The sequence below is a fragment of the Mobula hypostoma genome, chromosome 1, assembly GCF_963921235.1.
Source record: "Mobula hypostoma chromosome 1, sMobHyp1.1, whole genome shotgun sequence".
NCBI classification, from domain to species: domain Eukaryota; kingdom Metazoa; phylum Chordata; class Chondrichthyes; order Myliobatiformes; family Myliobatidae; genus Mobula; species Mobula hypostoma.
In genome coordinates this window covers 58,543,927-58,688,105 of record NC_086097.1, presented here as the reverse complement: position 1 = coordinate 58,688,105, position 144,179 = coordinate 58,543,927, and the positions used below count along the sequence as shown (strand labels likewise).

Sequence of the window (144,179 nt, the reverse complement as noted above, 5' to 3'; positions counted from 1 at the left end):
TATAGAGCTCACTAGAAATGGGTAAAGGGAGCGCTCCCCACCTATGCAAACATAACATAGTAGCTGATTTTCTTTGAATTCAACAGAAGTGAAGCAATGGCTCAGTTCTGGTGAGCATCCTTGGAAACAGCCCAAAAGTTTAATGTCAGTGCTAAAATAGCAGAAATCAGGCTGAGAGCAATGATCCAATTTCCTTTGATCCACTGTAGCATTTAATTGTTCTAGGATGCTGTTTGTTATGGATACTACTGATAACTTGTCGCTACTTTTGCATTATAATTTTTCAGCCAGCCATGAATGAGAGATTCAGTCAGAGAAGAAAGAAACCTGCTGAATATGAATCAAGTGAATTAAATCATGGCAAATGTCTGTTTTTTTATAATAAGCATGGAAACAAGAAAATACAAGCTGTGGTGCATTTTTGTAATTATATATTTTTGTGATTATATATTTTTGTGCTTTTGTTCTATTTGTACTTTCAGATATTTGATCATATTCACCCCAATCCACTTAATGTTACAAGCCAAAAGCCTGCCAAGAATGTATAACAGTATCTGATAATTCATGGAAAAAACTTTAATGGAACTTGATCAGTATTCTAGTTCAAGTCTGTAATGATTTCAGTTCTCTTCCCATTTGCTGTATATTCGGGTCTCAGGAGCTAACAATCAGAGATGAAACAGCATTGAGGAGAAATTGCATCTCTTTCAGAGGTCACCAGACAATCAAGTGAAGCTCTCTTTGAAATAAGCTATGGAATGACTGTCTCTTATTCATGTAATGCCTGAGAATTTGGGAATCAGTTTTGAATTTAGTTTTGCAGTTTCAAAGGTCAGATATTCAATCTCAATCTTGATCGTAACAATTGACTGCATGCCTCCTTAGACTGCCAGAAGATTTCTGTACTGTACACGGAATCTGGAGCAGCAGCTTTGTTGCAATCGATCAATGTCACACATCAACCGTTCAAAGTTATTACCTCCATATTCTCCCAATGCAAAAAACTAAACAAGCATGTTAGATTTGTGAATGACATGGCTGAATTCTGTTCTTCATGTTATAAATGTACATTTTTGTTTTCTCAGGGCATTAGACATTTGGTGCCTTTAGAATAGTACTGAGTCAGTTAGACCAGGGAGGTACAAGCTTTACTTACCTATTCTGTGTTGAATTAGTCAGGCTCAATAAAGTGGATTGTACAATTACCATAATTGGCTTTTGATTTCCATGCCCGGAGAGAAGAAAAAATAATTATATTTCATGTCTTTAGGAAATGATTTTTTCCCAGTATTGAAAGAAACTAGGCCTACACTCAATCGTATCACTCTGAATAGATGAACAGTCAGAGAACATCTACTGCCTGATCTTGTATTTAAAGATGGTCTTTTAATGAGATACAGGAGGAATGCTATCACCCAGGTAACTGGAAGTCAAGCAGAATTTAGCACCCCTGATAGGACTGGAGAAAGAAATGGAAAAAAACAGAATTTCTTGCTTCCTTTATAACACCAGCTGAAATCAGCAACCACTCATGAGATATTGAGAATATAGGAAGAACCTTTTTAGTGCAATAAAAATGTGTGACAGTTCATTTAATTATCCCAAACCAAAAATGTGTTGAAACAATTCTTAATAATAGATACGAAAGAGTTAATTGTAATCATTTTAGAGCTGTATTAATATTAGCATTTCAAAGGGCAATTTGCTTAATATATTTGTTCTACATCTGCATAAATACAAAGATACTGCACATACATTTATATTGATTTCAGCTTGAAGGAGTGTGATAAAGAAGAAGGGTACACTTCCTAAAATCTAGTTCATTATGTATTTTTTTCTCCATGTGTTGCACAAGTTTGTTTTTCTCTTTGTGAAGTAGCCCCAGGCAAAAACAATCGATTTCAAATATACAGGAGAAGCAATAAAGCAATATTTAGAGCTGAACTGAGCACTGTGAAATGAAAGTCATATTTTATTTTATTAATCACCAGATCAAAAGTTATTAAGTCCCATTTGAACAGGGACAATCTGCTCATATATTGGTATTTTTTTCCCGATTCGCAGTGAATGATGTGACATCAAGGAAAGCCCCCCTCTCCCCCTGGGAAACAGGCACACTGTCTGGCCACGGCTAAGGTGAGGAGGATCCTAGAAATGAAATATCTTTATTGTCATTGCATAGTACAGTTGTCATGCACCAATACAGCAAAAATGAGTTTGCAACTCTCATACTCAATGCTATAAGACAAATAAAATAAATAAACGATAAATAAATCAAGTAACCAGCCAGTACAAGCAAGGTCCAGCAGCAAAAAGCACAACTCAGATGCATGACAGCCACAAAACCAGTATTAAAGTAGCAATGTAACAAATTTCTGGATGATGCTTGATCGATTGGTTCAGAGCAATTATAGCTCTGGGGAAAAAACTATTTTTCAGTCTGGAAGTGAGGGCATAGAAAATCTTATAACATCTGCCAGATGGAAGAAGTTCAAACAGATGATTGCATGGGTGTGTGTTGTACTTACAGATGCTTGTAGCTTTCCTTAGGCAACGTGAGCCGTAGGTGTCCTCCAGGCTGGGAGCTATGTCCCGATGACTTGTGCACTAGAGATGACCTGCTGAAGTGCTTTCCTATCAGCTGCTGTACAACTGAGATACCACACAGAGATGCAGTATGTTAAGATGCTCTCTATGATGCAGCGGTAAAAGGTCACCAGCATCTGTTCAGGTAAACCAGCTTTCTTCACCGTCCTGAGGAAAAACAAGCGTTGCTGTGCTTTCTTAGCTATTGTTGTGGTGTTAGTGGACCAGGTGAGGTCTTCTCAGATATGTATTCCCAGAAAACTGAAACTGGACACTCTCTCCACTATGTCTCTGTTAATGTAGACTAGAGCATACTCGTCATCCCGTGACTTTCCAAAATTGATAATTAGCTCCCTAGTTTTTGCTGTATTAAGAGACAGGTTGTTCTCTGAGCACCAGCTCACTAAGTTCTGTACCTCCACTCTGTACGCTGATTTGTCTCTGTTGGAGATCAACCCGATCACTGTTGTGTCGTATGTGAATTTGACAATAGTATTGGTGTTAAATGCAGGTACACAGTTGTAAGTGAAGAGGGAGTAGAGTATGGGACTCAATACAAAACCTTGTGGTGTACCAGTGTTCAGGATAGTAGTGGAGGACAGGTGAGGACCCAGTCTCGCTACCTGTGAACGCTCTGACAAGAAATTCAGGTCCCAGTTGCAGAGTGATGAGCTGAGGCCTAGCTGGTGGAGTTTGGAGATGAGCTTAGCCAGGGTAAACCCACATAAAGTTGTGGAGCCAGGCAACATACCTGGTCAAGTGCTGAGGGATTGGATGGTCCAGCTAACAGAGGTCTTTATAGGTATCTTTAACACCTCTTTGCAATGGTTCACTGCCCCTGAAGGCTTCAAATCAGCCATTGCCATCCCAGGGTGTTCAAGAGACCGATGGTAACTGGTTTAAATGATTACCACCCAGTGGCACTGACTTCAAAAATCATACAGTGTTTTAAGGAGCTGTAATAGATCAAATAAAATCCCACCTTCCAGCTACGTTGACCCTTTCCAGTTCATTGGCTACTTAAACAGGTTCACGCATGAAGCCATAGCCTCGGCCCTCAACTCTGTCCTGTTCCACCTAGAAAATGCTAGGATGTTGTTCATCGATTTCAGATTTGTATTTAACATGATCATCTCCCAGAGGCTGCTGTGTAAACTATCCTTGTTGGGACTCAACATCCCTCTCTGTAACTGCATATTGGACTGCTTGACAACAGTCGGTCCAAGCTGGCAGCAATATCTCAAGCTCCATCACGCTGAGCACTGGTGCCACCCAGGGCTGTATGCTCGCCCGCGGCTGGCTCACGACTGCACTGCCAAACTGCATCATCAGGTTCTCTGATGATACAGCAATGATTGGCCTTATCAGCAACAATGATGAATTGGCCTACAGAGTGGAGATAGAGGGTCTTATCAAATGGTGTGAGAATAACAACCTGGACAAGACAAAAGAGACAATTGTGGACTTCAGGAAGGCACAGGTGGACCACTTTCCATTGCACATCAATGGCTCTGTCGTGGAGAGAGTGAAGAGCACAAAGTTCCCTGGTGTGCATATAATGGATGATCTAACCTGGACCCATAACACCTCCTCACTAGTCAAGAAGGCACAGAAATGTATAGGCTTTCAAAGGAGATTGAGACACTGAAGGCTCCCTACCCCCACTCTTGCAACTTTCTATGGAGCACCATCAAGGCAATCCTGTCTGGCTGCATCATTGTGTGGTACGGAAGCTGCAAGGCACCAGACCACAAAACCCTACAGAGAATAGGAAAAGCAATCAGAAGGAACTCCAGGGTCTCCTTCCCACCTATTTGTGACACTTACCTAGAGTGTTGTATATGGACCCAAGCATTGCTGAGGATTCCCAGCAGAAATCCCACAATCTCTCTGACCCACTACTATCAGGAAGAAGGAACAGGAGCATCAGGATTAGGACTGCCAGACTGGGTAACAGATTCTTCACTCGGGTTGTGGTACCAATGAATATCCTGCCACCACCAAGGTCTTTTCACTAGGACAGTGGACTGTTTATTGTTTACTGTACTGTTTACTGTTTGCCTGTGCTGTGCACTTCACATTCATTTTGAATTATATTTTGTTAACCTATTGTGATAATATTTTCAAAGTTGCTGGTGAACGCAGCAGGCCAGGCAGCATCTCTAGGAAGAGGTGCAGTCGACGTTTCAGGCCGAAACCCTTCGTCAGGACTGCACCTCTGCGTCAAGGGTCTCGGCCTGAAACGTCGACTGCACCTCTTCCTAGAGATGCTGCCTGGCCTGCTGCGTTCACCAGCAACTTTGATGTGTGTTGCTTGAATTTCCAGCATCTGCAGAATTCCTGTTGTTTGTGATAATATTTTGTTTTGTGTGCAGTAGGTAATATTTGCTTTGTGGTGATTTGCTGTTTTGTTTTATTGTACATATGTACAATCAGATGATAATAAGCTTGAACTTGAACTTGTACCTACCACCATGGATATCTGAGTGGAGATGGGAGACCTGAATCCACCTCAGCAGAAGTTGGATACATATTTCTTTACTGAATGATTATTTCACCATGGATTAAAATGGGAATCAACTATACATGTCCTGAAGTTTTCAAGCTTCTGTTTGTCCACAATAGAGACACACCAAAAATCTGTTGAACCTTCACTCTTATTTCTTTTAAACAAGTTATATCAGTTATATCCAAGTCAGAAGTAGAACTTGGGGGTCTTCTCTTTCTTTATAATTTTTGTACAAGTATTAGTCCCCCTGAGGCATCCCAAGTCTCTTTACTGTTTATAGCTGGTACAAAATTTAGTGAGGGTTCCTCAGTTATTCATTACAGCTTTTCCGTTTCTACCTTGAAAAATTGCTGGTTGCTTTCTCTGATTCCATAGCAACAGGAGATTCATGCTCTTGGTTCAGCTGCTGCCTTTGTCTTGACAGATAATCTCTGTTAATGTTATCTCCCAGTTTCTCAGCCAGCAATTAATGTGATTTGGCCATCTGTAAAGCCTATCACACAAAAAATACTGGTAAAATGCTGGTGAACTCAGCACGCCAGGCAGCATCTATAGGAAGAGGTACAGTCGACGTTTCGGACCGAGAACCTTCATCAGGACTATGCTGTCTTTTTGTCATCAACATTCTTTTCATTGCTAAGGATGTTTAAATTATATTTTGCTTTCAACAGTATTATCATATGTGCTGATTGTATATTTAAAAAAAGTAAATGAAGATACAGGTTATGAATAACATCCAACATTATATTTCCCATTGCTTCTGTATAGTTGTATGGTAAGTATGTTCATAACACAGGAGCTTAAAGGCAGAGTATATTGTGGGACAATAAGTATAACGTCAGGTACTTGTTTACTGAGACTGGCTACTTATCGATGTACTGGATAAGGCTGCGACTGATAACTAAACACAAAACCTGGCATTAGGAAAATTGTCACTTGGAAGAGGTTGAGGAAACACTGAAGAAACAGGTGAGTAGATGACTGAAATCCCAACTTTAATTTAGCATTGAAGATCATAAAGTATTTAAATGCAGAAAACACATCTGTTGGAAGGAATTATTTTGAGTTTTTTTTAATTTCCTAAGGGCAACCAGTGAAACAAAAGTCATTTTGGAATTTAATCATTCACAGGATGCGGAGATATCTGACAAGGCTCATGTTAATTTTCAACAACTAATTGCCCCTAGTCTATTTAAGATTCAATTAAAATGGTATATCTGGAGTCCCACAGTCTAGAGGAGGTAAAGTTATGAGATTCGCTTCCTAAAGGGCATCAATAGACCTGGTGGCTTTATAATAGCAATTCAGTACTTTTACAGTCACTATTATTGGATACCAACAGATTTTTTTTAAAAACTAGTTTTATTCAATTGTTTTAAGTGTGAATGCACATGTTACCATGATGCGATCAAATGTAGATTATAGTCCTCTAATTTAATCAATATGATATAATAAATGAGTCAGAAAGTAATAAATACTAAAATGCTATTTATCAATCAGAGACTTAAAAGTCTTGTAAAATTCTGAGAAGCTTCTCTATTGCTAATCATCAAAGCACATGACCCTAAATAATTCTAAGCCTCGTAGTGTTTGTCTGCATCGAAAGGTCTATCACAATGTGAATAAATATTTTCTATTCACTGTCAACTATAATAACTATCACTCAAATAGCTCTAGGGAGCCAATTGAAAGTCATTGTGCAGCCTTATCATTAGTGACATTTAGGCTAGAACCTGATGCAGCAAGTTACCAGGACTTCCCTCTAACCAATGCAAGAAGTTAACTTTGCAACCCTATCATTCTGTATTTGTTCTGCAAACAAAGCCAACCCTATTCATGCAAAATAGGATCACAAATGCCATAATAGCATCTTATGGAACAACTGAATGAACTTTGTCAGCAAACTTTGTTATCTTAATTGGTTGTCAAATTGGCAGGAATGATGAATGTCTTTGAAAATCTATGAAGTTCTGAAACATTTAAGAATATTTTAAATTATTGAAATCAATAAAAACAATTTTAAAATATTGAAGGTGACTAAGTATTTAAAAAGTAAAATGTAAAACCTTTAAATGCACTTAATAAAGATTCAAAATATTAAAACATTAAATAATCTTAACTTGAAATAAGTGTAATATTTATTAATTGGTTTTAGCACATTGCTGTTCCACTTCTTTGAAATGAATACAATAATTGTTTCTCAGCTCAGAGAGATCCAATATCAGAGCACAGTCAAGAACAGCCAGTAGATTGGCAACTTATGGTTTTGCATATTTAAGCTGTAAGCACATGAAAGTAAAAAAAAAATTACACTAGTCCCTTAAAATGAAATCAGGTAGTTACTGGAAGCACAAGTATCCTTGCCGGAGTATTAATGCCATGGATTAGGTGTTATATGCTGTAGTGTATTGGATGAAAACTCTGAAATTTCAAAGTCTGGTTTTATGAACATAATCCATTGATTTTATTGGATTATAACAGTGTTCTGTTTGAAATGGAAAATTGAAACTGCTAAAGAATGCTTTGCACATAGCATCAGCAGCAGCTCAACAGGCAGGAACAAAAGCATATGAGCTGCATCAGGCATCCCCAATGAAGATTGACCAGGTAGGTTCATGTGCAGGCACCAGGCACAATGTTGAATCTTAAAGAAACCTAGCCAATGGATTAAGAATGGGGCATTGCATTTTAATGTTTGCCTAGAAATGAATCTACTTGCAGCCCTTATTGTACCAATGCATACATAGAATCAATTTTACATGTGTTCGAACAAGATGGAAACTATTCTTGGTTGAAGTCGTGCCCATTGGAAAACTAAACTGAATATTTCCAATGATTCTCTGTAAGTAAAGATCTTCCGATGTCAATCATATGTATATGACATCATCAATGTGTGTGACACGTTTTTGGAGTAATAATATGCAACCTTCCATCTTTAACCAGAACTCTTAGTTAAATATATCCTTGAGCATGTTCGTAACATTTAAACTCTAAAGTATATCCTAACATTTTCCTGCATTGGTGATCTATTGCTGTGACAGAAGTGCAGAGGATGTTTTAAATAGTGGGAGAGCATTGAACCAGAGGGCATGGCCTCAGAATACAAGACCATCCCTTTAAAATAGAGATAAAGAGGAATATGTTAACCAGAGGGTGGTGAATCTATGGTATTTATCAGCATAGATGGCTGTGGAGGCCAAGATATTGGATATATTTAAAGTGGAGGTTGATAGCTTCTTGATTAGTAAGTCCATCCAAGGTTATAGAGAGAAGGCAGGAAAATGGGTTTGAGAGTGAATAATAATTCAGACATGATCGAATGTTGAAGGAGATTCAAGGAGCCGACTGGTCTAATTCTGCTCCTACAGCATTGAGCAAAAGTCTTAGGCGCATATATATAGCTGGAGAACCTAAGACTTTTGCACAATACTGTAGTAATTTTATGTATTGCACTGTATTGCTGCAAAAGAAACCAAACTTCATGATATGTGTGAGTGATGATAAACCTGATTCTAATATGAGTCTCTATTGTGGACTGAGAGTGGGAATGGGGCAAGAAGATAGAAATCATGATTGAGAAAAAGAGGAATAGAGAGGGGAGGGAGCAGAAACCACCAGAGAGTCATTCCGTAATGATTAATATACCAGTTGTTTGGAATCATCTGACCTTGCCTGGTGTCTCAGGTCTGGGGTGTGTCTGCACCTGTGCAACCTCCCCCTCACCCTGGCACACCTCCTGTGGTGCTCCACCATCACCACTCCCAACATCCTTTGCTCACACCAGATTTACAACTCACTCTCTGCTCCACATTGACAAATACGGAACTGTGCAAAAGTCTTACGCACGCTAGCTATACGTACTGTATGTAAGGGGTTTCTTCTTTTATGTTACTGTGTAGGCTAATCAAGATGGTTTCTTTGTTATGTTAGCTGCTAAGAAAGTTCTCTAGCTAGCAGCTTGTTTGGATTATAGAGAGAGTTGTATTCAGCTGCTAACCAATTGGGATAGATGTTATTCTTTTTTGTGTGTCTGTAAGCTACTGCATGCGCAGGTTTTTGGGCAGAAGGCGCAATGGGGAGAGAGAGTGTGGACGCAATGCTGTGAGCTGGCCAACAGGACAGAGCCCGAGCCCAAGTTCGAGGTCCAGAGTCATTGGCGAGGAGAGGAGACGAAGACAGACTCGTGTGGAGTGTCTGGTCAACCACCGTGGTTGGTCCCAGGCGGTGGGTCGAGGTGGTCGGAGGGGATCGAATGATGGAAAGAAGACTCCATTAATTGAGCTCCAACTGTTGTGCACAAAGAGGTTGAACTTTGATAATTTTGGCACCTTTTACTTTCCTTTTATATTTTATCTCTATTAATTTCATAGTTCCAGTAATATCTATAAATTGTAAACATTTAATCATATCTGGTGTTTTGTCTGTTATTTGGCGGTGTGGCGTACATCACATAGCATCCACACAAACTAATTACCCAGTTTGGCGGGGCCGAGGGCTGATTCCCCTACACGACAGCGAGTTGAGCGAGCCTGAGGCTTACCGGGGGGCTACATGTATATGCCTAAGACTTTTGCACAGTACTGTAAGTCTTATCGTCTTATGGTTCATGCCTCATGGTAGGTCCTTTAGGTAGGCAGAAGCGGGACAAAGCTCACTGCTTTCCAATTTGAACCGGCATTAAGTCCTTATCTTCAAATGTTTACCTTGGGTGACAAAGGTTACTGTGCTGCAATCAGAGATGATGGTGAATTTATAATATCACTGACAACTGTCTCTGCCAAAAGATGATTGCCAGGATATGGGAAGTGGTCTTTATTTCCCAGGATTTCAGCATGGATCTTCATTGTTGAAGGGCAGTGTTGTAATCTCCACCCACATACACCGGAGTAATTTGCATTAATCAATTGACCTATCAATTAGCACATTTAGGAATTGAGAGAAACTGGAGCAAGTGGAGAAAGCCATGGGGTCACAGGAAAATCGTGCAAATTCTGAGGAGACATTACGATGGTGAAGTTGGAATCCAGGTCACTGAAGATTTAAGCAGACACAGAGGTGGACGAGTAGCTCATTGGGTCAAAAGGGCCTGCTTCGCACTGTATAGAAACATAGAAAACCTACAGCACAATACAGGCCCTTTGGCCCACAGAGTTGTGCCGAACATGTCCCTACCTTAGAAATTACCAGGGTTACCTATAGCCCTCTATTTTACTTAGCTCCATGTACCTATCTAAATGTCTCTTAAAAGACCCTATCGTATCCGCCTCCACCACCATTGCCGGCAGCCCATTCCACGCACTCACCACTCTCTGAGTAAAAAACTTACCCCTGACATCTCCTCTGTACCTACTTCCCAGCACCATAAACCTGTGTCCTCTTGTGGCAACCATTTTAGCCCTGGGAAAAAAGCTTCTGACTGTCCACATGATCAATGCCTCTCATCATCTTATACACCTCTATCAGGTCACCTCTCATCCTCCATCGCTCCAAGGAGAAAAGGCCGAGTTCACTCAACCTATTCTCATAAGGCATGCTCCCCAATCCAGGCAACATCCTTGTAAATCCCGCCTGCACACTTTCTATGGCTTCCACATCCTTCCTGTATCTTTAAATAAAATTAATTTTTAAAATATATAAACACTGGCCCAGCCTCAGATGGACATTATTTTCTGTTCTGATCAACTTATTACAGCAAGGACAAGAAGGCATTGCAAATGGTCCACGGGAGTTTTGCAAGAACAGTTCCAGGATGAGAGAGTACATTTGCACGGATACATTGGAGGGGCTGGAACTGCTTTCTTCATTGAAGAGAGGCTGAGGGTGGTAAATTATATAACAAAACATATTGATGAAGGTAGAGCAGTGGACGTAGTGTATATGGATTTCAGTAAGGCATTTGATAAGGTTCCCCATGTGAGATTCATTCAGAAAGTAATGAAGCATGAGATCCAAGGAGACCTTGCTTTGTGGATCCAGAATTCGCTTGCCCACAGAAGGCAAAATGTGGTTGCAGGTGGTTTGTATTCTGCATGGAGGATGGTGACCAGTGGTATTCTGCAGGGATCTGTTCTGGGACCCCTCCTCTTTGTGATTTTTATAAATGACCTGGATGAGGAAGTAAAAGGGTGGTAGAAGCAGATACAATAAGGTCTTTTAAGAGACTCTTAGATAGGTACGTGGAGCTTAGAAAAATAGAGGGCTATGCGCCAGGGAATTCTAGGCAGTTTCTAGAGTAGGTAAGTTTGCTGATGACACAAAAGTTGGGGGTGTTGTGGATAGTCTGGAGGGTTGTCAGAGGTTATAGTGTGACTTCAATAGGATGCAGAACTGGACTGCGAAGTGGCAGGTGGAGTTTGCTCTCAGACCCAAACACCTGCCTTACCCTCATATCCTTTCATGCCCTGACCAGTCACGAATCTATTAACCTCTTCCTTAAATATACATAAAGACTTGGTCTCCACAGCTGCCTGTGGCTAAGAATTCCACAGATTCACTGCTGCCTGGCTGAAGAAATTCCTCTTCATCTCCATTCTAAAAGGACGTCCCTCTATTCTGAAGTTGTTTCCTCTGGTCTTAGATATTCCTTTCCACATCCACTTCATCAAGGCCTTTCACAATTTGATAGATTTCAATTAGGTCACCACTCATTCTTCTGAATTCCAGTGAATACAGGCCCAGAAGCATCAAACAGTCTTCATATGACAAGCTATTTAAACCTGGAATCATTTTCATGAATATCCTTTGAACTATCTCCAGTTTCAGCACATCCTTTCTAAGATAAGGAGCACAAAACTGCTCACAATAGTCCAAGTGAGGCCTCTCCAGTCTCAGCATTACATCTTAGCATTTATATTCTAGTCCTCTTGAAATGAATGCTAATATCACATTTGGCTTCCTCACCACAGACTCAACCTGCAAATTAACCTTTAGGGAATCCTGCACAAGGACTTCCAAAACCCTTTGAGCCTCGGATTTTATGTTTTCTCTCCATTTAGAAAATAATCAACCCTTCACTTCTTTTACCAAGTACATGATCATACACTTCCCAACACTGTATTCCATCTGCCACTATCTTCCAATAGTCACCAGCAACCAGCCAGGAAAGGCTCCCTTTATTCCCCACTCTTTACCTCCTGCCAATCAGCCACTGCTTCATCCTGTAATACCATTTTATCCTATCCTATCTTATCATGTACCTCCAAGTACCCCGGAATCACTTCCTTAACAACCAACTCCAACAATCTTCCCAACCACTGTGCTCAGACTAACTGGCCTATAATTTTCTTTCTTCTGCCTCTCTCCCTTCTTGAAGAGTGGAGTGACATTTGCAATTTCCCAGTCTTCCAGAACCAATCCAGAATCTAGTGATGCTTGAAAGATCATTACAAATGCCTCCAGAATCTCTTCAGCAACTTCTTTCAGAAACCTGGGGTGTACACCATCTGATCCAGGTGACTTATCTTCCTTCAGACCTTTCAGTTTCCCAAGAACCTTCTCCCTAGTAATAGTAATTTCACACACTTCATGAACCCTGACATCAAGAACTTGCACCATATTGCTAGTGTCTTCCAAAGTGAAGACTAATGCAAAATACTTATTCAGTTCATCCACCATTTCATTGTACCTCATTACCACCTCTCCATCATTGTCTTTCAATGATCTGATATCCACTCTTCCTTCTCTTTTACACTTCACGTCTCTGAAGAAATTTCCGGTATCTTCTTTATTATTATTGGCTAGCTTATTTTCATATTCCATTTTTACCTTCTTAATGAGTTTTTAATTGTCTTCTGTTGGTATTTAAAAGCTTCCCAATCCTCTAATCTTCCACAAAGTTTTGCTCTATTATATGCCCTCTCTTTGGTTTTTATGCTGGCTATGACTTCCCTTGTTAGCCATGGTTGTGTCATCTTGCCTTTAGAATAATTCTTCCTCTTTGGGATGTATGTATCCTGTGCCTTCCAAGTTTCTTCCAGAAATTCCAGCCTTTTCTGATTTTCTGTCATCCCTGCCAGTGTATTTTTCCAATAAATTCTGGCCAACACCTCGCTCCTGTCTCTGGAAATTCCTTTACTCCACTGTAATTCTGCTACTTCTGACTTTAGCTTCTCCTTCTCAAATTTCAGTGTGAATTTGATCATAGTATGACCACTTTCACCTAAGAGTTCTTTGACCTTGAGCTCTCTAATCAATTCTGGTTCATTGCACAATCCAAAATATCACACCCCAAGTGAGCTCAACTACAAGCTGCTCTAAAAAGCCATCTTGCAGGCAATCTAGAAATTCCCCCTCTTGGAATCCTGCACCAGCATGATTATCCCAAAATACCTGAATATTGAAACACCCCATGACTATTGTAACATCGCACATCTGGCATGCATTTTATATCTCCCATTGTAACTTGTAGACCACATCTTTACTACTACTTGGAGGTATGTATGTGACTCCCATTAGGGTCTTTTTACCCCTGCAGCCTCTTAGCTCTATCCACAACAATTCAACAACTTCCGATCCTGCGTCACCTCTTTCTAATGACTTAATTTCTTTTTTTACCAACAGAGCCATACCACCCCCTCTGCCTTCCTGCCTATCACTGTGTATCCTTGAACATTAAACTCCCAGCTGTAATCTTCTTTCAGCCATGATTCAGTGACACCTACAACATCATTCTTGCCAATCTGTAACTCTACTACAAGTTCATTGACCTTATTCCATATATTGCACACATTGAGATATAACACCTTTAGTCCTGTATTCACCCTTCTCGATTTTGTCTGCCTTTTACATTGCAACTCATCCTGTTGACTGTAATTTTGCCCTGTCATCAGCCTGTCAGTGTGAGGAGTTTCAATGGATATTACCTCTCTTTATAACCCAGCTTCAGCACCATCACTCCGGTTCCCATCCCCCTGCCAAGTTAGTTTAAATTCACCCAAACAACTCTAACCAACCTGCCTGAAAAGATATTGGAGCCCCTCAAACCTATCATTTTGTATAGGTCGTACCTTTCCTAGAAGAGATCCCAATGATCCATAAATCTCAACCCTTGACCCCTGCACCAGTTCCTCAGCCATGTAAACATCCTGTACTTACCCTCACTGGCATGTGGCACAAGCAGCAATCCAGAGATTACTACTCTGGAGGTTCTGTTTCTCAGCTTTCTACCTAGATCTGTAAAATCTCTCTTCAGGACCTCCTCAGCTTGTCTACCTATGTCATTGGTTCCAATATGTACCAAGACTTCTAGCTGCACACTCTCACCTTGAGAATGTTATGGACACAATCCAAGACATCCCTGATCCTGGCACCAGGAGGCAACATATCAGCTGGGTGTTTCCATCATGTTTATAGAACTTCATCTCTGTTCCTCGGACTAATGAATCTCCTATCAATTGTCCAGTCCTCTTCATCTCTCTGCTCTTCTGAGCCACAGGACCAGACTTAGTGCCGGAGACCTGGTCACTGTGGCTCCCTCTGGTAAGTCATCCCCCTCAATAGTATCTAACATCGTATACTTATTATTGAGGGGAACAGCCACAAGTGTACACTGCACTGGCTGTGCATTTCCCTCCTTCTCCTGACAGACATCCAGTTATCTGTCTCCTGCAACCAAAGGGTGACTACCTCCCTGTAGCTCCTGTCTATCGCCTTCTCATTCTCTCAAATGAGTCGAAGGTCATCAAGCTGCGGCCCTAGTTCCTTAATACTTTCTCTCAAGACCTGTAGCTCGCTACAACTGGTGCAAATGCATTTATCTAGGAGACTGGAGGTCTCCCAGATATCCTACATCCCACATGGTACAAAATACTGCCCCTGGAGCCATTCTCACTATACTATGCCCCAATAGATGAGGAATGAACAAATAAGAACACCGAGAGAGTAAGTTACAAGACAACGCACCTTACCCAAGCCTGATCTCGCTTAAGCCTGATGAGTCAAAGCCACTCTAAAGACTGGCATACTCCAAATGAGTGGCCGCTTCAAAGAACGACTGCTCAACTTGAACTTAAATTATTCTTATTGGCCCTTTCTAATGAATGCCACTTGCTGATTTGTCACTCCTCAATTCAGAAAAACTGCTGCATAACTCTGCCTTTGAAATCTCAATTATGGCTGATTAAGAAGTAGCTCTTTTCACACATCCGTGGCGTGGATTGTCCAGCTCAGAGAAACTGACACGAAACTCTGCTTTCTAAATCTTGAAGTCTAGGAGTGAAAGATACAAACTTGGGATGGTTATCCACAAAATATTCAATTCATTGCTGAACAATAAAACAAGAAGCTGAAGGAACTGAACAGATCAGGCAACATCTGTGCAGCTAAGTAAACAGTCGATGTCCATATCCACAATTAACATTTCATAGCTGCTTCCTGACTTGCTGGGCTCCTCCAGCATCTTGTTTGTTTTCGCTCCAGATTCTAACATCTGCAATCTCTTGTGTCTCCAGTTCATTGCTGAGTCTGGAAAGCTTATGTGTCTGAACCTGGAAGATGAGGTGCTGATCTGTGAGCTTACATTGAGGTTTGTTAGGACAGTGTAAGAGCCAAAGGCAAGAAAGAATCTGAGTGTGAGTGTGAGTGTGTGTGTGTGTGTGTGTGTGAGTGTGAGTGTGAGTGTGAGTGTGAGTGTGAGTGTGAGTGTGTGTGTGTGTGTGTGTGTGTGTGAAGCTCAAGGTCACCCTTACTGGTTGACCAGAGGTATTCGACAAACCATAACAAATTATTAGAAGCAGCAACTTACCTGGACATTCAATTTGTTATTACTCTATTTGGTGCTCACTTTATGACTCTGCCAGATTGGGGAGAGAAAAGAAGAGCCTAGGTGACTGGTTTAAGGTTTGGAAAGTGGAGACAGGACCAGACCATCACCAAGAAGAGAAAGGAGTGTGAGGGCATTGCAGGTGTGGGGAACTTAGGGTCCAAGGAATGCAATCATGTCAGAGGCCAAAGAGTTGCAGATTGGGGCATGTTTGATATGTCAGTGTGGGAAGGAGGTGGGGTATGGGGAACGTGCTGGTTTGATGACAGAGTTTCAGGGTAACAGTCAGGAGAAGAGCAAAATCAACACTGCAGATTTTCTGGTACAGAATGTGCCAGAGTCAAAGTGACAAAAAGAGTGAGGAAAGAACATTGGGAACAATTGTAGGAGAATGGATAAAGCTGGTTGGCTGGCTGGTTGGGTGGGTGAAGATTTGTTCAAGAGAGCAGGAAGAGCATTTCTGCTTCTCATAACCCTCAAGCAATATATCTATCTTTAACTGCTGGCTTCTTGAGTTCGCCAGTATTAAATTCTCTCCACCACCTCTGGCTTGGAACTAGCCAGCTAAAGTTTCTCTGCAGTAGATACTCAAAGTTCAACTCCTAGGGGCACAATTGCCTCTCTTTATACCCTTCCTTATCACTGTTGAATAGCTGTCAGCATGTCTCAATAGTTACATTCCCCTGTTTCCCAGATTTTACATGAACTTTATTGCTTTAGTCTGAGCAGATGGTGTCCTTTAGCATTTCATTTCTAGTAAGGCCTATCAATGGGTACCGACATTCTATCATCCAGCATTTTTATTCAGTCTTGAAAGCCTGTTCTCACTGCTACAATATGTTCAGTAAACAAATCATTGGTAGTGCTGCACTAGAATTCTGTGACTATCCTGATTAACTATTTCCATTCCAGTTGGTTATGTTCACCATTGTTATCCGATGTCTTTCCGAAAAAAGGAACAACTAGAATTTGCTCCAAGCATTAAGAAGATTGATTTCCAGAAGTCTAATTAGCAAGCTTTCCCTTTGATCTTCATTCATAGAACCTAACTTGCATTCTTATTTCTGGTCTTCTTGTTACTTCCAAGCTCCACTCAAATATTTTCGCCTGCACATATTTTACAAAAATGGCATGGGAGTTCAATTGCACGTTCATACAACAGATCTGATAGGTCGAGAGAAGCATGAGCAGAGATAAAATTAAAAAGCTGATAAGACTGCACTTAAAGATTTGTAATCTATTACTTTGTGTCCCTGTTGCTGAGGCCTTAACTATCGGTGATATGCAATGCATTAAGTTTGTTTGGATTCTTATATTTAATCCTCTTCCCCATATTTCCCTTAACTCATGGCACCTTCTGATAGGTGAACTGCTGAACATAGTGTACTGTATATAACCTCTTACATTTATCCTCCTCGTTCCATATTCACTCTTGTCCATTGATTTAGTGGCCATTACAGAAACCTGGTTGCAAGGTGGAGATGACCGGGAATTAAATATCCAAGGGTATCAGGTAATACAGAAAGATAGGCAGGAAGGCAAAGGAGGTGGGGTGGCGTTCTTCATTAAGGATGAGATCAGGGCGATTGTGAGAGACGATATAAGATCTATGGAGCAGAATGTTAAGTCCATGTGGGTAGGGATTAAGAATAGTAAAGGGAAAAAAAATCACCAGTGGGAGTTGTCTATGGGCCACGTAATAAAAATATTGCAGTGGCAGAAGCGATTAACCAAGAAATAACTGAGGCTTGTAAGAACGGAACAGCAGTTGTCATGAGGGATTTCAACTTCCACATAGATTGGGTGAATCAGGTTGGTCAAGGAAGTCTTGAGGAGGACTTCATAGAATGCATCTGTGATAGCTTTCTTGAGCAGCATGTTAGTGAACCTACAAGGGAAAATGCTATCTTATATCTAGTCCTGTGCAATGAGACAGGTAAGATTAACGATCTTATAACGATCTTCTTGGAAAGTGTGATCATAGTATGATTGAATTCCGCATACAGATGGAGAATGAAATAGTTTGATCTAAAGCTAGCGTATTATGCCTGAACAAAGGAGACTACAACAGGTTGAGGGAGGATTTGGCTAATGTGGATTGGGAGCACAGTTGAAGAACAGTGGAATACTTCCAAACAGATTTTTCACAGTGCTCAACTAAAGTATATTCCAGTCAAAAGTAAGGACAGTAAGTGTGGGGAGAGCCAGCCTTGGATAACTAAGGAAATAAAAGAAGGCATCAAATTAAAAGCTCATGTGTACAAAGTTGCAAAGAGTAGTGGGAGACTGGAGGATTAGGAAAACTTCCCCTTAAAAATCAACAGAGAACAACTAAGCAAGAAATAAGGAAAGGGAAGATAGAGTATGAAAGTAAATTAGCACAAAATATAAAAAGAGAAGGCAAAAGTTTTTATAAATATATAAAGCAGAAGATGTGGCTAAAGTCAAAGTAGGTCCCCTGGAAGACGAGAAGGGGAAATTAATATTGGGTGATAAGGAAATGGCTGAGGCATTGAACGACTATTTTGTGTCGGTCTTCACAGTGGAGGACACGTCTAATATGCCAAAGAAGGATGTTATGGACGAAATGGGAGGTGAGGACCTCAATAAAATCACTGTCACTAAAGAGATGGTGATGAGCAAACTAGAGGGCCTGAAGGTAGATAAGTCCCCTGGTCCTGATGGGATGCATCCCTGGGTGCTGAGGGAATTGGTGGAGATTATAGTAGACGCGTTTGTTACACTTGAATCCTAGGGGGACCAATATCCTGGCAGGGAGATTAGCGAGGGCTACTGAGGTGACTTTAAACTAGAATGGTTGGGGGTGGGAATCAAATTGAAGAGGCTAGGCGTGACGAGGTTAGTTCACAACAGGGGGATGGGAACCAGTGCAGAGAGACAGAGGGGTGTAAAGTGAGGGTAGAAGCAAAAAGTACTAAGGAGAAAAGTAAAAGTGGCAGGCCGACAAATCCAGGGCAAGCATTAAAAAGGGCCACTTTTCAACATAATTGTATAAGGGCTAAGAGAGTTGTAACAGAGCGCCTGAAGGCTTTGTGTGTCAATGCAAGGAGCATTCGTAATAAGGTGGATGAATTGAAAGTGCAGATTGTTATTAATGATTATGATATAGTTGGGATCACAGAGACATGGCTCCAGGGTGACCAGGGATGGGAGCTCAACGTTCAGGGATAATCAATATTCAGGAGGGATAGACATGAAGGAAGGGGAGGTGGGGTGGCGTTGCTGGTTAAAGAAGAGATTAACGCAATAGAAAGGAAGGACATAAGCCGGGAAGATGTGGAATCGATATGGGTAGAGCTGCGTAACACTAAGGGGCAGAAGACGCTGGTGGGAGTTGTGTACAGGCCACCTAACAGTAGTAGTGAGGTTGGGGATGGTATTAAACAGGAAATTAGAAATGTGTGCAATAAAAGAACAGCAGTTATAATGGGTGACTTCAATCTACATGTAGATTGGGTGAACCAAATTGGTAAAGGTGCTGAGGAAGAGGATTTCTTGGAATGTATGCGGGATGGTTTTTTGAACCAACATGTTGAGGAACCAACTAGAGAGCAGGCTATTCTGGACTGGGTTTTGAGCAATGAGGAAGGGTTAATTAGCGATCTTGTCGTGAGAGGCCCCTTGTGTAAGAGTGACCATAATATGGTGGAATTCTTCATTAAGATGGAGAGTGACATAGTTAATTCAGAAACAAAGGTTCTGAACTTAAAGAGGGGTAACTTTGAAGGTATGAGACGTGAATTAGCTAAGATAGACTGGCAAATGACACTTAAAGGATTGACGGTGGATATGCAATGGCAAGCATTTAAAGGTTGCATGGATGAACTACAACAATTGTTCATCCCAGTTTGGCAAAAGAATAAATCAAGGAAGGTAGTGCACCCGTGGCTGACAAGAGAAATTAGAGATAGTATCAATTCCAAAGAAGAAGCATACAAATTAGCCAGAGAAAGTGGACTGGGAGAAATTCAGAGTTCAGCAGAGGAGGACAAAGGGCTTAATTAGGAAGGGGAAAAAAGATTATGAGAGAAAACTGGCAGGGAACATAAAAACGGACTGTAAAAGCTTTTATAGATAGGTAAAAAGGAAAAGACTGGTAAAGACAAATGTAGGTCCCCTGCAGACAGAAACAGGTGAATTGATTATGGGGAGCAAGGACATGGCAGACCAATTGAATAATTACTTTGGTTCTGTCTTCACTAAGGAGGACAGAAATAATCTTCCAGAAATAGTAGGGGACAGAGGGTCCAGTGAGATGGAGGAACTGAGCGAAATACATGTTAGTAGGGAAGTGGTGTTAGGTAAATTGAAGGGATTGAAGGCAGATGGTCTGCATCCTAGAGCGCTTAAGGAAGTAGCCCAAGAAATAGTGGATGCATTAGTGATAATTTTTCAAAACTCGTTAGATTCTGGACTAGTTCCTGAGAATTGGAGGGTGGCTAATGTAACTCCACTTTTTAAAAAAGGAGGGAGAGAGAAACTGGGGAATTATAGACCGGTTAGCCTAACGTTGGTGGTGGGGAAACTGCTGGAGTCAGTTATCAAGGATGTGATAACAGCACATTTGGAAAGCGGTGAAATGATCGGACAAAGTCAGCATGGATTTGTGAAAGGAAAATCATGTCTGACGAATCTCATAGAATTTTTTGAGGATGTAACTAGTAGAGTGGATAGGGGAGAACCAGTGGATGTGGTATATTTGGATTTTCAAAAGGCTTTTGACAAGGTCCCACACAGGAGATTAGTGTGCAAACTTAAAGCACACGGTATTGGGGGTAAGGTATTGGTGTGGGTGGAGAATTGGTTAGCAGACAGGAAGCAAAGAGTGGGAATAAACGGGACCTTTTCAGAATGGCAGACGGTGACTAGTGGGGTACCGCAAGGCTCAGTGCTGGGACCCCAGTTGTTTACAATATATATTAATGACTTGGATGAGGGAATTAAATGCAGCATCTCCAAGCTTGCGGATGACACGAAGCTGGGTGGCAGTGTTAGCTGTGAGGAGGATGCTAAGAGGATGCAGGGTGACTTGGATAGGTTGGGTGAGTGGGCAAATTCATGGCAGATGCAATTTAATGTGGATAAATGTGAAGTTATCCACTTTGGTGGCAAAAATAGGAAAACAGATTATTATCTGAATGGTGGCCGATTAGGAAAAGGGGAGGTGCAACGAGACCTGGGTGTCATTATACACCAGTCATTGAAAGTGGGCATGCAGGTACAGCAGGCGGTGAAAAAGGTGAATGGTATGCTGGCATTTATAGCGAGAGGATTCGAGTACAGGAGCAGGGAGGTACTACTGCAGTTGTACAAGGCCTTGGTGAGACCACACCTGGAGTATTGTGTGCAGTTTTGGTCCCCTAATCTGAGGAAAGACATCCTTGCCTTAGAGGGAGTACAAAGAAGGTTCACCAGATTGATTTCTGGGATGACAGGACTTTCATATGAAGAAAGACTGGATGAACTAGTCTTATACTCGTTGGAATTTAGAAGATTGAGGGGGGATCTGATTGAAACGTATAAAATCCTAAAGGGATTGGACAGGCTAGATGCAGGAAGATTGTTCCCGATGTTGGGGAAGTCCAGAATGAGGGGCCACAGTTTGAGGATAGAGGGGAAGCCTTTTAGGACCGAGATTAGGAAAAACTTCTTCACACAGAGAGTGGTGAATCTGTGGAATTCTCTGCCACAGGAAACAGTTGAGGCCAGTTCATTGGCTATATTTAAGAGGGAGTTAGATATGGCCCTTGTGGCTACGGGGGTCAGGGGGTATGGAGGGAAGACTGGGGCGGGGTTCTGAGTTGGATGATCAGCCATGATCATAATAAATGGCGGTGCAGGCTCGAAGGGCCGAATGGCCTACTCCTGCACCTATTTTCTATGTTTCTATGTTTCTAAAACTCTCTAGACTCTGGGCAGGTCCCAGCAAATTGGAAGACAGCAAATGTCACACCACTTTTTAAAAAAGGATGTAGGCAAAAGACGGGCAACTATAGGCCAGTTAGCTTAACATCTGTAGTCGGGAAAATGCTTGAAGTTGTCATTAAGAAAGAAATAGCGAAACATTTAGAAAGGAGTGGTTTCGTTAGACAGACGCAGCATGGATTCAGAAAGGGCAGGTCCTGTTTGACAAACTTACTGGTGCAGTGGATAGAGGGGAACAGGTGGATGTTGTGTACCTGGATTTCCAGAAGGCATTCGATAAGGTGCCACACAAGAGACTTATAAATAAGATATGAATGCATGGAGTTGGAGAAAGTGTACTGGCATGGATAGAGGATTGGTTAACCAAGAGAAGGCAGAGAGTTGGTATAAATGGGTGTTTCTCCAGTTGGCAGTCTGTGGTGAGTGGGGTGCCGCAGGGGTCGGTGCTGGGCCCGCAGCTGTTTTCCATTTACATTGATGATTTGGAAGAGGGGACTGAGTGTAGCATAGCAAAATTTGCTGATGACACTAAACTGAGTGGAAAAGCAAATTGTACAGAGGATGTGGAGAGTCTGCATAGGGATATAGATAGGTTAAATGAGTGGGCAAATGGAATACACCATTGGTAAATGCAAGATCATCCACTTTGGAAGGAATAATAAAAGAGCAGATTATTATTTAAACGGTGAAAGATTGCAGCATGCTGTTGTGCAGAGGGACTTGGGAGTGCTTGTTCATGAATCGCAAAAAGTTGGCTTGCAGGTAAAACAGGCTATTAAGAAGGTAAATGGAATGTTGGCCTTCATTGCTGGAGAGATTGAATTCAAGAGCAGGGAGGTCATGCTGCAACTATACAGGATACTGGTGAGGCCACACCTGGGGTACTGTGTGCTGTTCTGGTCTCCATACTTGAGGAAGGATATACTGGCTTTGGAGGCAGTGCAGAGGAGGTTCACCAGGTTGATTCCAGAGATGAAGGGGTTAGTCTGTGAGGAGAGATTGAGTAGCCTGGGACTATACTCTCTGGAATTCAGAAGAATGAGAGGGGATCTTATAGAAACATACGAAATTTTGAAAGGGATAGATAAGATAGAAGTAGGAAAGTTGTTTCCATTGGTAAATGAGATTAGAACTAGGGTACATTGCCTCAAGATTCAGAGGAGAAGATTTAGGACAGAGGTGAGAAGAAACTGTTTTTCCCAGAGAGTGGTGAATCTGTGGAATTTTCTGCCCAGGGAAGCAGTTGAGATTTCTTCATGAAATATATTTAAGATACAGTTAGATAGATTTTTACATAGTACAGGAATTAAGGGTTATGGGGAAAAGGGAGGTAGATGGAGCTGAGTTTACAGACAGATCAGCCATGACCTTATTGAATGGTGGGGCTGGCTCTATGGGCCAGATGGCCTACTCCCGCTCCTATTTCTTATGTTCTTATGTTCTTATTGATGGAATGAGATTTCTTGAAATCATGTCTAAAGGACATCTTCCAGAAGAGGTCTGAGGACTTTTCATTTCAATCTGGAAAAATTTGACACTTGGAAAAAGAAAGTCTATTACTGTTAAAGAGAAAAGGCAAAGATATGCACAATATATTTCTCCAAAAATAGGACAAGCTACACACATATATATAAGATTGACTTGTGCTAGCCATGAAAAAGCTAGCTACAAACTGATGGCCACCAGGATTACAATTTCCAAAGATGTAGTTGTGTCTCTCAGATAACCTGACAACAGATATTCAGAAATAAAGCACAGGCTCCTCTACACAATGTTGTAGGTAGTATAAGCCACACAAACTTCTCAATACAACTTTGGGCATTTAAAGATGCAATTACCTAAATTAGTCGATCAAAGAAACTCAGATGCAATAATAACAGATAATAATAATCTGGTTGAAATGTGCCACAACAACTAACACTCAGTTTTCGCTAGACCAAGCAGCTGATTATTGACTTCAGGAAAAGAAAAGCAGAGTTCCATGAGCCAGCCCTTATGAAAGGATCAGAGGTGGAGAGGGTCAGCAACTTTAAATTGCTTGGAGTTATCATTTTGGAGGACCTGTCCTGGGCCCAGCACATAAGGGCAATTACATAGAAAGCACAGCAGTGCCTCTACTTCTTTAAGAGTTTGCAAAGATTCAGCATATCTAAAACTTTGGCAAGCTTCTATACATGTGTGGTAGAGAGTATCACAGGTAAAGCCCTCCCCACCATTGAATACATCTACATGAAGCGTTGTCACAGGAAAGCAGCATCCATCATCAGGGACCCCACCACCCAGGTCATGCTGGCTTCTCATTGCTGCCATCAGGAAGAAGGCACAGGAGCTCAAGTTCAGGAACAGTTATTACCCCTCAACCATCACACTCTTGAACCAAAGGGGATAACTTCACTCAATTTCATTGAAATATTCCTACAACCTATGGTCTCACTTTCAAGGACTTTTCATCTCATGTTCGCAATATTTATTGCTTATTTATTATTTATTTCCTTTTGTACTTACACAGTTTGTTGTGTTTTGCACACTGGTTGAACCCCCAAGTTGGTGTAGTCTTTCATTGATTCTATTATGGATCTTTTGAGTATGCCCACAAGAAAATGAATCTCAGGGTTGTATATGGTGATATATATGTACTTTGATAATAAATTTACTTTGAACTTTGAACAGAGCGTGTAGAGAATGCTTAGTGGAGAAAGAAACATATTTCTGATGAAGGGTCATTGACCTGAAATGCTAATTCTGTTTCTCTCTCCACGTTTGCTGCCTGATCAACTGAGTGTTTCCAGCACTGTCTAATTTTATGTCACATTTTCAGCTCTTCACTTTCAGAAATTCAGGTGCAAAAGTTTCACAATTGTAATTATACCAGTTAATTAATTTCTATGTCAAATCTATGTCAATTTGTTCTTGTGCCTCTGTCATCAGGATAATATTGGAACAAATGTATGAAATACCTGCATTATGCTGATTCCAAACAGGTAAAAACATAAGACATATCAGGAATCAAGTTAATTTCACTGTAATTTTGAACAATTTTATCCCCACTACAACTTTCAAATTTTTTTCTGAGTCTTTGCATTTATGACATCATTGCAGTGTAAGTTAAGGTAATTGTACTACACCTATTATGAATAAAATATATTTTGTTGAATCCTGTGAATCCGTAACTTTAATATTTCAAATACATTCAAACTAGGAATAAGTTTAGTGCTTTTATGTGGTCTCAAGCATAGGTGCTAATTTCCACTTGATTTAAATAAATGAGATTTGCAGAATATTGTTTGACAATGGATACAGTGCAGGAGCAAATTTTGGTGTAAAACCCAATCATAACTCATCCTCCTACCATCACCACTCCCCACCCTACCCCCAAACACTACCACCGTGGCCACCACAGGCAGCTTCTTCACCAGAAATGCCCAGATAAAATTTAAATCCAGTGTTAATTGAATCATGGAACAACAAACATTGTTGCTCTACTTTGCAGCCAGTCTTCAGACATTGGAACAATAAACCTGGAATGATTTTAATTGCCAATCAAAATTAAGGATAAATTAAGATTCTGTCTGTGAAGGGACTGATCCAGCCGACCACATCCTTGTACTGAGATAAATGCTCCAACCCAAGCTATATTGTGTCATTTACCACAGGCTATCCAGATTGTTACCTCATGTCCCCTGCTAATTCTAATACACACCATCTGGCTTGTCAGGTCTTGTGTCTAAAATATTACTTGCCTGACATGTTGTTGATAATTGCTAAATCTTTTCATACTGATCATGCCAAAATGCCATATAATGAAATACATACTTTTTCTGTGGCTCGAATGAAACTAAACTTTTTTCCCTCCTCTAATTAGTTAGCCAAGGTTTCATTTTCTTTAAATCTTATGTTCCTACACAGTATGAATTTACTGTAGAAAATTTGTAGAATAGATTAGGTTTATTTTTCTACCAAATCATTAGCATAGAACATTAAACGGTACAGCATAGGAATAGGCTCTTTGATCCATGTAGTCTGTGCCGAGCACAAACCAAAATCTTTCTTACAGCAGACGTGCTACAGCTCTGAAAGAGGGAAACTTGTGACACCTGGTGGCAGTGCCCTGACAAAACAGAATTTTGCATCACTTGTGGAATTCTGGACATTAAAAAAATCATTTTGGATTAAATTAATAAGTATTCAGTAGCATGAGAAATATGTTTCCCTATTATGTGATGTGCTAATTGAAACAGTCCATACTTTAATTCTTGAAAAGACTATTTTCATATTTCTCATATTAGAAGCATTTGGAAATAATGCATAAAGACCAAAAAAATGTTTTGAACTGATAACAAATGTAATAATACTGCAGTCTGTAATGGACAGTTGTAATATGTTATATTAAACTCTCTATCAGCCACATACTATGCCAATCATATCCTCAAAGGTAACCAGTAAATTAGTCAGTCGTGATTCTGATAAATCCTATTATTCCTTTCAGGGTGCTTTGTTATTGTATCCTTTGCCAGATTCGCTGCTACCAACATTAGGGTCATGGGTCAATAATTCCTTGTTTTCTATCTCACTCCTTTCTTATTTAGTAGAATTGCACCTTGAAAGGCGCACAACTGGCAAAGTTAAAGTAAAATAATTCTGACGATGGCCTTAGTCGGGAAAGTTGGCAAATTTGAGAGTGCTAATGAGGACTGAGAATTATATATTGAGAGGGTTGAACTGTATTGTAATGCAAATGACATGGATGAAGAAAAGAAAGTCTCCATGCTTCTGAGCTTAATAGGTACTAAAACATACAAGCTTTTATGCAACTTAGTAACTCCTGAAAAACCAGCAACCAGAATGATGAAATTGTTACAATTTTACAAGATCATTTGAGCCCTAAACTGATGGTAATACCTGAGAGATTTAGATTTAACATAAGGAATCAGTTAAATGATGAAAACATTTCTGAATGCATCACAGAACTGCACAAAATTCCCAGTTCTGGGATTATGGAGATGTACTTTCTGATGCATTAAGGGACAAGCTTGTATGTCACGTGCATATTGAAAGCACTCAGAAGAGACTACTGACAGAAAGTGACCTAACCTTAGAACGGGCATTGACCATTGCAATATTGTTAGCGACTGCAGCAAAGTATGCAGTAGCACTACAGAAAAAGAGTTTAGGATGTGAAATGCATAAAATGTCCTGGAATGGTGCAAAAAGCCAAAAATGTTATTGATTTGGCAAATCTTCCCATGATACAAATGACCTTTGGTTCAAAGAAAAAGTCTGCAGAAAGTGCCACAGACAAGGCCATATAGAGAGAATGTGCAAGTCAGTTAAAAAGCACAACCAAAGAGAAAAAACACACAGAGTGAAAAGTTTCAAACACAAAAACTAAACAAATGCACAAAGTGACTGAATGTGAAACCAAATCAGGCAACACAGAGTGTGACAAAGGTGGGTTGTAATGCCTGGAACTGCACAGCATTACTGAAACAGATCATAAAATCATATGGATCACAATATATGTGTCTGGTGTAAAACTGAAAATGGAGCTGGATACAGGGTCAGCTTTGTCTATAATTTCAGAAGCTAGCTACAACAGACTGGTTTCTAAGCTACCTTTAGAAAAGGCCTCGATGATACTAAGGACAAAAAAAGTGTCTCCCAAAGGCAAAACTGAAAGTGAATGTGACGTACAGAGCCAAACACAGCAGTTAGAGCTTCATGAGTTGCAAAGTGGAGGGCTAGCACTTTTCAGACGTGAATGGTCAAGAAAAATCCAACGAGACTGGCAGACAATCAAAGATCTCAATGTGTCATCAATAGGCAACTGCAGCCCAAGCTGTAGCACTAACCAGAGACTGTCACAGTTGCTTAATGCTAATGTGAAGGCATTTGAAAAGTGTATTGAAGAGCATGAAGGCTAGAATTGAACTGGATAATGCAGCAACACCAAGATTATATAAAGCACATCCATGGTCTTACACACTACGTCCTAAAGTGGATGCTGAACTTCAGAGCTTGGAGATGTTTGGCATTCTCTCCGAGATTGGGCCTTGCCCATTGACCCGGTATCAAGAAAGAGAAGACCAGAGCTGTCGCATGTGTGGGCACTTCAAAGTGAGCATCAACCCTGTGCTGCATATTGTGCAGCATCCCCTGCCACAAACAAAAATCATTTCTGCATCTTTGGCAGGAGGGGAGAGGCTTTCAAAGATAGGCAGATAAGCCTATTTACAAATGGAGATCAAGGAGTCAAGTACAAAGTTCCTCATGATCAACACTTCCAGTATAATTGTCTCATCTATGGTATCACGTCTGCTCCAGCAATTTGGCAAAGAGCAATGGACCAAGTGCTCCAAGATATCCCAGGAACACAATGTCACATTGATGGCATCATCGTGACTGGCAAGAGTGATAAAGAACACCTCCGGAATCTTGGTAAAGTGCTTACCAGGCTGAGTGAGTATGGTCTGCATGCAAAGAGAGAGAAATATGAGCTTTTCAAGAATGAAATCTCATATTGTGGACTTGTCTTTGACAAGCATGGCTTACATAAGTCACAAGAGAAGATTTGAAGCAGCGCTGCAGGCACTCAAACCAGAAAATGTGTCACAACTCAGCTCATACTTGTGCCTGGTAAACTACTACCACTGGTTTCTCCCTAACATTGCTACAGTCATGCACCCATTGAATGCACTGCTACAGACAGGAGCAAGTGGTAATGGTCAGAAAAATGTGAAAGAGCATTCAAGGAAACATAGAGACTAATAACATCCGATGAACTGTTCACCCATTATGACCCATCTCCGCCCATCAGACTGGTGTGCAATGCCTCCCCTTGTGGCATTGGAACTGTTTTGCAACACACTATGAAAGATGGATCTGAACGTCGGAAAGTATTTGTTTCAAAGTCACTGACGAGTACAGAACAGAACTACACACAGATTGACTGAGAGGCCCTTAGTCTAGTATGGGAAATAAAGAAATTCTACCATTAACTCTACGGACAAAAGTTTACTCTAGTGACAGACCACCAGCTCCTTGTTTCCATTTTCAATCCCAGAAAGGAAATCCCAGTGACATCTGCTACCTGGTCTGAACATTGGACATTATTCCTAGGAGCTAACTCTTCTGGCATCAAGTTCAAGGGTACCAGACAACACAGCAATGCTGATGGCTTGTCATGTCTTCCACTGCTGGCAACTGAAGAAGAAAAATCTTCATACTGTGACCCAGCAGAAGTGTTTCACACAGCACTGGTGGACCAGATGCCACTAACAAATTCTGATGCACAAAGAGAAACAAGGAATGACCTGACATTGTCAAAAGCCTATGACATCACCATGCAAGGATGGCCAGCTCTAGGTAATCCTATATCTCCAGAGTTCTCAGTGAGATGAGATTATTAAGGGATTGGACATGCTGCAGGCAGGAAGCATGTTCCTGCTGATGGGTGAGTCCAGAACCAGAGGCCACAGTTTAAGAATTAGGGGTAGGCCATTTAGAACGGAGTTGAGGAAAAACTTTTTCACCCAGAGAGTGGTGGATATATGGAATGCTCTGCCCCAGAAGGCTGTGGAGGCCAAGCCTCTGGATGCTTTCAAAAAAGAGATGGATAGAGCTCTTAAAGATAGTGGAATCAAAGGTTATGGGGATAAGGTAGGAACAGGGTACTGATTGTGGATGATTAGCCATGATCACAGTGAATGGCGGTGCTGACTCGAAGAGCCGAATGGCCTACTCCTGCACCTATTGTCTATTGTCTATTGTCTGTATGTCAAAGAACATGGACGTGTGGATCTTGTGTCATGGTTTCTCTAAACAGCACACCAAAGTGTTAGAGAATCTGCACGAAAGACACTTGGGTACAGTCAAGATGAAGAGTCTCGCCCAGAACTATGTGTGGAGGCTAGGAATAGATAGACAGATTGAAGGCTTGACCAAAAGCTGTCTAAAATACACCCCCACAGACACCGTTACACCCACGGGAGTGGCCGCCTTCACCATGGCAAAGAGTGCATATTGACTATGCTGGGCCATTCATGGACTCCATGTTTCTGATTGCCGTGGATGCTCATTCAAAGTGGCTGGAGGTCATACCAATGAATTCAACTACATCAGAAAAGACTGTTTCTGCTCTGAGGACTACCTTCACCAGAAACTGCTTACCTGAACAAATTGAGAGTGACAACGGACCACAACACACGTCAGAAGAGTTCAGACTATTCAAGAAGAAAAATGGCATCAGATATTTCAAGTCAGCTCCTCACCACCCATCAACAAATGGGCTCACTGAAAGATTTATCCAAACCTTCAAAAAGTCCATTAAAGCAATAGACAAGGAGGGCGTTTCTCTACAGCACAAGATGGACAACCTGCTTTTTGTGTATCCGAACTCTGTTAATGCCATGACAAATCAAACATCTGTAAAGCTGTTCATGAGCAGGAATCTGAGATTTCACATAGCCTTCCTGAAACCAGATCTATGGAGGGAAGTGCAGAATAAACAGTTCAACCAGTTGCCAAGTGAATCAACAAGGAGCTTTGATGTTGGACAGGATGTCCTAGCACATGATTACCAAGAAGACAATTGGACAACCAGTGGGATAGCTACGAGAAATGGACCACTGATGTACACAGTAGATGTTGGAGATCAGACATAGAGATGGCATGTGGACCAGATACTGAATGCTCAACTGAAGAACACACCTGAGTCGACTGCATCCAACAAGACTGGCACAATACAGCCAGCAGACTTACCTCTCAGTGATAATCATGTCATTGACTGCAACATGACTCCTGCAACAGAGAAAGTTACCTTTGACAAGACACCAGTCAAACCTGATGCCACTCCACAGGTCCAAAGACGCTATCCCGAAAGAAACAGAGTACTTGGCAAAAGACTCAATCTTTAGTATAGTGAGGTTAGTTATGGACTGTTACTGTGAAAGCATGTTTATTTGAATATGGTTTGTTTAAGGGAAGTTGAATGTTTTGTTACATATATAGTTTTATGTTACATCAATCTTAAGGGGGGGAGTGTAATGTATGGATCTACTTATTTTAGAGCAATGACTCCCCTTAGTACTACTAATGGACTGATAACTTACCTGTGTGCATTGATCTGTTGTCTGTGCATACACATTGATCTTCTCTCTCTTTCTCTCTGCAATGTGAATACACCAGTTCATCTCTCACATGAGTGCTTTTATTTATTTGATATGTAGTTGTACAAACACAACGTATACACTCAATTTGGATCAGCATTCAGCAAAACCAATCTCCCAGTCAACTGGATTGAACTGTTCCTCATGTATTGTTTGTATCTACTGTGTAACCGCAGGAGCACCAAGCAAAGGAAGAACTCCACAAAGCCTATAAATGCCAATTGGAAAATTGTACTTCATAGTTCAACATCTAATGGCCCAGTAGGGTAGTGCAAGTTTCTGCAGATATCTCAGCCATTAGATTGGGAAATTTGCCTATCAAGCCAGTCCCAGATTAATATTAAAGTTAACATCCTGCATGTCATAATGTAACAATAATGTTATTGTCAGATATCACAGTCTACTATTTACTAGAGTAAATATTCAACAAATACAGAGATATCAAGAGGCTGATCCTTTGTGACAGAATTGATTCATGATGAAAGACTGTTCTCTCAGCATGGAAACAAAATATATAAAATAATTAAAGAATGGGAAGTATTGATCAACAATACTGCTTTGAACAAAATAGTGAGACTAGTGAGTAAACAAATAGTCACAGGTTCAAACAAATTAAGGTGATTTTACATATGTGGTCAAGAAAGTTGTCATGCAGAAAGTAACTAACACTTGGGATAAATTAGCAGATAAAATAGTGAATATGCTTAGCTGGGGCTCATTCGAGAAATAATTAGATGTTGCACTGGGCAAACGGTCTCAACTACTCAGGCAATCCTTTAGGATTGAGGGTGGACTGGTGCTTTTTCTGTTTTATAGGTTCTGGGATGGCTAATGAGGCCACTGTGGGAACCACTGACTCTTCTGTGGATGGGGCAAGAGTTGTCTGCTGGGGTGAGTGGAGGGGTAGTTTGCCATGGAATTGAGGTCCTCAATATCAGCATAAATCTTCCTCCTCCACTTCGATCAGTCATGGACCAGAGGTGTTACATCTTTTTGCAGAGGCTTTGAACACATCTTGAATTTTTTTTCCATCTGCTTGGTTAACTTTTACTATGATGGAGCTGGGAATAGAGAGGCGGTTTTGGTAGTCTGATGTCAGACTTGCAAATAGCATGGCATGATATCTTTAACAAAGTTCAAAGTTAATTTATTAATGAAGTACATATTTGTCACTGTATCCTACCCTGAGATTCATTTTCTTGCAGGCATTCACAGTTGAACAAAGAAATACAACAGAATCAATGAGGAACCATACACAAAAAGATTGTCAAGAAACCAATGTGCAAAAGAAGATAAACTGAAAATACAAAAAAAAATTAAAAATAAAGAGAACATAAGCTGTACAGTCATTGAAAGTGAGTCCGTAGGTTGTGATCAGTGATCTAGAGTTGAATGGATTTATCTGCTCTGGTTCAGGAACCTGATGGTTGAAGGGTAATAACCGTTCCTGAACCTGGTGGCCTGGGACCTGAGGCTCCCGTACCCACTTCCTGATGGCAGCAGCGAGAAGAGAGCATGGCCTGGATGGTGAGCACCCTTAATAATGGAGGTTGCTTTCTTGTGGCAGCACTCCTTGTAGACATGCTCAACGATGGGGAGAGCTATTCCTGTGATAAACTCTGCCGTATCCATCAGTTTTTATAGGCTTTTCTGTTCTGGGGCATTGGTATTTCCATACCAGACCATGATGCAACTAGTTGGGGTACACTCCACTATGTGCTTATAAAAGCTTAGTATAATTAGGGTGTTATGATATGCACCCATATGCACCAGCTTCCGAGGTTTAGACGCTCTAACTCCTCAGAGTATGAATGGATGGCTGATGTGGCCCCTTTAAAGATTCAGGACAGTCCTGCTAATTGGCAATCATGTTTTGGGTGCAAAGGGTTGAGCATTTAAGGAGCACCTAAACTGGAGTTTGGTGCTCAGTTGTATGTCTACTTGTGATTTCATCAAGTGTTTGTTTGTGCTGAGATTCTCAATTCAGTTTGAAGCTGTGTCTTGATCCTAACCTTGGATACTGCAACATTTGGATCGAAGCCATTCTCGTCATGGTACAATTGAGCTAGTATGGACCCAGTGGGGTATCAGAGTATTTCGTTTGCTGTGACCAGCCATAGTGAAGATAATTCCCAACAGAGCATGGAGAAACCTGACCTCCAGGTAGCCCTTGGTCATCTTTTGCAAGGAGGAGACCAGAGTCGCTGGGGAGAACCAGTCAGTCCTGCTTCCAATCCCACAGAGATTTGATGGGGACCTGGGTTCTTTCCACGGCTTCCTCATCCAGTGCTCATTAGTGTTTGAGTGCCAGCTATCTCAGTTCCCTTTGGTGTGTGTGTCTGGTTGAGAGCGCCCTGGCCTGGGGCACTGTGCATTGGAAACACAGGATGGCAATTTGCTCAAATTCAGAGGAATTCATGGCTGCCATGAGTGAGGTGAATCATAACCCCACCAGAGCAAGCCAAGCCTCAGACTACCTGATGAAGGTTTGAGAGGGGTGGGGGGGCGGACAGTCAGCAGCTGCTACATGATTGAATTTCAGACCTTGACCTAGGAGAGTGTTTGGTATGGGGAGGCCTTGGGCACACTATACTGCCACAGACTCTGAGATAAATTTAAGGATGCCCTCGCCCTGGGAGGGCCAGCAGAGAACTTAAAAGTTCTCATTGACCAGCCCATCTGTCTCGATGATTGTCTGATGCAGCATAGGTGGTCAAGGTCGAGGAGGGCGAGCCTGAACCCAAACTCAGCACATCGTTGTTCCACTCCCCAACCTCGGACCATGACCAGCCCATCGCCTGCTGAAGATCTAGTTGAACCCCTGCACTGGACTCTCCACCGATGAGAGGCCCCAGCATCGGAGTCAAGGTTGCAGCTTTTACTGTGGGGAAGCAGATCACCTGTGGGCCAAATGTCCGAAGCTGCGTCCTCCTGGGGACCTGCTGATCCTGTCCAATGTCAGGAGGACTGCGTCGGTAGCAGCCGTTACGCCCAACCCCGTGGATTCTGGTTTCGTGCTGAAGGCGGAGTTTACCTGGGGTAAGAACCTGAGGCAGGTGAAGGCTTTTGTGGACTTGGGGACAGTGGGTAATTTTCTGGATAGAGGACGTGCCCATCAGTCAACATACTGCTGCGAGAGCTCAGTTAGTACTTGCCCACAACGGTCTTGGGCGGCTGCCCGCTAGGTACCAGTCAGATTCAGCAACAGATTGTGGTTTTGCAGATGAGGGCAGGAGATCATGTGGAAAACATTAGTTTCTACATTATTGACTCTCCACTCATACCCCAAAGGATCCAAAGGTAGTCATAGCCAAAGGGTGGTAGTGGGGAAGAGCTCCCACTGCTAAACAAAAATGATTGTAGATATCATTAAAGGAAAAAATAGGTTGACTTCTGGATAAAAGTAGTTCCATTAGGCAGACACAGCATGATTCATGAAGGAAAGGTTCTGTTTGACAAATGTACTGGAGGTTTTTGAAGATACAAGTGCAGTGGATAGAGGGAAACAGGTGGATGTTCTATACTTGGATTTCCAGGTGCCACATGAAAGACTTACCCATAAGATAATGAGGTACGGAGTTGGGCATAATGTACAGAGGATTGGTTAACCAGTAGAAGGCAGAGAGTTGTGATAAATGAGTGTTCCTCCGATTGGCAATTACAAATAAACAAATACTCTTCATGGCGTGCGTCTCAAACAGCCTCTGACGACCAAGTCCAACTCCTGACCTTCACGTGTGGCATAGTTCTTATGCCCGGCAGGGCTGTTCTCACTGACAGGAGAAGGGACAAGGGTGGGCCACTGTTGCCTTAAAACCAGTTGCTCCGGGCAGATGGGACTCGATTACCACGGATGGTAGCTCATCTAGAAGAGGGAAGACTTTTTCAGAAGGCCTTTGACAAGGGAGATGCAGTGAATGTTGTATATTTGGATTTTCAGAAGGCCTTTGACAAGGTCCCACACATGAGGCTGCTTAACAAGATAAGAGCCCATGAAATTACGGGAAAGTTACATACGTTGATAGGGTGTTGGCTGATTGGCAGGAAACAGAGAGTGGGAATAAAGGGATCCTAATCTGGTCGGCTGTTGGTTACCAGTGGTGTTCCACAGAGGTCTGTGTTGGGGCAGCTTTTTACGTTGTACATCAATGATTTGGATTATGGAATAGATGGCTTTGTGGCTAAGTTTGCTGATGATACAAAGATAGGTGGAGGGGCCAGTAGTGCTGAGGAAACAGAGAGTCTGCAGAGAGACTTGGATAGATTGGAAGAATGGGCAAAGAAGTAGCAAATGAAGTACAGTGTTGGAAAGTGTATGGTTATGCACTTTGGCAGAAGAAATAAATGGGCAGACTATGATTTAAGTGAGGAGAGAATTCAAAGTTCTGAGATACAATGGGACTTGGGAGTCCTCATGCAAGATATCCTTAAGGTTAACTTCCAGGTTGAGTTAGTGGTGAAGAAGGCGAATGCAATGTTGGCATTCATTTCTAGAGGAATAGAGTATAGGAGCAGGGATGTGATGTTGAGGCTCTATAAGGTGCTGGTAAGACCTCACTTGGAGTACTGTGGGCAGTTTTGGTCTCCTTATTTAAGAAAGGATGTGCTGATGTTGGAAAGGGTACAGAGAAGATTCACTAGAATGATTCCGGGAATGAGAGGGTTAACATATGAGGAACATTTGTCCGCTCTTGGAGTGTATTCCTTGAAGTTTAGCAGAATGAGGGGGGACCACATAGAAACATTTCGAATTCTCCACCGAGATTCAACATTGGGCGGCACGGGAGGTCGTTCCTGCCTGTGGCCATCAAACTTGCAGCTCCTCCCGTGGAGGGTTAGTCACACTGAGCCAATAGACTGGTCCTGGACTTTTTTTCCATCTGGCATAGTTTGCATTTTGTTGTTTGATTGTTTGTGGTTTTTGTATTGCTATATTTATGCTCTATTCTTGGTTGGTGTGGCTGTAACGAAACCCAATTTCCCTCGGGATCAATAAAGTATATCTATCTATCTATCTATCTATCATTCAGAACAGAGATGCGAAGAAATTTTTTTAGCCAGAGGGTGGTGAATCTATGGAATTTGTTACCACGGGCAGCAGTGGAGGCCAAGTCATTGGGTGTATTTAAGGCAGAGATTGATAGGTATCTGGGTAGTCAGGGCATCAAAGGTTATGGTGAGAAGGCAAATGGGAGAATGGATCAGTTCATGATAAAGTGGCGGAGCAGACTCGATGGGCCCAATGGCCGACTTCTACTCCTTTTTCTTATGGTTTTATGGTCTTATTCAGTGAGTGGGTAAGAACATGGCAGATGGAATGTAGTATAGAAAATAGTGGGGTTATCAATTATGAGGAAGATAATAGGGAAGCAGTGTGTTTATCAAATGTGAAAAAATAGGTGGTGTTAATGTTCAAAGGGGCCTGGGTGTGTTTGTTCATGTTATTGAAGGCCCACATTCTGTATTTTCTAGAGATTAGAAGAACCAGAGGAGATCTTATCAAGACTGTATAAATTTAAAGAGCTTGACAAGCTAGATGTCTGAGACTGTTTTCCCTGACTGAGGAAACTAGGGTCAAGAGACACTGCTTGAGAATAATGAATAGTAATGAGTAACCTTTGATATTCACTGTACCAGAGAGAAGTTGAGGCTCGATTGTTGATTGATTTCTGGAATTAAGGGAATAGAGGGATACAGCGACTCTGCCAAAAAATGGCTCTTTATTAGATCAGCAATGGTGAATGTTGAAGTGGGCTTGGAGAACCAGATGGCCCATTCCTACTATTTCTTTTTAAATCCCTTCATAATGTTAAAGCTAATAGAACACCCTCAGCCTTTTCTACAGAAAAGAGCCTCAAGCTATTCAGTCCATCAATTTAATTACACTCCCTGTAGCTTCAAACTTCAAAGAGGAGATTTTGCAACCAGCAGCTGGCACTGTTGCTACAAATATCAGTTTTTTAAAATGTGCAAGCTTGTCTCAATGGGGACTTTGTAAAATGTTAAGAGGACTCTTGGCAGAAAAGCTGTGAGTATTTAAAAAGTTCTTCCATATCATAAGGGATATTGCACGGTAAGAGGGCGAGAAAGGTCTCCTCTTTAAATAACCTGAACTATCAAACTCTTTGACCTTTTAATTACAACATGTGATTTAGGGAGGCTTGAGGAGTTTAACAAAAGCTTGAAGCACCTTGGAATACATCGTATTAATTTCAAATTTCTCAAAAATAAGACAAGCTAATTATTGACTTTGATATGCTTTGAAACTTTTAAAAATAGTCATTTAATCAAAGGTAACCTTAACAGTAACAGCTGTTTCTTATCACTTAATTTGAAGGGACAAAACTTCTTGTGCCTCCCCAAACCTGGAGAAGAATGCAAAATATAGGTGCAGGGTAATTAGTGCAAATTCTCTCTTTACGCACGTTTTAGACTAAAGTCTGTTATACGGTTGTAAATTTTGCGTGTGTATTAATGCAAAATCCCGAAGTTACTGTAAGCTGTACTAGTTAGCCAGTGTTGCTGCAATGTCTGGCCCAGTATCCCTGTTGGCCTGGGACCTATGTGTAGATAAACCCTAATCCACGTGATAAATCTGGGTGAGTGTTGCTGAGCTGTCAGGTTGATGCACAATGGGCTCTTTCTCAAAGCATGTCCTCAGCAGGGCGGGCCTGCATACTAAACTGTGAAGACATTCCACTATTATGAGGGAGAGGGAGCTCTACTCATGCTACCTTATTGAAAGTGTAGTTGGGTATACTGCCAGCTGGAAAACTAAGCAAGATAATTTCGATAACGCCTTTCCTTCAGGTATCACAAGATGCTCACTTAAAGCAGCGTTATTTTTTGCAGATAGTTAATGGTTTTCTAAAGCAGCTACAAACATGGCTTTATCCAAGATTCCCAAATTATCTGATACAGCAACAGAGCTGCTCATGAAAGATGGAGTAGATGTGGAGAAGGTCTTTCCCATGGAGGAGTCTAGGAGCAGTGGCCAGAGCCTCAGAATAGAGGGATACACATTTAGAACAGGGATGAGGAGGGCTTTCTTTAGCCAGAGGGTGGTGTATCTGTGGAATTAATTGTCACAAATGGCCATGCAGGCCAATTCATATGGTATAATTAAAACAGAGGTTGATAGTATTGGGGAGTATTCTGGAGTTATGTGAATATAGCGGATATTAATTCAAACCAGGGTTCAGATCTTATTGTAAACATTAGGAAGTTCGCAATTGATAACAAGATGGAACCTAATTCCTTTTCTTGATCCCAGTTCAAGGATTGAATCTATTAAAATGAATATACTGCCCAGACTATGATATCTCTTTCAGGCCCTACCAATAGAGATTAACCAAAATCAATTCAATGAATGGAACAAGATGCCATCAAGATATATATGGCAAGATAAAAGGCCTAGGAATCATCTCAAAACTTTGCAATTAGCCAAGGAAAAGGGGGGATGGGGCCTACCTTCTCTTAGAAATTATTATTTTGCAGCACAGTTGAGAGGCTGTAATGTGCTGGTGCAACCCATCATATGATGCTCAATGGAAAAACATTGAGGAGAGGATACTTTCCATCCCCATACAGGAAATTTTGGCTGGTAACCTACAAAGTTACATAAATAATATTGACAACCTGTGGGTGAAATGGACTCTTAAAATATGGAAAACCATTATAAAAGAATATAAACTAGAGAGAGACATTGCAATTCTTAAATGGTGTGCATATGACAGGGATTTTACGACGAATAAACTGGATGCTAGATTTAAGGACTGGACAGCAAAAGGAATAACAGCTATTTGCAATGTAATGAAAGAAGGAACACTGTTCAGTTTTGAAATGCTCAAAGAGAAACACTTATCAGAAAAACAAGACTTTTACCGGTATTTACAGATGCAACAGTATGTTAATAGGATGGTTAAAAATGTAACCAAGGCAAGTACATGTCTGATAGAGCTACTTAGAAAAGCATATAATTCAGACAATGGTAGTAGAATAATTTCAAGCATTTATAAGGGTTTGTCAAATCTTAAAACACATTCGACTTCATACATTAAAACAAAATGGGAGAAGGAAGGAGGGATAATAATATCTGAGGAAGACGGGACAATAATATGGCAGTATCAATGGAAGTGTACCAGTTCACAGAAATGGAGGGAGTTCAGGTGGAAAAACTTGATAAGATATTTTATTACACCCTCTCAGAAATCCCATTACAGTATAATAGTAACTCCCCTGCTTGCTGGACAAATTGTGGAAATTAAAATGCAATCTATTATCATATTTTCTGGGAATGTCCTGTTATCAAAGACTATTGGAGTGAGATACATAATGCCCTACACAAGACATCTTTAAATGTGAAATACCCTTAGTGAGTAAGATCATATATTTTGGGTATGTACCTCAAGAATGGTTGAAAAGAGATAAATATTTAATGATTGTACTGCTGGTGGCTGGTAAAAAGACCCTTACCAGGAAGTGGTTATCTCAGGACAGCCCAACTTTTAATGTATGGATGGAAATTACAATGGACGTTTACAAAATGGAGAAGATATCAGCATCTGTTAATCATAAGTTGGAACAATTTTATTCATGCTGGAAAAAATCGTTTAACTACATAACACCTCATAGGCCTGATTTTATTCTCACAAGTCAATGAATATGTTGTAAAAAAAAATCACTCCCTACTCTGTACATAGTTTTCTTCTTTCGATTGTTCTTTCTTTCCTCTCCTTTCTATAAGTGTATACCTCAGATAAATATTATGTGGAGATTTGTGACAAATATGATTATATGATATATATGTACAGTATCTGAAATACATCTTATGAAAAGTTTGTTTGATGATGAAATTCAATAAAAAAAATAAATTACCCAAAAAAAAGTAAGTTCGCAATTGGCCTTAGTTTTTTAGAGTAAATTGCAAGCAGTAAATTGAAGTTAAAAGCACAGGCCGCTCCACAGACTAAGAGTTTGTATATGCAAGAGCCAAACATTAAAATAATGAAATTGTGTTAATTGACTTGTATCAAACCAGACAATATGGCCAAACTATTTGCATCATTGTGACTGGAGTGCCAACAGGCACACCAGACAGACGTTCTCAAACATAGTCACAGTTATATTTTATATCTCCAGAAACTAATTGAAAGAAAAACATGGGAGCTGGGATAATTTTTGTCGTCTTACTTTTTCTTTAGTGAGGTGCTTGCTAATTGATGTGGTGGCATAATGACATATGCCATTGGCGTGCTTCTTACATGCAACCTATAATGAATTGGGTAAACAAAGAATGCTTCATCAAACAATACATTCACAATATTTACTGAAATATTACTAAAATATTGAATACACTACATTCCTCCCCGCTTAACTATATTGCGTGTGTGTCCCCCATTCAGACCAAAGATTTAATCGCTGTGGAAGATTTCTTACTACTGCTGGATAAAGTCGTTCCCAATGGATGGGGTCACTCTGCATGACAGGTGAGGCTTGTGTCTCTGAATCAACATCAGGTTCTAGGGCCTCCTCCATGATGGTTGTAGGAGTTGACTCTGGTATGGCAGGAAATGGTTCTGACACCTCTGGATACCTTTCTTCTCTAATAATTGACTCTGCTTTCCTCAACTGATTGACGTCTCATCTCCAGATGACATCAGACACTACCTCCACTGTGTAGGAGTGTCCAGTTCTGTCCCTAAACTTTCCAAGTACCCACTTATGATCATTTGTGCTGTTCCTCACCAGAACTGGTTGTCCAGGAGTGAAACATCAAAGCTTTCAATTGGTCTCAGATGTTTGTCCTACGTACTTCCTCTGAGATTGGGTTTGAGAAGATCCAAGCGTGAATGCAAGGGATGACCCAGGAACAACATAGCTGGTGAGTTGTTGGTTGTGGAGTGTGCTGCATTGCGATATGTAGGAAGAAATTGGAGAGCTTCTGACTCAGTGTCAGTGTAGTGTGTTCTGCTAACATTGCTCGTAGTGTGTTTTTCAGACTCTGGACAAACCTTTGCCTCAAGCCATTTGTAGCTGGGTGGTCGGGTGCAGATGTAATTTGTTTGTTCCACTCATTTTCAGGAATGGCTGAAACTATTCCACAACAAACTGTGGTCCATTGTCACTGACTGTGTTCTGGAACACCAGAATAGACTTCTGAACACATCAACACTGTGCAAGGCTGTAGTGGAGGCTATTGGGAACAATTCTGGACATTTAGTAGCTATATTCACTACTACCAATAAATTTGTGCCAATGAATGGCCCAGCAAAATCCACCATGAATAGTCTGCCAGGGCAGCGCAGGCCATTCCCAGGGATGGAGAGGTGCTGCTCTTGGCATCTTCTGGATGTGCTGGCATCTGAACAGTGCATGGCAAGCTGCTTGGTTTGCTGATCTACTGTATCCCAGCCAAAGGGTTTCAGCCTGAAATGTCAACTGTGCTTTTTTCTGTAGATGCTGCCTGGCCCGCCGAGTTCCTCTAGCATTTTTTGTGTGTTGCTACTTTGTCACAGGCCACCAGACAAAGCTTCAAGCCAACTCTTTCATTTTGACCACACCTCGATGACTGACATATAGCTCCTCCAACACTTTAGTTCTCAGTTTGGAGGGTACAACAACACTTAATTCCCACATAAGGCAACCCCTGTCGAGAGCAAGTTCATCCTGACGCAAGTAAAAGTAGGGGAACTGAAATTTCTGCTGGTATTCCAGCCAATTTGCTTGGCCACGTAGAGCTGGAGAGTGTTGGGTCTTTTCTGGTTTCCCTTTGGATCATCTCTGCCATAATAAGGAGACTTGATTTGCATTAGGGAGAATAGGTCAAGAGGATGCATGTCCTCTTCGTAAAATGTTCAGGTATTTCGTTCTTCAAGTGTAAAGGGACAATCCATCAGCATTTCCATAATTAGTCATCCTCTTGAATTCAGTCTTGTAATTGTGTCCTCCAAGAAACAGAGCTGATCTCTGCATTCGTGCACTGCTGTTAGTGGCAAATCCTAAAAAGGACCACCTCTGACAAGTCCTTTGGTTTTGGACATCCACCACTGCTTAAATTTTCTCAGCACACTTTTGAAATCCTTGTATATCAATGGTATGACCACTAAGTAATGCTTGGTTTAAAGAAATCACACTTGTGGCATTGTGCTCTGAGGCCATAATCTTCTAATCTTTTTAACACTGTCTTGAGATTTTGGAGATGTTCCTTGACATTCTCACCAGTAACAGTGATGACATCCAGGTAACACTAAGTGCCTGGGCAGCCTTGCAGCACCTGGCCTGTAGTTTTCTACCAGAGTGCAGATGCAGATGCTACTGTAAAAATAAGCCTATTATAACGTTAAAGCCTTTTGTGAGTATTTATGGTGAGAAACACTTTGGACTCTTCCATCTCCACTTGTGGGTAGGCATCAAGCTAAGTACACTTTGCTGAAACATTTTCCTCCAGAAAGGTTTGCAAAAATATCCTCTATCCTGGGCAAAGGGTATTGATTACTTTCACTACTGGTTTTATGGTGACCTTAAAATCACCACAGATCCTGACAGACCCATTCTTCTTGGCTACTGGGACCACTGGCATTGCCCATGGGCTTCTCTCAGTGTTGGAAAGAACTCCTCAAATGTTACTGAAGTACTAGACCATAAGACCATAAGACAAAGGAGCAGAAGTCAGCCATTTGGCCCATTGAGTCTGCTCCGCTATTTTATCATGAGCAGATCCATTCTCCCATTTAGTCCCACTCCCCTGCCTTCTCACCATAACCTTTGATGCCCTGGCTACTCAGATACCTATCAATCTCTGCCTTAAATACACCCAATGACTTGGCCTCCACTGCTGCCCGTGGCAACAAATTCCATAGATTCACCACCCTCTGACTAAAAAAAATTTCTTCGCATTTCTGTTCCGAATGGGCGCCCTTCAATCCTTAATTCATGCCCTCTCGTACTAGACTTCCTCATCATGGGAAACAACTTTGCCACATCCACTCTGTCCATGCCTTTCAACATTCGAAATGTTTCTATGAGGTCCCCCCTCATTCTGCTAAACTCCAAGGAATATAGTCCAAGAGTGGACAAATGTTCCTCATATGTTAACCCTCTCATTCCCGGAATCATTCCAGTGAATCTTCTCTGTACCCTTTCTAATGTCAGCACATCCTTTCTTAAATAAGGAGCCCAAAACTGCCCACAGTACTCCAAGTGAGGTCTCACCAGTGCCTTATAGAGCCTCAACATCACATCCCTGCTCCTATACTCTATTCCTCTAGAAATGAATGCCAACATTGCATTCCCCTTCTTCACTACCGACTCAACCTGGAGGTTAACTTTAAGGGTATCCTGCATGAGGACTCCCAAGTCCCGTTGCATCTCAGAACTTTGAACTGTCTCCACATTTAAATAATAGTCTGCCCATTTATTTCTTCTGCCAAAGTGCATAACCATACACTTTCCAACATTATATTTCATTTGCCACTTCTTTGCCCATCCTTCCAATCTATCCAAGTCTCTCTGCAGACTGTTTCCTCCGCACTATCAGCCCCTCCACCATATTGAATGCACTACAATCACAGGTATGGGCAATCAATTATTTTTGTGTACTTATGATATTTGTGTACTCAGAGACAAACATTAATTTTGGGTGTCTGGAATTTCAACCTCAAGAAGCTTTTAGGCTATTTGTATGAATTAATTTGTATAGAGGCACCTGTCACTGTAGATATGTAATTCAGAAGAAGCATTGTCAACCCAAAATATTGAAGGAAACAATGTCATCATTACTAATGAAATTACGAGGGTTGATTGATATGTTCATGGCCTAAGGTAGAAGGAGTCAGTTTTAGAAAACCTAACACATTTATTTTTCCTACATTTACACACTTAGTCCAGCGGTCGTGGAGCATATGGATCCCTTCTTTGTAGAAGACGGCATCTTGGGCCTCTAGAAGTGGTCCACAGCAGGGGTGATTGATAAGTTCATGGCCTAAGGTAGAAGAAGATGAGTTATTAACTTCAAGCTTTCTGCATTTTCACTCAGAGTTGAACTGCACGTGTATGTAACAAGAGCTGTATAACTCATCTCCTTCTACCTCAAGCATCAAACTTATCAATCACCCCTGTTGTGGACCACCTGGAGGTCCAAGATGCCCTCGTTACATGTGTGTGCAGTTCAACCCTGAGTGATAATGCAGAAAGTTTGAAATTAATAACTCATCCCCTTCTACCTTACACCGCGAACTTATCAATCAGCCCTGCTGTGGGGCACTTCTACAAAGAGGGGATCCGTATGCTCCACGACTGCTGGACTAAGTGTGTACATGTAGGAGGGGACTATGTTGAAAAATAAATGCATTAGTTTTCTAAAATTGACTCCTTCTACCTTAGTCCACGAACTTACCAATCACCCCTCGTACATTGTATCAGCTACTGTTACCTTTGACGTTAAGGGTATAAAACATGTGATGAACCTTTGGAGCTTGAGCCTCTACTGAGAATGATGCCTGCTTTTTGTCCAGAATAAAGACTTTAATATCACTGGCTTCAGTGTCTCTCCAGAGGCATAATTCACAGTCACAACAGAAGTTCTTGATTATTCAGGGTGTCAAAGGTTATGTGGAGAAGGCAGGAGAATGGGGTTGAGAGGGATAATAAATCAGCAATGATGGAATGGTAGAGCAGATTTGATGGGCCGAATTACCTAATTCTGCTCTAATGGAAACATATTGGGTTCATTAATACCTTAAACCTTAGAGGGTAATTTATCAAACAATTTGCAAGTTCTCTGAATATTTCTGGAGAAATCTGAATCTCTTACTCATTAACCTTCCTATTACTTCTCCCTCAGCCAGTAGTCATTGAGCAAATATTTTTAGTTTAGAAGAACTCCAAGGGAATATTAAAAGATGTACTGTAAATTTAAATTGATAGATAATTTTTACAGCATGCACACGTGGATGCATATGAGGGTAGATAATTAAAAGTGATTGAGATAATAGAACATCAACCTATATTAATTGTATTACTGTGACACCTAGCTGTTCAATCACATCACATGCTGTAGGTATTTATTTTTGAACTCTGAATCTAATCAATCTTGACATGCAGCTGCCATTGTTCCTGCTTTGTCAGGGAACTGAAATTTGAAATTTGCAACATTGTATTTGTGTGCTGTTAATTAGAGATGATCATCACTCCCTCAATGCCTTTTTCTTTCTGTGCAGACTTTTCCCCCCCTTAAAATTAGGAGTGCGTTCCTCCACATTTCCCCCAAAGTATACTTCATTCATAAAATTTTCAATTCAGTTCATTAAGCATACATCACCAATCACAGTACAAAAATTACATTATTTGATTACATCACATACATTTTATGAACAATAAGATCAGGGATATTTTACAGTAGTACCAGAACCACATTGTGTAACAGTTCCTCTTGTCATACAACCTTCCCAACCTCAGCACAGAACCTCTGTGTTTTCCTTAAAATAACACTGTACCTAGCAATGTACTAATCTGTAGTGTTCGGTCTTAATGCATAAACCTGGGAACAGATCATAGAGAACTCTTCTGTTGTGCAGCTTTTCACAGCCTCAATGGACCACTATGGTCAATTTCCATAGATGTATCGTGGAGAGCATCACCTTCTGGTGTGGAGTGATCGGAAAAAGCTGCAAAGGTTTCCAGTCTCAGCCAGCTCCATCATGGGCACATAGCCAGCTTCAAGGACATCTTCAAAAAGCGATGCCTCAAACATTTTTAAGAAATATATATATTTTCAGAGACCGTCCAGGTGGTCTTAATTTCCCTCTTTTGCCTAAACCCAAATAAATTCTGCATTTACAGCATTTAACAGCACTAATTGCTATTCAGAAATTAAGTTCAAGTACATTCAAATAGTTGTGAAGAGTAGTGTACAAAAGATTTATTATCCCAAAGTTCTGTGAAGGTAGATGCTGGAATAAACTGCAGCAGCAAAGTTTCCCTCGGGTCGTCTCTGCCGGAAGTTGCCTTGGCGTGCTTCGTTGTCAGGGAGACGCTGTGTTTACCCGGCGTGTGGACGGAGCGGGGAGCGAGTGCTGGGCCGCCATGGAGCGGAGTGTGCAACCACGCACCGTGAAACTCGCGCTAGAGCGGCTGCAGGAGCTGGGTAAGGGAGGGGGGAGCTTGTTGCCGGGTCGTGCTCCAAGAAACTGACGAGTGGAGGGCCCATCCTCAGTCCCCCTCCCCCTCCTATCCCCGCTTCACATAGACTCAACCTCACACTTCTCCCACCAGCATGAATCCGCATTACCACAGTCCCACCCTCACTCTCTGCCCCAATCCCCACGCTCCCGCTACTGTCAGACCGTCCCGCCAGCATGCTCCCATTACCCTCATACCACTAGCATGCGCTCCATCACTCCTCAGCACTTCACACTTCTCTCCGTTCCTCCACGCCCTTTACTGGACCCTTCACTCCACAACTAGTCCTTCTCTCCCACCAACCTGCCCCACGCACAAACTCCCACTTATCTGCACCCCATTGCTCCAACTCACGCCCCCCCACCCCAGGCCTGCCTGCTCTATTATTAGCCCACACCTTCAATTATAATCAACCCTCACTAGATTTTACTAGCTCACTAACACAATATGGGATGTTGGCCAATTCAAAAAGAAAACAGCCTGCATGCCTTTGTCATGTGGGAGGAAACCAGAATACATGGGGGGGGGGGAATCCCACTCAGCCACAGGGAGAACATGAAAACTCCACACAGGCAGCACTGGCGATCAGGAATAAACCAAAGTCATTTGAGTTGGGAGGCATCCTTTCTGCTAGCTGTGCTACTCTCTCATCCATATCTGCCCACTTTCGCTTCCAAATGCCCACTCTACCCCTGACCAGTGTCAACATTTCCCCTTCCCTTTCAACTCATTCCTTATTTCCTCAATTACTCACTCTTTCCCTTCCTTACAGATGGAACTCTGCCCAACCTCTCCTCTCACTCCTCTTATCGATTCTTCATCTACCTGCCCACTTGTCTGTCTACAAACGTAAAAAGGTCCCCACCCCCATAACTATTACATTCCAACCTCAACTGGCTCCTGAACAGCCCCTTTGCTGATTTCCCACATCCTGTGATTTTTCTGATCTTCCCCATTTGCCCATTCCGACAGACCATACCAAATAGATTACACTCACCTATAGTATCCTAATACATAACGAGACAAACACAGGGAACTCTGCAGATGCTGGAAATTCAAGCAACAGTACCAACAACTTTGACATAACAAGACATCAAGCCCGCCATCCCACTTCTTTTTCCCTCTTCCTTTCTTTACTATTGTAACATTCAGTTCACATTTCCTCCTTCTCAATACTTCTTCATTCTTGCATACGCAAACCTCTCATCCCCTTTTGTCAGCTCCTAATTCCCTCCAATTCTTCTTCCAACATCCCTTGTTTCATCTTTCATCCTTGCCTCCTCCAATACCCACTTCACTCTCTCTCCCTTCTTTCTGCACTCCCCCACCCTTCAGCCCGACCTCCACCTTGCTTCTCCATCTCCATCTACCAATGTTATACCCATTTTCCCCTCCCTCTTATCTGCCCTGACTTCCCCCACATCTGTTTCTCAATCATGTTCTTCCTCCATCTTCCCAGTCCATAGTTTGCTCAGCCACCTCTTTCCCTTACCTTCTGATTACCCACATTTACTCCCTAACACATTAGATTTCATTTTTTCTTCTCCCTCTTGTGGCCCTTTTCTCTTATCCTTCTCACTCTCTTTCTTCATGACCACCTGTCTCTCTGCTTCTCATCTTCTAAATCACACTTTCCACATGTATGGACAATGATGTACACCTCACAGAAGATTCCCATTTTTATGAACCCTCCTTTCAATGATGTGTCTTGAAAAAAATTGTATGTAGTGGATTGATTATTCAACAGGAGTACCTGTATATGGTTTTAAGACTGTCCTTACTTTCATGATGTTTATTATGTATTTTTATTTCATTTGACTTGAGTCAGTTATATTCCCACAACAGAGAATTCGAAAAGTAGGGGAAATACATTTAAGAAGAGAAGATTTTTTCAGATATTTAGATTCTTTTGAAACAAAGCTGTTTTTGAAATGTTGGAAAATGATGCTCGGCCAATATGTACACAGTACAGTCTTGCACATTGACTGAATTATCTGTTTCACTAAGGTTAATTTAGGTATTAAGCTTGTCTGTAACACCAGGTGTTACGAGAATACACATAAAATTAAGATGTTTGCTGGCCTGGGTTAGCATCAGTGACATCAGCAGTTGGTCTGCCACCTGCCCTCAGGGGAAGGAGAGATAAGGAACAATGGAGCAGCGTCTGGAGATGTGTAATGAAGGGACGTGGGAGAGAGAGAGCTGTCTGGAGCGGCTCTCCCTTTGAACCCTGAGCTGTTTGAAGTGATGGACAGGCGATACCCCAGCAGGGGGATAAAAAGGGACGGGTTCGCTAAGACAGACACACACGCCACCCGAGGTAACGAGACCCTGGAAGCGGTGCGCCTCTCACGAGTGGGTGAGAAGTATCAGACAACGACCAGGGTGGAAAGATACGATCAGCGGGAACCTGGTGTGTGTCCGCCCTTGCCTGGGTGCCGGGTTCACTGCAGAGGATCGACCGCATCTGGAGGAGGGGTCACAGTCGGTGACCTCAGGTGACATCACCAAGGACCCGCCCAAAAGTTGCTTGTGAGCAATCTCGCCGGTCTGTGAGTGAAGCCGTGTCTGAATGATCAGTTGTTCCTGTTCTATCTCTCTCTTCCCCCACGTTGTCCATCGCCATGGCAACGATTACTGCGAACTGAACTGGACTGAACTTTGAGTCATTTTGAAATTTGGTCCTTTACCCCTAGACAACGATAGAGCTTGATTGATGCTGTTATCTTAATTCTGTGCACATGTGTGTTTATCATCGCTGAACTGTTGCATTTATTATCCTTTCGATTACTGTGTTGCTTGTTTCTTTAATAAAACTTTCTTAGTTCTAGTGCTCCAGACTCCAACTGAGTGATCCATTTCTGCTGGTTTGGCAACCCAGTTACGGGGTACGTAACACAGGAAAAATACGATTCAGATGATTCCACAAATCACACCATTATAGTTTTCTTTGTACTCATGGACCCATTAAGATACAGTATATGTTTTTAGCATCATGTCAACAGGAAAATACAGTATAGGGAGAATGAATAGTTTTATTCAATACTCTGAGGTAAAGTTTAAAATGTATGTTTTATGTGAAACTCACCATTTTATTTAAATGAAATATTGATAATGAATCTGAATGTTATGATGTTTTAAAATTGTATATTCTTTCCAGAAAAACAACTGAAAGACAAAGGAATTTGTTTTGAAAATGGTACTGTTCGACATTTTGCAAAAATTGTAGAAGGAGTTCATGAGCTGGTGAGCAATAGATAGATAAGATAGATAATAAGTGGATTTTGTATAGCATGGTGATAATTAATATTTCAATGGGCCCCATACTAAAGTTTGTCTTTTGCAAGTTCTATTTGAGTGATCAATTACAGATTTGCTGGTACAAATGGAAGAATGTGTGGTCTTAACAATATGATAATAGGATTAATAACTTATGCAGCAGAATGTTATGTGACAGTCTGCTTCTTTATAAAGTATTTGGTCATCTGAGAGAAATGTGGAGAATGAATATATTCTGGTTAGCAGCATTTGTTCCTGTGATGAGACTTTAGGCAAATGTATCTCTGAAATGTCTTCCTTCTTTTAAAATGGCTTCCCCTCTTCTAAAATGAGCGGAGACCTTAACTGCATCTCATCCATTTTCTGCATCTTTGCTTTCACTCTTCTCCTAGTCCTTACCTTCCACCCCAACAGACTCCATAGTTAATGAAGCGGTGGTTCACTTACACTTCTTCCAAGCTAATGTAACGCATTTGGTGTTCTCAAGGCGGCCTCCTCTACGTTGGAGAAACCAAATCACTTTGTGGAGTACCTGTCTGAAGAAGTGTTGCCTGCCACTTTAATTTTCCATGCTGCTTCCAATCTGACTTATTCTCTACAATCAAATGCAAGCCTGAGGACCAACCCCTCATGTTTAATTTGAATGTTTCCTCTCTCCATTGGTATAGCTTAGTCTGATGGGCATATTCTACAGCCCTGATATCAGTAACACATAACATACTTCTCAGATTCAGATTTGTTTATTGCCATGTACGTCACAGTTCAACAAAAAATTATTGACAAGTAGGATTAAAAAGAATCCCCAAACATTCTATATGTATATCAGGAGTAAGAGAATAACAAGAGAGTTAGTAGGGCCACTCAAGAATAAAGGAATTAAGATTGAAAGTCAAGAAGCAACATTGCAGCCTCTATATTTCAATATTATAAAATTCTAGTTAGAACACATCTGGAGTATTGCGTTAGTTCTGTTTGCCCTATAGTAGAAATGATGTGGAGACTTTGGAGAGGGTACAGAGAGGTTTACCAGGATGTTGCCTGGATTAGAGGGTGTATGCTATATGTAGAGGTTTGAAAAATTTGTGTTGTTTTTTTCTGGCATAGTAGAGACTGAGGAGAGATCTGATAGATGTTGAATAAGATTGTTAGAGGCCTAGAAAGAGTAGACAGCCCGTATCTTTTCCCCATGGTTAAAATGTCTCACACTAGAGGGCATGAATTTATGGTGAGAGGAAGTAAGTTGAAAGGAGATGTGTAGAGCAAGTTTTTACACTATATGGTAGGTGCCTGCAAAGCACTGCCTGGGGTGGTTGTGAAGTCAAACATGATAGGGCCATTCAAGAAGATCTTAGACAGGCGCATGAACTAGAAGAACATGAATATTGTGTATGTAGAAGGGATTATTTCAGCAGGCATTTGATTACCAATTTAGTTAGTTCAGCACAATACTGTGAGCCAAAAGGCCTGTTCCTGTGCTATATTCTATAACAGAAATCTGAAAGTGAAACAAAGTTAGCATTTAAGGTCATAAACACAAGAGATTCTGCAGATGCTGTAAATCTTGAACACACACAAAATGCTGAAGGATTTCAAATGAAGGGTCTCAGCTCAATACATCAACTGCTTATCCCCCCCCCCCCACCAACCCATAGATGCTGCCTGACTTGGTGAGTTCCTCCAGCATTTTGTGTGTGCAACATTTCAGGTGAGTGGCCTTTCTGTTCTGATGAAGAGTCACTAGGGCTTTCTCAGGGATATTTGGGAATGGCCATTAAATGATGGCCTTGTCAGCATCAGGTGCATCCCAGATAAGTAATGTACAGAAATTGGTCAACGTTCCTGACATGGTGATGTTCAAAGCTAATTATTAAAATTGTAAAATTATTGCTGCAACTCCAACTAATCTAGCAAAGAGAATGGTGACTCTACACATATTACCAGAAGAGTGTTATTTAGTAATGTAGTAAACCCTGGTTCACTTGTTAGATCTTCAGCATGATTGCAAGGGACTATAAGGACTATATAGCTGATAGGTTCTTTATATATTAGGGTATGGGTCCTATGTTAACTAAAGTTCATTTTGGAGTTACATGTTTCATTTCAAGACCTGTGAATGGGTCTGACTTCCACTCCTGAAATGCCATGTACAGTATGTATTCTAAAGTGTAAAAGTCCATGCCATTAGTTGACAGATATGTGTAATGTGTAGTGTCTATAGTCTATGTTACACCACTTTCAGTTTGGGCCAAAGCATCAACTATTCATTTCCCTCTGTAGATGCTGCCTGATCTTCTGAGTTCGTCCAGCATTTTGTGTGTGTTGCTGTGTTACACCAGGTCACATTCATCCATCCTGTGCTTGGTGACCTACACTGTGTCCAAATTAAGCAATGCCTTGAGTTTACAATATTATTTTAAAATATTGCCATTTAGTTAGTTTTATTTTTCTCCACCTGCTGAGTAAACTTCTGAAATGTCTACACTCCTCCAATGTTGACCTCTTGCTCATCCCTGAGTATATTAGCTCTACTGTTGGTGGTTGTACCTTCAGCTGCCCTTACCCTGAGCTCTTGAATTTACTCCCTACATTTTTCTATTCTTCTACTCCTCTGTCCTTCTTTAAATTACTTGTTAAAGCTACCTTCTTTGGAGACTGCCTTAATTTCTTCCACTATATTTTAATGTTAACCTTTGTTTTGATAATGTACCTCTGGAGGACCTTGGGAAATATGTTTTATAAATAAAGGTTGTTGTACTGTCCAGGAAAAAGCCAGGAAGACCATCCATGAAATACTTGAAGTGGAAACTATTGAAGCCAGTAAACTACGGTACACACTTTCTATACTTCCCAATAAACTAAAACAGCAAATAGCAGGTAAGAAAATGCAATGCAACTTCCTTTCTTGCGTGACTAATTTGAACAGCAAAATCTTTAGATGCCTGGAAAAAAAAATAGGTAAAATGAATGGAAATTATTGAACTCTACCCAAATATATATTTTAATGCATATTATATCTAGTCTGCTAGAGGTAGAGGAGAGCTCATTGTGATTGGCAAAAACATCACTAAATTGTAAGAGATACATACTTTGCTAGTAAGAGAGTTTGCTTCTTTGACAAAGGGAAGGAGGATACAAAAGGCTGGATGTTGCAGCCCCTCCACTTGTGTTGGTAGATGAGATGGTAGTTTAGGATATTCTGGAGAGAATCATTCCTTCCGAATTCTGAAGGAATTGGTGTTGTGAGGATAATATGTTTGGTCCTGATAATGCAGATGCTGGAAGATGAATCTGTCAGATGCATAACTGAAGAAAGGAAAATAGAGACCAAGCAGACAGGATTCTGAGAAGAAGGGGAAGAGGTGAGAGTTAACTGCAGAGGAAATAAACAGCTTTGGCTTGTCTTCCATGGTGGAGAACAATCATCAATCAAGGAGACTCAAGACTCATCAGAAGTACTTGTTGGATGGTAGTGTTGTCAGGAGACTTGCAGAAAAGCCAAATAAGTTGGAAGAATAGAGTAAAGTTCCAGGAGGAAATGGTTTGGGAAGGTGTAATTGAGGCAAGTTTATACTCTTATATTAATGATTAGTTCATTAAAATGAAGACAGAGCTCTTGAGAAAAGAGTAAAGTTGGAGAATTAAAATCAGGAAACACTCTGAGCCCCACAGACCCCTGCTACTTCGAAGTGCAAAGTAAATTTCTTATCAAAGTACATACCCTGAGACCTCTTTTCTTGTAGGCAAGCACAGTAAATACAAAAAATACAATAGAATCAATGAAAAACCTTAAGTCCATAAGATATAGGGGCAGAATTAGGCCCTTCGGCCTATCAAGTCTGCTCCATTATTTCATCATCCCTGATCTATTTCCCACTCAACACCATTCCTATTCCTTTTCCCCATAACCTTTCACACCCTGACGAATCAAGAACTTATCAACCTCCACCTAAAATAAATCCAATGGCCTGGCTTCCACAGCTGCCTGTGTCAACAAATTCCACAGATTCATCACCCTCTGGCTAAAGAAATTCCTTCTCATCTCCATTGTAAATGGACCTCCCTCTACTCTGAAGTTGTGCCTTCTGGTGCAAGAATTCCCCTCTATAGAAAACATCCTCTCCACATCCACTCTATCTAGGCCTTTCAACATTCGATAGTTTTCAGTAAGATCAGGCCCCCCCCCCCACCACATTCTTCCAAATTCCACCGAATAATAACAATACAGTGGCACAGATAATAAACAGAGAAATCTCTGAGGCATGTAAGAATAGAAAGGCAGTTAACGTGGAGGACTTTAACTTTCACATAGATTGGGTGAATCAAGCTAGTTGAGACAGTCTTGAGGAGGACTTCATAGACTACATCCATGATGGCTTTCTTGAAAAGCATGTTACTGAACCTGCTAGCTTAGATCTGGACCTGTGCAATGAGACAGGTTAAATTAGTGATCTTGTAGTTAGGAATCCTCTTGGAAAGAGTGATCACATTATGATTGAGTTTCTCGTACAAATGGAAGGTGCGATAATTCGATCTAAAACCAGTGTATTATGCCTAAACAATGGAGTCTACAATGGGATAAGGGAGGATTTGGCTAGTGTAGACTGGGAACACAGGCTATATGGTGGGATGGTTGAGGAACAGTGAGAGACTTTCAAAGAGATTTTTCACGGTGCTCAACAAAAGTATATTCCAGTTAAAAGCAAGGACAGTAAGGGTGGGGAGAGCTAGCCATGGATAACTAATGAAATAAAAGAAGGCATCAAACTAAAAACTCGTGTATACAAAGTCGCCAAGAGTATTGGGAAGCTGGAAGACTGGGAAAACTTTAAAAAGCAACAAAGTACCACTAGGTGAGCAATATTGAAAGGGAAGCTAGATTCTGAAAATAAACTAGCATAAAATATATAAATGGATAGTAAAAGTTTTTATAGTTCTATAAATCAGAAAAGGGTGACTAAAGTGAATGTAAGTCCCTTTGAGGATGAGAAAGGGGAATTGATATTGGATAATGAGGAAAAGGCAGAGGCTTTGAATGACTCTTTTGTGTCTGTTTTCATGGTGGAGGACACGTTTAACATGCCAAAGAGAGATGTTATGGATGTGATGGGAGGTGAGGACCTCAATACAATAGCTATCACTAAAGAGGTAGTACTAAGCAAACTTGTGGGCCTGAAGATAGACAAGTCCCCTGGTCCTCTTGAAATGCATGCCAGGGTACTGGCAGAAGTTATAGTGGAGGCTTTGGTGATAATTTACTAAAATTCTCTGGACTCTGGGCTGGTCCCAATGGATTAAAAGACAGCTAATGTTACACTACTGTTCATAAAAGAATGCAGGCAAAAGGCAGGTAACTATAGACCAGTTAGTTTAACATCTGTAGTTGGGAAAATGCTTGAAGTTATCATTAAAGAAGAAATAGCAAGGCATCTGGAAAGAAATGGATCCATCAGACAGAGATGAGGACCAACTGCTTTTCCCAGAGAGTGGTGAATCTGTGGAATCCTCTGCCCAATGAAGCAGTGGAGGCTACCTCAGTAAATATATTTAAAACAAGGTTGGATAGATTTTTGCTTAGTAGGGGAATTAAAGGTTATGGGGAAAAGGCAGGTAGGCCAGATTAGCCAACCCAGATGGCCTACTCCTACTCCTATTTCTTATGTTCTTATGTTCTTGTGTTTGTGTTAACAACCAGCATGACCTAAGGATGTACTGAGGGCTGCCTACAAGTGTCACCACACATTCTGGCATCAACATAATATGCCCACGATGTTCAGCAGAACAATCCAAGCAACAACAACAACACAACAGTAACAAAACAAAACAACAGTAAAAAAAAAAGAGTCCCTTTTCCTCTCTCCCACCCACTCACAAGCACAGACAAGCCTCTACCTCTAGAACAGGCCACCCCTGGGCCTCCAGCCTCCAGTGTAGATTCATAGATTATCAGGTCTCTGACTTCCCTAGTGGACATAGACGCAGAGACTCAAACATAGAGCCTAGACCTCTGGACTTGCTGGCTCGGACTCAGACTTGTAACTTTGACTTTATAGCTTCAATAGTTGGAATTGATCCTAGAACTTACCATTAACAAGACCACGAACTCTGGGCTTTGAGTTCCCGATTCACCGACCTGGGAGGGGATGGGGTCACTGGTCCTAGTGCCTCCTGACCACACAGATCTCTGAATCGGGACCTGCCAATTTTGAGTGGCTTGCTGACCTGGGGAAATCACGACCCCTTGTGCTTGCTGGGGTCTTCAATCACAGCATTTGCACCCTAGCATCCATTCATGCTGATCACTAGCCAACTACAGAGCAAATGCCGAGACTCTGGCCTGACCTCTAACCCACCCCCATCTCTGTCCGTGAAGCCTGAAGTGAACCCTAACTCTCTGCTCTATTCCTAAAACCACTTCAGTGAACCCCAAAAATCAACTATATCTATGTGGTGCAACCAATTGGGTTGCTCTCCACTGTGCTTCTAAAGATATTTTTCAAAGATTTTTGATGATGTGCCAAATCTATGCAAAGTTCTAAGAAAGTAGAGACACGGCTATGCCTTCTTTGTGATGACATTTACGTGCTGGTCCCAGGACAGATCCTCTGATATGTTAAGTCCAAGGAATTTAATGCACTGACCCTCTCCATCTCCTTTCCCCTAATGAGGACAGGCTCATGGACCTCTGGCTTCTTCCTCCTGATGTCAATAATCAGCACTCTTCTATTCCAATTTTTGCTCCATGTGCCCACATTTTCTATTTAGTGTTCAATATGCTGATTGGCAGAGCATTCAGAGCTACCTGGAGGGGTGGGTGTGGGGGAGGGATTGTAACAATTCACAGTTCTTTAAGCAAAGGTGTATACCCTTCACCTCCACTCTGATTTGCCTATCACCTGCCTTTCCTAGGTCTAATTTATAGTTGTCAATTCAGAACCAGGTTTGATATCATTGGCATATGTCATGAAATTTGTTGTTTTGCAGCAGCAGTACACTGCAGAGCATAATGAAAAAACTAAATTACAACAAGAGGAGAGTGTGTTGATATATACTGTATGTACAAACGTGTAAATAAATTAAATAAATAGTGCTAAAAGAGATGGAAAAATACTCAGGTAGTTGTCATGGATTCATTGTCCATTCAGAAATCTGATGGCCGAGGGAAAAAGCTATGCCAGAAATGCATTGGGTGTATGCCTTTAGGCTCCTGTTCATCCTCCTTCATGGTAGCATTGAGAAGAGGGCATGTCCTATGTGATGGGGGTCCATAATATCGGATACTGCCTTTTGAAGGAGTCCTCAATGCGAGGGAGGCTGATGCCGAAGATGGAGCTGGCTAAGTTTACAAATTTCTGCAGCTTTTTCTAATCTTCTGCAGTGGCTCCTCCATACCAGACGGTGATACAACCAGTTGGAATGCTCTCCATGGTACATCTGTAGGAATTTGCAAGTGTCTTTGGTGACATACTAATTTTCCTCAAACTTTGAATGAAATATAGTCGTTTTTGTAATAGCATCAGTATGTTGGTCCCGGGATAGATCTTCTGAGATTTTGACATCCAGGAACTTGAAGCTGTTCACCTTTCTCACTTCTGATTCCTCGATGAGGACTAATCGGCTTCCCCTCCATGAAGTCCACAATCAGTTCCTTGTTCTTACTGACGTTAAGTGCAAAATTGTTGATGCAGCACCACTCAACCAGCTGATATATCTTGCTCCTGTACACTTCTTCATCGCCATCTGAAATTTTACTAACAATAGTTGAGTCGCCAGCAAATTAATAGAAGGCGTTTGAACTGTGCCTAGTCATACATCATGGGTGTAACGAGATTAGAACAGTGGGCTAAGCACACATCCTTGAGCTACGCCAGTGTTAATTGTAAGCGAGGAGGAGGTATTATTTCCGATCCGCACAGACTGTGATCTCCCGGTGAGGAAGTCAAGGATCCAGTTGAAGATGGAGATACAGAGGCCCATGTTTTGGAGTTTGATTAGAACTGAGGGTATGATTGTGTTGAACATTGATCTGTAGTCAATAAACAACAGGCTGACATAGGTATTACTTTTGTCCGGGTGATCCAAGGCCAAGTAGAGAGCCAGGTGGATTCCATCCATTGTATACCGATTGTGGCGATAGGCAATTTGCAATGGGTCCAGGTCCATGCTTAGGCAGGAGATGATTCTAGCCATGACCAACATCTCAAAGCACTTTATCACTGTAGATGTGAGGCCACTGGGTAATATTCAATCAGGCAGCTCACTCTGCTGTTCTTGGGCACCGGTATGATTGTTAACCTTTTAAAGCAGGGATCTTCTGAATACAACAGTGAAAGATTGAAGATGTTCTTGAACACTCCCACCAGTTGGTTGGTGCAGCTTTTCAGAGCCCTACCAGGTACACCGTCAGGGCCTGATACCTTGCGAGGGTTCACTCGTTGGAAAGATGTTTTGCCATCTACATCCGAGACAGAAATCATAGGGTCACCAGATCCCGCAGGGATTCACACAGTTTTATTTTCCATTTCAAAGCATGCATAAAAGTTGTTGAGCTCATTTGGGAATGAAACATCACAGCCATTCATGCTGTTAGGTTTCACTTTGAAGGAAGTAATGGCCTGCAAACCCTGCCAAAGATGGCATGCATCTGATTCTGTCTCTAACCTCAATTGGAATTCTTTTCTTTGCCCTTAATAGAGCCTTCTGTAGGTCGTACCTGGACTTCTTGTATAGTTCTGAAACATGGTCTTGAATGCCAGAGGTCTAGTTCTCTGTAGACTATGAATCTTCTGGTTCATCTGTGGCTTTTGGCTTGGATACATCCAGTATGTTCTCAAAGGCCCACACTCATCCACACAGATCTTGTTGAAGTCGGTGACAACAATTAACCTACAATCTAGCACATTTTTGTGATGGGAGACGGTATCAGAGCCTTAGGATGTATTTTCCAATAATCTATACTCAATATTTGGCAACGTTCCCAAATTTATATTTAGTATTCTGTTCTTTTTGCTTTTTTATTTTAAGCTGCTGTTGCTGCTGCTCGAGAGTCGAAAATAACACATTTGAATGAAATGAAGGCCAAAATCGAGATGATGACTCAACAAATTAAAGAACTTGAAAAGGAATACTGTCGGCTGGAGCAAGAAAATGCTTCTCTGTGGTAAGCATATTTCGTCAGCACACCCTTCAGTGTTATATGTCATACACCATCGCACAACGTTTCCTGTAGCACCAGATCTTCCAGGGAAATTTTGAACTTTTTCTTCAATAATTGCATACACACTCTCTTCCTATAATTATTGCGTTTGTCTCAAATTCTTGAGTTAGAATGAAAGGGTGAGAGATCAATTTATTTTCCATCTATAAGTAAGTGGAAATGGAGTATGGACTATGGGATTAATGGATTTGTGGCTAAATTTGCTGTTGATACAAAGATAGGCAGAGGAGCGAGTAGTGTTCAGGAAGCAGAGAGACTTAGATAGTTTTGCGGATTGGGCAAAGAAGTGGCAAATGAAATACAATGTTGGATAGTGTAGGGTCGTGCACTTTGGTGAAAGAAATAAATGGGTAGACTATTATTTAGATGGAGAGAGAATTCAAAATGCAGAGATGTAAAGTGACTTGGGAATCCTTGTACAGGATACCATAAAGGTTAACTTCCAGGTTGAGTTGGTGGTGAAGAATGTGAATGCAATGTTGGCATTCATTTCTAGAGGTATAGAATACAAGGGCAGGGATGTGATGTTGAGGCTCTATAAGGCACTCGTGAGATGACACTTGGAGTATTGTGTGCAGTTTTGGGCTCCTTATTTTAGAACAGATATACTGACATTGGAGAGGGTTCAGAGAAGATTCACGATAATGATTCTGGGAATGGAAGGGTTACGTATGAGAAATGTCTGGCAGCTCTTGGGCTGTATTCCTTGTTCAGGAGAATGAGGGGGGATCTCATAGAAACATTCCGAATGTTAAAAGGCTTGAACAGATTAGATATGGCAAAGTTATTTCCCATGGTAGGGGATTCTAGGACAAGAGTGCACGACTTTAGGATTGAAGGACGTCCTTTTAGAACTGAGATGCGGAGAAATTACTTTATCCAGAGGGTGGTAAATCTGTGGAATTTGTTGCAACGGGCGGCTATGGAGGCCAAGTCATTGCGTGCATTTAAGGCAGAGATAGATAGGTTCTTGATTAGCCAGGGCATCAAAGGGTATGGGGAGAAGGCAGTGGAGTGGGAATGACTGGAAAAATTGGATCAGCCATACTTGAAGGGCGGAGCAGACTCGATGAGCCGAATGGCCTGCTTCTGCTCCTTCTATATCTTAAGGTCTTATAAATAAATGTAATGCAGTTAATGTAATGGTGTTATAAAATTTATGTGTTATTATAAAAATAATTATCTCACTTTACAATAGCATCATCTGGTATTTCCTTGTAAGCTGGCAGTTCCTTGAATGATGGAAATATATTTTTAAATTTAATGAGTATTTTCAAAATGCATTTTACCAAAGTCAGCAGCAATTTATATTGAGTCTTTTAAGATGGTTAAAATCATCAAAAAGATTTGTAAAGCTATATAAGGTGGGAGTAAAATAGGTATATTTTACAGAATGTTTAAAATGAAAAGGGGTGACAAGAAAAGTGAATTGTTTGAGAAAGGGAATTGCAGAGCACAGACCTTAATCAGCTGAAATTCCAGCTATCAATGGTGGAACATTTAGTGTCGGGAATGCGCAAATTACCAAAATTGAATGAGTACGGAGATTATGGTTGAAGGTAATTAGATTTAGAAAGGACAAGGAGTAACATTGAGGAGACTTTAAAATTGAGCATTGCTAGAGTGCAAGTCATAAGTGAGGAGTGTTGATGAACAAGACTTGGTATGCTTGAGGATGCGATGGAGGGCTTTGCACAAGTCAAATTTATTGAAGATGGGAAACGAACCAGGAAATGTACCAAAATACTCAAATCCATAGAGTTAACTTGGTGATTAATTTCTAAGTCACTGAAAAATGTTTATATATAAATAAGTTGAATTTCCAATCATAATTTGTATGCTTTTTATCTTTCCTTTTCTCAGCCCTATACAACAAGAGGCAGGAGCACGATACAATGACATCATATTCCTAATGAATAATGTGATGGGAGATCGAGCCAATAAGCAAATCACATTGAATGAAACGTATGCTAACATACAAGATCTAAAACAGAAAATTGTGGATGAAACCAGAGATATTGCAGATTTTAAAAAGAAAATGGATGAGAAAAGAAATGAATTTAAAACCACGAAGGAATCTTTAATGGCAAAAGTAAATTCTTCATTTTTAAAGAAGATAGATGGAATTATATTTTATATTTCAATATTAATTTACATACCAAAATATTAATCATAGATTTTTTCTCATTATTCAAATAATGGTTCTCCTGACCATTTATTAAGGGTAAGCAACATGAAATTATCATTCAGTGATTGGAATCTAGTGACACCCTTAGTCTATCCTAGACACACATTAAGTACTGTGGGTTGTCTAAAAGATAATGGAAAACTATGTTTTAGTGAGATATTTACACAAATGTTTCCTGCTCAAATTAACTCACATTACTTTCATATAAATATGATTATTAGTTCCTCTTCCCATGCTAATAAAGTCTAACATACAAGTTTTCTGCATTATATTTTCTTAAAGGCCCTCTTCAAATTGTGGTCTGATTTTTAGAGCAGAAGCTAAGTAACAGTTCTTGAATTTTAATAAGATTTTTGTCATTTTTTTAGATACTTTTAATTAGTTTCATATTTCTGAGTCTTTTAAAATTTTCTGATGCAGATTGAATGTAAGATTGAAAATTGATGTTTCCACAGCTGTATGTTCTTAAGTTGATATACATGAATAATAGTTAAATGAGTTGAAATACTTTATTTCTAAATTATTTAGAAATTCGGGTGTGTTCTATCTACTTTTTAAGTGCACAGGTATTGATGTTAAATCCCTGTTTTTGTTGACTTGGGTACTTTGTCACCTTAATTCTCAACTGTTTGTTTCTTTGTAATTGCTATTCTGTCGTATTGTAAATCTTTCAGCGTTCTGAAGTACACCAACTGCTTCAGGAACAGAACAAAATAAATTTTGAAAAGAGAAACAAACTTGATGACTTAAAGATGGAACTGGACAAGTTAAATGAGAATATGTTGCTCCAGGAGGAGGTAAGAATTACAGTAAGACAAACAGGTAATCATTAATGCAAAAGTAAAATTTAATAAATGATAGAGTTTTGAAATAAAATAGAAAATACCAGATTTACCAGTGACCAGATTAATTCTGCTTCTCTCTTCAGATGTTATGTTTCAGATTGATAACCTTCCCTCTGAGCAGTTAAAGGTGTACTAGACTTTGAACAAAAAATAGAGCAAGCTGGAGGTGAAAGACCAAAGAGAATTATTTATACAGGGGTGGAAGGCAGATGGAATGGTATTTGTCATAAAGGAATAGAAGAAAGAATTAATCAAGTACTTCTCTACTGTCCAGAAAAAAATAGGAGCAGTGATTCTGTTCTTGTACTGTTAAATCATGAAATTGATTCTGGTGGATGCCTAATAAAATGTAAGCTTTATTTCAATTACACAGGAAGCCATAAATGAGGGAGAGGTTCTGTGGCCAACAACAGACTGAGATAACAAATCTTTTGATGCTTGAGGGTGGTGAACTGATTGCTGCTTGACAACACTCCAATGAAGTACCTTGGCATTTTTATCACATGAAGTACTAAATAAGTTGTCTTATTGTGAAAGAAAATTAAGAGGAACTCTTTATAGAAGGCTGTGTTAGAAATAATAGTTGAACGAAGAGTGAATCCATTGTACTCTAGAGCAATAACTGTGAGGCTACAGCTTGTGTTTTGTCATTTATAAACATTTTTGAACCACGATTAGGTAGAATTAGGGTAGAATTAGTTTTGCACTTGCATTTCTATTCATACCTGATAGAATAAAATTTTTGCTCTTAAGTATTGTTGTAAATTACTGTTTTTTTTCCCAATATTTGCAGAAAGCAGCAAAATTAAGAGCGGAGAATACAGTTTTACTAGAGCAAGAAAGGTCTCTTCAACGTGAACACAATGAAAAATTGAAAACAATTGAAGATCTAATTAAAAAGAAGTAAAAGCAAATTCTATTTCATAAAATGTTATCGCACAGTTTATTATAAAATAGAGAAAACACTGGTGCAAAATAAACCAGTGCTGAAAGTACTTTTATTCCATTATATTTAACTAAATTTAAGGATATGCATGTACAATGCAGGAAAAAAGCGAACTTACTCTGTAAGCATCACACATAGATGCAAAACAGTAAAACCTCTGAGTATGCTTGTTCTATCAATTAAAAGTGATCCCATATCAGTCTTTAAAGATGTTGAAGAGTAGAGTGCTAGAGGATATGTCTTAGGAAAGGAAAAGGAGTGTGGTTGTGGAGAAGGGAATAGAGAGAGCACAATGATAACATTGATATTTTGGAGGCAGTGGAGGTAAAAATGCCAAGTGGAGGAGGAGAAAGGATAAGGATGTGGACTTGTGGAAGAAGCAGTTGAGGTGAAGGTGAGGAAAACGCATCCAAAGGGAAGGGCCAATGGAGCTGAAATGTAAGGAGTGAATGAGGTAGCAGAAAGAAAGCAAGAAGAGATGGAATAGAAAATAATAAAATGGAGGGAGCAGAAACTGAAAGAGGAAAAAAAGGGATGGTTAGAAAATGAATTGATTAAGAGAGAGGGAGTGAGGAGGGGAAAATGATAGTGGAGTGAGGAAGGCAATGTTCCTCATGCTACTTAGTAGAAGTTCAAATAATATCTTGGTTTTTTGAAGTTATTCCCAAGATTTCTGCTCAGTCTCCAACTAGAGTTACCAGGAGCATATTTAGAGCCAGTGTATTTTTTTAATGGAGTTAACTATGAAATTGCTGCTTACTTAAATCTAAAGCAAAATCTATATGTGTTTTGTTTAAATCTAACCTATCATGTGTGTTTGATAATAAATATGTATAGGAAAACATCTTGGCTGACTGCAATTATTGCAGTTGTAATGAGACAAATGGACTTTGTTCTGCATCCAATATAACCTGTAATTGAACCTGACTTATTTATTGGTTTTATGTAGTTAAATTCTTAAATAGAGAACACAACTTGATTAGTTGTACAGTGTGCAGAAGTGATTAGTGTTACTATTGCTTAAATAATAAAAGTTACTTTGTTTGAATAGGGAGAAAATTACTGATGAATTAAGTGCCCTCATTGAATACTATAAAACAGAAATTGAAAAGTTACGGACAACATCTTTACAGGTTGGATTTTTTAATATATTTAAATAATTCTTTTGGTAGCATCAACAATATTATGTGGTTTAGAAACTAAGGAAAATGCTTAGAATTTTAAAGAAGTTCCACAAAGTCTTAGTATTTTAACTCATTAATGGAATGTGGGAGTTACTTGCAAAGATGGAATTGCGTTTCTTTGAACATTCTTGAGGAAACAGTGGTGAGTTTTTGTCATGAACCTCTGCAATCTTTCTAGTGAAAATACTTGGAGAATTTTAGTGCGCAGGGTACTAGTGGTGGAAGTAGTGCAAGCTCAGGATGTGGAAGGGTGCTTCTTGTACGGTGCTTTGTCCTAGATGTTGGAGTTAAATTCATCCAGTCAAGTGAAGGCTTTTCTATTAGACTACTAACTTGTATATTGGACCATAAGTTATAGGAGCAGAATTAGGCCATTCATGGCATCGAGTCTACTCAACCATTTCATCATGGCTGATCCCGGATCCAACTCAACCCCATACACCTGCCTTCTTACCATATCCTTTTATGCCCTGACCAATCAGGAAACAATCAACTTCCTCCTTAAATATACCCACAGACTTGGCCTCCACCACAGTCTCTGGCACAGCATTCCACAGATTCGCTACTCTCTGGCTAAAAAAATTCCTCCTTACTTCTGTTCTAAAAGGTTGCCCCTCAAATTTGAGGCTGTGCCCTCTAGTTCTGGATACCCCCACCACACATCCTTTCTGAGCTATGGGGCCCAAAACTGTTGACAATACTCCAAGTGCAGACTGACTAGTGTCTTATAAAGGCTTAGCATTATCTCCTTGCTTTTATATTCTATTCCCCTTGAAATAAATGCCAACATTGCATTTGCCATCTTTACCACAGACTCAAACTGTAATTTAACCTTCTGGGAGCTTGCACAGGGACTCCTTTGTCCACCCTGCGTGTTACTTCCTCGAAGAACTCTTAACAGATTTGTCAGGCAAGATTTCCTTTTACAGAATCCATGCTGACTTTGACTTATCATTTGTCTCCAGGTACCCCAAAACCTCATCCTTAATAATAGACTCCAACACTTCCCCAGCCACTGAGGTTAGGCTAACTGGCCTATAGTTTCCTTTCCTTTGCCTTCCTCCCTTCTCAAAAAGAGGAGTGACATTTGCAGTCTTCCAGTCCTTCGAGACCATGCCAGAATCAAGTGATTCTTGAAAGATCATGACCAATTCATCCGTTATCTCTTCAGCAACCTCTCACAGGACTCTGAGATGTAGTCCATCTGGTCCAGGTGACTTATCTACCTTTAGACTTTGAAGTTTGCCTAGCACTTCTTCCTTTGTAATAGCAATGGCACTCACTCCTGCTCCCTGACACTCACAGACCTCTGGCACTCTGCTTGTGTTTTCCACAGTGAGGACTGATGCTAAGTACCCATTAGGTTCATCTGCCGCTTCTTTGTCCCCCATTACTACCTCACCAGCATCACTTTTCAGTGGTCTAATATCAACACTCACTTCCCCTTTTCTCTTTATATAACTGAAAAAAACATTTGGCATCCTTCTTTATATTATTGGCTAGTTTGCCCCCATATTTCATCTTATAGCTTTTTTAGTTGCCTTTTGTTGGATTGTAAATGCTTCCCAATCATTCAACCTCCCACTCACTTGTGCTAGCTTATATGTCCTCCCTTGGCTTTTCTACAGTCCCTAACTTCCTTTGTCAGTCACGGTTGCCTACCTCTGCCATTTGAGAACTTCTTCCTCATTGGGACATATCTATCCTGCATCTTGTCATAGTCATAGTCACAGTCATAGTCATACTTTATTGATCCTGGGGGAAATTGGTTTTTGTTACAGTTGCACCATAAATAATAAATAGTAATAGAACCATAAATAGTTAAATAGTAATATGTAAGTTATGCCAGGAAATTATGAAATAAGTCCAGGACCAGCCTATTGGCTCAGGGGGTCTGACCCTCCAAGAGAGGAGTTGTAAAGTTTGATGGCCACAGGCAGGAATGACTTCCTATGACGCTCTGTGCTGCATCTCCGTGGGATGAGTCTCTGGCTGAATGTACTCCTGTGCCCACCCAGTACATTATGTAGTGGATGGGAAACATTGACCAAGATGGTATGCAACTTGGACAGCATCCTCTTTTCAGACACCACTGTGAGAGAGTCCAGTTCCATCCCCACAACATCACTGGCCTATGAATGAGTTTGTTGATTCTGTTGGTGTCTGCTACCCTCAGCTTGCTGCCCCAGCACACAACAGCAAAATGATAGCACTGGCCACCACAGACTCGTAGAACATCCTCAGCATCGTCCGGCAGATGTTAAAGGACTTCAGTCTCCTCAGGAAATAGAGATGGCTCTGACCCTTCTTGTAAACAGCCTCAGTGTTCTTAGACCAGTCCAGTTTATTGTCAATTCGTATCCCCAGGTATTTGTAATCCTCCACCATATCCACACTGACCCCCTGGATGGAAACAGGGATCACCAGTACCTTAGCTCTCCTCAGGTCTACCACCAACTCCTTAGTCTCTTTCACATTAAGCTGCAGATAATTCTGCTCACACCATGTGACAAAGTTTCCTACCATAGCCCTGTACTCAGCCTCATCTCCCTTGCTGATGCATCCAACTATGGCAGAGTCATCCAAAAACTTCTGAAGATAACAAGACTCTGTGCAGTAGTTGAAGTCCAAGGTGTAAATGGTGAAGAGAAAGGGAGACAAGACAGTCCCCTGTGGAGCCCCAGTGCTGCTGATCACTCTGTCGGACACACAGTGTTGCAAGCACACGTACTGTGGTCTGCCAGTCAGGTAATCAAGAATCCATGATACCAGGGAAGCATCCACCTGCATCGCTGTCAGCTTCTCCCCCAGCAGAGCAGGGTGGATGGTGTTGAATGCACTGGAGAAGTCAAAAAACATGACCCTCACAGTGCTCGCTGGCTTGTCCAGGTGGGCGTAGACACGGTTCAGCAGGTAGACGATGGCATCCTCAACTCCTAGTCGGGGCTGGTAAGCGAACTGGAGGGGATCTAAGTGTGGCCTGACCATAGGCTGGAGCAGCTCCGGAACAAGTCTCTCCAGGGTCTTCATGATGTGGGAGGTCAATGCCACCGGGCAGGACATCTTCCACAGCACAGGAGCCCTCTGGAGCCTCAGGCTCAGGTTGAATACGTGGCGAAGTACTCTACATAGCTGAGGGGCACAGGCTTTGAGCACCCTGGTACTGATACCATCCGGTCCTGCAGCCTTACTTGGGTTGAGACGTTTCAGCTGTCTTCTCACCTGTTCAGCCGTGAAGCCCACCGTGGTGGTTTCGTGTGGGGAAGGGGTATAGTCATGAGAGCAGGGTGGGGGGCTGTGAGGAGGGGTAGGAGGGGAGAGTGGAATATGTGTTGGTTGGGGGCCGACAACAGATGGCTCATGTGTGGGATGGGCAGGGGCCACAATGTCAAATCTGTTAGTGAACAGGTTAAGTTCAGTATTGTGAACTATTCCCAGAAACTTCAGCCATTTTTGCTCTGCTGTCATCCCTGCCAGTATTGCCCTCCAATCCACCTGGGCAAGCTCCTCTCTTATGCCTCTGTAATTCCTTTTATTCCATTGCAATACTAATACATGTGACTTATGCTTCTCTCTTTCAATTTGCAGTATGAATTCAGTGATATTATGATCACTGTCTCCCAAGGGTTCCTTTATGTTAAGCTCCCTAATAAGAGCTGGGTTACTACACAAAACCCAATCTAAGATAGCCTTTCCCCAAGAAGGCTCAATCACAAGCTACTCTAAAAAGCCATCTCATAGGCATTCAAGAAATTCCCTCTCTTGTGATCCGACACCAACTTGATCTTCCCATTCCCTTTGCATATTGAAGTCCCCCAGTACAATTATGTCATTACCCTTGTTATATGCCTTTTCCAGCTCCCTTTGGAATCTGAACCCCACATTTTGGCTACTATTTGGAGGCCTATATATGATTTCCATAATAGTTTGCAGATGGCGGAAAGCCTGTGGGAAGTATGATATTAGGTACGTGTTCTAGATGCTCAGCCACTGATCTACTTTTGCAACAATAGTTACTCTGCACCTGAACTATTAAATATTCAGTCAATGACAGGTGCAATGCAAATAATTTGTACGCTAATGTAGGTAAAATGACCCAGAAAGAACAGGAGAAAAAGAAATTTACCACTGAGGTTTTCCACTCTCATCAAACTCAAAAATTTTCTATTTCCTTATGCCATAGTTGATATGAAAACAGACTGAATGTTTCTTTTTACTATTTTGAAACAAAACCAGGACTATGCTTTCAGTACTGTGAGTAAATGGCCTTGTAATTGCCACAACACACACAAAATGCTGGAGGAACTCTGCAGGTCAGGCAGCATCTATGGAAAAGAGTAAACAGTCAGTGTTTCGGGCCAAGACCTTTCATAAGGACTGGAAAAAAAGATGAGAAGTCAGAGCAAGAAGGTGGGGTGGGGGGGAAGAAGTACAAGGTGGTGGTGGATAGGTGAAACTAAGAGAAGGGAAGGGGGTGAAGTAAAGAGCTAGAATGCTGATTGGGGAAGGTGATAAAGGTCTGAAGAACGGGGAATCTGAGAGAAGAGGGTAGAAGATCATGGAAGAAAAGGAAGAGGGTGGAGCAACAGAGGGGGCTGTTGGACAGATAAGGTGAAAAGGTGAGAGAAGGAAATGAGAAAAGGGGAATGGTGAAGGGGTTGGGCAGTTGACACAAATTTTGAGAAATCAATGTTCATGCCATCAGGTTGGAGGCTACCCAGACGTGATATAAGGTGTTGATTCTCTAAATTGAGTGTACCCTCATGGGAAATGGGAAATAGAATTGAAATGGGTGACTAGCAGGAGATCCTGCTTTTTCTGCTGAAGCGGTCTCCCAATCTGTCAGGTCTCAGGAGGCCACACCAGGAGCACCGAATACAGGGGATGACCCCAACAGACTCAAAGGTGCAGTGTTGCCTCACCTGGAAGGACTGTTTGGAGCCCTGATGGTAGCAAGGGAGCAGATGTAAGGACAGGTGTGGGACTTGTTCTGCCCAGTGGGGAGGGATGAATTGGCAAGGGAGTCCCGTAGGGAGTGATCCCTGTGGAGAGCAGAAATTTGGGGGGAGGGAAAGATGTGCTTGGTGGTGGGATCCTGTTGGAAATGGCGGAAGTTGCAGGAATTGTGTGCTGGACAATGTAATCTGTAATTGATGGATTGAATGATAGGATTGATCAGATATTGGGAAATTGAATTTGAATTGGATATGTTTCATATAAAGTGCTTGAAATTGATTAAATCATGTCATTAAATGATCATTAATTAGTGACTGTGAAGAAATTGTATTGGACACTTCTGAACATGATTCACCTTAGCAAACCTGCCATTTTCCCAGAGTCAAACATGTATTTAATTGCATGATCCAGTGAGCAGCAGCCTTTTACTGTACTTGCTTTTTGAAAGAAATTGGCTGTTTAAAAACTTGTCCTACACTATTAACAGTAAAGCAAAGAGCAAAGCCCGCAACAACTCAGCAAGGGAACACGAATTAAAGCAGCCCCATTGGAGCATTAATGTTTTATCCACAGCCTACACTCAGATGCTTTTTTAGGTGTCATTTTTGACCACAAGCACCATTGACAATGGTTGCAGGATCTCTATGTTATGCTCCTCAGTGGAAGGCACTGCAAACTTCGATTGGCCAGTTCTCGCAGTAGCACGCCATGGGCCACTTTGGGTATGAGTGTCAATCAGAAATGCCAAATACACAGGAAATAGATGTGTTCTCTGTTTTCCTTTGTCTCCACAATTATCTTTTATTCTGCTGTACTATGGCTGCCATGTCTTTTAAATGCTGACTTCCATTGTAGTGCACCAATCACATGTCAGCTATGAGCTCTGCAGGCAACTGCTATTTGGAAGCAATAAATGTAATGGTATATGATTCAGCAGTAAAGGTTATGGTATATGGTCTATACCCAAATGATTTATGTTTTAACCAATCTCCTATTTTTTTTCTCTGTGGGTCACCAGATTGAACACAAAGTATTTGCAGTACCTGTTTAACGCACCAAAAAAGATAACTTCCACATTATAAGCAACAAAAAAAACATTTGTTTTCTAATGATAGGCAAAGTTGGATTTATCAGAACTTGCACTTTTCTATTGTTTATAGTTTATACGCCAAATAAATTTAGAGGTCCCCTGTGATCCACTTCTGTGAAGTCAGAAAAGCAACTTTATTTCTCAAATCAGTGTCAAAGACCCATACCTTGCACCTATATTGAAACAATGTACACATTGAAACAGTCCAGTGTGTTTTTTTCTTTTTTTAAAATATTTTATTTATGATTTTCCACAAACTACAGTGTAGAAGAAAAAAAATCAATAGTATAAATAGAAGGATCATTGCAATACAGACAAAAATAGCAATAATACATATCTTAACAAATGAGCAAGTCACCCATATTAAAAATGAAAAATTAGAAAGGAAAGCACCCACTATCCAACTCCAAGCCAACCATTATAAATATAAATATTTGAAGGACATTTGAGATAAACTTTTATCACCCCAGAACTATATATTGTAGTAAAAAGAGAGATGAATAATAATAATAAAAAAGCAGCCTGCTACCTAATCAAAGAAAGCTGGAAATGCAGGATCTGACTATCAAGGGAAGAAAAAAAATACATCTGTCAATCTAGGTGAGAGTTATGAAAATATTCAAGAAAAGGTCCTCACACCTTATGGAACTTTATGTCCGAGTTAAAAAGTGAATAGTAAACCTTTTCAAGATCTAAACAAGACATAATATTCCCTAAGCCATTGAGCGTGAATAGGGGGAACTACATCTCTCCACTTAAGGAGTACTGCACGTCTAGCTAAAAGAGAGGCAAAAGACAATGTTCGTCGTTTAGCCGGGATCAAATGCTTGTCAGAGTCTCGAGAAATACTGAAAAGAGCGATCAAAAGATCAGGTTCCAAATGACAATTTAATATGGAAGATAAAGTTAAAAAAACATCTTTCCAAAATGTTTCCAAAGTAGGACGGGCCCAATACATTTGAATAAGGGAAGCCTCACCTCCTTTGCATTTGTCACACCAGGGACTAATATCAGGATAGAACTTCGCCAATTTGGTTTTAGATATATGAGCCCTGTGGACAACTTTAAACTGCAAAAGACAATGACGAGCACATAAAGAAACTGAATTGACTGACTTAAGAATTGAATCTCAAACCTCGTCAGACAAAGAAAAACCAAAGTTATGCTCCCAAGCAGTTTTAATTTTATCACAAGGGGCTCGTCTGAGATTCATACATTTGACACAAATAGTAGAAATTAAACCTTTACCCAAGGGGTTCATTTGAAGAAACAAGTCTACAACATTTTTATCAGGTTGTTCAGGAAAATGTGGTATTAAAGGGCTAATGAAATGTCTAATTTGAAGATACCTAAAAAAATGAGTATTCAGTAAATTAAAGTTTGTAGACAACTGTTCAAAAGTTGCAAACCGATTGTCTATAAGAAGATCTTCAAAACACCTAATACCTCTTCTACACCAGTCTTGGAATGTGCAATCCTGCATAGAAGGATGAAATAAATGATTGTATAGAATGGGACTAGAAAGGGAAAGACTATAAAGGCCATGATATTTTCTAAATTGAGCCCATATTCTCAGAGTATGCCTGATTACAGGATTAATAATAAATTTTGGCAAGTGGCAAGGAAGTATAAATCCAAGTAAAGCTGGAATAGATAATTTCTTATAAGCATTCAATTCCATTGCCACCCATGTTGGACAAACAGACTGATTATAAAAGTAGGACCAAAAGATAATATTGTGAATATTGGCTGCCCAATAATATGAACGAAAATTAGGCAACACCAAGCCACCTTCTCTTTTAGGCTTTTGAAGATGAGCTTTATTAAGTCTAGGCTGTTTACCCTTCCATAGGTATGACAAGATAATAGAATCTAAAGAATCAAAAAAAACTTTAGAATAAATATAGGTAAAGATTGAAATAAGTATAAAAATTTAGGAAGAATATACATTTTAATTACATTAATTCACCCAATTAAAGACATAGACAGAGGTGACCACTGTGCTAGACTCTGTTTTGTAAAATTTAAAAGATTATTGAAATTCTCAAAAAGGCAATTATAATTCTTTGTTACTATAATACCAAGATAAGTAAAACAATTGTTTACTACTTTAAAAGGGAGATTTTGAAATTCTAATGCTTGTGCTTCCTTATTTATCGGAAAAAGTCCACCCTTACGTAGATTAAGTTTGTATCCAGATAACTGACTAAATTTATTAAGAAGTGAAAACATTAAAGGTAAGGAGGTGGTCGGGTTTGATATAAAAAGTAACAATCGGCGTATGGAGAGACGTTATGCTCAAGACCACCCCTTCAGATCCCAGTCAATTCAGTACAACTGCAAAATGCAATTGCCAATGGCTCAATAGCCAGATCAAATAGCAGAGGACTTAAAGGCCATCCTTGCCGGGTGCCAGGTTTAAGGTCAAACGGTTGGGATTGCTGAGAATTAGTCAAAACTGATGCAATTGGATGAGAATATAGTATCTTAATCTACTTAATAAAATTATATCCAAAATCAAATTTTTCTAAAACAGCAAATAAATAGTTGCCACTCCACCTGATCAAACGCCTTTTCTGCATCAAGAGAAGTAACACATTCAGGAATCCCTGATAAAGATGAATATAGAATATTAAAAAGATGCCTAATATTAAAAAAGGGAAGGTGATTTTTAATAAAACCAGATTGATCTTCAGAGATAATTAAGGGTAAAATAGTCTCCAGCCTACGGGCCAAAACTTTAGTTAAAATTTTAACATCTACATTTAATAGGGAGATCGGCCTATATGAAGCACATTCTAATGGATCCTTGCCTTTTGTTGCTGAAAGAATAATAGAAGCCTCATCAAATGATGCAGGCAATTTATTTTGTTTAAAAGAATCAGAAAAAACTAAACTAAGTTGGGATAAGAACAATGAGGAAAATAATTTATAAAATTCTGCAGAGAACCCATCAGGACCAGGAGATTTACCAGGCTGCAAAGCAGAAATAGAGGATATTTCCTCTAAGGATAATGGCTCATTCAATTTATGTTTGAGATCAGAAGAAAGTTTAGGAATATTTAAGCTATTTAAAAATTGCATAACAGTGGTATTACCATTAAAGGAATCAGAAGTATAAAGTTGAGAATAAAAATTCCTGAATGTATCATTAATTTCAGAATGGTCCATAGTAATAGTTACTCATTTGAATTTTAGTGATGTGTTGTTTTGCTTTACAACATCTAAGTTGGTTAACTAAGGACTTACCAGATTTATCCCCGTGACTATAGAACTTACTCTTACTGCCCAAAAGTTGGCATTCAACCGGGTAAGTAGAAATAAGGTTAAATTTAGTTTGAAGTTCCATTCTTTTCTTATACAACTCCGGATCCTTGACCTGGGCATATAATTGGTCTATAGCTTTAATCTGATTGATCAATTCTAAACGTTCTTTTTGAGTCTTTCTTTTCAAATTTGCTGTATAAGAAATTATTTGACCTCTTAGATCTGCTTTCATTGCATCCCAAACAACCTGACTTGAGGTTTCAGGTAATGTATTAGTATTGAAGAAGAAAGTTATCTGTTCCTCCATAAATTTTACAAAGTCATTATCCGACAACAAGGTCGGATTAAAACGCCAGTGTTTATTTACTTGAGGGAGACCAGGAAAAACTATAGACAATGTAAGTGGGGCATGATCTGAAATCAATATACTCTTAAAGTCACAGGAACGAACAGATGGAATCAACTGATTGTCAATTAAAAAAAAATCAATTCTAGTAAATGTATGGTGTACGTGTGAGAAAAAAGAGTAATCTCTTTCATATGGATGAAAAAAACACCAAATATCAGATATTCCATAATTGGAAAGAAAAGATTGAATTGATAAAGCAGATTTACTTAATTGTCTAGGGATAGAAGAATATCTGTCCAAGGCTGGATCCAACCAACAATCGAAGTCACCACCCAGTATAAGAGAGTATGAGCTTAGTTCTGGCAATGAAGAAAAAAACGGTCAAAATACCTTACATCATCCAAGTCAGGAGCATAAAGGTTGGCTAAAACTATCTGTAAATTATAAAGTTTCTCTGAAACAATAATAAAATGACCATTAAGATCAGAGATCTTACTATGAAGCTCAAAAGGAACATTTTTGTTTATAAGAATTGAAACGCCCCTCGTCTTGGCTTGAAAAGTTGAATGAAAATGTTGTCCTGCCCATCGTGCCATAAAACGAGAATAATCTGAGTAATGAATATGTGTTTCTTGTGAAAAAACTACCTCTGCTCTAAGCTGTTTAAGATGTGCGAACACCCTCCCCCTTTTAACCAGATGGTTCAAACCCCTAACATTCCAGCTTACAAAGTTCAACGGACTAACCATTGAACATTAGAAAAAAAGGATAGCAGGCATTAAACCATATCTGAAATCTATATATCAACTCTGGGGCAAAGGTATAGAAGAAAAAAAGCAGGGCGGAATTACGTCCTGTATAGTGCAAATATGCCAAAATTCCATATATAATATTAGCATTGGAGTTCCCACCCACACGCTCTAAACCTACAGCAAGAAAGCTGCAAATATAAAGCAGCAAGCTCTCCCCTAGAAAAACTAACCCCCTACTGAACTTCCAGTTAGGTAACATCTTAATTATCTCCACTCCAACAGTTAATATAGTAATGAAAAAAACACCAAAAAGCTTTTAAGAATTGCAAACTAAAATTAACCTTAAAAAGAAAAGAAAATACATTCAAGGTTTATAAATTTTAAAATATGATAATTATCTAAAAAGAACTTTACCCCAACCTACCCGCTAGAATTAATAAGCAAAAAAGATAATTTGTAAACCCAATTATACAGAAAAAAAGCTTTAACATCCAAGTAAGTAATCCATCCGAATCATAAAAATTGAATTTAAAGGTGCAGCATCAACTGTGGTTTAAAGTTAAAATAATCTAACCAGAGAGAAAAAAAAGTTCATTAACTTTTAAAGAACTAAAATTATGAAAGATAGAAACTAGTATTGAGAAAATTTAAAAAAAACACTTCAATAGAACAATGCAACATAATTAAGCCACTAATTAATTAAATGCGACATCAGCTTCATTTTAAATTTTAAAAAAGCTGGATTTGTAGAAAATGGAGCCTGAAGTCTGGAAAAAAAACAGGAAACAATTCAAAAAAGACATCACTTCATGAATTGATAACAATTTCTTAATGCGACACCAACTCCATTTTGAAATGAAATCTACAAAGACCTTTAAAAGGAGTCTAATTACATAATTTCACAATTGGCTCTATTTAAGAAAAGTGGAAATGTCCGTACTGAAAAATAGAAATCCATCATGTCGAAATATATTGAATTAAATGGATAATAAAAAAGATAAAGATTAGAATATTAGAAAAAAAAGGAAATAACCGTTATCTAAAAAAAACGAAAAAGGCTGAAAAGAAAAAAAATCATATCATATCTGAGGAACTCGAAGTAGCAGATAGGCTATCAATGAAGGTCTGCGCCTCTGCAACTGAATCGAAATGTTTAAAATCGCCGTTCTCGAGCTTGATTCGGAGCCGGGCTGGATAGGCAAGAGGAGGATGAAGTCCATGATTATAAAAAAGCTTACATTACTCCACTGTATTCAGCACGTTGACTCATAACTTGAGGTGCATAGTCCTCTACCAAACAGATAGCTTGACCTTTATATTGAAGTGTTTTACGTTGGCGAGCTTCTTTAATTAGTAAATCCTTGATTTAGTAACGATGGAGATGAGTTATCACTGGATGTGGTCTCTGGCCGTCCACTGGGCGAGATGTAAAGATACGATGCGCTCAATTGATCTCTGGAAGACTGGAAAGTATTTCACTTCCAAAAATCTCACATAGAAAGTTCGAGAAAAATTCGACAGGAGATCCAATTTCAACAGCCTCCGGCAAACCAAGAATTCAAAGATTTTTGCGTCTACTCCTGCTTTCCAGATCCATAACTTTAGGAGTTAACTTGCTATTGTGCTCTTTTAGGGTAGAGCAAACTTTTTCCAGCTCTTTACAACGATGATCTAACTTCTCCGTAACTTCTTCAGCATGTGATAAACATTGAGCGTGATTCTGCAGTGTGGAGTTAAGTTTATCCAGTTTCAATTCCAACAAACCAAATTGGGAAAACATATTCTGTCGGGTTTGTTCTAACAGTGGCACAATTTCACTCCCAATGGAATGTCTTTTTTTGCCATTTTAGTAGTCTTAGGTACACACATTGTGCAGCCAGCAGATTCAATAGTGGGAGGAAGAGTAAGAAGTAAAGTAAAAGAAAGCAGGTATATGAAACGGAGCGGAGCCATAGTTTTAGCGACTTAAGCTATTGCCATCATAACCAGAAAACCAGCAGGTTTATAAATGAATTTCTTCTAAACGAGGCAACAATTTTAGAAAATTTTGTGAGGCAGTAAACTATGAGGAGAATTGTTAGTCGTAATGGAGATCAATTGGTAATAATCACACATGAAGTTTCAGGTAAAAGTAATTGGATATCAATATGGAATAGAATTCTTCAAGTTAACCCCTACATTGCTATTAATCAGAAATACAGAGTTTAATTTTAGTGTTGCTTTGGATCCAAAAAGACTTTGAGACCTCTTACTTGTATCTCTCATCGACTCACTGGATGCTTTGCTGAGCCAGGCATAAATTACAGAATGTTAAGATCTAATTTTGCAGTGAGTACAAAATATATCTGCCCCAGAGCTTCTGCTGAAAAAATGATAACATCCTTTAGTTCCTATTTATTTGAAGCTTAAGTAGTATTTTAACTATTAATTAAGAAAAAATTATATCACTGATAATTTATTTTAGAAGATTTAATAATAGAGTAATTTTAGAACAGAGCATCCCAATATTAAGTCAAAATATGTATTTTAAAGCTGTTAAATTATACCATGGTCTCTATTGATTTTATTTTTACCTTGTTGATGTTTCTTTGTTATTATTCCCCATCAATTTATTGTTTTCTGTAGGCTCAGCAGGACATTGATAATGTCCAGGTTTTAAATCAGGAACTGATGGTCCGAAGGGAGTCCCGTAGTGAAGCAGCTAAGAAAGCAAAAGAACATGAAACTGAAAAAAGGAAACATTTGCAAAATCTAACAGACCGGTGTGTTTATTTGTCTTCACTGTTTGTTGTATACACATTTTGTAAACATAATTTGTCACAGGAAATTAGATGATGCCTTACTGGCGAAAACAAATTTAATATATTCTATCTGGAAAAATTGATAGATTTTTTGGTGTTATTTTCAAAATGGTGTCCTCATAAATGTCCAAAAGTTCCATAAATTCCTGTACACTAAACCTCTGCACAAAGTGACAATACTATTCATACAATATAACAAATCACTATCAAGGTTCTTTCATAAGTTAGTGGCAAGAATATATAACTCACTCTTGTTTGCAAGTAATAAAGGTAAAGAACTCCAAAGTGAAAATTTGGACAAAACATTCTGTCCATTTGTGTTTTCTATAATCTTTGAGATATTATACACCGTCTTCATTTGCTATCATCAGCAAATCCAGTTTAAAGTTTGCAGTCTAGATTACCAGTGTAAATTGTAATCATACCCAGAAACATTGCTAAGATCTGTACCTTGAAATCTATAATTTTTGAATTATGTATCCATTTTCTATATTTTTCAATCTCATTATTTATATAAATGCCTATCAACTTAAGGTATTACGAAAAAAGTACAAATTCTGAGATCACAAACCAAATTAAATATTTTGTCAAGTGCAATGTTATTGCTATTGAAAATCGATATACAGTATTGACAATGTAAAATATTTCTATTGAGAATTATTTCTGCAGGTTTTTCCCTATTGAAACTTCAGTGGAAGATCAACAAGAATCTCTGTTTAAACATTTGTTAGAAAATTGGAATTGTTCTGTGGAAGTGTAACCTCATTCTTGTCAAAAGGAGCATGAGTACTGAAATGTGCATACTGATTTAATTGAATGACAAAACGTTTTTGAGGAGATGAACTATGTAGTCCTGTACCTATATTAAGATTTCCATAATTTCTCTATCATTTTGCTCATTTATTATTTTGGATATTTTTATCTAGCTGCTACAAAGTACACTCGGTGGCCACTTTATTAGGTACATTTTTATACCTGCTCGTTAATGCAAATATCTAATCAGATAATCATGTGGTAGCAATTAAGTGCATAAAAGAGGTCTAGCTGCTGTTCAAACTAAACAATCAGAATGGAGAAGCAATGTAATTTAAATCAGGGGTTCCCAATCTTTTTTATGGCATGGACCAATACAAGAGGTCCATGAACTCCAGGTTGGGAAACCCTGATCTAAGTGGCTTTGACTGTGGAATGATTGCTGGTCCCAGTCAGGGTGGTTTGAGTATCTCAGAAACTGCTCACCTGGGATTTTCACACACAACAATCTAGAGTTAACAGAGAATGGTGTGAAAGGCAAAAAGTATTCAATGAACGGCAGTTCTGTGGGAGAAAATGCCTTATTAATGAGAGGGGTCAGAGGAGAATGGTCAGGCTGGTTTAAGCTGACAGGAAGGCGACAGTAACTCAAATAACCATGCGTTACAATAGTGCTGTGCTGAAGAGCAGCACTGAACACGCAACACATAAAACCTCAAAGTGGATGGGCTGCAGCAGCAGAAGACCACACAGGGTTCCACTCCTGCAGCTAATAAGGTGGCCACTGAGAAGTTCTGTGCAGACAAAAAACAAATGCATAAAAAGGATTTTTCTTCTATGTTGAATTGAATTGCTATTTTCAAAGACATTTTTACATAGCAAAATTATATATTTTAATATTTTAGGTTAGACTCAGTAAAAGAGGTGCTTCAACAGACTGAAGAAAATTTGTCAAGTATGAGGAAGGAAATCCAAGAACTTGAAGAAATGAGGCTGAACCTTGCAGAACAACACAAGTAAGATAATTTAAAATCTTCTAAAGTTGAATTAAGTATTCTTAAATTATTATCTGTTTATTCCAGCTGATTTTAATAGAGTTCCATGCAGATCTATAATGTTAGAATTGTATTTGAGAATTAGCAGATCTGCTGGAAATTACCATTAATTTTAATAATGTTCACTGTCAAAATACACCAACAGTACTGGAGAAATGATTTGATTGAACTAAGTGACACATAAATTAGAAGCTAGAAATAGATAATGTTTTCTGCTCTCAGTTATAGATGACTTATACTAGAAAGATGAACTTGAAGTTTTTGATTAAGGGTAATATTATGCTTTGTCTTTGTAAGATATCAGTGCTTGTATAACAGATTGAGGTTTCCTAAAATTATTCTCTGTTAATCCAAGCTGGTTATTAATAGTGAGCAATAATTGTGAGCAGTTTTTTGCCCTTTATCTAAGAAAGGGTGTGTTTAATTCATGCTGATACAATTATATTTCTCTGCCATATTGACTGTTGTACATACTATTTATTACAAATTACTATAAATTGCACATTGCACATTCAGACAGAAATGCAATGTAAAGATTTTTACTCCTTATGTATATGAAGGATGTGAGAAATAAAGTCAATTCAGTTCAATTCAATTTACTCTTAACCAAATCACACATTAAGCAGAAGCCTTGTACTCAAAATTAGGCAAGAAATGGTCTTGCCCTTTTGTTCACTGAAATTTAGTACAGCTGAAAGCTTTAAATGACTGACCCAGGGAAAGAAAACAGAAGGGAAAGACGACAATCTAGGTGCACAATAGTTACACTTTAAAATAGTGCTATTGAGCCCACAGGCTCTCTTACCTCACATAGCAGTATTGCATAGCTGATGCCTTATATCAGACTTAAATTCTATTTTCTGGACACCCAGGTGAATACCCAGCATGTTAAACAAGATCTTTGCTCAGGCTGTGCCCCACTGTGCTGCTAGGAAATTAGTGCGATCTTATTTTCCGTTATGCTGGATATTGCTGCACTCAGTCTTTGGCATTGATGCCTGTCCCAACGCTCAGAAATAAAGAATTGTTTGCAGCTCAGTGTAATGAGCCAGCTGTGAGGAATGGTATGGGGTGAGTCAGAGCAAGTGGTATGGCCTTCATTCCTGAGATACAACGTGCAGGGCTGCACAGAGGCTGGCACGATGAGTGCAGGCAGTTGTTAGGGATAGACAGTGGTTGCTCCATGTGTTGACAAGGCACCAAGATCGTGTAGGCTTTCTCATAATCTCCTATTCCTTTCTTTGAGTGCATAGCTCCTCTTCATCAAGTTGTGGGTGATATATTGCTTGAGCAGGGACTTCTGACAGGTTTCCAGCACAGGAAGAGGCCAGCAGTTATGATGCCTCCTGTCACCATATTGCCATCAGAAACACATCTTTATAAGTAATAATGACCACGCTCAGTGATGGTTCTGTTAGAATGCATTATAAGAGCTGAATGAGGTACAAGTATAGAAACGTCACAAATCTTCCATTGAATTTTTTAAGCAGTGTAGTATCCAAACTGAAAAGTTTTCTGTAGAAGACTGTACTGGTAGATCAGCACTGCATATGCTCATCATACGTCTCTCGAGCATAGGGATTCCCAACCTGAGGGTCACCGGCCCTTCAGTTAGTAGTAAGGGTGCGTGGCATTAAAAAAAGGCTAAGAACCTTGCTCTGCGGGAAATACTACTGTAATACTTACAATATTTTTGGATTTGTTTTCAGATGTAAATAGAATGTAGCTTCATTTCTGTGTTAGTTATGGGAAAAATACCGTACATTCCTTACACAAAAAGTCTTAATTCAAAACTTTCCTGAATGTATGTATTTACTTTTAATTTCAGTAACTATTTAATGCTACGCTCTTAAAAATTTCTTTTTGTTCAAGAGATACAATGGAATTCCTGAGTAAAGAGTTGCAGAAATATTCACAAAAGTTAGAAAAAGAAAAAGAGTTAAGGTAAGATTTTGAAACTTGTGAGTTGCTCCAACTGGTGCATACATCAAATGCAGAAAAGGATTTTCAGTGACCATACCATACATAATCATAACCTGATTATTTACAAACATTTGTAGGTACTAGACAGGTAGTTTCTTTAGTAATTTACTTGACTGTAAGGTTGAGTTTTGATAAACCAGTGGTATCAATAAATAATTACATGATAATATCCCTTTGTGTACATAAGGTACAATTCCTTAAATTCATTTTGAGGTGCTCTGCACATGAAGACTACACTGAATAACTGCCTGCCATGCAGTGCATATCTTAAGATCAACTCATAAAATTATTTTGATGATTGGACCTCATACAGTAAACTAGAGACTTGAGGCCTTACTTTGCCTAATGTAGCAGAGTCCAAGACATCTGTTATTTGCAAATAGGTCCTTCTTTAATTATCTTGGTATTCTCTCTAACCAGCTCTGTGCCCTCCCTCTCACTGCTAAAATCTGGAAAGCCCTACCTTGTATTGTTAGCAATTCATACCTTGCTAGGTCACATCCTTATAACATCTCAGATTCACAATTCTACATTGGCAACTGATTCTGTATCAATACTTGCCAAGCCCTTCACCTCTATCTTCATTGAACTTTCCTCATCTCCCAATGCTGCTCTATCACACAATGCCTTTTGTTCAGTCATCTGAAATTCATCTGTTTCTAAGCACAATATTTTCTCTTTATTTCTACTATTTCCCACCTTTGAGCTTCTACAGATCTTCCCTATACACTAACCGAACTTTCTTGATGTTAGTGCGCAATAATAATTTGTTGCCAGATGTCCTTAAAAAAAATCTTCAGAGTCTCCAACATTGCTGCTTTAAAAGGCTTTCCCAGAATGTCACGAACATGTGTAAGTAATTGATATATATGTATATGTATTTAGTTAGCTAGCTAGTTAGTGACGTGGGCACGTGGCCAAGTGGTTAAGGTATTGGACTAGCGACCTGAAGGTTGTAAGTTCGAGCCCCAGCTGAGGCGACGTGTTGTGTCCTTGAGCAAGGCACTTAACCACACATTGCTCTGCGACGACACTGGTGCCAAGCTGTATGGGTCCTAATGCCCTTCCCTTGGACAACATTGGTGTCGTGGAGTGGGGAGACTTGCAGCATGGGCAACTGCTGGTCTTCCATACAACCTTGCCCAGGCCTGCGCCCTGGAAACCTTCCAAGGTGCAAATCCAGGGTCTCATGATGCCTATACCTTTGTGCTTCAAATAATCACCAGAATAAGGAGGAATATTCTTTGAGTTTTGGAAATGCTGTAGAAATCAGTGACATTTATATGCAAAACTCAACATCATTACATTTTACTGATTAAGATATATATTGGTAACCAGATCATTCAGGTCTTTCTATTGTCCAAAAAAGTGGATTAAATTGCTGTGCACCACCTTGATCATGCCCTATACCCTATCACAAATGAGAAAGATGCATCTGTTTCAAATCTTGGGATCCATGAGGTGCTCTGTGAGCCATTATCTACATTGAAATCTGTAATTTTATGGCCCAGCTTACTTTTCAATATTTATTGAGTTAAAGTGCCAACTTTGTTTCATTAAGGAGAACAAAATAGACAAATGCTTTGGGATAATGCAATATGCTTTCTATAACAATGAAGACTTGCCCTTAGAACTATTAATACTTCTAGCCACACCTTTTCTAGGAAGGATTACCACATTGGCATATACAAGACAATGTGAATAGTTGACCAGATGTCCTGTTTAGAAAATGTAAGGCAGATCCTGTCTGATGTTGTCAACTGTGTTGTCAAGTAGCAGTTACTCTATAATAACCTGTTTACCAGTGTCCACTTTGGACAGGGCCTGAGCTCATTAGAACCTTGGTTCAAACATGAAACAAGACAATGATTTCCAGAGGTGCATTGAGTGTGACTGCTCTTGGCCTCCAGGCAGAGCTCAATATATATATTAAAAAAAAAACCTTGTCTTGCCTTTTCTCACCCCCAAATCATTTGCAAAGCACAGAAGAGTGATGAAAAGTTCTCCATTTGCTTGCATGGGTGTGGCTCTAACAACCTTAAAGAAGGTCGACATCTGACAAAGCAGCCTGCTAGACAGGTACCCTACACACTTCTAAACTTTCATTCCCTTCACCAATGTGCACTGTGTACCATTTCTTGAATACACAGCAGTCGATCCTTAGTCTGTTCCGTCAGTAGCTTCCAAGCTTGGAACTTACCCAGCAAGAAGGTTGAGGGCTTCAGGAACATAACTCAAAGCCTTCCTTCAAAGTTCCACACCACATTAACTTAGAACAGGGATTCCCAACTTTTTTTTTTATGCCATAGACCCCTACCATTAACTGAGGTGTCTGTGGACCCCGAGTTGGGAACCCCTGGCTTAGAGATATTGTGTTTTTCCTTCTCTGCCACCTGGCCTACTTCTGCAGGTCCCTTTGGTAGGGATACCTTCACCAGAAAAACTAGAGGACTTTGAATAAGTAGCTCACCATCTCCCTCACAGTGTGTGTGTAAAAAATGTTAGGATTAAAATGATGACCAGATCATGAAAAATGAATAAATAAAAATAGAGAATTCCAGCTTCCACTTGAGCTCAGCAGTTAATAATAGTTCCTACAAAGAGCATGTTCCTTTTGCTCCTTACCCATTTTTGTTGATGCACTATAGAGAGCATCCTATATGGATGCATCATGGCTTGGTGCATCAACTGCTCTGCCTACATATGCAAGCAACCATGATACGTTGTGGGCACAGCTCAGGGCATCACAACCTCACCTCCCATCTATCGTCTTTATCTATATTTCTTGCTGCTTAATAAAACAGCCTGCATAATCAAAGATCTCACCCACTCTAGACATTCTCTCTTCTCCTCTCTTACTAAAGCCTGAAAGCACATACCACCAGCCACAAGGACAGCTTCTGGCCCACTGGTACAAGACAATTATTTGTTTTCCTAGTATGTCAAGATGGACTCTTGACCTTATTCACCAACATGTTTACTGATAGAACCTCTGTCTGATAGATGCCATAGCATCTGTCAGGCACCTGCCCCTGATAAACCTAAAAAAACAAGGACACTTACTGTGTGTCAGAACGTGTTTCTCGATTTCACTTTGGCATCCAACACTACTGTCCCACAGATCATGGTGAACAAATCCCTGCTCCTCAGTCTAAATACACCACTCTGCATCTGGGTGTTGGATTTCCTAATGAACTGACCTCAGATGGTCAGGATGCACAACTACTCCTCCTTCCCCATCATCTTTAACATGGGTGCCACCCCCGCCCCCCAAGGCTGTGTGCTAAGCCCATTACTGTACGTTCTTTTCACACATGATTGCATGGCCAAACACCCAGGCAATCACATCATCGAATTCACCAGTGACACAACAATGGTAAGGCTCATCACCAACAACGATAAAAGGGCCTACAGAGCTTGGAAGAGCTTGAGGCCTGGTGCCAAGCAAATAACCTTTTCCTCAATGTCAGTAAAGCAAAGGAGACGGTTATTGACTTCAGGAGAATTCGTACCACTCACACCCCCTTTACACTGGCGGCAGAGCTGTGGAAACTGCAAGCAATTTCAAACTCCTGTGAGTGCATATAATACACAACCTCTCATGGTCCCAGAACGCATCCTGCACAGTCAAGAAAACATACCAATGCTTCTGCTTTCTGAGGAGGCTGGTGACAGCCTTTGCACATCCATACTTTTATGATTCTACAGGTGTGCAGTAGAGAATATTACCAAGCTGCATCACTGCAGTTGCACAGCAGCAGAAAGGAAGGATCTACAATGAGTAGTAAAAACTCCTTAACACATCATTAGCACCAGCCTACATGCCATCAAGGACATATGTACGGGAAGGTGCCAGAAAAAGGACCAGTAACATCATGAAGGATTCCACACACCTTGCTCTTGGACTGTATGCTCCACTCCTATTAGGGAGGAGGATATGTGGCATCCACTCCAGGACCTCCAGACTCAAAAACAGACTAGACTTTCCTCGAGCACTAATCAACACCTTCATCAACTAGCCCCACCGCGAGTTTATAATTTCCTGTCAGTCACCTTATGTACAGCCTAACATCACTTTATACAATCAATGTACTGTATATACTGCAAGCTACTTTATGTATTTATATTATTGTGTTTCTTATTCTTATTGTGTTCCATATCATCTGTGTTTTTGTTTGTCATGTATTTGATCTAGAGAACAATCATTTCATTCTTAAACTTATGTACAGGAAATGACATTAAAAAATCTTGAATAATCAACCTTGTTGCCTTTGCACCTTACTGTCTATCTCAATAAATGCAACAACTAATTCTGCAACACACACACACACACACACACACACACACACAAAATGCTGGAGGAACTCAGCAGGACAGGCAGCATCTATGAAAATGAATAAACAGTTGATGTTTCAGGCTAAGACCCTTCATCAGAATTGGAAAGGAAGAGGGAAGCTGCCAGAATAAAAAAAAGGGGAAGGAGGCTAACTAGAAGGCGATAGGTGAAGCCAGGTGGGTGGGAAAGATAAAGGGCTGAAGAAGAAAGAATCTGCTAGGAGAGGGGAGTGAGCCATAGCAGAAAGGGATGGAGGAGGAGACCCGGGGAAAATGATAGGCAGATGAGAAGAGGTAAAAGGCCAGAGTGGGAAATAGAAGAAGAGGGGAGGGAGAGGAATTTTTTTAATGGAAAGAGAAATTAATATTCATGCCATCAAGTTGGAGGCTACCCAGATGTTGCTCCTCCACCCTAAGGGTGGCTTCATCTTGGCACAAGAGAAGGCCATGGACTGTCATGTCTGAACAGCAATGGGAATCGAAATTAAAATGTTTGACCACCGGGAGTTCTGCTTTTGGCGGATGGAGTGGAGGTGCTCGACAAAGCAGTCCCTCAATTTACGATGGGTCTCACCAATATATTCTGCACTTTGTTATTGTTTTCCCTTGTACTATCTCAATGCACCTTTGTAATGAATTGAGCTATATAGACAGTATGCAAGATAAGCTTTTCACTGTAACTTGGTACATGTGACAATAATAAACCAAATTAATTTACCAAATCTAGCTCCTGAAATTTCCACACTGCAGGAATTGCAAGTAACAGATGTCAGCTGCCCATTTGTGATCTTAAAAATAAGTCGATTCCCTCTTCTTGAATCTAGTTGGTATCTTTTAAACTGTTAATTTTAATCCATGTTTTTGCCATCAGTGTCCAGATCTCCTGATCTGTTTCTAAGATTGCTCCTTGTTTTGTAGACTACCAGAACAATACCTCTTTTCTCACTGCAGTGAATTTCTTTATTTACCAAATTCTGCTTTAGCATTCTATAGAAGCAGTGCTCTGTACAATTGGATTCATTACCACTTTCTGTAAAAATGTCAGGTCCAATGAAGGAATTCATATCCTGGTGCTAGTTGTATCTGAGGTATGTGTGAAGAATTAAGTCAGAGGAAGCCTTATTTTTTTCAATCATAGGAAAATGGAATTTGGGTCAGACAAAGTACAATCTTGTTTTTATCCCAAAAATAAAATCTCCAGCTGCCTTCACTTCTTAGCACTCTCTTTCCACTGTATTTGCCCTCTTATGGTTGATCTGCATTCCCTTATTTCCCCATTTACCTTCACAAAAATCACTGCAAATCCTGTGTAGCAACAAGCTTCTGGCACAATTCCTCTCTACTCAGCCAGATATCATGTTAGTTTTGAGTAAGAAACATACTGTATCTGCACTACTTAGATATAATGGCCCAGGTTTTGTGTTGCAGGACTACTGTGTGTTCTGCTTACCCCAGATGCACTGATTTAAATTTGAAGTTTAAATAATTAATTGTTGATTCAAACAAAGCAAATTTTAAGCAAAATTGGAAAATGCAGATTTTATTAGCTATAGATGATTTATTTAATTAAGGGAAATGCAATGTCCTAATTTCTGTATCTGACATTTTGCTATAATACCTCCTTTATTTAACAAATAGGGAAGCTACCATACATAAAAGAGAAGAAATGTCAAGAGAAATATTAGACATCAAAAGAACAACTGGGGCGTATTTAACTAGTCAGGCTAGACGCTTACAGGACTTAACGAAGGAACATGACAAACTAATTGAAGAGGTATGGGCTATGATATTTAACAGAGCAGGGGAGCATGGTGGAGGGATGTAAAGTCTTGATGACCTACTTAATTGAGAATAGCCAAGGATATTGTGCTTCGCTGGAGTTCTAGAAGTAAACATTTGTTGTATCTTAATTATTCCATTTAGAAAAACAGCATAATGTTTTCACCACCATCCAGTGGTAGAGATTAATGAGATGAGGAAAAATCGCATGGAAACTATTGTTTTCACAGTAATGTCCTGCATCCATTCCTTGTGTTTAGCTTTTGAATCCAATTTTTGTTACCCAATTGTTACAGTCCAATTTGAGGTACTATTCTGAATTTATCTTTCTTGTGTGTTTATGCTGTAACTGTACAGCGAGCTTCATATTGCCTCCACCAGTGTACAATTAAAAAATGCAATATGCATTGAATAGTGCAGGTTAGATGACCTGCATCAAATGTTTGTCGTGCTCATGTTCACTCTGAAATTTCTTATCGGCCAAGTATGAAACAGTTTTTATCTTCCATTTCAGGAAAAATAATTCACGTACGTAAATTTCTCATTACCTTAGTTTGAAGATTTTAAAGCCTGTTGTTTAGTTTCTATATATCATTTGAAATGAGAAGATTCAGAAAAGATCTGTTTTCAGTATGTTGTAAACAAATTTTGTAGATAAATTAAGTACTTTATACATTGATTTTTGAAGATCATTTTAGTAAAGAATAAAAAATGTTTTATACTTTAACTTTTTTTGTGTTTTAAATCAGAGTAAGAATCTCCAGGAGAGAATTAATGAGTATGCTGAAAAAATTAAGACACTAAAACAACAACTTACAGCAGAAGAAGATGCATTCAGAAATAAGGAACAGCTTCTGTCAATAGAAATTAACCACTTAAAAGTATAGTATGCCTTCCATTTCTTTGCTCCATTTGCATATAATAATTTACAGATACCAATATCTACATGTGCTTACAGAAATTATAGTCTGGGTTTAATACATGCACAAAGTTTCAATAGTAGCCAGCAGTTTTTGTTTGGTATTGTCAATGTATGTATTTATTAAATATGTTATGCCAAAAGATTTGTGGATCTGGCCAATAAGGCAGAAAGACACAAATTCCCCTTAACTGTTTCAAAACTTTGTTTATGAGGACAGAACAGAGCAAGCATTATAACACTTAACTAGATGTGTGTGGGGGTTCTCCTCACTGCAACACACCTTCCTCTCTGCCCATTCTGTGACGTCGTTCATGACTCAGCCCGTTGGTGAGGCCCTGGTAAACCTCCCTTGAACCCCCAAACACTACTTTTACACCCACTTCACTGACAAAAAATAGTGCAGTAAATGGACTACTACATACATTAGCACCAGCTGAAACCAGAGAAACAATCATCACTTACCACTATTCTTCATGAGTCCTGCCCCTGTATTAGACTTGTGATGCAGCTGGCATGGGATAGACAGTGAGAGTCAGTGGATGTTGTTTTCCTGGATTTTAAAAAGGCCTTTGACAGGGTGCTGCACATGAGGCTGCATAACAAGTTAAGAGCCATGGTATTACAGGAAGGATTCTAGCATGGATTGGCAGGAGGCAAAGAGTGGGAATAAAGGGAGCATTTCTCTGGTTGGCTGCCAGTGACTAGTGGTGTTCCACAAGGGTTGGTATTGGGTCCATTTCTTTTCACATTATATGTCAACAATTTTGGTTGATGGAATTGACTTTATGGCCTAGTTTGCAGACAATATAAAGATAGTTGAAAAGTCAGGTTTGTTGAGGAAGCAGGACGTGGACAGATTGGAAGAATGGGCAAAGTAGTGGCAGTTAGAATATAGTGGAGGGAAGTGTATGGTCATGCATTTCAGTAGAAGAAATAAAGGTATGCACTGTTTTCTAAATGGGGACGAAACCTAAGGTGCAAAGGGACTTGGGAGTCCTTGTGCAGGATTCCCTAAAGGTTAACTTGCAGATTGAGCCAGTGGTAAGGAAGGCAAATGCAGTGTTAGCATTCATTTTGAGAGAACTAGAATATGAGAACACAGTGCGATGCTGAGGCTTTAGAAGGCATTGGATGGACTGCACTTGGAGTATTATGAGCAGTTTTGGGCCCAGTAATCTAAGAAGAGGTGTGCTGGTATTGAAGAGGGTCCAGAGGAGGTTCACATAAATTATTCCAGGAATGAAGGGTTTAATACATGAAGAACATTTGATGTCTCTGGGTCTGTACTCACTGGAGTCATGAAGAAAGAGGGGGGGATCTCATTGAAACTTATTGAATATTTGAAGGCCCAGATTTAGTGGACGTGGAGAGGATGTTTCCTATAGTGGGTGGGTCTAGGACCAGAGGGCACAACCTCAGAATAGAAGGACATCCCTTTAAAACAGACATGAGGAGGAATGTCTTCAGCCAGAAGGTGGTAGATCTGTGGACAGCTGTGGAATCCATATTGTTGATTATATTTAAAGTGGAAGTTGATAGATTCTTGTTTAGTGAGGGTGTCAAGGGTTACAGTGAGAAGGCAGGAGAACAGGGTTGAGAGGGATAATAAATGAGCCATGATGAAATGGAGGAGCAGACTCAATGGACCGGTGGCCTAATTCTGCTCCTATGTCTTATGATCTTAATATGAGGACACTTGACGGTGTTCCTGTAAACATTGGTTAGAATGGGGAGTGGTTTCAATAATAGCCAGCATTTTTTATATTCTTATTGTATATAGGAATATTCATATTTTGAATGATCTTTAATTCTAATTGGCAAATCACTTGTGAAGATTCAGGGAACTCCATTGATCCAAAAATATGTAGGCAATAGGTAGGTAATTATAGGCTTGCTAGCTTAACACCTGTAGTTTGGAAAATGCTTGAAGCTATAATTAAGATATAGTGCAAAATCTGGATAAAACTGGTTCCATCAAGCTGGCAAGGAATGTATTACTAAAGGGTAGGTCCTGTTTGACAGGGTTACAGGAATTTGTTGAGGATATAATGAAAGCAATGGATAGAGAGAACAGGTGGATATTGTGTACTTGGATTTCCAGAGGGTATTTGATAAGGTGCTGCATAAAAGACTTATCCTTGAGACAAGGATGCAAGAAGTTGGGGTAATGTACTGCCATGCATGGAGGATTGATCCACCAATAGAAGGTAGGCAGTTGGGATAAATGAGTGTTTCACAGGTTGGCGGTCAGTGGTAAATGGAGTGCCACAAGAGTTGGTGTTGGTCTGCAACTGTTCACAATATACATTAATGATTTGAAAGAGGAGACCGAGTGTAACATATCTAGGTTTGCTGGTGACACTAAGTTGAATGGAAGAGAAAATTGTGAAATGTTTGCAGAGAGATATAGATGGGTTAAGTGATTGGGCAAGTATCCAACTGATGGAGTACTGTACAATGTTGGTACGTGCAAGGTCATCCAGTTTGGAAGGAAAACTAGAAGATCGGATTATTATTTAAATGGTGAAAGGTTGTGGCATGCTGTTGTGCAGAGTGGCTTGGGAGTGCTTGTGTATCAAAAGCAAAAGGGTTTGAGGTGGAACAGGTTATTAAGTAGGCAAATGTGATGTTGCCTTTCATTGTTAGAGGGATTGAATTCAAGAGCAGGGAGGTTATGCTGCAACTGTATAGGGTACTGGAGAGGCTGCACCTGGAGTACTGCATGCAGTTCTGGTGTCCTTACTTGAGAAAAGATGTACTGGCTTTAGAGGTGGTACAGAAGAGGTTTACTAAGTTGATTCCAGAGATGAGGGAGTTAGTCTATGAGAGTCGTCTGGAACTATACTCGCTGGAATTCAGAAGAGTGAAGGGGATCTTATAGAAACATATAAGATTATGAAAGTATTTTACAGAAACATAAAATTATAAAATTATGAAATTAGATAAGATAGAGACATAAAAGTTGTTTCCATTGGTAAGCGAGACTAGAATGAGGGACCTAGCCTCAGAATCTGGGGGAATAGATTTAGGATGGAGATGAGGAGAAACTGCTTTTCCCAGAGAGTAGTGAATCCATGGAATTCTCAGCCCAGGTAAGCAATAGAGGCTACTATATTAAATATATTTAAGACACAGTTATGTAGATTTTTATATACCAGGGTTATGGGGGAAAAGGTAGGTAGGTGTAGCTCATTCCACAGCCAAATCAGCCATGAACTGATTGAATGGTGGAGCAGGATCAATGAGTCAAATGGCCTATTCTTGCTTCTATTTCTTATACTCTTATGTTCTAACTCTCTAAATAGTTTTAAAGCTTCTCATTACACACAAGTAATAACAGTAATTCCCTTAACCTAGGTTGCAACTCATATACAATAACATTAAGAGGGCAACTGCACCTTGAGGGTTAATCTGGAATACAGTACACATGCGTTCTACTGTACATATTTATTAACATTGTTGCCTACCTTTTGTGTGCACTGTCTACAGTGCAAGGGAAACATTTTCTAAGAGTTTCTATTAGATTAGTTCAGGGTTCATTTAAATCAACATCTCATTCACTCTCAGCGTCTGGTACCAGAATTAATAATTATTGAAGTGTAAAGCTCTTGTATGTTAACCAACCCCAATTAAGTCTTATTCTGCTGAGATTCACAGTCAAGTCAGAGAGCAGCTACAGAAAATTACAATATTTGCTTATAATGAGAACATAAGAAATAGGAGCAAGAGTAGGCCATCTGGCACTTTGAGCCTGCTACACCATTCAACAAGGTCATGGCTGATCTGACCATACACTCATCTCCACCTACCTGCCTTTCCCCATAACTCTTAATTCCCCTACTATCTTAAATATATTTACTGAGGTAGCCTCCACTGCTTCATTGGGCAGAGACTTCCACAGATTCACCACTCTCTGGGAAAAGTAGTTCCACCTCATCTCCATCCTAAATTTACTTCCCCAAATCTTGAGGCTATGTCCCCTAGTTCTAGTCTCACCTACCAGTAGAAACAACTTTCCTGCCTCTAGCTTATCTATACCCTTCATAATTTTATATGTTTCTATAAGATTTCCTCTCATCCCTGCCCCTGAGCTTCACTACTGTCTGCAACATCACTGCAGTTCACCACTGGAGTTGCAGAGGCTTTTCACTGCATGGGCCTTAACAAGTGAGCTGGAAACTGGGTTCTCAGCAAAAGATTATGCCGAAATAGTATGGTTCAGGCTTCTGACAACTGGTAATCTTAGTGGAAAATATGTCCTAAAGTAATGCATTGATTTGTGCAACCATTATCCAGCATCATATTTCTTTGGATGGATTATCACATTAGCAGTAATGAATTTTGGCTTATTTTGAGATGAAACATCTTCAAACATTCACATCCTCTGTCTAATATGTAATGAGGCATAATTGCTACTTGTAAAAATCGTTTACAGCAGTGGAGGAATGAATTTCTATTTTCTGTTCTTCTGTGCAAAAGGATGAAATTAAAGAAACGATGGAAAAAGTAATGCAGGTGAAAAAGGAACTGGAAGTGAAATTGCCCATCAGACAGCAGCTGGAAACCGAACTCGCAGAAGAAACAGCAATTTGTGATGGATTACAGAAAGAACTTATTGGTATTTTAATGGCATTTTTTGAACTTTTCTTATTATGTAAAAATAGCATATAATGCAGAGATATAAATCTACCTCACTAACTAGATTGGTCAGTGTTTCAACTGAATCAGCAGCATGAAAGCAAAAATTATTTGATTGTGTTTAGTAGATAAGTTATCAGGTAGATCTACTGATAACATTCTGGAGAGCTAAGATTATTATATTTCTGCCATTTTCTTTGCAGTTCTTAATCTAGAAATGAGAGAGCTTTGCAAATGTACTGGCACATTTGAACAAATGTTCTTAAGTCTGAATGCAATAGAATTACCTTTAAATATGTCTGTGATGTTTTATACGTATATTAACACAGAAGGAGGCCATTCACTCATCTGATCCATGCTGTGTCTTAGGAGAGTAATTTATAAGTTTAATTCCCCCCCTCTTATTTCCTCATTCCACTGCAGCTTAATTCTTTCTGACACATGCGCCTTGAACCCATAATAAGGGGTAATTTAGTGATCATTTAATCTTTGGGATGTGGAAGGAAACTGGAGCACCCCTTAGGAATCCAGGAGAGAGAATGGTCTAAATCTATGCATACACTACCCAAATTCAGGGTCAAACAGGGTCCCTGGGGTTGTAGGTCAGTTGCACTACCGCTGCACCACCTTGATAATTGTCACATCATCATGCATATTTTTCTTAAAATGATAGATGTCTCAGACTTGGAGGAAGGCCATGTGGCCCATTTTGGCCTTACTGACTGAGAAGAACTATTGAACCTAATAACGCTTTGGGTTTGTAGTCTTAAAGTTTAAGCATATAGAGTAGCAAGAAGAGGAAGTCAGGGGAATACTCACCAGCCCGCATTGAGGGGTCAGTCATGAAAAGGGTGAGCGTCTTCAAATTCTTGGGTGTCAACATCTCTAAAATGTTACCCTGGCCCCAGCATATCTAGCATATAACAAAGAGGGCATGCCAGCAGCTCAACTTCTTCAGGGATGTGAGGAGATTTAGTATGTTACCAAAGTAAATTTCTACAAGTGTACTGCAGAGAGCATTCTGACCAGTTGCATCACTGTCTGGTATAGAGGCTCTAATGCAAAGGTTCAGAAATAGCTGCAGAGGGCTTTAACCTCAGCCGCCTCCATCGTAGGAACTTGCCTCTCCACCATCGAGGATATCTTCAAAAGGTGGTTCCTCATGAAGGTGGCACTCTTCATTAAAGACATTTGCCATCTCATTACTACCATCACGGAGGAGATACATGAGCCTGAGACACGCATTCAACATCTTAGGAACCCTCCACCGCAGATCTTTGAACTATCCATGAACCCTCACTATTTTGCTCTATTTTTGCACTACTATTTACTTTTCTATTATTGCTTATTGTAGCTTATAGTATTTTACTGTGTTGCTGCTGCAAAACCACAAATTTCACAACATACTGTATGTCAGTGATAATAAACCTCTTTCTGATAGTGTTTTTCCTGTTTAATTGGTAAACAACTGCTGACTACTTCAAGATTTTTGTAGTTTTCCTTTCAAACTTATTTGCTTTCAGACAAATATAAAATTTGCCATGTCTCGGGTTCATTTAGGATATTTAAAGAGTTGTGTCAATTCACTATTACTATTGTAACTGAACGTGTGGTCAAGAAAAAAATACTTCACCATTACGATTAACCTGATTTTAAATTACCTAATTTTATTTTAAATTTGCCCAGAACCTTTTATGGTAGTCAGTTTTTCAGAAATTTGATTTCAGAAAGTTACTCTCAGAACTTTTAATGTTCTTAAACTGCTGCATATCCTTCCAGTGAAGGTACTCCACAAAGCAGTTGAAGAAAGAGTTCCAGGACTCAGAGGTAGTGATATATTTTCTCCACAGAACAGTTTTTCTCTTGAAAGTGGTGGTAGGCAGGTAATAGTGTTCCGAAGCATCTGTTGCCATTGTTCTTCTCAATTCTTGAATCTGCAGGCTTAGCCTAGGCGAGTAATCACAGTGCATTTTGTAGATAGTACACACTGCAACACAGGCATTGGAAGGAATGAATGTTTAGAGAAGTGGAAGTGGTGGAGCTACTTTGTCCCATATTGTGTCAAGCTTCTTAACTGTTATTGCAATCACGTTCACTCAGGTAAGTGGAGTGTATTCTGTCACATTTCTGTTTTGTAGATGGTCACATTTCTGTTTTGTAGATGGTGGAAAAGCCTTGGCAAATCAGGAGGCAGACATTCATTGTTAAATACCTAGAGGCCAGCATTGAGCTATACTGGAACAAAGATTTGGCTAGTTCTTGAGTACAAGTTTTCAACTTCTTTGCTTATGTTCTCTGTACCCATAATCTTTATTGTATCCAGTGTTCTCAATCATTCCATGATGGTGCATGAAGTAAATCGCCTAAAGACTAACTGTGGTGAAAGTGGGGAATTTGAATGTGTTTCGTATGTTTCAGTTTTGCCTTTAGCACTCATACTGGGTATCATATTGTTGAAGTTGAGCGTGTTTTTGGGAGCATTTCTTGAGGGCACTGATTCATCAAGTAGGAGGTAAAAATCAGGATGAGGTCTCCTGTTTTCCAGTTGAAAAGTTGTACCCATGGATTGTGATAAAGACGTCTGGCTTCTTGTCTGTAAGGTACAGTACTGTGATTATAACTGTTTTGGACTGCTGTTTGACTAATTATTGGGACAGGTTTCTCAATTTAGATGCAAGTTTCTACATGGAAGAAGTACTTTGCAAGGTCAGCTGGAACAGGAGTATCTTTACCTTATCTGGGTTTCAATGTCTATGTCATTGCCAGATAGTCTGTCTTTTTTCTCCTTAACTGTTACAGTAACTATACTTATGTACACATCTGCCATCTAAATTGCAACAAAGTTATTGCTGGTATTATTTTAAATGGGTGTAATTTTTCATCTTTTTATAGACCTTATTAGCAAGAAATCTTCGCTTGATAGCACCATCAGTAAGTTAAAGAGGGAAACTGGTATCCTTCTGGCATCTAAGGTAATAATCATTATTTACAATTTAAATGTGATTAGTAGCATCAACTGTTCTCAATTAATAAGATTTGCACCTAGTTATTATATTGACTTTTGCCGCCTTCTTAAAAGTAACTTAGAATTACTTTATCTATGTCAATGCAGTACACTGGAATTAAACCAAGGTTGGTTTAATTTTATTGATTGAGAGATAATGTCTTATCTCCAGAATTTGTATGTGATTATTAGTGCAGACATCTCCTAAGTTTATTTCAGTTGACAGGTTTGTTCTAAGTAAGGCATGCCTTGGTGGAAGCGCTTGCAATTTTTAAATATATTTTAATCACTGAATATTAACAGGATTAAAATCCAAGTATATGTTACAGAGAAAAATAACTGCATGCCTATTCATGTGGAAAGTCAAGCTACCTGTAGACAGGCATAACAGATTGCTAATTTTTCTGCTACATGAACACCTGCCACCACCTGGGAAAGTGTATTCTAAGAATAATTAAGTACAAAATGGCATGAAGTTCTACTTGAATTAAGTTTCACCTTACTTCCATGCATTGAATTGCTGTTACCTTTGTAAATGGTAGAGAACTCAGGTAGAGATCTCATTTTTTTCCAATCAGCTTCAAGTTAATGGAGTATCAGTCTAGGCAATGAAGTAAAAGCAAAGAAAAAGAAGCCAGAGTAGACCATGGATAACCTGATCATGATTTCAACTGCACCTTCTTATTTGTTTCTCATAAATCTTGATTGTCCAAATGGTCTGTCTTGGCTTTATATGGTCCAACAGTCTATTTTGGCCTCAAGAGCATTCAGTGACTTCACCACCACAGGTCTCTTTGTTGGAGAATAACAAAGATACATGACCATCTGAGGAAATGCATCCCTCCCCTATTTTTAGAAATAATTCATTATTCTGAAACTATACATTCTAGTTCTAGATTATGTTTTGAGAGAAATTGTCCTCCTGCCACCTTTCCAGTCAAACCCACACAATCTTAAAAGTACAAGATTATTGGTAAAAAGCTGAAACGGATGTGTTAAAATACAAGAAGAGTTCAGTGGATTAATTTAATGTTATTATGAAACATATAATATATTGATATTTTACTTGAGTGTACTTTAAAAATTAGAAACAAAATAGAGTATGCTAGGACTGCTAAGCAGGTAAAGCAGTATCTTTGGAGTAAGAAGCAGAGGTAACAATTCAGGTAATTGATCTGGATCATTAACTTTATTTCTCTCACCACACTTGCTGAGTGTTGTCAGCATTTTTTACTTTAATTTCTGACTTCCAGCATCTGCACTTTCTCACTTTTGAATATTAGTGTTGAAATGATTGAAACTAAGAGAAGAAGCCTAACAAATTGATGAGTAACAAGGAAGAGCTAAGCTGATATTGACAGAAATGGAAGTACAGAGAACTTGTTGGTTGTCATCAATAAGTATTCTGGAAATGCAATTACCTGATAATATTTGGCAGCTACGTCACACCTCTGTTGCAAATTAACATGAATGGAATTCTGTAGTGTGTACCATAAACTCCCATACATTTCTGGACAACATTTTTGACTGCTGCTATAAAAGATGTTTATTAGGATTAGATAGTATCAGCAACACTGAATTACATAGGTAATCCCGATAACATTGCCATAGCAATGGTAAAATTATACTTGAAGTAAATGGCCACAATTCATCAACTGGCTATGCAAACACAACCATTGTTGCCAGGTGGGTGTTCTCAGATACATAAATATATTTGTCTTGCTTGTTACATACACCTGTTAGGGTGCATTCTCCAGATACCTTTTAAGGTAACTGTAGCCTTCAGCCAGGAGCAGATGTCATCAGGTGGTTCCCAACCTTCACAGAGTGTTTCGACCCTTAACCACGACACTCTCCAGTTGGTGGACCGGCAGTGGTGGCCAAATCACTGCCCATCTACTCCTGACTTCCAGCTTCCCTCCTCTCACCTACTCCAAATCCAACAAGAGGCTCTTTCTGCCTCTTCCCCCATCCTACAAACTGCTTGTTTTCAGCTCCTTTCATCCAGGCCCAGAGCTGACAACTGCCATGCTGATTTGGCTGGGAACCCTCCGCAGCCGATCTCCATAGGGAACAACCATGCCTGCCATCCCTTGTCTTTACACTCCTGTACTAAGGGCTGGTACTTCAAGGCCTTTCTCTCATGGGACTCTTCCCATCCCTCCTCCCATGGCACAGTCAGCTCACCAGAATTATTTTCCTGTCTTCAGTTGACCACAGTACAGTGTCTGGGTGTAGGATTGTGTGCACCACATCCAGGAACTGCAACCTCCTTCCCACATCGACCCTCATCTCCCAGGACCTGGCCGTTAGCAGCAGATCAGGCTTCGGTTGTTTGGTTATGAAAGGCCTGGCTCCCTCTTTGATGAAGTTGATGGCCTTCCTCAAATCTGTGCCAGCCGTCCTCTTCTTGCATCTCTCCCGCTCTAGTGTGTCAGCAAGAGCCAGAAGCACCTTATCACGGCGCCACCTGTACCATCCTTGAGTTAGAGCTGTTTTACACCCAGACAGTATATGAGCCAGTGTCCCCTTCTGACCACAGAGCTTACAGTTTGGGTCCTCTCTCATCCCCCATGTGTACAGATGTAATGGTGAAGGAAGGGTGTCATACATGGATTGCAAGAGGAAGGAAATACGAAAGGGCTCCAGTCTCCATAACTGCCCATGAGATCTTGCGCTTGGGCAGATCCCATTTTGTCCAGGCACCCTGGGACCCTTGTTCCACTGCCTTTGACATCCGCTTCTCTTCCTCACGGATCCGTACTTCTGCCTGTATCATCTCTCGCCTGTTCCTGATGCTCGTGTTTCCCCACTGCTGGAAGTGAACTGCCAAGGCCTTGCCGCCTGACGCAGGGGTTGCCGATGATATCTCGCAGCTTCAGAGAATACACTGCCTGCTCCACAGCTGCGTTGGCTGCCCAACCGCCCAGATCTGGTTGTAATGCCTGCTTGCTTTACCAAGATGTCATTGGAATCTCTCAAGCTTAATAAGGCTCTGCATTTTGCCACCTTGAATTCCTCCACAACAGATGACAGGGGAAGCTGCAGTTGCCCCGATCGAATATAGAGGCCCACTGAAGAGAAGCTTGGGGGAGCTTCCAACCATCTCTGCAGGTGCTTGTTGGTTTTCCTCCCGATGCCCTCCATGGCAGTCATGGGGAACTCATGAGGTGTGAAGAGCCAGAGAAGCCTGGGCAGAATGCCGTATTGGTATAGCCAGGTCTTGAATTTACTGGCAAATTAGCATGAATGGAATTATGTAGTGTGTACCATAAACTTCCATACATTTCTGGACAACATTTTTGACTACTGCTACAAAAGATGTTTATTAGGATTAGATAGTATCAGCAACACTTGCCATAGCAGTGGTAAAATTATACTTGAAGTAAATGGCCGCAATTCATCAACTGGCTATGCAAACACAACCATCGTTGTCAGATCAGTGTTCCCAGATACATAAATATGTTTAAATATTTTATCATGTAAATCATCATCCTGACCAAGGCTTCTTCCTGCATTCTCATGTTCCTCATAAAATATTAAATGATCGTTATTCTCTATGAACTCCAGGACTGAGAGAACAGTCACTTATCAAAGGCTGCTGCTGCTGATACAGCTTCCACTTAGCTGAAGTGTCTTTGGATAGTATGCAGGCCCTTTACAGATAGTGGGTCAGAATTTTACACTGGGTTGTTTATTCAGTGAGATTTCCAGTAAGATTCATTGGAAAAGCCAGAATTTAGCAGAAAAGGCCCCCTCATGAAGTTGTGGGAAGAAATCACAGGAACCAGGTGGAAGTCTCTTTCTAGCAACTTAGTTAATAAGTGGTAGTGTAAAAAAAAGAAAATAATGTAGTAATAGTGTCAATAGTGTACATTTATGGCTTATATATAGAAACATAGAAACATAGAAAATAGGTGCAGGAGTAGGCCATTCGGCCCTTCGAGCCTGCACCGCCATTTATTATGATCATGGCTGATCGTCCAACTCAGAACCCAGCCTTCCCTCCATACCCCCTGACCCCTGTAGCCACAAGGGCCATATCTAACTTCCTTTTAAACATAGCTAATGAACTGGCCTCAACAGTTTGCTGTGGCAGAGAATTCCACAGATTCACCACTCTCTGTGTGAAGAAGTTTTTCCTAACCTCGGTCCTAAAAGGCTTCCCCTCTATCCTCAAACTGTGACCCCTCGTTCTAGACCTCCCCAACATCGGGAACAATCTTCCCGCATCTAGCCTGTCCAATCCCTTTAGGATCTTATACGTTTCAATCAGATCCCCCCTCAATCTTCTAAATTCCAACGAGTACAAGCCCAGTTCATCCAGTCTTTCTTCATATGAAAGACCTGCCATCCCAGGAATCAATCTGGTGAACCTTCTTTGTACTCCCTCTATGGCAAAGATGTCTTTCCTCAGATTAGGGGACCAAAACTGCACACAATACTCCAGGTGTGGTCTCACCAAGGCCTTGTACAACTGCAGTAGTACCTCCCTGCTCCTGTACTCGAATCCTCTCGCTATAAATGCCAGCATACCGTTCGCCTTTTTCACCGCCTGCTGTACCTGCATGCCCACTTTCAATGACTGGTTAATACATTTAAACTGGAATATACAAACGTATTATGCCTTTATTTTTCCTTTTCCTCTTTTTTAAATTTTAAAGCATTCTAATGAAGTTATATAATACAATAAGATGACAGAATAAAATAAATAATTATATTATAAATAATATTTAAAATACAGATGTAATATTCTAACAGTTAAGTTTTATAGATATTAATATCATTGTCTTTTAATGGCTCAGAAAGTGCTAACTAAATAATGGTAAGCTTGCAGCTCCCAACATTAGTAAAGAATTTTAACTAGTTAGCACCATACAATATGGGAAGGAAGGAATTGTACCATCTGTTCCAAATTGCAGGACTCTGCACCACTTTCACATAACTGTTATCAACACAAATTTCCACCTTGCTGTCAGACTCCAAGCTTATAAATTACTGAATAAATATGGCTGTTATAAATTAATTCACACTAGATATTTGGGGGTTGTTAATTTCATTATCTTGCTTTATCAACTTCACCTACCTTTCAACTTTGGACACCCAGAACAGAACACTGCAATTGAAATCTTTGCCCCTGTATTTAGTAAATCCTACCTAAATTCCCAGAACTTCTTTTTTCCTTTCTTTACTTAATTTATTTCTGTATTTAATATGACTCTGAGCCATCCTACTGCTTTCTTCCTCATTGTTGCTTTTCAGTTATTTAGTTGCTTCTGGAAGAAAACTAGTAAAAGTGGCATTCAGAACATGGAAATACATCATCGACCTACTTAACCACATTATTGCCAATGTACATGCATTACTGAGTCATTGAACAGAGTTCCATTGACTCACTATGCCAATTCTGACTATTCAGTACCCATCTATACTAATCCTATTTACTAGTACTTGTTCTGTAGCCTTCTAAGTCTTGTCAATTCAAGTGCTCGACTAGATACTTAAATGCAGTGAAATTCTCTGCCTCAACCTTGCCAGAAAAAGTTATACTGAGACATTGCATTTTTATGATATTTTTCAACCAGTAATACAAATTATTGAATGTAAAAATACATTCTATTCATCTCTTTCATCAGCCAGACCTACAATCTCTGTTGACTTCAATACGGAACAATACCTTCCACCAAGTTAAAAGTACTGCTGAACAATTGAAAATGATAGGAATGGATATTTATGAAGCAGATAGGAGGCTTGAACTTACTGAGATAGAAAACTGCAAACTGTGGCTGGTGAGTATAAAGATATTTTGCTGATCTATTTTGTCCTGAATGCTATTCTGCAAATACAATATTCCAATTTTAAACACTTATATAGGAGTATAAGCATCCAGCAACATTTAATAAACAGTAACTATGTTAACATTTACTGATGTTATTAGGTAATTGTTCAATACAAGAATAAGATTTTATTCAATCATTACTTTATCATTTTTGTAATGCTACGAAACTATTTTAGATCCATGTTTAATAGTCCATCCCCAGAAGTACAGCTTATACAGCCAGAAGTAAATTTTATTATCAAATACATATATGTCACCATATACAACCCTGAGCAACATACGCACAATGCTGGAGAAACTCCACAGACCAGGCAGCCTCTATGGAAAAGAGTAAACTATCAATATTTCGGGCCGAGATTTTTCATCAAGACTGGAAAGAAAGGGAAGTCAGATTAAGAAGGTATGGAGGGGGAGAGGGAGGAAGTACAAGGTGGTAGTGATAAGTGAAACCAAAGAGGTAAAATGGGTTAAGTAAAGAGCTGGGAAATTGATTAGTGAAAGAGATTAAGGGCTGGAGAAGGGGGAAACTGATGGGAAAGAATAGAAGACCATGCAAGAAAAGGAAGGGGGAGGAGCACCAGAGGGAAGTGATGGGTAGGTAAGGAGATGAGGTGAAAGAGAAACAGGAATGGGGAATGGGGTGAAGGAAAAGGGGGTTTGGGAGGTGGGGGAATTACTGGAAGTTCAAGAAATCGATGTCCATGACATCAGGTTGGAAGCTACCCACTCGGAATATAAGGTGTTGCTTCTCCAACCTGAGTGTGGGCAGTAGAAGCAGCCATGGACTGATAAGTCAGATTCATGCCCTCCTCTACTGCTGTGATAAGGACACACTCAGTTTGAAGGAGCAACACTTTGCAGTATATTCCGTCTTTGTAACCTCCAACCTGAGGGCATGAACATCGACTTCTCAAACCTCTGGTATTTGCCCCTCCCCGCTTCTCCTTCACCATTCCCCATTCCTGTTTTGCTCTCTCACCTTATCTCTTTACCTCTGGTGCTCCTCCTCCTCCCCTTTCTTCCATGGTCCTCTCCTATCAGATTCCCCCTTCTCCGGCCCTTTATCTCTTTCACCAAACAACTTCCCAGCTTTTTATTTCATCCTGTCTCCTGGTTTCACCTATTACCTACCACCTTGTTGTACTTCATCCCCTCCCCCCAAATTTACTTGACTTCTCTTTCTTTCGAGTCCTGATGAAGGCTCTCAGCCCAAAATGTCAACTATTTACTCTTTTCTAAAGATGCTCCTTGGTTCTGATCAGTTCCTCCTGCATTTTGTGTGTGTTGCTTTGGATTTCCAGCAACTGCAGATTTTTTTGTGTTTGTGATATACAACTCTGAGATTCATTTTTCTGTAGGCATACTCAGCAAGTTTATAGAATAGTAACTATAACAGGATCAATGAAGGGTTAACAGAGTGCAGAAGACAACGAACTGTTCAAATACAAATATGAATAAACAGCAAGAAGTAAAGAGAACATGAGATAATGAGATTAAGAGTCCTTAAAGTGAGATAATTGGTTGTAGGAATATTTCAATGATGGGACAACTGAGGGTAGTTATCCCCTTTTATTCAAGAGCCAGTAGTAACACCCAGGAATCAAAAGTTACTAACCCTCTTCATCCCTGATCCTCCTCTAAGCTCTATAATCAGTTCCTTGGTCTTACTGACATTGAGTGAGAGGTTGGTGTTATGACACCACTCAGCCAGATTTTCAATCTCCCTCCTGCATGCTGATCTATTACCACCTTTGTTTGGACCACAACAGAGGTGTCATAAGCAAACTTGAATATGGCTTTGGAGCTATGCTTAGCCACATAGTCAGAGGTATAAATGAAGCAGAGCAGTGTGTTAAGCACATTGCCCTGTGGTGCACCTGTATTGACAGAGATCATGGAGGAGATTTTGTTGCCAATCTGAACTGACTGAAGTGTACAAGTAAGGAAACCTAGGATCCAATTGCTCAAGGAGGTATTGAGGCCAATGTCTCATATATATTTGATCTCTCTTCAGTAGGAGGTAGAGTGGACTCTCATAGGTTGTCAACACTGTCTCTGATTATACAAAGCATGGTATTTTGGAAATACAATGGTTCCACCTACGTACAGAGCTTCAGTTAGTATTTCTTAACCCGTATGAAGCAAGAAGTTCCACAAACAGCTTCTTCTATCATCTGACCATCTGTCTTCTAATCCCTCTACTCCTCTGGTTTCTATTTAATCACAGCAATTTCGTTCAGAAGAGTTAGAATCAGGTTTATCGTCACAGGCATATGTTGTAAAATTTGTTGTTTTGCCACAACATTACGTTGCAATACATAACACTAAGTATTAATTTACAACATATATGTTTATGTATGTATATATACATTTGTATGTATAATTATATGTGTAGCACTGAGAAGAGGGCATGCCCTGGGTGGTGTGGGTGTTTAATAATGATGATGGATTTCTGTAGCTTTTTCCAGCCCTGTGCTGTGTCCCCTTCATACCAGATGGTGATGCAACTATTTACAGTGCTCTCCACTTTACATCTGTAGAAATTTGCATCTGTCTTTGGTGACATATCAATTCCTCTCCAATTCCAAAGGACATATAGCTATAGCCATGCCTTCTTTGTAATTGCATCAATATGTTGGACCCAGAATAGATCCTCAGATGTTGACACCCAGGAATATGAAACTGCTCACCCTTTCCACTTCTAATCCTTCAACGAGGACTGATATGTGTTCTCTTGACTTCCCCTTCCTGAAGTCCATATTCAATTCCTTGGTCTTATTGATGTTGAGTTCAAGATGGTTGTTGCAACACCACTCAACCATCCAATCTATCTCCTGTATTCCATTGACTCCTTCTTGAAATCCATAATCTGTAGTGGTAATTGATAGTGTTATTTCTATGACACTCAGCTAGTCACTCCCACATGGAATGAGTTCACATACTGTACAAGCAGAGTTGTCAATAAAATTCAGTTGAATATCCTATCTGATAGCGTCTTGATGTGTTCTCCACAATCCCTCAATATCAAACACAACACAACCAATTCCTTGGTTTTACTGCCGCTGAGTAGAAGCTTGCTGCTGCAACACCAGCAACTTAACCAGCTGATATACCTCACTCCTATAAACCGCTTCATTACCATCAGAAATTCTGCCTACAATCATTCTGGATGGTGTTTGAGCTGTGCCTAGTCATACAATCATGGGGGTAGAGATTAGAGCAGTGGACTAAACACGCAGTCTTGAAGTGCACCAGGGACTGGATGTTATTTCCAATCTGACAGACTGTGGTCTCCTAGTGAGGAAGTCAAGCATTCAGTTGCAGAGGGAGATAGAGGCCCAGGTCTTGGAGTTTTTTTGATTATAACTGAGGGTATGATTGAGTTGATCACCGAGCTATAATAAACAGCAGCCTGTATTACCATTAGGTATTACTATTGTCCAGGTGATTCAAGGTCAGAGAGATCGCATCCACTGTGGACCTATTTCGAGTGATAGGTAATTGAAGCGGGTCCAGGTCCTTGCTTAGGCAGTTGATTCTAGCCATAAGCAGCTTCTCAAAGTACTTCATCACAGTAAATGTGGATGCCACTGGGCAATAGTTGTGGAGGCAGCTCACCCTGCTCTTGGACACTCGTATGATTGTTGCCCTTTCAAAGCAGATGAGAACCTCCGACTGCAATAGTGAGAAATTGAAGATGAATAATAATGTAGTATTTATTTATTTAATCAATGAATAAATACTCAAATATTAACCACTATCTCCAGAAATCATTTGTACTAGCCTGTTGTTCTTAGCCACACCCAGTGACCATTTGTGATAACATACGTGCATTTTTGCAAAGTTTAATTATCTTGGGAACAAAGCTACAACTGCTATTTATCTCAGAAGAAATCTATTATCACTTTTCCACCATCTTATGCAAGTTTTATCCCCAAAGCCTGTGTATTGTGCAAAAACACTGTATATACCAGACTCCAAATATCAATCAGTCCATCATTGTTTCATGTCCTCGAGGTAATTCAGAGCCAGAAGGTTGTTGCAAAGATTGCCATTATTCTGTGACAAGGTCATCTTTGAAAGAACATTCAAATAGGCTATTTTCTGTTATTTAAAGTCATTTCCTTTATGTCAAATAATGTCTCAAATGCAAATTTCTCTACTATTTTGCAACAATAACTAAATCCCATGTTCATTCTAAGTGTTATTTCCAGTCTTATAGCTTCAACAATTAGCAGTAAGCGTTATATTATCCAAATTCAGGACAAGCAGAGCAAGGAGAGCTTCTGGAATGGAACTAGCTATATTTCTGTTCAGAGTTAGTATCTACCATATAGCATCACACCAAACACGATTGACTCAAAAAAAAATTCCTGCATTACATTGTAAAATGAGGAAATATATTCCTTTGAGAAAAATTCCAATAATGGCCAGGAATTGGAGTAGAAAAAGAATAGATTTAAAAAATGAAAATGTCCTGGATTCCTCCACCTGATCACCAGATGAGAGACCCCTTGGGAAAAAAAAGTTTTGTGGGTATGGTTTGATTTTTTTTTAAGTTGCAGTACAACACTGAATTTGAACTAAATTTCATCTTTACTGGTAGTGTAATTTCCAGCTGACCAAAGATATTGCAATACTCGAAGGAGGAGGAGAAAAGCAGAAAGCAAAGAAGGAGATCCAGGATAATGAACTACTAACCATCTATGGTACATGCATGGGATGGGGTTTGAAAGATTTTGATTTAAATTAATATCATAATAGTTTTAGTTTTAAGCTTAAAGATCAAAAATGATCATCTTATAATATAAAACTTATAAGACCCTTTAGACCCAAATATATTGCAAACTATGGTTATCTAAGCTTTAAGTAATGTACTTGTAAATGACCTTTTAATAAAACAAGATAGTTGTAACACCCAATTTAGAAATGATGTATAGAAATCACATTTTATCTCATGACCAACCACATTTTGTTTTACTTTCAAATGTTGCATAGCATGGTCCAGTTTTTACTAGTGTAAATTTTCTTTGATATACTGTATTTGTATCACAATATTGTTCTTAATACTTTTCAACCACAATATTGTCCTTAATGCTTTTGCAAAGTGTTCAAGACTGAGCAACAATCAATTTAGTATAGTTGCATTTATTGACCTCCAGCTATTTAATGGATTTGAATTTGTACTATCTGCCACTGTTTATTCACTGTTTTTTTCTCTTTTTTTAGATAAGCTTATGAAAAACTGGGCATTAGACTTTAATGTTCAAAAGGTAGATGGTAACATTTTTTCATCACGTATTTACTGTGTATTGTACAGTAGGAGAAAAGGTTGTGTGATATTACTTTGTACCACTTTGCAGGAATTTGCAACATGTAATCAAAGTGTTCTGAATGGCATAGATAAACTGATGAATAAAATACAGCTCAGGGAGATGAAGCTTGGCAATATAGGCGAACAACTCAAGGAACATTTAAGTAAATTGCAATCCTTTGTGGGAAGTACACCTTCTCTTGGTAAGCCTATAATACACAAACTTTGAATAATTGTATCTTGTTGGATTAACCATGCTTTAAACTTTAATTTCTTTGAATCACAATAGGAGCAAAAGAAGTATGTATGATAAAACAAACCATTCTCCATCAGTGAATATACAGGAGGTAGGATTTTGATTCAGAATACAATGAAACATTTACAATTGAGTAACTTGTCTACTAGAATGCGGATTAACTGTTAAGTTTTAACAATGTCCATTGCTCTTTCTGCATTAAGAAGCTTATGCTGCTTGCTGGAAAAAACAATCTTCAGATTTACAATCTGATATTTGCTTGCTACAAAATTTTCATACTCATGAGTTTGCCCTTAAAAGTCTGTGCTTTTAGATTCGAAAAGCTTATGGTTCCGGTCTCCAAAGAATACAGGAATAGTAATTAACCGCTGAGTTTACTAAAGTATTTTCACTACGTAACATTGTCCACAAATACTGAAATACAAATATGGTTTTGTCCAGTGAAGTGAATTGGCGGGGGGGGGAAGAGAGAAGCAGTGGTGCCAGTTTTTGATATGATTAACTTTCTGGGTATTGTGCCTAAAAAGAATTCCATAAATAAGGGAACTATTGAGGCTTTGTGCAAAGCAACGCACAATTGGTTTAGCCTACAGAAGTAAATGACTCTATTGTGTAGGCGTATTTCAGTATTTTACCAATTAGCATTCTCAACATGCTGTCTTAATGATCTTTTGCCCATTCTTCATTCAGAAAATGATTTAACTGTGTAATTATGAGCAAATGTGCACAACAGAATTCTCCTTTAAAGCAATCCTGTAAGATCAAATATTAATTGAATTTGAACAGCTAGCAATCTGCAGTAGTTCAAATTCTCTACAATGCTGCTTTACTATAATTTTTTTTAACCTTTCCCAATTTATTTCCCCCCACAGAATACCAAAGTTGCAGTTATCCAATGTGTGACATACGCAATTTACTTTATTAAAATGTATACATTTTAGAACAATTTCTTTCAAGCATATGAAGAATATAAATAACCTTAAGCAACGAAAACAAGTTTGAATGGTCATTACTGTTTCTCCTTGGGATATTAGAATAATCTCTACCATTCATTGATCAATCTGCTGTATGTTCTTACTTTTCTATCCTCTAATGTCCATTGCCACCTTCTGACAGTATCCTTGAAGGCTCTGTATATTTAGCTGTTAACAGATAAAAAAGTGCTGGAGTGGGCACTAAGGCCAACAGTGGCAGATCCTGGTCCAGTTTATCCAGTCTGGAAATTGAGATTATTCCATAGGCATGCAGTATCCAGTGACTAAACAGAACAACCATTCTCTTCTTTTTGGTGATCAAATCCTTGTAAGTCTGTTAAAGAGAAACATTTTTAATTATACATAGAATCTTATTTACATTTGTATATTTAGTAGTTTGCACTGAAAGCAATTAAAACATTCGTAATTCAAAATCCTAAATGCTATGAACTTACACTTTCTGTGAATCCTTTAAAGTGTTCACATAGGTTGTAATTAAAGCTACACCTATTCTCGTATTAATTCTCACATACTTTAAATCAATTGGGTCTAATATGGGAGTCCTCATGCAAGATTCCCTAAAGGTTAACTTGCAGGTTGAGTTAGTGGTAAAGGTGGCAAATGCAATGTTAGCATTCATTTTGAGAGGACTAGAATACAAAAACAAGGATGTAATGCTGAGGCTTTATAAGGAATTGGTCAGACTGGATTTGGAGTACTGTGAGCAGTTCTGAGCACTTTATCCAAGAAAAGATATGCTGGGGATTGGAGAGGGTCCAGAGGAGGTTCGCAAAAATGATCCCAAGAATGAAAGGGTTAACATGAGGAGTGTTTGATAGCTCTTAGTCTGAACTCACAGGAGTTTATAAGAATGAGAGGGGCAAGGGATCTCATTGAAACTTACTGAATATTGAAATGCCTAGATAGAGTGTATATGGAGGATATGAATCCTATAACGGTGGAGTCTAGGGCCAGGGGGCACAGCCGCAGAATAGGGGAATGTCCACTTAGAATAGAGATGAGGAAAAATTTCTTTTAGCCTGAGGGTGATGAATCTGGAATTCATTGCCACATACAGCTGTGCAGGCCAAGTCATTTTGTATATTTAAGTTGGAGGTTGATAGGTTCTTGATTAGTCAGGGTATCAAAGGTTGCATGGAGAAAGCAAAAGAATGGGGTTGAGAGGGATAATAAATCAGCCATGATGGAATGGCAGAGTAGACTCGATAGGCTGAGTGACTTAGTTCTGCTCCTATGCCTTACAGTCTAATATTATAGTTCTCCAAACCCTTAGCTTGTTTGTTCTAACTTACCTGTATTTCTGAAGCAGACATATATACTGCCAAAGTTACCAAGGACAAGACTAGAATTATATACGGAAAAGCATAATCTGAAAAAAAGAGGTTGGAAGTTAAGAAAATATGCAGAAAGTCAAATTAAAATATGGTACATATATATATGTTGCTACTAACTGAACTGGTATATACATTTAATTAGCATTTATTTTAATATTAAGGTAAAGTATTAATAGCAATTCTAGATCCTTAACTAGGAATCCTAAATGTGAAATTAAACCAACACCCAAGATCATTGCAAAGTAAATTGGTCAAGAGATATCCTTTTCAATATCTAGATCAAGGTTCTATTGGTTAATTAAAGTCAATCGTGTTATGGCAAAAATTCTGTCAGTATTTATTTTAAATTGTAGTTAATCAAAAGATGGTATTTAAATAAAAATGCACTTACAAAGCAGGCCTCCACCAACTGCCTGAAGTACTGTAAGAATTGGGAAAAAGTAAAGCGCTGCATAAATACTTTTAAATCGGTCTGATTTTCCAAGACCACATGCAATCTTTTTAACCAGCAGTGGACGAAGCAGCATCATGAAAACGAGACAAAAAGCATAGTATATAAAGACAATAGTGTATCTGAAAACAAACAGACAACAGACTATCAGGACAGCAACTTTATTGAAGGTGAAATTCTCATTTTATGAAGTATTGATTTCCAATTTTTAGGATTCCCATTATCTCTTCTATTTCTGACATCTGCTCAGAAGGCTGACAGCCATTATTCTGAGCACAATGCTTAATTCTAAATTTAAAAACACAAAGACTCAAAAAACAAATACAAACTGTACTTATATGAACCAGGGAACTACTTAGTTTACACTTGTATTTAAAAATATTATATCAGATGTTTTTACATGATGGCAATAACTAAATTAATATCAAAAAATTGAACAAGTCAGCATTGCATATATTGAAAAACATATACTTACAAGGGAAATACAGCTTCCTGTGTACAATGCAGTGTAGTAATATAATCTGGACTGGGATTATAAAGCATTGTATACCAATCTGATAGCATCTTCACACGGCAGGACCGAATTTTCAGCTCTCCTATTGGATCATTCACTAACAATGTGACAATGGCTGCAACAGCACATTCTAGTAATGCAGTCACATGCTGAAAAAGTGCACTGGAACTGTACAAAAAATACAATAAATTATATTTCGAAAGAATTTGGTTTTAAATAAATTTCTATAGTACTATGCTAAAGTCTTAGAAACAAAGATATATCAGGGTACCTAAATTTTTGCACAGCAACTAGAGTGGAGAGTAAGTTAATAAATCTAGCATGAGCAAAGGCTGTTGGGAATGGCAAGGGTGGAGCACTGCGAGTTGGATGTGGGGCAGGTGGCAGAGCAGGAGTGATAGAGGCATGGGTGCAGACACATTATCCCTGAGACACCAGGCAAGGTAATTTGATTCCAAACAACTGGTTGATTGATCATTACAGAATGTCTCTCTGCTGCTTCCCGCTCCCTCTCCTCTCCCATTCCCGTTTCCCAACCATGATTCCAGCCTCTTTGCCCCCTTTTCACTCTGTCCACAATGGAGACCTATATCAGAATCAGGTTTATAATCACTTACATGTCATTAAGTGTGTTTTTTGTTGCGGCAGCAGTACAGTGCAATACATAACATTATAAAGTACTGTGCAGAGGTCCTGGGCACCCTAGCTAAATATATGTCCCAAAAACTTTTGCACAGTACTGTATAATAAATTTCATCTGAGTCGTATGATTGAATGCTGGTATAATCTTGGGAGTGATTTAAAATAATGAAGAAATAGAATAAGGCAACAAGTAGCTGTTTTCAATAATTGTTCCCATGTTCTGGATACCACTTGTGGACAAAACTTAACATTGTTATTATCTCTTTCTCTTGAACACAGTCCTATGGTATAGCTATTATTTTACAAGTACATCAGTCTATGTTAGCAAGCATGATTCTGGGAACTGTCACCTTTGGCACGGACTATGACAGTTCAGATAATAGTCCACATTGATAGGTGCATCATATCATAAAGTTAGATATAACTCCAGTAAAATTATACATTTCTTTGACACAAAGTCACAATTCCATGTCTATGAATTTAAAGGATTTTAATTTCTAAAAGTAATACTTATGAGCATCCAATTGTGCTTTAATTTAGATGCATACATTATATGGATACATACACACCTGCACCCCACAAGTACATAAATATTCGGTTTTGTCCAGAACATAAAACTGTTCATTTACATTTTACGTTAATAGATGCAGACTTATACCCAAATTGGACCCTACTGCTTATAAATGTATGACTTACAGATAAAAATACAATGCTGAATCTATTAAGGCACTTATTCTTCAATTATAACACCCTGATTCACATTCCAAATTCTGAAATATCACAAACCTTTTTTTGCCCGAGTACCATTCAATAAAGAACCAGTGCAAAACCAAAGGCAGAACTGCCATGAAACCAAGATACAGCCAGTCATACAACTCTGGTGATTCTTCACATTTACGACAAATTTTCAGAGCATCTGATCTTTCTCCTCTTGGGCATACCTGTTGAGAATTTTTAGGGCAAATGAAAAATCTTTTCAACTTTCTGTACCAGAGTACAAACATATGCCACATGCCAGACTGATAGAGGAGACTACATCTACTAGATACCTTCAATAATTTTGTTTTTAAAAAAAGCCAAAAATTGTTTGGAATTAAATTAGAGATGATAATGGAGCCTGCTATTGACTTCATTCAAACTACAATTCCCTTTATTACAAAATGCAGTTAATATTACTTTGAGTGCATTTAGGCTTGAATTTGGGTGCAATCAAAGATAACTTACAAACAGGTACAACTAAATTAGATTTTATGTCACTTGTACCATGTGAATATGAATGATCTTTTGAACATTTTTGAATAGTGTGATGATTTTGTACACTGAACTCTATAAAAAACATATGATTTAGATCTACAAAAAAATACTGCAGAAGTTTAAATCCTGAAACAAATGCAAAATGCTGGAAATACTAAGGAGGTCAGGCAACATTTGTGGTTAAAAAAATGAATTAATATTTCCAGATGGATGACTGCCAATATGCTATTGTAGCGGTTATTGAAAAGCTATTACAGCACCAGCGACCCAAATTCAATTGCACCACTGTCTAGAAAGAGTTTGTACATTCTCCCCATGACCATATGGATTTCCTCCAGGTGATCCGGTCTCCTTCCACATTCCAAAGACATACAGATTAGAGTTAGTAAGTTGTGGGCCTGCTACATCGGCACCGGGAACATGGCAACACTTGCAGGCTGCACCCAGCACATCCTCAGACTGTGTTGGTCATTGACACAAAAAACACATTTCACTGTATACTTTGATGTACACATGACAAATAAAGCTATCCCTTAATCTTCTTTCATCAATACAGTTGACCTGAAATATTACAAGTTTACAATGTAAGAAATGCAAAAATGAACAAAGCTCACCCCACAATCTCCATATTGCAGTTGACTATCATTTGCAATTTCTTTTATTTGCTTTCCACAATATAATCCAGGGCATATCAAATCAACATCTGAAATACAGTAACATTTAAAAACAAATTGCATTAATGATTAAGTTAATTCTGATAAAATTATAATTTGTTCTAATTCACATTTAAATAAAATTGATTATTAAAACAGAACTTGACTTTATGGCCTATATCTACAACTACAATCCACAAGACTCTACTGTATAACATGAAAAAAATGTGACATTAAAGAGTGTTGAGGAGGTATTACATTCAAAGGAGCAGAAAATCTGAAAATGTCACCTGTCTAAATGGTACTGGTTTGGTTACACCAGCTCTGACAACTAACATTTTTATCATGTAGCATTTGCAACAATCACATAAAAGTGCAAATTAAAAACCAAGTAAATAATATCTACACTTCTCTAAAAATGCTCTTTTGTTAAATTATAATTTTTACTTTTACAATGACAATGTTCTTAAAAACAATTTGTATCTTCATACTGGGGCTTCCAAATTTTTCACCAAACAAGTGACCACATAAGTAGCTGCCAATACTGTAACCTGACCATTTAAAAAGGGAGGGGAAAAAGAAGAGGAAATTAGCAATTCATAAGTCTATCAGCAGTAGTGGGGAAAATGTTGGAATCTACATTGAAACATCTAATGAAAAAAACACAAAGGAGATTAATAGAATGGATTCAGCATAAATTTATGAAAGGAAAATTGTGTTTGATAAATCTATTTGAGACCTCTGAGGACATAAGTAATTCGAGAAAACAGAGGTTGAGGTTTATTTAGATTTTTAAGACTTTTGTCAGGTTCCACACAGAGAGATAGTCAGTGATAATACAGCATATAGAATTGTGGCAATATACAGGCCCTGAGTAAGAACTTGTTAATAAACAACAGCAGGAGTAAATGGATCTTTCTCAATATGACCAACTTCAACCGGTGAGGTACCAATGGGATCAATGCTTGGATTCGAGTCATTCGCAATCTTTCTTATTGATTGGTTGGAGGAACAAAATGAAAAATTTCCATTTCCATATTGCCTTCAAGAACTTCGAAAACTCTTCTAGTGCCCTTTGAGAGAGACTTATGTACTTCGGAGAGATTTTAAAAAATGTCTCATCTGTCTTAAATGCATGATCACTTTTTAAAAATTCGCTTTGAGGGCCAAATCTCCTCTCCGTATCCTAAAAAGACTGCTAAATAACTTTTTAAATTTTCATTATATTCTCTCTCAGTCTGGGACAAAAATAAAACAGGAGAGCTCAAGCTAACAAGGAAAATTACAAATTGTTTCAGATCCACGGAAAAGACAAATTGATGAATAAAAGCAATGAAGCTGAGAAGCATGATTAGTTTAGAATGCCAAATGCAGAAACAAATGCAAAATGCAAAATAAAAGAGAACCAAGTTAACAGCAAGAAAACAGAATATGAGAGTGTACTTACAGGGAACATAAGTTGACTATGAAAGCTTTTATAGATATGTAAACAAACAAAATTTGTAGAGATAACTAAAGGCTCCTTACAGTCAGAAACAAAGAAATGTTTAATAGTCCTGGTGTAATTAATACAGAAAACCAGGTAATTGCAAAGGGTTCACAAACCTTTTCTTGCAACTATAGATTTGGGGCCTGCCTGATCGAGCACCTTTGCCACAAAAGGCGGGATTTCTAGTGACCACCCATTTCAATTTTACTTCCCATTCTCATTCCGATATGTCGGTCCGTGGCCTCCTCTACTCATGAGGCCACTTTCAGGTGGGAGGAGCAACTCCTCATATTCTGTCTGGGTAACCTCCAACCCAATGGCATGAACATTGATTTATTTAATATCCAGTAATTTCTCCCTCCTCTCTTCCTATTCCCCATTCTGGTTCCCTTCTCACCCCTTCTCTTCTACTTACTTGCCTATCACCTCTGTCTGGTGTCCCTCCACTCCTTTCTTCCATGGTTCCAATGTCCTCTATCAAATTCCTCCTTCTTCAGCCCTTCAACTCTTCCAGCTTCATACTTCACCTACTCCCCCCAACCCCACATACACCTACCTTCCCGTCCAGCTGGTCTCACCTATGTGCCAGCTTGTACTTCTTCCGCCTGCCATCTTCTTATTCTGGCCTCTTCCCTCATCCTCTCCGGATCTGATGACCCGAAATGTCAACTGCTTATTCCCCTCCATAGATGCTGCCTGATTTACTGAGTTCCTTCAGCAATCTGTGTGTTTCAAATGATAAACCAATTCAATAACTACTTTGGGTCCTTCATTAGAAATCAGGACAGAAATAACATTCCAGAAATGTAGGAAACCTAGAGTTTTTTAAGTGACAAAGAAACTGAAGATGATTAGTATCAGTAGTTACAGAAATTGATAGGTTGCCGTGAGCCTTTGATGCTGCCACAAATAAGCTTCTCTTTACACCTGAGTATATATGTGCTTGTGCATGATAATGAACTCAACTTTGACTGAAGGCCAAGGAATTCCCAGACCCAACCTTCTGCAACCCAAGAGCACTTAAGGAAGTGGCAATAGAAACAATGGATGCATTGGTGGTAATTTTCAACACTCTTTATACTCTGGACCAATTCCTATGGATGGGAGGGTATTTTATGTAATATACTAGTTAGTGTTTCTTCAACCTATTTAAATCTTGCTTCTCTGTCACTTTTGGGTGGCCACTCAAGTGCCATACAAGTTAATTTAGAAAACAGTACAATTTAGAATGTAAATAGCATATTGATCTTTCTTACAAGAGGGTTTGTTGTGGTGTATTAAAATGTTGTGAAATATTAATGAAAGTCTGAACAGCTCCAAGTTACACTTTAATTCTGTGAGCTCACAGCATGTAAGTTGTCGAGGTGTCTGTACAAGTTAAACACTGTTAAACATTATTAGTACCTAATGTTTGCTGATAGCTGCTGGAGCCTTCCTTGACCTCACGGCACAAGTGGCAAGGGGATGTCTAATGATGAACACAAGTTGTCTTTAAAAAAACCATGCTTAGTGGCATGAGAACAAAAGACCAAATGTTTCTTAATGCTTGTGGATCGAACCCCTATTTATTAAGGCACCTTCCCCTCAGTTCCTGGGACTTCACCTAGACTGAATCGTGATCAGCAGGTGCCTAGGACAGGCCCAGGATGATTTTACGAGTCAGAATTTGAAGTTCCCCGACAACAGCGGCAATAAAATGGCGGCTAAGAATCGTGAGCCCAGAAACCTTTGTAATTTACAACGTAGTATTTTGTGTGATTTATTTATACTTTCTATTCTATGATAATAAATTAGGCTTAAGCTACTTTGTTGTGCTTGTACACTTATTACATCTCCTGAACACTTGAATTGGTTTGGGTCTTTTGGGTCTGATCAACCTAGCCCATTACAGGGCTGTAGTTTATTAATTGGAAGCAATTTTCACAGTTGTACAGCGTATTGGTGAGGCTGCACCTGGACTACTGTGTACAGTCATAGAGACACACAATACAGAAACAGACCTTTAAGTCCACCATGTCCATCGCAACCAAATTGCTCATTTACTCTAATCCCACTTTCCCGCATTAGATTTAAAACCTTCTATGATTTGCCTATTTAATTACATGTACAAATGTCTCTTAAATGTTACGAATGTATATGACAATGCCTCTTCCTCTGGCAGTGAATTCCAGATATCAATTACAAAACCCCTTTAATACTCCATTCCACCTTAAACCCATGACTTTTTTTTAATGATACCCCTACCGTGGGGGGAAAAAAATCTATATATGCTTTTTATAAATTTTAGAAATCTCTATCAGGTCACTCTTCAGCTTAGTTGGTTCCAAGGAAAAAAGCTGAGTCTATTCCAATCTCTCCCCATAACTAAATTCCTTCAATCTAGGCAACATGCTGGTGAGACTCCTCTGCTCGCCCTTCTTCCCAATCACATTCTTCCTGTAGTGAGGTGAGCAGAGCTGTACACAATATTCAAACTACAGTCCGACTGTATTTTGTTAAACTGTAATATAATGTAGGGATTTTTATATTTCATGCCTTGATCTATGAAGGCAAGCATGCTATATGCCTTCTTTACCACATCTACCTGTGTTGGCACTTGCAGTGCACTACAGACTTGAAACTCAAGATCCAACTTAGGTTCCCTTATTCACAGGACGAAAGCAATTGGAAGAGATTCATGAGATTAATTCTTGGTTATCCAATACTGAAATTTATATTCTCTGGATTTTAGAAGGATGATGAGGTGATCTTACCAAATCATATAAAATCATAAGATGATACAAAAACTGTTAAGGTATATCCAAAGTGGGAAGCACTCAAGTGCGGAAACATTGTTATGAGAGTTGAAGATAGCCTAAATCTTGTAACAACGAGATGGCCCCACCTCTCATGGAGGGTGACGAATCTCTGGAATTCTCTATACAGGAAAGATTATTAGAAAATTAAAAGTGTAGATAATTTTTTTTAAGATTGGGATTGAGAGTAATGGGGAAGAGAAGTTGTCATCTGAGGCTGATCAGCTATGATCATATTGAATGGCAGGGTAGGCTTAATGGGTCTAAGATATTTTTATATGCATTCTCCTAATTATCATAAGTGAACTTAAAAATCTGGTTTAATTCTCCCAGTTCCACCTAGTTACGTGGGATAAATTCATACTCTGTGATACAGAACTTATGCCCATTCAGAATTTATTACTAACATGTTGTGAAATGCGTTGGTCTGAAGCTGTAGTACAGCACAAGACATAAAAATTACGACAAGTTACAAAATAAATAAATAGTGCAACAGAGGAATGATGTGTTCATGGACTGTTCAGAAATCTGTTGGTGGAGGGGAAGAAGCTCTTCTTGAATCATTGGATGTGGTAGTTATGGTGATGGCACTTAATGATGGGTGCTGCCTTCTTGAGGCTCTGTCTTTTGAAGATGTTCTCGATGGCGAGGTGGGTTCTGCCTGTGATGGAGCTGGCTGAGTCTACAACCCTCTGCAGTCTCTTGTGATCCTCTGCAATGGAGCCTCTATACCAGGCTGTGGGGCAGCCAGTTAACACTGCTCTCTATTGTACATCTAAAGAAATTTGTAAGCCTTTGGTGACATACCAAGTCTCCCCAACTCCTAAAGGATTGCCAGCATGCCTTCTTTGTGTCTGTGTCAATGTGTTAGGCTCAAAATAGAACTTTACAGATCTCTTAACACGTTGACATCCAGGAACACAACTGCTGTGTGTTCTTGTAACTTCCCCTTCCTAAAGTCCACAATTAAATCCTCACTTCTACAATCCTCCTTGATGCTACTTGAGATTCTGCTAACAGTGGTGTCTTTAGTGAATTTATAAATGGTGTCTCTGTGCTTATCCACACATTTATGATTGTAGAGACAGTAGGGCTAAGCACTCATCCTTGAGGTGCACCTATGTTGAATATCAGTGAGGAGGCGTGTGGTCCTCCCATAAAGAAGATGAGTATCCAGTTGCAAATGGAGGTACAGAAGCCAAGGTTTTGAAGCTTGTTGATTAGTACTGGGAGAATGATAGTGTTGAATGCCAAGCTGTAATCAATAAACAACAGCCTGATATATGATCTACTATTGTCTAGTTGCTCCAAAGCCAATATGAACAGCCAGTCAGATCACGTCTGCTCTGCTGTAGACCTGTTGTGCAGCAGGTCTAGGTCATTAATTGGAAATGATTCCAAAGAACTGACAGGAACTGAATCTAGCCATGACTTTATTAAAGCACTTCATTGCAGTAGAGGGAACGGTTGAAAGGTTAGAACTTTATTCCCTGGAGCATTGGAGAGTGAGGGCATATTTGATAGAAGTATACTACATTATGAAAGGTATAAATAGGGTAAATGCAAGTAGGCTTTTTCCACTGAAGTCGAGTGAGACAAGAGCTAGAGATCATAGGTTAAATGCAAAAAACAAAATGTTTAAGGGGAACATGACGGGGAACTTCTTCACTCAGAGGGTGGTGAGAGTGTGGAAAGAGCTGCCAGCGGAAATGGTGGATGTGGGTTTGATTTCAACATTAACAAGAGTAATTTGAAAAGGCACATGGATGGGAGGATCATAGAGGGCTATGGTCTGGGTGCAGGCCAATGGAACCAGGCAAAATAATTGTTTGGCACAGATTAGATAGCCCAAAGGGTCTGTTGCTATGCTGTAGCATTTTAGGACTACGTGACCCTGCAGAATCGATTTACTGCATGTATCCGAGACATGAAGGAAGCAGGAAGTCACCCTTCAACTTATATTGTATTAAAGAATTTCAAAACCAGTATGGTTCGAATCTGATAACTGTGTAAACATATAACAACAGATATCCTTCTCAGATGATGTCTAACTCAGCACCATGAATAGCCCTTTTAAGTTCAGACGTTATAAATTCGACATCCAAGTAAGAACTGGAACATAAACAGGAGGAATTCTGAAAATTCACGCAACACACATCAAAGTTGCTGGTGAATGCAGCAGGCCAGGCAGCATCTCTAGGAAGAGGTACAGTCGACGTTTCGGGCCGAGACCCTTCGTCAGGACTAACTGAAATAAGAGCTAGTAAGAGATTTGAAAGTGGGAGGGGGAGGGAGAGATCCAAAATGATAGGAGAAGACAGGAGGGGGAGGGATGGAGCCAAGAGCTGGACAGGTGATTGGCAAAAGGGATATGAGAGGATCATGGGACAGGAGGCCCAGGGAGAAGGAAAAGGGGGAGGGGGGGAAACCCAGAGGATGGGCAAGGGGTATAGTCAGAGGGACAGAGGGAGAAAAAGGAGAGAGAGAGAAAGAATATGTGTATATAAATAAATAGCAGATGGGGTACGAGGGGGTGGTGGGGCATTAGCGGAAGTTAGAGAAGTTGATGTTCGTGCCATCAGGTTGGAGGCTACCCAGACAGAATATAAAGGTGTTATTCCTCCAACCTGTCTCCATCTCCACTGCATCTACTCTCAGGATGAGGCTTTTCATTCCAGGACGAGGGAGATGTCGTCCTTTCTTAAACAAAGGGGCTTCCCTTCCTCCACCATCAACTCTGCTTTCAAACGCATTTCCCCCATTTCACGCACATCTACTCTCACTCCATCCTCTCGTCACCCCACTAGGAATAGGGTTCCCCTGGTCCTCACCTACCACCCCACCAGCCTCCGGGTCCAACATATTATTCTCCGTAACTTCCGCCACCTCCAATGGGATCCCACCACTAAGCACATCTTTCCCTTCTCCCCTCTGTCTGCTTTCCGCAGGGATTGCTCCCTACGCGACTCCCTTGTCCATTCATCCCCCCATCCCCCCCCACGGATCTCCCTCCCGGCACTTATCCTTGTAAGCGGAACAAGTGCTACACATGCCCTTACACTTCCTCCCTTACCACCATTCAGGGCCCCAGACAGTCCTTCCAGGTGAGGCGACACTTCACCTGTGAGTCAGCTGGGGTGATATACTGCGTCCGGTGCTCCCGACATGGCCTTCTATATATTGGCGAGACCCGACACAGACTGGGAGATCGTTTTGCTGAACACCTATGCTCTGTCTGCCAGAGAAAGCAGGATCTCCCAGTGGCCACACATTTTAATTCCACATCCCATTCCCATTCTGATATGTCTATCCACGGCCTCCTCTACTGTAAAGATGAAGCCACACTCAGGTTGGAGGAACAACACCTTATATTCCATCTGGGTAACCTCCAACCTGATGGCATGAACATCGACTTCTCTAACTTCCGCTAATGCCCCACCTCCCCCTTGTACCCCATCCGTTATTTATTTATATACACGCATTCTTTCTCTCTCTCTCTCTCCCTTTTCTCCCTCTGTCCCTCTGACTATACCCCTTGCCCATCCTCTGGGTTTCCCCCCCTCCCCCTTTTCCTTCTCCCTGGGCCTCCTGTCCCATGATCCTCTCATATCCCTTTTGCCAATCAACTGTCCAGCTCTTGGCTCCATCCCTCCCCCTCCTGTCTTCTATCATTTTGGACCTCCCCCCCCCCACTTTCAAATCTCTTACTAGCTCTTCCTTCAGTTAGTCCTGATGAAGGGTCTCGGCCTGAAATGTCAACTGTACCTCTTCCTAGAGATGCTGCCTGGCCTGCTGCGTTCACCAGCAACTTTGATGTGTGTTGCAGGAACTGGAACATTTTGTTTTCTCAGCAGTCTGAGGATTGCTTGCAAAACTGTTTCTCTATAAAATCTCTCTTCTTTACTTAAATTGGCCAAATTGTGTACCCTGACATATGTTTTACTAATAATTCTGCTTTTTCAGTTAGTAACTGCAATCTTCTCCCCACCATACAAAGCCAGTAATGCATTAGGTTTTCTAAATCCCCCATTTTCTGTATCATCCCACACTTCCTCAACCTGAATTGTATGGTCTTCTATACATTTTTTTCAGCCTTCTCACAACTTTTCTATCTATAGCTCAAGTTCTTTTATGTTTTATGAAAGATGAATAGGAGTAACACTGCCTAACTTTCTTAAAAGTTTTATTCCACCCCTACACAGCTCTTTTACATTCATCCATTCACCAAGGAACAGTTTTCCTTTCATTATACCCTAATGATCTGGGATTGATTCCTTTGCTACCAAATTGAATACAAAGTACAAGATATTATTACTCAACTTGACATCCTCGAAAACCAAATGGTCAGGAAATCTTCTTTCACATTAATTACACTGGACAATAAAAAATTTGCTTCCTGAATACTTTTGAGTGTATCTTAATGGGTTTTGGGCTACTGATCATGAAAATCACCATGAAATTTCCCTATCACGCACCATTTTAAAAAAAGAAAATCATCTGCATTTGTTATTTCAATTCATAATTCAAGTCAATTAAAATGTTGCCCACAACGTAAGCTGCAAAGTTTTCTATCTTGTCCAGGCATGCTTGGACATACTTTAGCAGGGTGGATGCTGCATGGCAGGGCAGGTTTTAGAAAGTCTATAAAAGCATCACACACACACTGTTCTATGCATTATGTTTACACATATATCAGTTTGCAATCACATAGATGAAGAGCATGCTCTGCACATAGCATATTGTACTCATTATAATGAAGAAATTATATTTTAAGGAGTTTTTATGATAGCAAAATGTCTCACCAATGTTGCAACAGCCACAATACTTTTTGTTATATTTGTGGCAAGTATACACTTAAATCTCCTCTTATGACTCCTCTTATTAAGAAAGTCTATGAGCTCTACTTTGAGTGAAAAATTGGCAACCAAGACAGAGCCTAGGCTCCTCACATTTGTTGCACAACATGGGCTGTTGATCCTAGAGCTTGACTTAGAAGTCAATCCCATTTGCTGTCCTGATGATATAGCGAGAACAGAAGGATCATGTGACAGACTACTACTTCTGTCTGACCAATGTGTCTGGTTTCTCTGCTAAAAAAAAAGTCCATTGAATACCCCAATGCCCCTTAAGCCACGAGACGTGTGCCGCATGATGACAATCTTCCAGTACTGCAGACACCAGAGACATGGAGTCTAGAGGAGGCAGACGAAGATGTCACGATGCATGAGCCAGGAATGGAAAACGATACTGATACTGATACAGATTTTGAACCCTTTATGTCCACTGAGCCTCATCTGATAACTCAATCTGATTTACATGACCTGGTCAGAGACTTGGGTTTGTCAAAGGCAAAAGCACAATTACTAGGTTCAAAACTGCAAGGATGGAATCTGCTATCACCAGGTACAAACATTTTCATGAAGGATTTCGATATTTGAGACAGATGTTTCCCAGAATAACTGATGCTAAGATTAAAGAGGGCATTTTTGTTGGTGCACAAATCAACAGGTCATCAATGACAGGCAATTCAAAGAACTTCTGGTGGGACTGGCGAATATCGCATGGAAGACATTCAAGGACATTACTGAAATTTTTTTTTGGCAACTACAGAGCACCAAACTATGTGCAGCTGATTGACAACATGCTTCAAGCATACAAAACCATGGAGTGCAATATGACCCTAAAGATTCATTTTCTGCATTCCCATTTAGACTTCTTCCCTTAAATCTTGGCACTGTCAGTGATGAGCACGGTGAAAGGTTTCACCAGGACATTACGGTCATAGAGAAATGGTATCAGGGCAACTGGAATCTATCAATGCTGGCTGATTATTATTGGCCACTTAAATGAGAAACCTCAGACACTGAGTACAAACAAAAATTATCAATAGATCATGCTTCGCTTAGTTGAACTATCGCAAAGCATCAACACTGCGATGCAAGTCAAAATATGATATTCAAAAGAAGTTAATTTCTTGTTTATTCAAATTTTTACATGATACAAGTAGTCTGAAATTATATTCGTGTTCAGCTGCAAGCGTTCCATCATAACAATAAAAAGATTCTGAAGGAGCAACACTTTTTTAAAAAAATTGCTGTCCAGTGTTTATCGAATACATCATAATTTCTATTTTTAAAATTCTGCCTGGGGATACGAGAACCTTTCTTCTGATACACATCTATTTCCATTGTAAATGGGGAAATGATCACTCCTCACTGTTGTATCAGTATACACTTCCCTGTTACGCACACTTGCAATATCCTCAGATACCAGTATAAGATCAAAAGCAGAAAGTCTTAAATAGATTTATCCTTGTACTCCTACCATCATTTAAACACATCACTTTTCTTTCAAAAAGTCTTCCACCACCATATTTGTGTCACTACAACCCCACATAGCACTATGAGCATTAAAATCCCCACACCACATAACCTTATTTTTGCCATTTCCACCCATTCTTTCCAATTTATCAGGTGTTATACCTTTCCCAAGGGTTATAAAAAATCTGTTCTTTACTATTTTCCCCCAAATTTCAACTACAATTGACTCATAAACAACCACAATCTCCATAACTCTATGCGCTATCCCATTTTTGACAAAGGTTGCCACTCTTCCTCCATTACCCATAACCATGTATCTTAAAACTTAGACAAGATCTCAACCAGGTTTCCTGTACACATATAACATGAAGTTTATTTGGTAAATCATCAATAAATTTCTTAAATTCTTGACCATTAGCTACAGGCTTCAAGCATTCCATTGTAAGATTTAAAAAAAACCATTAAGAAACCTTTGAAGTCTGAACGTTATAAAATCCTCCTTATAAGGCATCACTAATAACTTGCAGAGTTAAGTCTTCTATCTCTAAATCAGGGATTCCCAACTTTTTTTTACGCCATGGAGCCTTACCATTAACCGAGTGTCTGTGGACCCCAGGTTGGGAAATCCTGCTTTAGATGTTTTTCTGCAGCTTTTAATATAATATTATTTTTTTCTGCCCTACTTTTAGTTTGTGCTGTACAATTTACCACATCTGCCATGAAACTGACAAACTTTGGTTTATCAATAATCAGCAAATCCTTTTACAATCAGGCACTTTACATACAGTACTATCAGTATCCTGGGTATTAATAGGTCCCACAGACACTGTTTTGTAGAGTTTCTGATATAGGTTGCCCATTTCCACCTGAACATGCTGCACTTCCACAGCTTTCTTATATATAGGACACCCTGCATAAACTAACCCACATGCTTCAATTTACCCTAATGCTTCTGCCACAATTGCCACATGTTCTCCACCACATCTACCATACCTGCTTTTTATCCTTGCACACATGACCAAACCCTCCGGTATTAAAAACATCTCGGGGGGGGGGGTGGCACACAGACTGAAACCATATAATTCATATAACCTAAATTAACCCTATCTGGCAACTTATTTCCATCAAATTTAATCAAAACTGATTGAGCTATCTGTTCTAACTCCACCACAAAACCCTTTCAAACATTTAGCATCTACAACTTTTCCCACAACTAAATTATTTTTAACTTCGTATCTAGAGGCACTCCAGGGATTACTCCCCAAAGCCACTGTTGTTCAATATAATTCCTTAGTATTACTTTCCTTCCTCACATGGCTTTTAACCCCAAAACTATTTTCATATTGATTATATCTTTACAAAATACTAAGACTACCCCATCTCTTAAACAAAATCCAGTTACACAGCCTGCTCTTCTCAAGGAAGATCTGTTTACATGCACCATAACTCGATCAAAACAACTTTGAGGATCTTAGAAGAAGAATTGTAGAGATGCATGAAGCTGCAAAAGGCTATAAGAGCATTTCTAAAGACCTGAATGTTCATCAGTCCACATTAAGAGAAATTGTCCACAAATGAAGGAAATTCAGTACTGTTGCTATTCTCCCGAGGAGTGCATGTCCTGCAAAGATCACACCAAGAGCACAACATGCAATGCTGAAGGAGGTGAGAAAACCAAGGGTAATAGCAAAAGACCTGTAGAAATCTCTAGAACTTTCTAAAGTTTCTGTTCATGTGTCCACTATAAGAAAGACACTTAAGAATGTTGTTTATGGAAGGAAACAACTGCTCTCCAAAAAAAATTGTTGCACGTCTCAAGTTTGCAGAAGACCACCTGGATGTTCCTCAACCCTTCTGGGACAATGTTCTGTGAACAGATGAGACAAAAGTTGAACTTTTTTAGCAGAAATGCACACCGTTACGTTTGGAGGTAAGGGGGCACTGCACACCAACACTACAACCTCATCCCAATTTAGGAGCATCATGGTTTGGGGCTGCTTTGCTGCCTCGAGGCCTGGACAACTTGCAATCGTTGAGGGAACAATGAATTCAAAATGATAGCAAGACATTTTATAGGAGACTATCAGGGTAGCGGTCTGTCACCTGAACCTTAATAGAAGTTGGATGATGCAACAAGACAATGACCCGAAACACAAGAGTAAATCAACAACAGTATGGTTTAAAAAGAAGAAAATTCAAGCTTTGGAATGATCAAGCCAAAATCCAGACATTAACCCAAATGAGTTACTGTGGCATGACCTGAAGAGGGCTGCTCATGCAAGGTATCCCAGAAATATTGATGACCTGAAAGAGTTTTGTATGGAGGATTAGTCTAATATTCATCCTTGCCATTGTGCATGTCTGATCAGCAGCGACAGGAAATGTTTACTAGAGGTTATTGCTGCCAAAGGAGGTTCAACTAGTTTTTAAATACAAGAGTTCACATACTTTTTCCAGCCTGGACTGTGAATGATTAAAGAATGTGTTCAATAAAGACATGAAAAGTACAATTGTTTGTGTGTTATTAGTCTAGACAGATTGTATTTCTCTATTATTATGACTTAGATGAAGATCCACCACATTTTATTAGTTATTAGTGAAGAAAACCAGGTAATTGGAAAGGGTTCGCAAACTTTTTCCTACAACAGTATACACACACAAGCACATAGTATACTATATAATACAACTAATTTATACACATCACAGCATATCAAATTTTAAACATCTTTCCCGACTGGGGGTCGGTGGGGGAGCTGGTTGTCTCTCTGCTTGGTAGGAGAGACTTGTGGCTGTGAAACGATCTCAGGTTCTGGGGCCTCCTTCATGGTGATTGTAGGAGCTGAGTCTGAGACTACAGGAAGTGGTTCTGCAGCTTTGGACAGCTTTCTTCTCTAACATTTGACTCTGCCCAACTGATCGATGTGTCGCCTCCAGATGACATCAGACACAATCTCATCTGTGCAGGAGAGTGGTCCACGTCTGTCCTTAATCTTTCCAAGTACCCATTTTTGATCATCTGTGTAGTCCCTCACCAGGACTGCTTGACCAGGGGTAAAGCATTAAACCTCATTTGAGGACCCCTCAATTTGTCTCAGCTATTTGTCCTGAGTACTCATTCTCAGATTGGATTTGAGGAGATCCAAGCGTGAGCATAAGGGATGACCCAGGAACAGCATAGCTGGTGAGTTGTTGGTTGCGGAGTGTACTGCATTGCGATATACAAAGAAAAAATTTGTGAGCTTCTGATTCAATCAGTGTAGTGTGTTCTGCTGGCATTGCTCTCAGTGTGTTCCTTAAACTCTGGACAAACCTTTCTAGCAAACCATCTGTAGCTAGGTGGTACAGTGCATATGTAACCTGTCTTACTCCATGAATTTTCAGGAATGACTGAAACTGATGCACAACTAACTGTGGTCTCTTATCACTGACTAAGTGTTCTGGAACACCAGTCCTTGAGAAAAGGCTTCTCAACACATCAGTGTGTGAGGTTGTAGTGGAGGTTGTTGGGAACACTTACGGCCACTTTGTAGCTGCATCCTCTACTACCACGAAATTTGTGTCCACGAATGGTCTGGGAAATTCCGCTTGAATACTCTGCCAGTATTCAAAGGATGGAAAGGAGCCGCTCTTGGCACCTTCTGGATGTGTTGGCATCCTGATCAGTGCATGGCAAGCTGCTCGATCTGATCTATCCCAGGCCACCAGACAAAACTTTGAGCCAATGTTTTCATTTTGACCATGCCCAGCTGACCAGCATGTAGCTTCTCCAACACCTTAGCTCTCAGGTTGGATGGTACAATTCACAATCCCCACATAAGGCAACCCCCATCAAGGGCAGGTTCATCCCAATGCTGGTGAAAATGAGGGAACTGGAATCTCTGCTACATATTCCAGCTATTTTGAGTTGTCTTGTAGACCTGAGACAGTGTGGGGTCTTCTTTGGTTTCCCTTTGGATCATCTCTGCCATAACGAGGAGACTTTCCAGTTGCATTAGCAAGAATACTTCAAGAGGAGTGACGTGTTTTGTAAATTTTTCAGCTATTTCCAATTCAGGGTAAATAGGGCAATCCATCAACATTTCCATCATTTGATGTCCTCTTGTCACTGATGGAACACTTTTCTATGGATTGAAAATGGATGGAAGGGGTTGATGATGAATAATGAGGGTAAACTCTCTACCACACAGGTACTCGTTGAAAGGTTTTACATCCCAAACCAGACTCAAGACCTCTCTGTCAATCTATGTGTAATTTTTCTCTGCAGCAGTATGGGTACATGATGCAAATGTTATGGAGTGTTCACTTTCATGGCTCATAACATGTGACATGACAACAAGGCGAGGCATTACCAGCAAGCTTCACAGGAGGATGTGGATCATAACGTGTGAGTGCAGTGTCTGCCATCACCATCTCCTTTGCCTTTTGGAAAGCAACCTCACACTGCTTTGTCCATTGCCATTTCTTACCGATCTGTAATGAGTTAAAGGGGCAGAGCACAGCAGCCAAGTTTCCAGGAACCTGTTATAGTAATTGATAAATCATAAAAAGGACCACAAATGTGACATGTCCTTTGGTCTTGCAGCACCTGCCGTTGCTTGAATTTTCTTAGCACACTTGTGTAATCCTCGTTAGTAATGATTGGTTTAAAGAATTCACAGTTGTTGCACTGTGCTCTGAACCCACAATTTTCTACTCTTTTTAGCACTCTTGAAATGTCATTCTTACCAGTCACAATGACATCACCTACGTAACACCGAGTGTCTGGATAGCCTTGCAGTACCTGGTCCTTAGCTCTCTGCCAGGGTGCGGGTGCAGATACTAATCCAAAAATAAGCCTATTATCGCAATACAGCCCTTTGTGGGTGTTTATGGTGAGAAACACTTAGGACTCTTGTTCCGCCTCCACCTGTAGGTAGATCTCAGCTGAGTCCACTTTGCTAAGTGTTTCTCTCCAGAAAGGTTTGCAAAGAAATCCTCTATCCTCGGCAGACAGTGCTGATCTACTTTCAGTACTGGGTTGATAGTGACCTTAAAATCACCAGATCCTGATAGACCCATCCTTCTTGGCTATAGGAACCACTGGTGCCGCCCATGGGCTCCACTCAACGTTGGAAAGAATTCACTTAGCCTCTATGCAATCTAGCTCTCTGGCTACTTTTTTGCGGATGGTATAAGGCAGGGGTCCACAACCCTTTTTTGCACTGCGGACCAGTTTAATATTGACAATATTCTTGCGGACCGGCCGAACAGGGGGGAGGTAGGGTTGCCAACGAACAAGAGTAGCAGTCAAATGCGTTGTTTACCCAAAAGACTACAATAACCATGAAGCCTTGCGCGGGCACCAATGCCCATGCGCGTCGTGACCTGCCGATTCCACTCCCCCCACCAAGCAAATCCTTTTTGGCAATTCTGTTCGTGGGGGTGGGTGTTAATCACTACCAGAATATAGGTGATAAGTGGGTAATACAATCAAATTTGTTTCTAAAAGGGTTTATCTAACGAATTTAATATAAACACACAGCGCATATTTTCCTCGCATGGATATCATGATAAGTCTATTATCAGGGGAGCTTGAAGTGTTGAACGAACTTCCAGTAGAAGTGGCAGAAGCAGGTTTGATATGATCTAAAGAAAAATTGGATAGGTATATGGACAGGAAAGGAATGGAGGGTTATGGGCTGAGTGTTGTTCGGTGGGACTAGGTGAGAGTAGCGTTCGGCATGGACTAGAAGTGCCGAGATAGCCTGTTTCCGTGCTGTAATTGTTATATGGTTATATAGGTCACTTATAAGTCAATAGCATTGTAACATTTTAAGTAATATTTGGATATTAAACGCACAGCACATATTTTCCCCGTATGAATATATAAAATCATTGCAACACACCAATATCGCTGAATCAGTGGGAGCCCTGGGCTTGTTTCCCTGCAACAAGACGGTCCTATCGAGGGGTGAGGGGAGACAGCGATACTCGAAGGGGGTTCCTGATGTCTAGTCTATTCCGCAATTTAGTTTTCGTTGCATTCATTGCAGAAAACCCCACTTCACAGAAAAATGTTGGAAATGAAAGCAACGTTTTCAGTGCTTTCGTGGCTATCTCAGGATACTTAGCCTTGACTTTGATTCAAAATGCCGACAGAGATGTTATGTCAAACATACTTTTCAGCCCGTCATCATTTGCAAGCTCGAGGAGTTGATCGCCTTCCCGCCCTGACACGGATGACGCGCGGGTCATGACCTCGCATGCGTAATGGCTGATCAGTGCCGTGACAGGGAATGAGGAAAGGTGCAGCTGACCAAATCATATCGCTTCCTCGCGGCCCGGTAGCGCATGTTCTGCGGCCCGGTGGTTGGGGACCGCTGGTATAAGGAACTGGATAGGCTTTGTAAAACTCGGGTAGGCCATTTTCATTTAACACTATTTTACCCTTAATACGTTTAAGTTTTCAAACCTCATCCTTGAACTCTGCTGTGATATCATCCAGCAACCTCCTTAATTTGCTTTCAGTTGATTAAATTGAAAAGGATGTGGCATGTAAATGATAGATGGATCTCTAATCAAGTTATAGTTATCTCAGTCACTCACGTGCCCACAATACTGGCCTTCGTATTTTTATTACATGCAAAATGTGGCTTGTTGATTGTTGTTATTTCACTGTTACAGATGTCATTCCCATAGGAGTCATCTTTTCTGCAGTTTAAGTTCTTAGTTGGATATCTGCAGGCTTCAGTTCAATACTTTTGAAATGCCATTCAAACTCATTTTGTGGAATGACTGAATCAGCCAAATCAGTGTCCAATTATATTTTAATAAATTTGCAGTCCACTTCTAATATAAGCCATATTGCTTGTCTCTTGTTAGTTTTCACATTGTAAATCTCGAGGTTACCAAGTTCTGCGACACTCTCATCATTATCAGATTTTTCATCAACTTGCAGCTTAATGCTCTTCTGAAAATGCAACCTGACTGTTAAACTTTTTCTCTACCCTTTGCAGTCCATTTATTTTTGTCTGCCAGACGTGCTCTTTGTATATGTTGTATTTTGTTGCATTTTCTACAACTATTGACTTTAAACCTGTATTGGTGTGGTGTATGTGAGCCCCTGCCACTATGTAATAAAATTTGTTTGGTCAGGCAGTTTTCTTTATAGACTTTGAAATTTTGTTCACGCTCACTTTCATTCCTGACTGCAACTCAATTGCATCTCCAGCTCCAGGTTCCACTGATACAAGGATTTCAACTGCTCTTTTAAATGTGAGCTGTGCTTCACTTAGGGGCCATTTTTGAAAGCTTTATCGTAAGATTCCGCAAGCTAAACAATCTCTCAGTACTTCATTAAGCCTGTCATTGAACTGATAATGCTCAATTTATTCAATTCAACCATGAAAGCCAAAATGGACTCCCCTTCCTATTGATTTTGTTCATGAAACCTATAGCATTCCGTAATCAACAGTGGTTTAAGCTCTAAATGTTCCTACATTATGCTTACTATGCCAGCTCAGCACATTTCAGCCAGTTTGGTTGGAGCAGTTAAACTTCTAAGCTAGCAGTATTCTTTTCCCACCTACTGCATTCTGCAACACTGGCACTGGTTTTTCTTTGCTATTTCATATCTTCAAAATACTGCTCAATTTGTTCAGTATACATCACCCAATTATCTGTTGTGCAATCAAAGGTGTCTCTTTCCAATATAGCCACCAATTTCTGTTTTATTTATTCATTCTTATCACCTGGTATTCACTGTTTATGAATCCACGACCATACTCTGCTTGTTAATTTTGTCCATTTTCTGCCTTTTATTTACATCTCTCTCTCCGCTTCTGAAGAAAAATGTGTTGTGTTTCAATGGGTAGGTAGTCATCTCAGGTTCATTTTAAAACTTCCTCATTGCCACTATTATGTTTTGCAACTCCAGAAACTAATTGAAAGAAAAACACAAGTCGGGATTTTGTCCACTTAGAAGAGAAAATCTGCAGATGCTGGAAACCCAAGCAACACACACAAAGTGCTGGAGGAACTCAGCAGACCAGGCAGCATCTATGGAAAAAAGTACAGTCGACATTTTGGCCCAATGTTGCCTAGCCTGCTGAGTTCCTCTAGCATTTTGTGTGTGTTATTTGTCTACTTAGCTCCCCCCCCCCACCTTTTATATATATAAAACCAGCTATATAAGATCTTGGTCAGACCCCACTTGGAGTACTGTGTTCATTTCTGGTCACCTCACTACAGGAAGGATGTGGATATTATAAAGAGAATGCAGAGGAGATTTACAAAGATGTTGTCTGGATTGGAGGGCATACCTTATGAGAATAGGTTCAGTGAACTTGGCCTTTTCTCCTTGGAGAGATGGAGGATGACAGGTGACCTGATAGTGGTGTATAAAATGATGAGGGGTATTGATCAGGTGGATAACCAGAGGCACTATCCCAGGACTGAATCGGCTAACATGAGGAGGCATAGTTTTAAGGTGCTTGGAAATATGTACGGGGGGGGGGGTGTCAGGGGTAAGTTCTTCACACGGAGAGTGGTGGGTGAGTGGAATACACTGCCGGAGGTGGTGGTGGAAGCGGATACAATAGGGTCTTTTAAGAGCCTCTTAGATAAGTACTTGGAGCTTAGAAAAATAGAGGGCTATATGCTAGGGAAACTCTAGGCAGTTTCTAGAGTAGGTACAACACTGTGGGCCGAAGGGCCTGTAATGTGTAGATTTCTATGTTCTAAGCAATGTGCTCATATATAACGTGGTGGTGTAACGACATATGCTAATAACGTACCTCTTACGAATAACCTTAATGTATTATGTAAACAAAGAATACTTAATCGAAGAATATATTTACAATATTACTGAAGTATTAAATACAATACACAAATCTTTAGTTAGTCTATTTGGATTGATATCAGAAACAGGTCTACATTCAAAATGTAACAATACCTTCCTTCTCTTATTTAAATCCTGTCTACTGCCTTCACCACTGGACAATAAACCACTACAATCCTTAATCGGCCGCTTATTTTTCCGTTTCCCAGAAACCTGCCATTCGCCTTCCTCCAGACCCATCACCCAATACCCCCTCTCGTTCGTCGCTTCCTGCCATCTCTACCTCCCTTCCTCCCTGAGAAAATTGCCAACAGCAGGCTCAGTCATTAACTCCAGCCCCAATCAACGTAACCGCCCACCCAACTTCCATCGGAGGGAACTGGAAATAAATTTTAAAACAGCGGGTCTAGAGAACCTGCATCCTCACCCGTCTTCACATCGTTCCTATAATGGGGGCGATCACAACTGAATGCAATACTCCAAGTATGGCCTAATCATCATTACATACGCACCAACCACCGCCGGGATAATCGGGCCCGGCGGTCCCACAGAACAGAGCCGACCCGTATATCGCGGGCTTACCCATGGTGGAGCCCAGCAAACCACTCGACTGCCAACCAAAACGCCACTCGAAACGGGCCGCGGTCCCGACCCGGAACACAGACTCCCATTTCCGGCTAACCTTTGCCTCCGGTCGTCAGCTGGGTGCGGGGAATCAATGGCGCTCGACCGGGCGCCGACGGGCGCGGGTGCGGGGATCTCGGTGCTGGATATGCACACGGGCGGCGAGCCACTGCGCATCGTCACCGGGGGCTTCCCGCCCGTCCTCGGCCACGACATCCTAAGCAAGCGGCGCTACGTGCGCGACCAGCTGGACGGGCTGAGGCGGCTCTTGCTCTTCGAGCCCCGGGGCCACCGCGACATGTATGGCGCGCTGCTAGTTGGCTCGGAGAAGCCCGACGCCCACCTCGGCGTCCTCTTCATGCACAACCAGGGCTATAGCACCATGTGCGGGCACGCCGTCCTGGCTCTCGGCCGCTACGCCCTGGATTACGGCTTGATCGCCGAACCCAACTCCCCTGAAACACAAGTCAACATCCACTGTCCGTGCGGCCTCGTCCGAGCTTACGTTCAGTACGACCAGGGCAAGAGCGGACGTGTCCGCTTCCACAGCGTCCCGGCCTTCGTCTTCGCCACAGGTAGAGGGTGAATGGCTGCTGCATGGATCACAACATCACTGCTTCAATCTTGTCATTTACACGTTTCCTGTTTACTCGGCGCTCGCACTAAATTATTTTGATGTATTCAGACCCGGTGAATCAAAACAGCCACAGAGTTCGCACATACAGTATTCTGTTTGTTTTATCCCAGTGAATCAATACATCTGTATAGTTTACATATATCCCGTATATTTGATCCCAGTGGATCATGCAGCCTCGGAGGTTGCACGCTGTTTTCTGTACATTCAGTTCTAGTGAATATTTGAGCTCAGACTTTTGTAGGTGAGGCTTCCTATTTATTCAGTAACAGCGTGTTCAATCCTAGCAAACCAACAAAGTTTGTATAGCCTTATACAATATATATTCAGTCAGAGTGAACCAGTTGCAAATAGAAAGTTTCCAAGTTGTACGTCTTCCGTCTTTAATCAAAATGTGGGTTGTGTCTCCAAATCTATAAATTCTAGCTTGACAATTTTTGCTCTTGGTACTTGTCAATATTTCTTGCCTTTGGGCTGTGCTCTGACTGCAGACTAAATGTTTTAGATTCAAAGTAAAATTTATTATCAGAATACATACATGCAACCTTCAGGTTCTTTTTCTTACAGACATATCTATAGAACAGTAACTAAACAGGATCAATAAGGAAATAAAAGCATAGAAGACAACAAACTGGCCAAATGGAAATGCATATCAATAAATAGCAATAAATAAGGAGAGCAGGAAATAACAAGAGTCCTTAAAGTGAGATCATTGGTTGTGGGAACATCTCAATAAATGAGTGTAGTTATCCTCTTTTGTTCAAAGCATGATGGTTGAGGGGTAGTATTTGTTCTCTTCTGGCTCTGTAATGGAGTCTCTTGCTATTTTCCTGTTAATTTGTTTTTATGGAGCAATTTTGCATGTAGCCAGTTTTTACTGGAGACCTGGGGGAAACCCACATTGTCCATAGGGAGAATATGCAAACCCCACACAGACTGCACCAGAGATCGGGATTGAATGTGAGTCATTGGAATTGTGAGGTAGTAGTTCTGCTAGCGGCCCTGATGAAAACTTTGAAGGTGAAATAAAAACACGAGGAATTCTGCAGATGCTGGAAATTCAAGCAACACACATCAAAGTTGCTAGTGAACGCAGCAGGCCAGGCAGCATCTCTAGGAAGAGGTACAGTGGACGTTTCAGGCTGAGACCCTTCGTCAAGACCATGGTGGAAATAAAAGAGGGTTCCATGTGGAAAGTAAATCATGCCAAATGGTATAATGTAATAATAAAAAGAACAATCGATACTTAAATCACCATTACACCACTTTTGTCGGCTGCTTTCCTACTTACGGCACACTGCTTTCTTATTGAAGGAGATAGGCATATCTGCACAACATTTTTGGCGTTGATTTACAATGCGTGACAGTCTGTGCCTAGATTCACTAGCAAACTGTTAAAAGGAGAGGATTCAGGTTCCAAACAGTAATGCATGAATTTACTCTGTTGGTTAAGCAAAAATACTACTGGAAAAGGTCATTCACTCTTGGATCAGTTTTAAGTCCCTTGAAAGTAGGGCAGAACTCTATTCATATTTAGGGCTGTGACATAGATGAGTGCATACAATGTACAGTCCTACCTTACTGGTCTTTTTCAGATATTCCTATTGATCTACCAGGACATGGCAAGGTTGTGGTGGATGTTGCATATGGAGGTGCTTTTTATGCGTTCGTGAGTGCAGATTGTTTTGGTTTGGATGTTTGTTCCTCCAGGACACGAGACCTTGTAGATGCAGCAGTAACTGTAACTAATGCTGTGAAAGCACAGGTGCGTAAAGAAATAAAGTATTTTTTCTTATTCAGCAAGCAAATCTCCCAGCTGCCACGGTTTAAATGCAAATTAGTGACGGTGTTTATGTGCTCCATGTAGCAAACATCCAACCCCCTCCTCCATAAAGAATCTTCCTCAGAGGATGGAAAAAATATGCAGACTTCAGTTGTGAGGTGGCCACTTTGTCTTTTTCGTTAGAGATGGATCCCCTCTCTACAGAGTTGTGTGTAGTGAATTAAACACTATGCTTCTTTGTATTCTGCTCCAAGCTCCAAGTAATTTGTCTTTACCTTGCAGACCTAACAGTCTTAGCTGAAAGGCAAAGTAAATAATTTTAAGGAAAACAGGGCAAACAATACGTGTTCAGCCCAGATTATGTGGCTGTGGAACTTAAGTATGGTGATTTTTGTGACTGTTTAGACCTTTGGTGAAATATATAAACTCAATATTTTGTGACCTGGTTTGGGATTAGGATAATTGGGCAAGCAGAGTCCTTGCAGCTCTGAGACAGTAACAAGTTTGGACTGGTAGTCATTACAAGAGCATAAGGGTGGTAGCTGCCTTCCTCCTTATCAGTCTCCAGGACTGTTTTAATTTGTTTCTGGTGATTTGATTGAAATTTGATGGATTGGTTCCACCAATACCAATGAGTATGAGCCACAAGGCGATCTGGCCCATTAAGCGATGTAGTTGGTATTCATACCGATTAATGGAGACTAAAAGTTACTTTTTGTTTTAATGTTAATAAGTTACCATATGCTAAATAATTTATGAAGTACAAGTACTACCAATGGTTGTCAGTTAACATTCTGGGCTTCTGAAAAACACTAAAGAATGATGATACATAACAATTAAAACACTTCTTTTGTGGACACTTACAAGATGTAACTGCTGCTACTCATCAAGTTAGTTAATATCACATCTGACTTGTATTCTTTTTACAGGTCAAGCTGCACCACCCTGATAGTGAGGATCTTGCTTTCCTCTATGGCACTATAATAACTGATGGCAAAGATGCATTTTCTGAAGAACCAACGGCAAACATCTGTGTTTTTGCAGATGCTCAGGTAGACAAGTTAAACCATTATTTGTAACTTTATTGCAATAAGTATCAATACAGGCATTTTAACAATCCAACTGTACAATTAAAACAACAAAATAACCTTTCTCATTTAAACTCTAAACTGGAACTGCTCGTACAGAATTTTTATTGGGTACTCATTTATGTAAACTATTGAATAAGATGTACATCACATTCTTATTGAATTGTATAATTAAAGACGAGCAAAGTTCTCCCGATAGAACTTAAAAACATTACACAGAAGCAACTTGTTGAAATGAAATGACATTGCCCTTTCCCTGGGTTTGGTTCATCTAAATCCTTGATGTTCAACTGGGAGTTGATTTCACATTGAATGACTGAATTATATACAGTATATTAAGAAGTTCAGAGACATTTTTGCTCAATTTATCTTGAATAGGTCGACAGAAGTCCTTGTGGATCAGGTGTGACTGCTCGTGTTGCATTGCAGTATCATAAAGGATTTGTTCTGCTGAATCAGAGTAGGACATTTCAAAGTGGTCCAACAGGCTCATTATTCACAGGAAAAGCTGTTGAGGTGAAGAACAACTTAATAAATATTACGTTTAAGCACCTTACAAGGCAGTAAGTTTTGATCCAAAATAAATGCGAGCAAAAAGATGGGGATGCTGATTAAAAAATGATTTTTTTTTTCAGGAAACAAAATGTGGCAATTTCAAAGCTGTTATAGTGGAAATATCAGGACAAGCACATTACACAGGAACAGCAAACTTCTATGCCGAAGATGATGACATTCTCAAAGATGGGTTTCTTCTTCGATAAAGTATTTAAAACAGAAGTTATCATGTGTACTTAACATTAAAATCTTGGTATCATTTTAAAGTCCTAACTTTTATTAAGTATAATTTAGTTTTTTAATGTATTAATTCTATATTTGAATTTCAGTCTTTAAAGACACTGAACTATATTATTCATGTATAATTAAGTTTGTAACATATATATGCTTAGTAGACTGATGGATCATGTTTAATTATTTATGAAATAGAAACAAGTGTTATGATTCTACAACACACATCAAAGTCGCCAGCAACTTTGATGTGTGTTGCTTGAATTTCCAGCATCTGCAGAATTCCTGTTGTTTATGATTCTACATTTCTTTGTGGGTAAGTCCTAAACTCTGATATTTCAATCTACACTGTATGTAATAGTTTTAATTTTTAATAAAATAAAATAATCACTATAATATTAATTGTAAGCTCGCAGTGTAAGCAGAGAAAAGTTGTAGCTTTGAAGATCTCCACTCTTTTAAATCACACTGCACCATTTTAAATTAGTGACATTTTTTCTTGTTACTAACCTTGTTTGCACAATCAAATTAGTAGTGATATATCTGACCAATTTAAGTGATAATGATAAGGGTAGATAATGGCCAATTTTAAAATAACAGAAAAACATTATTGTTGCAGCACATGTTCTTTATATCTGCTTTGCAACAAGTAATGTGGTTTGATTGTGTAAAGCAGAACAAGAATAATAGCTGGGTTATTTGCTCAGAATGCCTTGGGCTCCTTTCTGAAAATTAATATGTGAAGTAAAATATTTTAAAATTAAATATATTTTTAGAATGAGTCGATATATTATTCAAAGACTTTGCAATAAAATACAGCAGTATCTATTTATTCCCAGATATGACTCTATTTCAGAGCTCTATAAACCAAAATGTTTCCAGGTTTGCTGCCCAGCTCAAGCTGGCTCTTCATAAATACTTAGGTAATAAAGGGAAAATATTTTGCATTATTTTGTGATAGGTGCTTTCAGAAGTGTAAATCTGGAATTCTTTTCCTAATCCCTCCAATTTCTTCTGTTAGGTTACTTTCTAAAATTTACCTCCTCGAATAGGCTTTAACTGGCCTAGTATTTAACTGGTTCAATCAACATTTTTGTCTGATAATATGTTATATAAATGATAGCTGTTAGTCCTGATTATATAACAACTCATGCACAAACTGCAGAAACAAATATGTGGTTGTCTCAGGTAAGATGGCTTACAAAGTTGATAGTTTACTATCTGGCTATACTTGTCTGTGTATTCAGAAACAGCTCTCAGCCTTGAAAGCTCAGTGTCACATGCAGGATAGTCCATTTTTATAATAGCTTATATTACATAGGAAGTCCATGCCCCACTCAAATCTTTTCCTGTCTTTCATCTTCTAAACCACTGCTTACCCTCTACACCATTGTAATGCACTTACTGCTCTTGTGTATAAATTGACTTTTTCACTTCAACCACAATCCCTAGTAGCAAGTTCTGTAGTTTCACCACCACTTGAGTAAAGAGGTTTCTTTCAAATTTCAGGGTATCAGCGGCTGCACCCAGTAACACCAAACTCTTCATTTCATATTTGGTGTCTTGTTATGTTATGAAGGTCTCAAGTTATGCTATGGAAATTTGTCTCTGTATCCGGTCCATCAAAACTCGTCTGCACTTGCCCTTTTTGCAAAGGGAGAGAGATCCAGTTTGCCCATTTTTAAAATTATATACTGTATATAATCTTGTGTTTGTAATATAATCTTATTAAATCTATCCTGAATGGTCTGTTTCTACTTTTAAGACATCTTCATTTTAGATCTCAGAAATATCATCTTGGCGTCTTCATCCTCAGGAATGTAAGACCTGAGTATAGTTTGAAGTGATATTTACCGAGGAATTTGGGAGCTTCGGACAGCTTGTCAATGAACATCCATCTGTCTCAACGCATTGCAACCGTTTACTTTTAACTCCTGGTGTGGCCAGTGGACTTTCAAACTTCAAATGGTTGTATCTCAGGAACACAAACAATTATAGGAGTAGATCCCCTGGCCCCTCCCTCAGTCCTGCTATGCCTTTCACATGATCCCCTATATGTGTCAAAGATTTTCTCTCTAAATAGCTCTAATGATGCAGTCTCTACAGGATCGAAGGTGATGAGGGTCATCTGTTCCAGAGATTTGCCATCATTTGTGAAAAGGAATTCACAGAGACTTGTGCCCCTGCAGTTTTGTTTGCTTCAAGGGCTCCAGCTACAGGAAATGGAAATAAAGAGGTCGGTGTTACTGGGTGCAGCCGCTGATACCCTGACAAGGGCGGTACGCGCCACGGTGCTTGGAGATCGTGAGCGGAAGTGAGGCGGAGTGGGACACGTGTGGCTCGGGAGCCGGAGGATGACACTGAGTGCGCTGGTGATGATATGTGCTGAAAGGCTAGCACTTGTAACCGCAGGCGGTTGCGCCGGCTTCCGAGCGAGGTAACAGCGCTACCGCGGGGAGATGTTGCACAGAAAATGGACAGCTGAAAGGGCGTCGGTAAGGCAGCGCGGGAACCGGGGGCGAGAGGTCCGTGGCCCAACCAAGCGGCCGCAGGGACCGCTCGCCGCAGTGGCGGCCCCAGTGATGTGCGGAGTTTTGGGTGGACGCGCCATTCGGGTCCATGGATCTGCCTACCGGGGCTGCGGTGCTGAGCAACGGCACGGCGCTCGGCAACTACAGCGGAGCAGCGCTGCCGGAGCGAGCGGGCGGCCAGACCGACGTCGGGTCTCTACTCCACGGTGTGGCCGTAGCTTCCAAGGCTCTGCTCCTTTTGCTCATCTTTCTGTTGTCGAGCCTGGGCAACGCGGCGGTGATTGCGGTGATCGTCAAACACCGGCAGCTGCGGACTGTGACTAACGCCTTCATCATGTCCCTGTCATTGTCCGACCTGCTCACTGCCCTGCTCTGTGTGCCCTTCTCCTTCATCATGCTCTTCAGCCAAGACGGTGTCTGGATCTTTGGGGACCGCTTCTGCGTGGCCAATGGTTTCTTCAATTCGTGCTTCGGGATCATCTCTACCCTCACCATGACCCTCATCTCCTTCGACCGCTACTACGCGATCGTCAGACAGCCGCAAGAAAAGATGGGCAGGCGTCTGGCCGCGCAGCTCTTGGCCGCCGTCTGGCTGACGGCCTTCATTTTCTCTTTCCCCTGGTATCTCTTGTTTCAAGCCCCAGGACAGCAGGTTATTCATAAGAAGGGCTTCTACCACTGCATGTACATCTTCCACTCGGGCACTTCCCGTATGGGCACTGCGTACAGCATCGCCTTGATTGTCACCTGCTACCTGTTGCCCTTCTCACTGATGTGCTTCTGTCACTACAACATCTGTAAGACAGTGAGGCTGTCAGAGATCCGAGTCCGCCCAGTCACTACATATGCCCATCTGCTGCGCTTCTACAGTGAAATGAGGACAGCCACCACAGTACTGATAATGATCGTCTTTATCATCTGCTGCTGGGGTCCTTATTGCGTCATGGGAATCATCACAGCCACTGGAAACTTCCATTTCACCCCCATCATGGACACTGTGGCTATCTGGCTGGCCTGGGCTAATGGTGCCCTCAATCCCTTAATCTATGCTACCAGGAACCCCAACATCTCCATGCTTTTGGGAAGAAAAAGGGAAGATGGTTACAGGACTAGAAATATAGCTGCCTACTTGTCTAGGCAGAACCAGGACCATGACATTAGGAGTCAGGCAGACAGGTTAAGGGACCGCTATGTAAGTCGGCAAGGGGCTGGTAGCAGAATGTCTTCTTCTAGCCCTGCAAATGGAGATGTCGTGATGTGGGCCTGTAAAAATCCAGCTGTGCTTTTCTGCAGGGATGGACCACCCAACAGGATGCCTGAGCCTACCATGGCCAAATCAGAGACTGCAGACACCAGCCTTTAAATAGGATTGATACTATTCCATTAGATACACTTAATGGAGATACGCTTCATTGTTTCTTGAAAGTGCAGTATTGTAGCAAATAGTTTCTACTGTGAAACTTGTTTGTGAATCAAGCATAGCATATATAAATCTATTATAACTTAAATTGTAATTAATTTGAAATGGAACCATCTCAAAGAGAAAATCACCATGATACGTTTAATCCCTGTAAAATACAATATTGAGCCCTTACTTTAGAAAAATTTGACAATGTTCTAAAATGTTGAGTGCATGAACTGAACAGAAATAACAAAGCCATTCCCTAAACCAGGGACAAATATTATTTTCAGTTGCTTTGCATTGTTTTTATTACCTTGAACATGCATAGTTGCAACAGTGTAATAATGTAAAAATGGTCTCCCTTTTCAAATGAAACCCGGCTTTATGAACTTCATCAATAAGAAATTGGATATTGTTTATTTTTTGGTGTAATAAGCTGTGTTTAACACTGAATTTGATCAGAATCAGACTGCAAGAAATCATCAAATTGACCAGCAAATCATTTGAAATAGCACTACAATTTGCACACAGGGACATCCACACTTCGAGGAGTTGCTGAGGACAATTGTGATGCTGTGTGCAGGCAGGGTCTCTGATCTTAAAAGGACCATTCTCATTGCATCCTTTTCGCTGTGATGGAGGTGGAGAAAAATTCAGGTGAGGTGGGGGTAAAAGGGAGAACAACGTGAGTATCCAACCTTCAAATGATCCTTTGCTCTGCTCAGAGGGCTACTTCTCAAGTAGAACCACATCACTTACAGATAATCAGGCATGGCAATGTGCTGCTATAAATTTCATAAGATAAAAAAAGGCTCTAATCAATGATGGAGCAAGGAAATGTAAAAGTGTTTCAACCTTCGAAATATGTCTTGAAAGTTATGAAAACAATTGAGAATGGAGACTTGGTTTGTGTGTTTTAAAAATAATAATTGTCATAGCACAACTATTCTTGCCATGTCAGAACTAGAATTTCAGTTCAAAGAATGTTAAAATTGATATTTAATTTATGTCAAATATTGCTTAAAGGTCATGCATGCTGAGGTGGAACGTGACTAGCATTCCCTGGGCTAATTTCACAAGTCACAATTTCATCTGAAAATGATGGCTAGCACAATCTACTCCAGTTGAAATTTTTTTTTTGCACAATTAGTGCATTAAAAACAGATACTAATTAAATTACTAGGCTTGTGTGTTCAGTTTAAAAACTCATCCTATGTCTTAAGCAAGTCAAGGGTTAAGGTTAACTTGCTTCCAACCATGTTCTTTGGTTTCTGAGGTGGTTGATTGGGCCATTATGGAACTCTGCCTGATTGGATGCAGTGGAGGGGTGGGGGGAATGAGTAGTTTGGGTGGTGGTATTTTTCCCATTGTTTGCAGTGAACTACTGTGCACTTCCAAGATATGGACTTGAGACTCAATGCCATCTGGAATGCCCCTCGGTTTTAAATAGTTCAAGGGTAGGAATATAGCACTTTTTCTAGGAGGCTTTGAGAGCATCCTTGAATCATACACTCTCTGCACCTTGCTGTTAGAGCTAGGTATAGAGTATCTACATAGGTTGTTTCTGGTAGTTCTCTCCTATAACTATTCAATCTGAACATGCCAAAGTTGATGAAGACTTGAAGCACAACCAAGAGATCTTTCTAAAAGTTTTACTATAGCCAAATAAATACTAAATAAAATTAGAAACAAATTGAATTTATGATGGAAATACTATAAGTTAAAATTATATGGTTTAAGTCTTAACTGTAATAATTTCAATTCACATTAATCCTTTTAAATGATTCTGAATACAACTCACCTGGTTGGTCACTTGAAGGAACCTGCTCCTTTATACAGGTAATGAGTTTTGTTCAGTTTTCCCTCCAAACAAGCTTTCCCTCTAAATGACAATTGATTTATGTAATTGCTGCCCTTTTGATTGTTTTATGTTTCTGGTCTATTCCTTATTATCAATTTTCACAAGATTTGTTTTGATGAAGAGCAATGCAAGCTTGACAAGCACAGATCACCAAGACAAAGGAGCAGAAGTAGGCCATTCAGCCCATCGAGTCTGCTCCGCCACTCCACTATGAGCTAAACTATTCTCCCATCTAGTTCTAGTTGCCCACTTTTTCCCTGTATCCCTTGATACCCTGACTAATTAGATACCTATCAATCTCCTCCTTAAACACCCTCAATAATCGGACCTCCACTGCTGTATGTGGCAACGAATTCCATAAATCCATGATCCTCTGGCTAAAAAAATTTCTCCTCATCTCTGTTTTAAATGGGTACCCTCTAATTCTAAGACTGTGGCCTCTTGTCCTGGACTCACCCACCAAGGGAAACAGCCTTTCCACACCTACTCTGTCCAACCCTTTCAACATTCGAAATGTTTCTATGAAACCCCCTCTCATTCTTCTATACTCTAATGAATACAGTCCAAGAGCCGACAAACACTTCTCGTATGTTAGCCCCTGCATTCCAGGAATCATCCTCCTAAATCTTCTCTGAACTCTCTCCAACATCAGAACATCCCTTTTAAGATAGGGGGCCCAAAACTGCACACAGTATTCCAAATGAGGTCTCACTAATGCCCCATAGAGCCTCGTCAACACCTCCTTACTCTTATACACTATTCCTCTTGAAATGAATGCCAACATAGCATTCACTTTCCTTACTGCCAATCCAGCCTGGTGGTTAACCTTTAGGGTATCCTGCACGAGGACCCCCGGGTCCCTTTGCACTTCTGATATTTGAATTTTCTCCCCATCTAAATAATAATCTGCCTGATTATTTCTTCTTCCAAGATGTACAACCATACATTTCTCAACATTGTATCTAATCTGCCATTTTTTTGCCCACTCTCCTAAACTGACCAAGTCGCTCTGCAACTTTTCCATTTCTTCGACACTTCCTGCTCCTCCACCTGTCTTGGTGTCATCCGCAAATTTAGCCACAAAACCACTTAATCCATAATCTAAATCATCGATATACATTGTAAAAAGAAGCGGCCCCAACACCGACCCCTGCGGAACACCAGTAGTAACTGGCAACCAATCAGAATAGAATCCCTTTACTCCCACCCTTTGCTTTCTGCCCATCAGCCAATGCTCCACCCATTCCAATATCTTTCCTGTAATTCCATGGGCTCTTATCTTATTACGCAGCACCTTATCGAAGGCCTTTTG

General features: G+C 40.0%; 4 protein-coding genes across 8 annotated transcripts; 3 read left to right on the top strand and 1 right to left on the bottom strand.

The window, feature by feature from the left end:
• Positions 1 to 46,048: 46,048 nt before the first annotated feature.
• On the top strand, positions 46,049 to 106,973 carry ccdc175 (coiled-coil domain containing 175). Its single transcript, XM_063049691.1, has 20 exons — positions 46,049 to 46,109; positions 49,305 to 49,390; positions 52,186 to 52,297; positions 58,445 to 58,580; positions 60,501 to 60,729; positions 61,500 to 61,622; positions 62,464 to 62,573; positions 63,668 to 63,749; positions 76,840 to 76,976; positions 78,674 to 78,784; positions 80,696 to 80,767; positions 86,780 to 86,915; positions 87,670 to 87,801; positions 92,322 to 92,460; positions 95,373 to 95,452; positions 101,121 to 101,273; positions 105,930 to 106,032; positions 106,553 to 106,596; positions 106,687 to 106,840; positions 106,927 to 106,973. The coding sequence occupies exons 1-20, from the start codon at positions 46,049 to 46,051 to the stop codon at positions 106,971 to 106,973; spliced, it is 2,247 nt and encodes a 748-aa protein (XP_062905761.1).
• On the bottom strand, positions 106,886 to 132,850 carry jkamp (jnk1/mapk8 associated membrane protein). 5 transcript variants are annotated; one of them, XM_063049720.1, is made up of 8 exons: positions 132,741 to 132,803; positions 114,782 to 114,947; positions 112,698 to 112,786; positions 111,617 to 111,770; positions 110,149 to 110,357; positions 109,614 to 109,795; positions 109,181 to 109,257; positions 106,886 to 108,201 (listed from the first exon to the last, which is right to left on the bottom strand). In XM_063049720.1, the coding sequence occupies exons 4-8, from the start codon at positions 111,698 to 111,700 to the stop codon at positions 107,983 to 107,985; spliced, it is 771 nt and encodes a 256-aa protein (XP_062905790.1). In that variant the 5' UTR covers positions 111,701 to 111,770; positions 112,698 to 112,786; positions 114,782 to 114,947; positions 132,741 to 132,803; the 3' UTR covers positions 106,886 to 107,982. The 5 variants fall into 5 exon arrangements, with proteins under 5 accessions (XP_062905790.1, XP_062905777.1, XP_062905784.1 ...); XM_063049707.1 differs by having other exon boundaries at positions 110,149 to 110,355; positions 111,616 to 111,770; positions 114,804 to 114,947; XM_063049714.1 differs by lacking the exon at positions 114,782 to 114,947 and having other exon boundaries at positions 110,149 to 110,355; positions 111,616 to 111,770; positions 132,741 to 132,850.
• On the top strand, positions 132,828 to 138,750 carry LOC134347337 (trans-L-3-hydroxyproline dehydratase). The gene is made up of 5 exons (XM_063049735.1): positions 132,828 to 133,357; positions 135,012 to 135,181; positions 136,129 to 136,251; positions 136,666 to 136,803; positions 136,923 to 138,750. The coding sequence occupies exons 1-5, from the start codon at positions 132,877 to 132,879 to the stop codon at positions 137,046 to 137,048; spliced, it is 1,038 nt and encodes a 345-aa protein (XP_062905805.1). The 5' UTR covers positions 132,828 to 132,876; the 3' UTR covers positions 137,049 to 138,750.
• Positions 138,751 to 138,981: 231 nt separating this feature from the next.
• On the top strand, positions 138,982 to 140,968 carry LOC134347299 (G-protein coupled receptor 135). Its single transcript, XM_063049701.1, has one exon. It carries the CDS (start codon positions 139,693 to 139,695, stop codon positions 140,965 to 140,967), a length of 1,275 nt encoding a protein of 424 aa, XP_062905771.1. The 5' UTR covers positions 138,982 to 139,692; the 3' UTR covers position 140,968.
• The last annotated feature ends 3,211 nt before the right edge of the window (positions 140,969 to 144,179 follow it).

Excerpts from the sequence above, each read along its gene's own strand:
- ccdc175 (XM_063049691.1), top strand. The coding sequence starts at position 46,049 with ATGGAGCGGAGTGTGCAACCACGCACCGTGAAACTCGCGCTAGAGCGG. Across the intron at positions 46,110-49,304 it reads AGAGCGGCTGCAGGAGCTGG|AAAAACAACTGAAAGACAAA; the intron begins GTAAGGGAGGGG and ends TATTCTTTCCAG. Across the intron at positions 101,274-105,929 it reads AAAACTGCAAACTGTGGCTG|TGTAATTTCCAGCTGACCAA; the intron begins GTGAGTATAAAG and ends CTTTACTGGTAG.
- jkamp (XM_063049707.1), bottom strand. The coding sequence starts at position 114,912 with ATGGAGGGGAATAAGCAGTTGACATTTCGGGTCATCAGATCCGGAGAG. Across the intron at positions 112,787-114,803 it reads AAGTACAAGCTGGCACATAG|ATGTTGATTTGATATGCCCT; the intron begins GTGAGACCAGCT and ends ACTGTATTTCAG. Across the intron at positions 110,356-111,615 it reads TGGTACTCGGGCAAAAAAAG|TTCCAGTGCACTTTTTCAGC; the intron begins GTTTGTGATATT and ends TTTTTTGTACAG.
- LOC134347337 (XM_063049735.1), top strand. The coding sequence starts at position 132,877 with ATGGCGCTCGACCGGGCGCCGACGGGCGCGGGTGCGGGGATCTCGGTG. Across the intron at positions 133,358-135,011 it reads GGCCTTCGTCTTCGCCACAG|ATATTCCTATTGATCTACCA; the intron begins GTAGAGGGTGAA and ends GGTCTTTTTCAG. Across the intron at positions 136,252-136,665 it reads GTGTTTTTGCAGATGCTCAG|GTCGACAGAAGTCCTTGTGG; the intron begins GTAGACAAGTTA and ends TATCTTGAATAG.
- LOC134347299 (XM_063049701.1), top strand. The coding sequence starts at position 139,693 with ATGGATCTGCCTACCGGGGCTGCGGTGCTGAGCAACGGCACGGCGCTC.